Source organism: Lygodium microphyllum, chromosome 4, assembly GCF_053477565.2.
Source record: "Lygodium microphyllum isolate KBCC chromosome 4, Lygodium_microphyllum_v1.1.10, whole genome shotgun sequence".
NCBI classification, from domain to species: domain Eukaryota; kingdom Viridiplantae; phylum Streptophyta; class Polypodiopsida; order Schizaeales; family Lygodiaceae; genus Lygodium; species Lygodium microphyllum.
Genome location: NC_141138.1, coordinates 68012435 through 68156613, shown reverse-complemented (window position 1 = coordinate 68156613; position 144179 = coordinate 68012435). Strand labels below are relative to the sequence as shown.

The window sequence follows — 144179 nt, the reverse complement described above, 5'->3', positions numbered from 1 at the left end:
CTCCAGTTCAATCAGATTGATCTACATGATTATGATTCAAGTCACATCCAAATAATCACTTTCATGCCGCTTTGCATACAATATCTCCATAGAAAATGTCCTACTTGGAAAGAATGTTGCAATTGAAAAAATAACCTCAAGACTTTTCAGCATCTAATGTTGTTGATGTAACAATTAGACATAAGTCAAACCAACCCTTTTAACAGACCAAAGAACACATCAATATGTATTATCCTTTCATGTGTCTCATCAAGCATGATCATAGAATAAGTTAAGATATTTTCATCAACAAGCACCTCTTTCAAGAGGGTATCATCTGTCATGTACTTTATTACTATCTCAGGTCCTACACAATCCAACATTTCAACATCCAATGTTGGTGATGTAACAATTAGATGTAGGTCGCCACCTAACCAACCCTTTTAACAACCCAATAACACATCAGTATGTATCATCCTTTCATGTGCCTTCCCAAGCACGATCACAAAATAAGATAAAAGATTTTTATCAAAAAGTACCTCTCCCAAGAATATACCATCTATCATGTACTTTATTATTGTCTCATGCCCTATATAATCTTGTTGACATAGCTCATCGCCAGTAGCAAAATAGTCTCAACAACCCTAGATAGAAGAACCTTGAGGCACTTCCCTGTTGTGCTGAAAATGAACCTTGCACTACTTCATTCTTATAGGAACATTTTCCATGCTCAAATATATAAACATAGTTAGCATCTTTGGCCATAATTTGTTGCTTCTCTATCTTAGATATGAGAGTCATAACTCTATGGCAATCATTAGAGACCCCGACATCCGTAGCAATAGTTATAGTTGATCCTTCCCATGTGTTGATCAAGGCACAAGCAATTGTAAACTTTTCATTGTGCCCATTGATCACATCCTTCTCCATGTCATTAGATATGTTTTGTGAAACCAGACCCAAGCTCAAAGAATAACCTTATTGGACATCTTTTTTATAAGATTTTATAGCTTCTTGTAAATGTATTGGCTTTTTGGGTGCTTTTTTTCCTCAACTAAAAAGGAATGAGTGTTTCCTTTGGCATCAATCCACCAACAAAATCTTGCTTCCAAGCCTTATTTGCAACTTGCATGACTTTAATCTCCCGTGCATCCTCTTGCAACAAAAATATCAGCCATACAAGTTTAGGCTTAAGAAAAAATATTATCTATCTAAAGGATACGATAAAAATCCAATCTCCCAAGCCTCGCATTCTTCCACTTCTAGCAAACAAGCACCCAACAAAGCCATCTAGATTGGAAGATAATCATTGGATGGTATTATTTCAATAAATGTTAAAGCCTTGTTAAACTCCCCTCCACGACCAAAGAGATCAAACATACAACATTGGTGATGTGTATCTAGTGTGACACCAAATTTGGCACTCATTTTCGTAAAATATGTTTGGCCCTCATCTAGTAGATACATGCATTGAGCATGCAAATAAATGTACCTAGGTTTGGAGGCATGCCTTTAGATTGCATCTATTTAAAAAAGCCCAACATGTCTACACTACAAGCATGACTTGCATACCATGCAATTAGTGCATTCCAAGAGATGGCATCCCACATAGAAAGTTCATCAAACACTTCTCGTGCATTTGTAAATGTGCCACACTTGACACACGTATCCACTAGGGCATTGCCAAGCATAACATTTCCCTCCAACAACCCTAACCTAACAATCTCTTCATGAATTTCTTCACCCTTGTCAAGTGCTCCTATGTCAACACATGCTTTTAAGGTGCTCAAGAAGGTGATTGCATCAAGAATGTCACCCTCCCATTGTAGCTTATCAAAACATTTCAATGCTTCCTTACCTTGCCATGTTGTGCGTATCCTATGATTAGTAAACTCCAAGAGACAACATCCCTAATAGGAAGCTCATACAACACTCCATGTGCTTTTACAAATGCATCACACTTGGCATACATATTCACCACAAAATCACCAAGTACAATATCTCTCTCCAACTACCCTGGTCTATTTATCTCATCATGGATTTCTTCACCCTTTACAATTGCTCCTACATCTACACATGCTTTCAAGGCACAAGTAAAGGAAACTACAATGGGGTAGTGCCCCTCATGTTGCACCTTATCAAAACATTTCAATGCCTCCTTCCCTTTCCCATGATGTGCATACCCTACAATTAGTGCTCTCCTAGATGCCACATTGTAGATAGGAATCTTGACCAAGAGCTCCTGCGCTTCTACAATATAGTTCTCTATTGTTTGCCACTCCCGAAGTTCTCTTCTATCTTTGCCAAGGCAAACTGAGTCAATCCTTTACAAAGATCCATCTAGATTTTTAAATTTTTAGTATCTTTACAAGAGACATATAAACAAAGTACTAAGCTTGTCCTCTCAAGAATGTAGGCTCATACTCATTCAACTCTCTCTCAAGTTCATCTATAGCACCTTCATCTTCATAAAGCAAGCCGCCACCATCTGGGTGATAGTTGGTGGGAAAATCCCTCATATCCAAACCCCGAATGCGATGAGCTATTAAGAAGGAAGTTGATTGAAACTAGAAGGATTTTCCTCTTCATCCAAACTACTCCTTTTCATGGAAAAAAGATCTTGCTCTTTTTTCTTATTTGCATCCCTGTTGGAAAAGCTAGGTTTCTTCTCAGTCATAGAAACAACCTTTACCCAAATTTATTGATCTTGTTTGACCACATCTTTTGCATTAGCCTCTTGGTTTTAACAGTATTCCTTTACCATTGTAGCCCAAGATACTATATCTTGAGAATGTATCTTGTCAAACACATCCTACCCTTCCATTATTGATCCACACTTTCCACAAATTACCACTAAACTATTGGCCACAAAAGGATCACTAGCTAACCCTTATTTTTAAATCTTAACATGAATCTCCTTACCAATTTCTAAGGTTGCTAAAGTGTCACACACCTTTAGACATAGAAACAAATGTAACTAGATCTGCAACTACACCTTCCAATTATATACATTTGAAACAATTGAGTGCCTCCTCACTACGTCCATGCTCCACATATCCAATAATAAGTGCATTCCATGCAGCTAAATTCTTAATTAGTAGCCTATCAAACACATGTTGTGCTTCCACCCAACCACCACATTTACTATGCATGTCCACCAACACATATCATATCATAGGATCATTTCCTAAGCCCGAGTTCCTAACCTCAATATGTATTTCCTAATCTAGATATGATGTAACCTAAGTTCATAGCCTCAATAGGTATTTTATAATACACACATGATGCAGCCTAAGTTCTTGACCCTCAATATGTATTTCCTAAGCTGATTTCTTGACCTCAAGTCTTCTTGCATGGCTGTAGGTAGTGAGAATCTGAACTTCTGATCAAAATAATTCCCTCTAAACTTCTTTGAATGAATGACACTGCATGGTTTTAGCAAACATTTCTACCTGATAAACATATCCTGGTCATGCAAGAAGATCAACAGTACAAGAATGATGATCCAAGGATGGTTCAATCCCATGTTTCTCTCTTATCATCTCAAAATATTCATGACATTTTAGGACCATGCTCACATTACTGCATGCAGCAAGGAGATAGGTGAATATTTGGTCTCACAACTTGCTCTTGCATTTCCTCAAAGAAACGAATAGCTAATGTGCCCTCATGGTTCTCACCATAACCCTTAATCATGGCTATCCAGGATACAACATCTTTAGCAAGTATCTTGTCAAAAACATCCCTTCCTTCTACATTGGAGCCATATTTACCATGCATGCCTACCAAAGTGTTTCCCATGAGTAAATGTTTATCCAAACCTTTATAAATCAACTCAGCATGTAATTTCTACCATGTTTCCAAAGCTCCCACAATTCCACAAGCTTTTAAGAAATAGGGAAAGGTCACATCATCAGGAATTACCCCAACAGTTGCATTTGTCTGTATGAGGTCAAAGCTTGTTCACCAACCCCATGTTCAAGATATCTTGAAATCAATGCAATCCAAGAGATTGCATCTCAAATAGGAATCTTACCAAATATTTCTTGTCCCACCACAAGGTCACAACATTTCATGTACATGTAACAACGGTGTTGCACACTCTCACCCATTTCATGTTCCTCTTTTGACCACATTAACATGTAGTTCTCTGTCCTTCTCTATAGTTGGAACTACACAACAAGATCTCAAGCTACAAGGATGTGTGCCTGTATGTACAGGCATGCTATCCTTCTACATCTATTGCAAACAACTCAATGCTTCCTCACCATGTCAGTGGTTTGTGAATTCTCTAATAAGGGCATTCCAAGAAAGTATATTGTGAATAGGAAGCTTGAACATAACTAACTAAGAATCTACAAGCAAGCCATTTTTGTTGTACATGTCTACCCATGTGTTTCCCACAAAGATATCACATTCTAGTCCTCTTTTGGCTACCTTAGTACATATTTCTTGGCCATGTTTTGACACTCCCATGAACCCACAAATTTTCACACAACAAGTATAGGTAACAAAAATAAAAAGTATGCCTTCAAGCTACATCTGAGATTGATTTGCAAGTAATGCTTGAAGGCCTAAAAGAAGTGGTAAGGCATGAAGAGGTTTTCCCATGTTGCCTCTCCTTCCTTAATTGCTTTGCAGGTCGTCTTGGCAACAAGCTAAAATTGGTGCATGATGGTGTGCAATCTAGTGTGGGAAACCTTATAGTTGAAGTTGAGAAAAGGGCATGTGGGGGTGATGATGGGCATAAAATGAGCTATCATGTTTGTTGCACCCAAGGGTCCCACAAATGCAAATTGTGATACTAGTAGCCTCCACCCCATACTACTATGACAAGGCATAGGGGACAATTCAATGGGCATAGCAAGACTAGATTTGGCCATTTCCACATGCCATAGCCCTTGAAGAACTTCCTTACCAAAGCACTAGGGGTTGCTCTAGCATAAGGGCAGTAAACCTTGGACACTAGAATAGCGTTATTCACACTCCCTCAGTACCCTAGGACATTGGAGTAGATCCCCTTAGCTTGCTCCACTACTTGATACATTGTAGCATAATCTTGAAGCTGTGTATGTTGGGCACGATAGAATGATCTACTTTGTCATCACTAGATACCCATTGATGTTGAGCAAGGTATGCTTATCCATGTTGTAAGGATGATGGCCTTTGTTGGAGTGTGTAGATCAAAATCCTCTGAATGAAGGTCAAGGACAGCTGAGTATACAGAGGTCAATGGGAACTGCATCTTTGTATTTGAACTTGAGCATGGGAACCCTTGCATCTGACATGTAGAGGAGACCTATCAATGTTCGTAGATGATGCTACAAAAGCTCCTCAGTGAAACCATGGAAGAAGTCCTCATCCCTTGTTGCATAACAAGGGATGACACATAGTCCATTGATGCCGGCATCAAATCCATGGCAAGCCACGCCAAGGCAGTAGGATTTGAACGTGAAGATGGGACCACATGGGGGAGTTCCAAGAGCTGCTAATGGAAGCCTTTGGCTGCTGCAGTGTGGCAAATCCAAGAGGAGGCTTGCCTGCTAGAGGAAGGCCAAGGCTTCCACTCGGAGGGCACTATCCTTCTGGATCAGTTCAAAGTAGCGCTCCTCAGCATGATCAATGTCTACGGATATCTGAATGTTGGAGTTGCAAGTTAGAGTTGGCACAAGTGGTGTTGATACTCATTGACACAGTGCTCTTATCATGGTTACTCCCTCATCGTTGCATGTGCTTCTTGGACTATTTCTAAGTCTCCTTTGCACCACATGCTTTCAAGCAATGAACGATAGAAATGAATTCTTGTACACTTCCTCTAAACAAGACTATTTGAAACATTTCAATGCCTCATCGTCACAAGCTTCAGTGAGCAAATTGCAATTGGCATACATTTCTATGAGTGTAGTTCTCAAATTTAGAATGAGTTCATTCCACGACATAGCATATCTTGTGATGATTGCATTCCATGTCACTACATCTTAGATAGTAAGCTTATCAAATACTTCTTTAGCTTCTATAAAGGAGCTACATTTGCCATACATATAGCAATGTGTTGATCACAAAATGGTCCTTCTGTAATCCTGCCTCCCTCATCTTTGCATGTACTTCTCGGCCTGTTTCTAAGTCACTTTTTGCACCACACACCTTCAAGAAATGAATGATAGAACCAGATTCCATGTATTCTTCCTCTAAACATGGATGTTTGAAACATTTCAACACCTCGTCTTCAAGTCCCTATTTGGGCATACCTTGAAATAATGGTAGCCCATGAGATGGCATCTATATAGATTGCCAGTTGAGAGGAGATTGTGAACATCTATCAAGCTTCAGTGAGCTTTTTTTTTTTGCATACATTTCTATGAGTATCATTCTCAAATTCAAAATGAGTGCATTCTATGACATAGCATATTCGGTGATGAGTGCATTCCATGAAACTGCATCTCGAATAGCAAAATTCTCAAGCACTTCTTGAGCTTCTATGAGGGAGCTACATTTTCCATACATATCCAACAATTTGTTGATCATGAAATGGTCCTTTTGTAATCCTGACTCCCTCATCTTTGCATGTACTTCTCGGTCTATTTCTAAGTGTCTTTTTGCACCACATGCTTTCAAGCAATGAATGATAGAAATAGATTCCATTTACACTTTCCTCTTAACATGAATTTGAAATATTTCAACATCTCATCATCGAGTCCATGTTAGAGATACCTTGAAATAATGGTAGCCCATGAGATGGCATCTCATATGGATAGCCAGTTGAACATATGTCAAGCTTTAGTGTGAGAAAATTGAAGCTCTAGTGAGAACATTGCAATTGGCCTACATTTCTACGAGTGTTGTTCTCGAATTTAGAATGAGTGCATTCTATGACATAGCATATCCTATGAATTGATGAGTGCACTCCATGACACAACATCTTGGATAGCAAGCTTCTCAAAGACTTCTTGAACTTCTATAAGAGAGCTACATTTGCCACACATATGAGATGGCATCTCATATGGACAACCAATTGAACATCTATCAAGCTTCAGTGAGAAAATTTCAATTGGCATACTTTTCTATGAGTGCTATTCATGAATTCTCAATGAACTCTCTGCCTTGTTTGCAAGGCTTTTGTTATCATACAAGCTTTCAATTAGTCAATGTAACTCACCACATTTGGAGCAATAACCTCTAGGAGCATTTGTCTAAAACAATTCAATGTCTTGTCACCTTGTGTATTTTTATAGTATCCTACAATCAAAGTAGTCCATGAGACAACTTCTTCTCTCCCTCTCTCTCTTTTAAATTTTATATTCTCTCTCTCTCTCTCTCTCTCTCTCTCTCTCTCTCTCTCTCTCTCTCTCTCTCTCTCTCTCTCTCTTCTTTCACTTTCTTCCCCCTCCCCCCCAAGTCTCTCTTAAAGTATGTAAATTTTATCTTTTCCCTATATATAATTCTCTCTCTCTCTCTCTCTTCCCCCCCAAGTCTCTCTTAAAGTATGTAAATTTTATATTTTCCCTATATATAATTCTCTCTCTTTATGTTTATACTCTCTCTCTCTCTCTCTAAAAATATTTAAATTTAAAAAATACTTTTCTCTTTTCTCTTTTTCCCCATCTCTCTTCCTCTTTCTTCTTCTTCTTCTTCTTCTTCTTCTTCTTCTCTCTCTCTCTCTCTCTCTCTCTCTCTCTCTCTCTCTCTCTCTCTCTCTCTCTCTCTCTCTCCGTGCTTTTCTTCTCTCTCCCCCTCTCCTCTCTTTTCCTTCTCTCTCAATTTTTTTCCTTCTTTTCTCTTTCTTTTAAATTTCTTATTTTCTCTCTCTCATTTTCTTCTCTCTATCTCTCTCCCCCCTTTTCTTCTTCCCCCTCTCTCCTCTCTTTTCCTTTTTTATTTTCATCTCTCTCTCTCTCTCTCCTTATTTTTATTTTCCTCTCTCTCTCTCTCTTTTCTCTCACTCTCTTTTCTCTCTATATATTTTTTCTCTCTCTATTTTTCTCTTTTCTCTCTTTCCCTTTCTCTCCTCCTATTTTCTCTCTTTCAAATTATATATTTCCTCTCTGTCTCTCTCTCTCTCTAAGTCAAAAACTATATTTAAAAATATTTAATTTAAAAATATTATTTTATTTTCTCTTTTTCCCCTCTCTCTTTCTTCTTCTTCTTATTTTATCCTTCTCCTTCTCCTCCTTCTTCTTCTTCTTCTTCTTCTTATTCTTCTTCTTCTTCTATCTCCCTCTCAAAGTGTGTCCAAAAAAGTTTAAATTTAAAAAAATAAAAATTTTTAATTAAAATTTTTAATTAAAAAGTTTAGTCTAACTGATAGAGAGAGAGAGAGAGAGAACCTATGGCCTACACATGAGAGAGAGGGGGAAGGGGGAGAAGAAAAATGTTTAATTTAAAAAAGACTATTCTCTTTCCCCCCCTCCTCTCTCCGTCTTCTTCATTTTATCCTTCTTCTTCTTCTTCTTCTTCTTCTTCTTCTCTCTCTCTCTCTCTCTCTCTCTCTCTCTCTCTCTCTCTCAAAGTGTGTGAAAAACTATGTTTGAAAAACTTTAAATTAAAAAAGCTTTTAAAATATTTAATTAAAATAAAATTTTAAACTAAAAAGTTTAATATAAATGAGATAGAGAGAGAGAGACTTTTGATTTAAAAAGAAGTTTGATTTAATTAAAGGAGAGAGAGAGATAGATAGAGAGAAAGAGAGAGAACCTAGGCCCTACAAATGAGAGAGAGAGAGAGAGAGAGAGAGAGAGAGGGGAGGGGGGAGGAATTTAATTAAAAAGGGGAGGGGGAAAAGAAAGAGAGACATTATAAGTGAGAGAGAGGGGAGGGGGGTTTAATTTTAAAAAGGGAGGTACATGAGAAAGAGGGGAGGGGAGGGGGTTTTGATTGGAAAAGGGGTTCGGTTCGGGAAGCCCTCTGGAGGTTCAGGGCTTTCCAAACCTACAGTGAAAATAATATAGTAGTAAGATGTATGTTGTGCTTTCACACTTAATGGAAAATAATATATACAATTTTGAACAAATTTTACACTTGGTGCTGAGCTATTGGCTCAGCCAAATGATCTTGGCTAACTACAGTAAACTCAAGCTTTTGTCATGCTTAAATACAAGGAAAAAGAAAGGTTTAACTTGGAGTGAACAGGGCAAAGTGGGTGTATGCAAGAAGTGGACAAATCTAGACATCTTTGGACATGGACTCTTCTTTATAGGGTAAATAGGATATACATTGTTGTTCATAGATTGCACTAGGAGTTTTACCTTGAATCGAGTGGAGATTATTACTCTTATCTATCTCAAATAGAGGGATTGTATGGACTATTTTGAGGTTTACGTATTCCATTGTTGTGGGTGATTCAAAAAAGATATATGTGGCCAAAAGAAGGGTCTTCTAGAAGCTATAGAATATGGTATTTTGATCTATGTGGATTGATTAGGTGCTAGCCCCTTCTATGCGTATTCAGAGCTTGTTTTTTAACATGAGACAATTTGTTTGGTGCTTGATTACTTGTATAGAAAACACTCAATCATATAGGCTGAATTAAATTGGGATTCAACTAAGTCATAACCTAAGTAATATTGCCTTTATATGGATGTATAGGATTTACAAGGATTGAGTTCAAGCACTTGTGCAATAAATATAATGTACATTTGGATTTCATCTATCAATTGAGTTTCTATTGGTTTTTGCTTTTATCTTGTAAGGAATTTCTTGTCTCTCTACTATGATTTCTTCTTACTAAAACCCCATGGTTTAGGCCATACATGACAAATATCCCAACAATGGCACAAGTTCGAGTGTCACCTTATCAGGTCAACAAAAAAAAAAAAACTTTTGCCCTTACACGTCCTTTTGGCTCCTAGAGACATACTATATGGTGGTATTCAAAGCCTACATCTACCCTCACGAAGGTAACAACACCTAAGGATTTTTTATATTTCCAGCTACGCTTTTGTCTATTGAATCCAAAATCACATGAAATGGAAAGAATCAAAGACATAAACTATGCTTGAATTTTGGTGGCACTCTATTGTGTTAGAATATCAAGCTCCCGTTACTCTTCAGTCAGTCTATCTTTATGTGTGTGACCGACATTAGATGGATACCACTGTACACGTTTGTGCGACATTCAATAAGTCGGTGTAGTCAGCGACTTAACCACAGTTAGTCTTGGTTAGTCATACCTATGTGTGTAAGTCTCTTTCAGTTAGTATGATGGAAGTATAATGAAAGAAGAATAACAATGAGCTAAGGCTCATCTTCCACTCCACTTTGTCTCTCTCCCTCTCTTCCAACATGGTATCAGAGCTTGAACGCCTGAAGCTTGAAGGCTTGGCAATTGCCATTTGACATCAAGACATCAAATTTGAAGAAAAGGTCATCAAAGGAGACTATGCCTACATCCCATTTTTTTTGCAAAAGTTATATCTTGCTACATAAATGGTTTTTGGAGAAATGGCATGTTACTCTTGATGATTTCGACGTGGTCTACAACTTTGCTAAGGAAAGTTTTTTCAAATTCCTAACAGATTTTGAAATATTCAGCACAGACATGTGCAGACTGGCTGTTACTGCAGTAAACAACAGGTGATTCTAGGGCACTGATGGCTTTTATCCTAACAATGTATATGCCCTTATTATCATGCATTCGAGCATGACATTGGAGTGTTAAATGCTCAGTTTTGGAGCTTATTTGCAGGCTAGAAACAGTGAATTGGTTGTTGTCCTGAATTTGGAAACAATATACCTACAAGGTTGAAGTATCTGTGATGCTTATTTGCTACTGACAAATGCTTGGATCATACCATTTGAGTGGTAGATGCTTTTTGGGATATTATGATTGTTGAAAGTCCAAAGTTTGGACTGATTTTTTGCTGGTTATACCAGAGTATTACTGCTTATTGTCTGCAGGAAGGATATCTATCATCTTCACTCGACATACATGCAATATATTATGACTGCTTGGACATGTATGAACTCCTGCATAGAGTGGCAACTGAATGAGATGTTTTGGGGCTATTTTGGGGTCTGAATACTCTTGTTTTAACAAAGAAAATACTGCTAGTTATAGCAGTAGGCTGGTTGTATTTGGTACTACTACTTGCATACAGTACAAACATTGATACTTGTATGGACATGGTTTGTTGCTGGGATGTTTTGCCACTACCATAGAATGTTTTGAACTGATTTGATCTTGGTTTATGCTCAGTTGACTATGTTATTGCATTGTTGGAATATAGTTTACAACAAGCAGGTTGTCATGAAAACTGTCCTGAATTGCAGAAAATTGTCCTGAATAGTAGGAAACTAGCCCTGAACTTTAGGAAAAGGAGTCAGATACTTACAGGTTGTATACATCACTGAATACCTAAGCTACAACTTTGGCAAAATGCTTAAGGCACCGACAATATCACTCAAATTCTGGGAGAAAATCTAGACAACAAAAATTTTGCTTTATAGAAGTTCTGTATGAAGAATTTTTTGGTTGGCAGAGGTTATTGGGACTTATGTATAGGTGATGAGGCTGAACCTAAAATACATGAAAGGAATCCAAAAAATGATCAGAAAAGGGCTCATAAGCTATGGACTAAGAGAGCATGCAAGATATTACATTGGTTTTCCTTATGTATATCAGATGCTATGGTTATACAGATTACTGGATGCAGTTTCCCAAAGGATGCATGTGACATACTCATGAAGAATTATGAAAATGTAACACATGCAAGAAAGATTTAGCTAAAGCAACAGTTCAATAACATGTCTAGGAATGGTAGAAGCATTTAGGCCTACACTACAGAGATCAAGAACATAGCGGATTAGCTTGCCACCATTGGAACTTCAATGTCTGAGGATGATATGATTGCAGTGACATTGAATGGACTTGGAAAAGAGTATAAAGCATTTGATATGTCTATTTCTATGAGAGATGAATCTCCTGATTGGGATGAGCTGATTGCTTTGCTGCTGCATGAGGAAGTTAAGCTTGGGCTGAATACAGGTTCTAGTACGTCTCAAAGCAAAGACATTGTTCTTTACTCTAGCCAGCGTGGCAGAGGCAGCAGAGGCCGTGGCTCTTTTTGAGGTCGAGGAGATACTCAAAACACATATGGATACTATCAGCAGAATGCATGGCATGGCATAAATACATAGGGCTAGCATGGATCTAGCAGCTTTAGAGGCAGGGGGAGATCACCCCATGGTAGAGATGGTGGATCTAGTTCATGGCAGTCAAATGATCAGTCAAACAGAGATCAAGATTATCATTACTGTGGCAAATATGAACATATTGCAAAGTATTTTTACAAGAAGCAGGGAGATATGAAGACAAAGGGAAAACAACATGAGCACTATGCATCTTCTAGCGGTGCTCATGATGAGTAGGTTGATTGTTTGCCATGCAGCATGTGTCTAAGAATGCATCTAGGTAGAACAAAGATGAGAGATGGTACATTCATTCAAGGACTTCAAATCATATGACACCCCATGGAGAATGGTTTGATGAGATGGTTGCAGGTTCACATGGTTATGTGTATACTGGGGATGACACCCAACATGACATTCAACACACAAGAATTGTTCCATTGTTGATGCTTGATGGTAAGAAAAAGAGCATGCATGATGTACTACATGTACCTACAATAACCAAGAATCTTTTGTCAATTGGAAAAATGGCAGAACAAAATCTGCAAGTGAGATTTATTAGAGATGGATTCTTTGTTGAAGAATATGGTGATGGCTACAAATTGATTGCTAGAGGCCGAAGAGATGGCAGAATATTTACTCTTGATGCGTCAATTCCAGAATTGAAAGTAGCCATGTTTGCACATGATGATGGTGCTATATGGGATGTTGAGATATGGCATAAGTGGATTGGCCATGTGAATGTACAAAAGCTAAAATCTATGCAGCAAAAGGAGATTGTGCTTAGACTGCCTAAGTTCAAGTATCATGACTTTGGACATGTATGTGATGCATGTCAGTTTGGAAAGCAGGCAAGGTTTCCATTTATGAGACATGTACGGAATAGCTCACGACCCTTGTAGTTGGTGCATTCAAATGTATGGGATCCGTCTCATAATGCTTCATTTGGTGGTGCTCGTTACTATGTATCCTTCATTGATGATTTCAGCAGCAGGTATACTTGGCTTTACATACTGAAACATAAGGATGATGTGTTTGATGCATTCAAGGACGTTAAGAAGCATGCTGAAAATGAGTTGAGTTGTAAAATTTCATGTCTTAGATCAGATGGAGGTGGAGAATATATCTCTAATTACTTTGACAAGTACCTTGCTAAATATAGGATCAAAAGACAGTTAACTTGCAGCATACACCGTAGTAAAATGGTGTATCAGAAAGGAAAAATAGAGTACTGATAGAATCGGCAAGAGCTATGCTGAAGAGTTTGCCAAATGGTTATTGGGCTGAAGTAGTAGTGACTACTATCTATGTGCTTAATAGAACCCCTACAGCAAGGATTTGTGATGTAACTCCACATGAGAGGTTGTACGGTCATAAGCCTGATATTTCACACTTAAATGTATTTGGCAGCATTGCATATGTGCATGTTCCTAATGAAAAGAGGAAGAAATTGGATCCTAAAGCTGTCAAGAATGTGTTCCTTGGTTATGCACAAGACCGGAAAGCTTACAAGTGTTATGTACCATCTACACATGAGACATTGATTAGCAGAGATGTTGTTTTTGATGAGTTGGCATCGTGGTATGGTAATCCGGTTGCAGTGGCTACTGATGGATCAACCAACACTAGTAATGCTGAAAATACACCTACAGTGAGTATATCTATGAGTGGTCCTACAGGTGATGGGTCACCTACAGTAACTCCTTGGTCAGGATGCTTGCGGAGTCATACTCCTACGTCCACTGACACAGATATGTCAGTGAGGGGGAGATTGGATAAGGGAAAAGAAAATATTCTTAAGGATGTGAGAGGTCCACTTACAGCAAGATATGAGCTGTCCAGTAGCAATAGCTTGGATAGTGAGTTGGGCATTTCGTCTATTATGATGCCTGGAGAGCAAGGCAGAGTTATTATGTACCGCCTCATGAGAGGCAAGCTCAGAGTGAGTCACTCTAAGAGAGTCAGAAAACTAATTGACATGTTTACATGCATTGGTTATTCAGCCCACCATTATGCATATATGGCTAATGTGATAGGTTACAAAGAACCTACAAAGTTTGATGATGCAGTTACAGATTATAATTGGTGTGCTGCCATGGATGAGGAGTATGTAACCCTGGCTGAAAATGAGACATGGGAATTGGTTGAGTTTCCTGAAGGCAAAGTCCCCATTGGCTGCAAATGGGTGTACAAGGTTAAGTGCAAGTTAGATGGTTCGTTAGAATGCTATAAGGCTAGGCTAGTTGCAAAAGGGTATGTGTAGCAGTATGGCCTTGATTATGAGGAGACTTTCAGCCTGGTGGCTAAAATGACAATAGCCAAAACTGTCATTGCTTTGGTAGCATGCAAAGGCTGGAAATTATGGCAAATGGACATCAAGAATGCTTTCTTGAACAGTGATTTGGTTGAGGAAGTATATATGGAGCAGCCTGAAGGCTGTGTTCACCCAAACTTTCCTACACATGTATGTAAGCTGAAAATGGCTTTATATAGACTGAAACAGGCACCTAGAGCATGGAATGCTCAGATCAGCAATTATTTACAACTACATGGATTTAGATTGGGTGATGCAGATCACAGTCTATTCACGAAGAAGACAGATCATGAATATGTGTTTCTAGTGGTTTATGTAGATGAACTTATCATCACTAGAGATGATGAAGAGGGGATTGCTGAAATTAAATCATGTTCCAGGCTGAATTCAGAGTCAAAGACCTTGGTGAACTAAAGTATTTTCTTGGGATTGAGGTAGTCTCTACGCCTCAAGGTATATGGTTGCTACAGAAGTAGTATGCTCATGACATGTTACAGAAGTATGGTATGGTTGAATGCAAGCCTATGGAGACACCTCTTGATCAGAATGTCAAGCTGCAGATTGACATTGGGAATGACATAGAGAATGTGACCATGTATCGACAAATGGTGGGCAGCTTGATATACTTGACTATCCGGACTTATGTTATGCAGTGGGGCTGATTAGTCAATTCATGTAGAAGCCTCGCAAACCACATTTAGATGCAGTCATGAGGATCATGAGATATGTAAAGTATACTATAGATTATGGAGTATTTTATGGATATGGAAAATCCCTTGACTTGACAGGATTTACTGATGCTGATTGGGTTGGTTGTGCCTATGACAGGAGGTCAACCAGTGGTTATGCATTTGGATTGGGCAGCAGTATGATCAGTTGGCAAAGTAAGAAACACCCTATTGTTACATTGTCGAGTACAGAAGCTGAGTACATAGGAGTTGTCTTAGCGGCTTGTGAAGCAATTTGGTTGATGAAACTGCTAAAAGACTTGGGAATACAGCTAGAAAGCAAAGTGAGATTGCATTGTGATAGCCTCAGCAGCGTTATGTTGGCTAGAAATCCTATCTACCATGCTAGGTCCAAACATATTGAGGTTCGCTACCATTTCATTAGAGAAATGGTTCTTACAAGGCATATTGGCTTGATTTATGTGAAGACTAAAGACCAGCTAGCAGATATATTTACCAGGTCTCTTGGTAAAGAAAAGTTCATATATTTCAAACAGCTACTTGGAGTTTATCAGATGGTTTGAGCTTAAGGAGGAGTGTTAGAATATCAAGCTCCCGTTACTCTTCAGACAGTCTATCTTTATGTGTGTGATCGACATTAGATGGATACAGCTGTATACGTGTGTGACATTTAATAATTCGGTGTAGTCAGTGACTTAACCACAATTAGTCTTGGTTAGTCATACCTATGTGTGTAAGTCTCTTTCAGTTAGTATGATGAAAGTATAATGAAAGAAGAACAACAATGAGCAAAGGCTCTCTTCTGCTCCACTCTGTCTCTCTCCCTCTCTTCCAACATATTGGCCCCTATACCCTATATGAGAAATATAGTAAATTGAACAAGGGTCCACTATCATGCACAAGAGCAATCCCCTTTTATTTTATTTTTCTTGTTTATCTCGTGTTGATTTTCTCGAAATACTTATAGGACAAACAACTAAAGTGCCCAAAAAACCAACTTAGATTGTGTATTGTTATTTTGAAAACAAAGTTTAATTATGCATACAAGTGTTAAGCAAATTTTACATAGAATCGCTCTTTAATCCCAAGGGGAAGAGCAGATAGGCAATGGAAATATTATTGCAACTATTCTTACATTGTTTGTGAAGAATACAATTGGTTTTTTTGTTGGTTGATCTAACAACATCCTAAATGCTTTTACATTCAACTGGTTGTTAGTTGTTGTTTAGATGATTTTTCCAAGTGCTTGTGATTTATGCTTAATGCATGGCAAGGGTCTATGATGACAAGTTGACATGGGGATAAATGAAATTTTTCCTAGAAAATGGTATTAGGGATGAATGCCTTGTTGTGCTGGATTCTTAAAGGATTTAATTAAGGAAGGATATATTGCACAGGTGGATCACCTCCATGATCGCACCGCGGATTAACCCAAAGAGGGCACTGCTCGATTCATGGGCCGAAGGTCGAGCGGTGAAAAGGCCAACCACGAGAATGATGTTTCGCTCCTAGACAACTTGCGGGTCAAGTGGAGCTCTAGACACCCCCTTGCTAGGTCTAGAATGGAGTTGAAAACCTCTGTGGCCCCCAACATCTAGTATATAAATTTGTGCTTGAGCATATTAGATATATAAAAATTATTTTACATAATGAATATACAAGGATAGTTAAATCCCATTGAGAATATCAATAGATTTATCAATGACTCCTAAATAACAACAAGGAAAGTTTTAGGCAGCAGAGGTGTGTTTCTTTGTTGCATATGGGCATGAATATACAATGAAGCCAAACAAAGATAACATCACCACATTAAGAATCGCTTTATTTAATGATTATAAAATTTTAGAATAATATAGTGTACTTTGATTATGATCAACAACCCTTAAGCTATTGTGTATTTTGCTTAATTCTTTAAAAACCTATAAACAATCCTAGACAAATAACAGAATAGAAAACTTGCTGGATGGCCTTTTATTGAACTGTATGTGCATCAAAAAGATTCAATTTCAAAAAATAATTTGTACAAAACATTGTCCTTTCTTGTAATAGGGTGAAAGATAGAGTTTGCACTATGCAAATAGCAATGCTTTTTTAAGGAAAACATATTGGATTATGTTGTGATGTAGTAACAATGGTTTAAGCATTGGAATTTATGTTATGAAAAGAAGATTATTTTCCAAACATAGCAATATATCAATCTTGCAATGTAGATGTGGTATTTCAATAGCACTAACTTGTGCATGTAAAGCATACAACAAGAATCATCCATAGAGAGAACAAGAGCATGATATGTAAACAGGTCAAAACTAGTACAACATCGTCCATTTTAGTTTTTGGTGTTCATGATACTCACGAGAGATGTGAAGAAAAGTCAAAATGAAAGGGATACATTAGAAATAAATTCCACTTGTTGGGATGGATGGAATGGTCTCGACTCATTATCCTCTTATCACCTCTTGAATTCGTGTAAACCAATGGTCTTAATGTGCTAAACCCATGGAAACTCAAAAACCACATGTTTTGACTACTTTGCAAAAAAGAGCAAACATCGGCATTCTTTTTCTAAAAAATTATTCTAATAATATTTAAGAAGTTCCAAATGATATTATTGGCTACAATGAAGTTGTTTTACAATGCCTTATGGAAAATGCACAAGCCCCTAGTCTCGAGAGATCATTAAAAACTTCATGACCAAGATCAGGAGACATTGAGCCTTATGGCTCACATTTAAAATTACAGAAGATGGCTCAAATTAAATAGCATGATCTGTTAACATCAAGTGCCATACAAGACACACATAATTTTTTCTATCTACCATAAAACTAGTGTTAGAATAGAACCAAGATCAACACCTTGGGGGAAAAATAAACTATGAAGTAAAAGATAAAATACCATATTATGAGTTTCAACCTTGTTGCAAAGGACACCCACTAACAAAAGACCTAGGGACACCTTGTTACAAAGGACACCCACCAAGATGCCAATATTTTTACCAAAATCCTTAGACTATGGTAGGTAATTCAATTGCATTTAATCAAGATCCACCACCAAATTATTGAGGGCAAAGAAATCATTTGCATACATAGCCATATTTCTTGCAAATCCATACACTCATACGGTAGCCATTGGCTCCATCCACTTTAGTAGCTCTTGAAATCTCTTTTTCCATGGCTCCATATTGAGATGCCTTGCAATAGGGGAGACAATATGAGAAAGATGCAGTTTGTAGATAGAGGTCTACCTGAAAAGTGGTAGAATTGGGTATATTGGTATGAATGTTGAGTGCATGTTGTGTACATGTGATTTTTGTGTGCAAGGGCGCACGCGCGCGCACACACACACACACATGTAGAGAGAGAGAGAGAGAGAGAGAGAGAGAGAGAGAGAGAGAGAGAGAGAGAGAGAGAGAGAGAGAGAGAGAGAGAGAGAGAGAGAGTGTGTGTGTGTGTGTGTGTGTGTGTGTGTGTTACTTACAGACACCATAAGCTACTCCATCTTCACAAGAAAGGACAAAAGCAATATGGCAAGAGGAGAAGCTATGAAAAGCAAACACAAAAATATAATCATACAATCTCATGCTAGCCAAGATTATGAAAAGGCTTATGTACTAGATGCTAATCTTAGAATTTCATGATTTGAACCTTGGCCCACTTAACTCATGTTAAATAGGGGTAAAAATATTAGGATAGGTACCACCCCTCTATGTGTGTGTGTGTGTGTGTGTGTGTGTGTGTGTGTGTGTGTGTGTGTGTGTGTGTGTGTGTGTGTGTGTGTGTTGTCAAAATAGTACTAAAAGTAAAATGTGTTGGTTCTTTTGCTAATAGAAATATCTCTTTCATTAAATATGCTTTCGTTTTTGTTTCTCTTATCTAGCCATCTAATTGAGGAGATAATATGCTAGGAATGTTCTTGGAGGAAGGTAATAATTCTTTATATTTGTGTGTGTTATTTCTATACATATATACAAGCAAGTTAGAAATATGTGGGTTCCCTCAGGTCCAGAGTTCTTAATAGAAGATGTCACATATTGTGATAATAATGATGGTGATGAAGTAGATGGTGATGATGATGGTGGTGATGGTGATGGTGATGGTGATGGTGATGGTGGTAAACTAGGAGATGATGGGGATGAACACACTCTCTTTCTCTCTAACTCTCTCACTCTCTCTTTTTCTCTTAGGAGATGAAGAAGTCACTACAGATTCATCTTGTAACACTTGGATACTATGTAAAATTTGATGAAAAATAAATCCTATGCTCAGCCAAGAACCCATTTGATCTTACTTTGTAAAATTTCTCACTAACAGAACCATGAAAAAAAAAATGAACTATACTATTAATAGGTTCTGAATCTTCTAGGTTTGAAGAATACATATCTACAAACATACATATAGTTTTAGAGAAACTTCAATAATGGAAAACCATATCAATATACTTTAATTTACACTTTGGTTAATGGATTGACATATCAAGGACCAGTTCTATCATCTAAGTGCATACAAGTATGTTGTATGAGCATTCTTTAAGTCTTAATCCGTCTAAGCTTTAGACCTTCCACTTGTTCCTTGTAAATGCTCATAAATTTATTTCCATTTATTCTCATCATCTTTGTCTATGGCATTGCCTAACTACCAATTGAGACAGTGGTGGAGGTCCACATTTAATTATTAATATCAAAGTTTTTGTATATTATGAATGCTTTACAATATGGAAAGGGATGCTTAGAGCATGTAGTTTCCATTGAACTAAACACAAAGTGAAAAATGGAGCAAAAGAAAATACAAAAATGAAAGTAAATGTGAGAATGGTTATATCTACAATAAGCTTCAAAGAAAAGACAATTGTCTATAGGATGCAAAATGCTTGGATAGAAGGCATTTTGTTGAAGTGTTCAAAAAGTTCAAAAAAACGACAATAATAAAAACTATCAAAAATTTAAAAATTTTATTCTTGTCATACGATAGTGATGGGTGCATTTCACACCCTTTTATTTTTCCATATGAGCCTCCTCTTAAAATCACGCAAGGTGTACATAGCTTCTGTGTACGTAGTCTAAGCTTTATATAGGAACCAATGTTTATGAAGGCTTGCACATCTCTACCAAATAAGAGTGATCTACTTTTCACCTAGGAAGTTTCTTTCTAGAAGTAAGTCTCTTTGGGAATATTTATCTACAATAATTCTAGCATTGGGTTGAGATCAATTCGAAAGTGTACCACGTGGCATTTAAAAAACCTTAGAGTGGTGCATAAGACTCAAGAGTTTTCTCACATTTAAGAAAATTGTGCCAAGTACACAATAAAGTCAACATGATGACAAGGGGATATGAACCTTCTTTAAAAGTCAAAGTTGTCTGGAATCTCTGAAAATGAAAGGAGGAGATAGGCCCAAGCTTGGACACACATGCCTTTGAGTATTTTAAAAAATACTCCAATAACTCTCCCATGTGGTGCATACATCTGTTTCCCTTTTTCTTCTCTCTTATATGTTTGTCATTTCATGCGCTCACCTTTCTTAGTCTATTAACTATGATATTCTCCCTTTTAATGTTTGGGGCTTCATAAATTGTTGATATATGAAAAAAACTTTAGTCACCAAAAGAATAAAAGGTAATAATATATTGGTACATGAAAGCATTTGTAACAAAGGCCACATCTATAATGGTAGAGATCTGAGTCTCTTCTCAATTGTTATTCAAAGCCTTTTTCTCCATGAATCTCTCTTCAAAGCAAGCTTTATCTCTTTTTGAAGGATGGAACATACTATAAGAAGTGTATATACCTTTTCACATTCTTCCTACTCAAAATCTTGTAAAACTATCCATCTTATATTTTAAAGTATCACATTATATTAGTAATGCACATACATAACTCTCCCTCACATTTTCCAACCTTTGTAACTTACTTCCCTTTTCTTATCATTTTGGGAAGCTTGACTATGAAGACTCATGCATACAGGACAACAAAATATATTATGTACTATCTTATCTAGTGTGTCATCCAATTTGGAGCTCTAATCAATCAAGATTATACTTGATTAATTAGGGTTAGTAAATAATATAATCTAGCCGTGCCTATAAAAGGAGATTCCTTTGAGCCTTCAAGGGGGGGACACACACACTCCACTCTACCATCATTCTCACTACCTCTATTCTCTTCCCCTCCTTCACTACTCCCCCATCCCTCTCCACCACACCACCCTTCTTCCCCACTTAACCACACACACCATCTCCCTCTCCCTCACCCTCACCCCCCATCCATATTCTAACTTCATCACCCTCCTTATCCCCCACTTCATCATACTCTCACCCTCTCCTACTCTTGCTCTTATCCTCTTATCATTCTCCATCCCTCCATTATCCCCTTCCTTTCCATTCCACTATCCCAAACCCCTTTGCACCATCATCCTCTCCACCCTTCTTCCTCTTTCTCTTCCTACATCATCACCACCATTATTCCTCAACTTATGTGTGCCTGTCTCCTCCACCCTTTCGGGTTATGATGTATTAATTGTAACCCTAAATATTAGCGTCTTCAATTACTTGTTTCATATTGTACCACACATTCTCCTTGCTTTCTCTTTTACATCATCATCTCTCTACTCGTGTGTAAAAGTGCCCTAGTCCACTTTCAATTTAGCAAGGTGGTGCCCCTTCTACATCTCTTAATGTGCAGAGATTGATCCCATTGGTGTAGAGGCCACAAGTGCTCATTCTCTCCCTCAATAGGTCTCTTTCTATTAATTGAGATCTAATAGCTCTCTTGATATCACTTGAGACTCTCTCTCTCTCTCTCTCTCTCTCTCTCTCTCTCTCTCTCTCTCTCTCTCTCTCTCTCTCTCTCTCTCTCTAAAAAAGGCTCAATATGTATCCAAGTCCTTCCTAATGCCAACATGCATAAGCTCAACCTAGCATTCCATTCGTGTGTGAAAACTTGGCAAAGTACAAATGAACTTTGACACATATCAAATAATTTTATGCTTGCATGGCTTTGGCACCAATAACTCACACCATCCTCACCCATATATCCTCATCCTCATCCTCATCGCTAGTCGCTACCATCCTTTTCCAAGTCAATCTTGACATGAAGTCCTTCCAAAACCTTAAAATCAAATCCAATAAACTCAAGATGCCATGGGTTGTGAGAAAAATTTGACCTTGCATCTTGCACACAAATTGTCTATGCACAAGGATGAGGGTGAATTTGAATAAGATGGGGATAATCTTATAGCTTTCTCTATAAGGCTATTCTTTTAATGATCACATGTATTCTAACATTATCTTCTTGTTTCCCCACCATGACTGAGCACATTGAAGGTTCCAATACCTCTTTATCCTGGTCCACCTATGGCCCAATACCACCATCTTTGTTCATCTCCAACACCCGTGTCTATGACAACTTATTGCAAACCACCACCACCAAGGCATCATGTTAAGAAAATTTTTCGGCATAAATTAGCCAATCCAATAATAAGAACACACATGGTATGTGATATTAAAGTTGGATTAGATATCTTCATCACCATAAGTTGTCTTGTGAAGCACAAAAAAAGGAAAACAAGGGACTTGAAGCTTCCCTTCTTGGACAACTCAGTGGTGAGCTCCACCTTCTCTTCACCACTTCTTCAATGTGATAGGGTTCCCCTAACCCTTGCCTAGTGGCATGAGCTATTTCTTCAACTTTCTTGGTCACATGAGCTACTCTTAGGTTCCACCAAGTTGCTTTGACCACAATAGCTACTATGCCCATTGCATCCACAATGTCTTTGGTTCATACCACATTGAACCTTAAAACAAAATAGGTTATATCTAGTCTTTTTCTTGGCCTCATATTAAGTGGTGCATAGATCGGATGCTAAGTGCGCGTAGTGAGCATCAGAAGGTCCCCAAGAACAAAAGAACTTTACTTTTAGCACACAAATCAATGTAGAAAGTTTGCACAACATGAACAAGAGACCAATTGGGTGCAATCTCCCCCCCATGCCTTGTGTGAGCGCTCCACAAAGCATGTAGCTGATATATTATTCATCTTCAAGCTCAAATAATAGGCCAAATTACAAAATAGCACGCTTTAGCTTTTAAGTTTGCTTTTGTGCCAATAAAGAATTAAAGCTAATGAGCACCCAAGAAGTCAGGCGTACCCAAATACAATGTCCAATACAAATATCTAAATCATGCACCCATGCGCATACAAAAATAATAAATAAATATCAAGCGCTTTGATAAATAAGCGCGACAAAATATAGGCGCCATGCCTAAGATACGCGCCCATCAAAATATGGACAATAACTTGAATACACGCTATCCTCCAATGCTTTCCACTGCCACCGCTGCTATCTCTACACATCAACTGAAGCATTCACAATTGTTAGTAAAATAATACAATTAAACCGACAAAAGTGAATACCTAGCAGTCTTCAACTACATAAATAAATTGGTTAGAAATCAATCCTAACCTTAATTTATCACGAGTGCTCACTCTAAACTCATAAACGTTTATTAATTTAAATATGTATTTTGCGGAATCACCCGCTATGGAATCACCCATGTACACATAAAATTAACAAAACACCCGAAAAGAATAGGTATCCCCATCGACTTCTCGCACAAAGAATCCACTTTGTGTATGAGCCCCGGTAATAAAATCTTACGGAATCCATCGTAAAACCTCACGGAATCCACCGTGGAATATGCCTCCTAGCATCATTAAGTCACAACCTCTAGCCTTTTCCTTGGCCTTCTATTAAGGCCAGTAGGATTGATTTCCCCCTCAATCCTAGGCTCGACGCATGGTATATATTTAGGTGACCCTGATGATTCCCTGGGGCTTGCAATCCTGCTACAGATTCTGCCTTCAACAAATAATAATTCATGTATCAAGCAAGATGTGGAAGTTTGTGTGCCTTTGTGCCACACGATACACCACTTGCATTTTCTCTCTAGCTTTTTCTTGCCACATAGGACCACCCAATTTTCCCATTAGGGTAGAGGAGCTAATAGAATAACACCTTACTTAAGGTATGTCACTCTCTTTTGATTAATGGAAATTGACTAACTTTTGGCCTCATCACTAGTGCTAATCTATTGTGAATTTTAAGGGAAAAAGAAATTGGTGTGGTGATGCTTCCATATGCAAAGATGATGATGAAATATAAAATCCCATTATGCTTTTGTAGGCAAAGATGATGATAAAATATAAAACCGAAAGAAGTGGCAACAAGGTGCCCAAATGCAAAACATTTGTGTGACACAAATTAAAACTATGACCACAAGTAGAAGATTTCTACTCCTCTCCCATAAGCCACTAATCCAAATAGTTCTAATACAACATGAATTCTAGCAAATTTTAAAAAGTGTTATTAGATTTAACTAGCTCCTCTACCCTAACATGACATGTTAGATGTCCAACTAAGCTTATTTTTGGTGGCCTAGTCTTAGTGTTTAAGTTTGAAGCCCATATTGGGCATCTTGGTGATTTTGGGTGTCAAATGATACGTAAAAATCGAGGACAAGGTGTCGAAATGAAACTTTAAAACTAGAGTAAAGATTGAAAATGAAATCTAACCATATGGGGTAAAGTGCCACCTATATTCACATATGTATAGTGCACATATGGGTGCACCAACTTGTGTTGTAGAGCTAAAGGCTTAAGGCTTAAGCTTAAAAGGCTTAATACTTACAATTTTAAACAACCTTTTCCTTAAACTACCACCCAATGCACATGACCCTTGATTTTTTAAAGATTGAGATTGAGACTCTACTCTCCTTCATGCTGGAAATCAATCATCCTTGTTCTTTTGAGTATAACTCAAAAGAAGGTGAACCTACTCATTGCTTTTACTAAATGTTTCCAAGGTTATTGAGGCTTACATGCCTAATGGAACACTCATAGTCCTAATTATTTCCATTGCTAAAACTTTTGGATATCATACTTACAATGGATCCTCGCATGGAGGAGCTGAGATCACGTTTTGAAAAGGAAGATGTGGTCGTCAAACATGTGATAGTAAGGGAGAACAGCTTAACTTCAATAACATAATCTATCCAATGACTAGCCAATTTGCAACGATCAACATTTGTCACTCAAGTTGGTTCTTAAACTTTAGTCTCTACTTATTTCCCATTTGTATATCTTATATTTTTTGTCATACAAAGTTCATAGTTAGTCAAGTTGACATCAAATAGAGTATGGATTTTGAAGCTATACCTTTAGTTGGGTTTTCTTGCACTATTGGATCATGCATGGCCACTCTACATGTTACATAACTTTTTCCTAACTACCAGGTTTGTAAAGTACAAAATTTAGCTAAAGTAGCTATTTCTTATTGAACATGCATTATGAGTGTCCCCATGTTTAGCCAACATATCAGGCTTGAAATGTATGTCTCTTCTCAAGCTTGAAATGTGTGTCTTTGTCTTAACGAGATGGAGAGGGCAAACTTTTCCAAAATGAGAAGGTTTAGTAACAATCATACAATATGAGAAAGGCACTAGGCAAAGAAGAGAAAGACGAGGAGCAATAAGCCTCAAAAGTGGTTTTAATAGGGTTGCTTAAAGTAGTTTAACAAAAGAGAACAAAACCCACTAGATGAAGAACAAACAATATTTCCTCATTCTACATTAATATTCATCTTGAACTCAAAAATCTAAAAATTAAAATGGAAAATTAATTTAACTCACACATAAATTTCACTTATATTCATTTTCCCTTTTTTCTCTATTTATGATATGCATGGAAGTTTGCTTATGAGTTAGTGGATAGAGAAGAGTACAAGCTTGTTTTTAGACTCGTTTCAAGATAAAAGATTTGGAAAAATGCAATAGTGTCTAGTGTGCTAATATAGCAAAAATGATATGGAAAGGAACAGACATTCAAAAGGGCTATGAGTACATATAAGTCTTCTAGCCTTAGTCAAACAAATAGATTGTCTAAGGGTTGCTAAAAGCAAAAGTGTCGGTCTTTAATTTTTCTTAATAACAAATAAAAATAAATTTTTGAATGTAAGTAAGATTTGTCTATTACAAACCTTTTTTCCTTCCATTATTTAAAATATATAGAGTAGTAATAAAGTCGAATTCTCATTTTCAAATTGTTGCTCGCCATTGTAACATCTAGGTAGAAAGTCATCAAAGTACAAATGCACTGATTATGTAAAGTGTTTAGCTCTTGTCCACTGAAATAAGTTATATTTCATTTCTAATAGTGCTAATGCATTTAAAGCACTTTGTGCTACTACTATAAACACATGAGTCATGAGTCCACCACTGAAAGCATGTTATGTCCTTGTAGATGTACCACTTGAGAAGTTAGGTAGAAGGCTTTTATGGTGCTTGGATTGGATTATTAGAATCAAAGACAATCTTGTTAGATTTTGTGTTTATGCCATTTTATTTAAAAATTTTGTATGCTAATAAAGTAAAGTAAATCAAGAGTATGGATAGATTGTAATGCTCCTAGATACAGGGTAGGAAAAACTAGATTTTATGCCTTATTCTTGCTTACTTGCAAATATATGTTGTAAAAAACCAAATTTGCTAGCCTTATTATTATTGACATTATTATTATTTATTAGCCATACATATTTTAGATCTTATTTCCTACAAGTAAATCGTTGTTAATGTCTACTATTGTTGGATTGAACTAGTTTAACATCTTTATGTAAAGAACTAGAACATGCCACTAAGGCAAAGATGAGCATTCATCTTGGAATTTTCATATGATCTTGTTCAATAAATCTACATATTTTAATTACTTAAACCATTATGGATAGAAGGATTTGAACATTCATGAATAAAGCCAATAGGACCTAAACCTAGCATGTTTGCCAACTTCACCATATGTGCAAGCTATCTATGATGTAATAGCTAATAAGAACCAAAACTTTTATTCATTAGATAGGACCAATGCTTTATACCCAAAAAAAATGTTAATATATCATCCCACAAGTCAACACTGCCAAAAAGTTGAAATATTACCTTAATCTCCTTAACTGACTCATTTGTTAGCCTATTAAGAAAGAAAACACTATGTAAGCCTCTAAAAAAGTTAACTTCGTTCATAAACAACATAAAACACTCTTGGGAGTAAAGGACAAACTAAATGAGAATACCAACTTTGTTGTATGAAGCATAATTGTGAATGTAGAAGGATTTGAACATTTGGTCTTTTCACAAATACCTTGATTTTCAAGATTGCTTAGATATCCATTCCTTGTATTTCACCAAATCTTGCACTTGAAATTGGCCATAATTGACTGTAATGTTAGATAACCATTCTAATGAAAAGTAGTATTGAACTTATTGCCCAAATTTAATGGCTACATTGTTTACTTAGTTTTGAGCATTTTGCTTCTGCCTTAAGTGAAGTACTTATGTAAGTTTTATTATTAAAAACCTATTACGTGCTTACTTTAAACTTATTGGTGTTGGCCTTGCAATTAGTTTTTAATTTATTGTAGCTACAATTTTTTCCATTAATGTGTAATTGTTTCTTAAAACTTTTTCCTATACTCCTATTAATTTTCTCCAAGTAATTTTAGTTCCCATTCTTATTTTACATCTTTTTGCTGGCTTAGATCTTTTTATAAGAGCTTGGTTTTGTTAACATAAAAAATTAATATATGATTATTAAAAAACTATTTCTTGATGCACTTACAAAAGTAATCATGTTGTTTTCATCAAATGTCCAATTTTTCATTTTATAATTTAGGTAAGGATGCACAAACCATTTATACCAATTGAGGGAAATAGATTTTAGCAAGATACCTTAAATACAACACATACATACGCATGGAAACTGAGTTAACTATAAATGAATTTATTATCATTTAAAAATTGCCTCCCTTAACTCTAAAATAAGCTACTAAAAGCAAACAACCACATTCAATTCCTTTGTGGTCGAACTAAGAGATAATCACCCATGTCGATAGAACTTGTAAAGGATCTACTTCATTTCTTTTTGTTCTCATAAGAAATGGAATCAATGGGTTATTTATATATGTTTAGTGACATTTACTTTTGAAAATATTACCTATAGAAAAAATCATATAAATTTGCTTGCTTGCACAAGCAACATAAGGTTTTTAATTTAAAACTAATAAATAAAGTGGTCTTAGACCAATTAATCATTACAAAAGTTCTTATAGTTATCCTTGTGGTTGGATATTGGGGCGATAATTTAACACGATAGAACATTGGTCTCCAAAACCATTGGTTAAGGGTTCAAGTCCCCTTTCTCTCAAGCACCCAATTCATCAAATAATAGTATCTAATTGGGTATGAGCGACATAGTATAAAGAAACAATAAGCAAAGATCTTCTAATGCCTACCTTAATTGGATGAAGTGTAGCTGCTCACTTTTTTTTATAAATATGAATCTATATAATCTAAGATAAGTAAATGTGCATTAGCGTACAAATTTAATTATCCACAAAAACATAAACCAAAAAAGTATGTTGTTAATTCTATACCATAATAGGAGAATCATAAATTAGCTTTTTATCATAATTTTATTGCATCCATTCATTTGTTAGTTGTCCTTTGTGGTTTTTGTAACGTTGTTATCTCAAAATATTTTTTTTGTGGTTTACACTGCATCGCTACCCCAAAGTCATCTATCTATTGTCACCTTGATGCGTCCACTTGGTGTATTAGTTTGAATGTTAAACATAGAATAAGTTAATTAAAAGAACTCTTTTTCAATAACAATCTCATAATTATGAAAGCAGTTGTTCCTAAGGATAATGACCATATTGTGGAAAGTCATGAAAGCTTCTCTCCCTTTGTTGTAGTCAAGTGTTGCAGCCTTCAATGAGAAATAAAGCAGGTCGAGTCTTAAGACGAAAGCAAGTAATGTTCAGTAGGATCCTTGATTGGCTAACAACAAGCCAAACAAAAATACACCAAGAAAACCAACACTTAAATAGTCCAGGATCCCATCGGCTTGTTCCCACTTGTTGGTCCTCCTCCGAAACCTCGTTCTTAGGAAATCCTTCTCATAGCTACAAGCTAGCTCATTGTGACCCCATAATGATTGATTTGAAATATGGGAGCATGATTGTTAATGCTAACAGGTCGATTCTCACCCTCGCCAAATCCATCCTAAACCTTTAGTTCCCTAGCAATATGTACCAACATATCCAAAGCTTGAGAAAAAAAACAAACTTTAGAGGAACCACAATATTCTCTAGCATGCCCATATAATGAAGAGGGCAATAATATCCCTCATTACCTTTCCGTCCACAAATGGAAATTGGGACGAGTCAAGCTAAAAGTAGCATTATGAAATGTTTCTATTACTACCATACAATAGGTAGTATTATTTTAGCCACATGGGAAGAATTCACTTGGTCATTATTCTTTTGGCAACAAGAAAAAGGACAACATTCTTGTAACAATAAGAATGGACAACAAACATCTCTTATAAACAACAATCAATCTGTCTACCCAATAATAAGGACCTCAGTTCAAAAAAGATAACCCCTCACCAATAGATTTAGAAGAATGGATCAACAAGCTAGAAATGTACTTTATCACATGGTGTCTGTCACGTTGAAGTGTGAGTCAATTAGGCTAAGTAAATTTTGTCTTCGACAATATTTGCTAATTACTTTATTGTTAATGGCTTGTGTTGGGTGACAAACGATGAGTATATGAGAGGGAAGAACTCAAAGAACACTTAATTGGCTAGCCTTTAATTTATGTCGACAATATCTATGGCAAAGGCAACTCTTTATAGTAGGAGAACCAACCACGTTTTTCAAAAATCCAAAAACCCTCTTGGCTTCACTTAACCATGTACACTCTTTTTGAGTCTGTTCCCCCTACCCTCGGGGGAGGATTGAGGTGTCTTGGCACATAGGATTGAAGACTACTTGAAATAGCCAATTAGGGGGCTTGAGCAAATACCATGGATTCACCTTTTCTCCTTTCTTTAGCATTCCTTCCATGTTTGGGTCCAGTATTTCTTACATACCTGTTTTCCAAAACCTCGAATTGAGAATATTTAAAACCCTAACCATATGCATACATAAGTTTTTCAATTGCTACTCTTATGGACCTCCAAGAGAAACATGAGGTTTCATGTCTCATTTAGCCCCAATGTTCATTAGTCTTTGGTCAAGAAATAGCTATCCACACATTGGAAAAGGGATACATAGATTCTTACAAAAAGAGAATCTATTAAGTGACCATCGGTCCTCTTTGAATCACATGAATCTCATGAGTGATTCAGAGGTTTGAACCTAGGGTTAACTCATTAATTCCATTGTACATTTTAAGTCTCGATTTTCCTAGTCGTTGTGTAACAAGCACATAGGGCCCACTAAATCATGCATGAATTTTAACATCAACCTTAACCACAAATCTTCATTACTAAATTATTTATCCCAATGAAGCCATTAAATGCTAATCAATTGGCAAATACCTTATTTTACAATTGTCTTGGTTACTACGTTGCTTGTAGTCCTAACTATAATGGAATTAGTCTTCTCAATAAACCCTTAACCAATTCAAAAATTGTAACTTTAAAGTAAAGAATAGAGCACCCATCGTAAAGTAGCAAATCCAAGCTACTCAACATACAAGTTTTTGGAGCTAATTAGATTTAGTTAGAAATTTGTCATATAGCTTCAAATATTGTGTTAATGAAGAGCACCTTGCAAAACGTAAAATGGATCATTATAAAGTTGCTTGATCAAAGTCTAAGATATGGTGGTTTTGACATTTCGCCTTTTGTTTTAACATGTTTTGCTTAAGACTTAACTTATAATTTTGTGAAGTTATATTAATTACAAAAAAGGACACATCAACATGTTATACAAGTAACATGCCGAAGAGCTAGTACAAATCTCTTTGTTCTTTTATAATGACGAGGGAAGGTGCCATTCCCCCTTCTTTCAAGAAGATATACACTTTTCTATGCTTTTTTAAAATTTCCCTTTATTGTTAATGGTGACTAATTAATCATATTGTATTTATAATTTACACTAATTAATACATAAACTAATACTAGCATTCTCTACTACATTAGTCATTAGTACTAAATTGGCTTATGTATTACTTAATGACTAAGGACTAATTAATCGTATTGTATTTATGTTCCTAGATAATGTTAATAAGCAACATTACTAATTTATGTTTGTTAATACCATGAAACTAATTATCTAATTACTATTTAATCAAACTATGAAACTAATTAGTCAAATCAAAACTAATTAATCGATCTAAAAAACTACTTAACTAAATTAATCAAATGAATCAAACTAAACAAGTTAGTTAAATTAACTACTTTACTAATTAAATACTAATAATTAGCTAATCAAATTGAAATTAATTAATTAATAGATAATCTAAATTAAGTAATTACAAGTAATCAGATACTAAAAACTAATCTTATTGAAACTAGCTAATCTAATTAAATTAATTAATTGAATAGTAATTAATTACTAATCGAATTCATTTTACTATCAATTTGATGAACTAATTAATCTAATAATTATAATCAAATTAATTAATCTAATTGAATTAGTTAATTCGAATTAATTAATCAAAATGAAATAATTAAACGGCTAGTTCTAATGTAATAAAGTTAATTGATTAGAATTGTTGTTACTCTACTTAAATACTTAGTTCCAATTTATTTAAATTATTATTAATCTAATGAATGAATTAATTGATTGTCAAGATGATTCGAAATTAATTCAAATTATTATTAACCTAATTAATTAATTAATAGATTAGTTCTAATCGATTTGAATTATTAATCTAATGAATTACAAATCGACGACACGAGAATTATTATTAATCTATCTAAAAAACTAATTAATCAATCTAATCGAGCGACAACGACACAACGGCACGCAATTAATCTAATTAATTAATTAATCAATCTAATCGAACGGCAACCACACAATGGCACGTAATTATTATTAATCTAATGAATCAATTAATCAACGGCGCAGCACGACAATTATTAATAATCTAATGGATTGATTAATCTAAACTAGTGGATTAATTAATCAATCTATTCGCACCGCAATGGTTAGTTGTGGATGGAACGCAGATTAATGAGCGGCAGGGCAATAATTAATCGAACAGCGGCACAACTAACCTGGATGACAGTCAATAATCCAATGAATTGATCAATCAATCTAATCTAATCGAACGGCAACGGCACAACTAAACTAGATGATGGCACGCAATTTTTACTAATCTAATGAACTGAATTAATTAATCAAGGGCACGGCAATAGTTAATCAATCTAATCGAACGGCGGCGGCGGCGGCGGCGGCGGCACAACCAATCAAAATGATGGCGGCTCGGAGCAGACGGCACCACGACACACCACAGCACGTGGACCGGGGACGGACGGCAGCAGACGGCGCAACACGTCCGGACTCACGGCACAGCACGCTCACGACTCACAAGACAATGCTCGCGGACATGCCTATCCTTCTGAAGGTACACTGATCTTAGGCCCAGTCGCTCCAGGGCTAATATATGGTTAACAGAATGTATTTCTGCATGTTATCTTCCCCCCCATAAACAGAGCGCCCACACTCCAGCGCAAGCAGTGCAAGCTGTCAGACTGTCAGCGCAAAAAGCTGTTCAGGGACCAATAGGAACCGTTTGACAGGGTTAACCCTGCTACCACGCTACTGAAACCCCCGTCTTTCATCGGTGCAGCTAACTGTGGGTAAGATAAATAACCCTCCTCACGCTCGCCACTTCCGTGTCGCGCCCAGGGGCGAGTGGGGGGTGTGACTGGGCCCTTGGTGGCAATGAACATGAAACCATAAGACGTCTTCAAGATTGCAGCAGATGAGCAAGGAAACGTTGGGGTGAGCCTCAGAGAGGAGTTGACGTGAGAATCTGAGAATGTTCTTCGAGGTTGTGTGCTGGAAATGTAGAGGTTATAACACTCGATTTCAGGCCAAAGTTTCCTCAAAATGAGATTCTCAAGTCATGCGAGGCAAGTGACGGCATGCATAATGGAGCAGCCAACCAACACATGTAATACAATCAAGCAATGAAAGGCAATGAACATGGAATTGGTCTTCCTCAAAACCCAACAACTTTTGTGTTGATCATGCAAGCATCACAATTTGGAATATCTATGCCACATTCCACCAAGAACTACTACACTGTATGTACATGAAGCTCAGTACTACAACAAATCAACAAGGGGGTAATAAAAGAATCAAGTTATAAATCTCTCATGAAAAGGATTCCTTGGATCTCATAGTGCCACGTCCTTAGCAACAATTTTTGCCTCGAAATTAGTAATAATGAGGATATTTTAGAATGAAGCAACTCTTGTATAAAGATATAGAGACATTATATCAAGATTAAGGCATGTGTTGGATTAAGATATTAATATATTAAGATTAAGGCATGTGTTGGAACATGAACAAACTCAAAGGCAGAGCAAGAAAAGTGAGTTGGATTATTCAAGCCCTTTTTACTCTCTATCAAGAAAAGAAAAACAATAATACCTCCCTATTAAACTTGTAATTTAAAACAGCCGTAACTTTCTAGATCAACCTTGTAAGGCTTCATGACAATTCCCACTACACAACATTTTCTATAGGATATGTCACCTCACTTAAGACTTGTAACTTACATGTATACGAAACACACCATAGGGTAAAGGGGCCGATAAGGTGACACCCCACAAAAGCAAAATGAAAGAAGAGAAGAATTGAAGCTTGCTTAGAAAAGCTATGGCAGGAGAGCAAGAGTTAGAAAGAGAGAGAGAGAGAGACCAAATGGGAACTCCAATAGTCACAATGTGTGACCGAGCCTTCCTTTATTTAAACTGTCACTAAAAAATAAAGAATAAAGTGACTGTGACAAGCACCCGCCACCTGCAGTGTGCAGTGGCGGGTACTATCAGTATAGTAATACACGTGCAGCTAGGCGGAGATGCTTTTATTCCCAACAACCTCCCACTTAAAGGCGAATCTACCCCAGTGAGGAATGAAAAGAAAAAAGAAAAGACAGTACAATGTACACATATACAATAGGACAAGGAAAAACGTCATCTCATCCAATGTCCTGAGGAAGGCAAAGCGCTCAATAGTGAGGCTTTTCGTAAGAGCAGATCGACATGATTTTCATCAGTGGAGATCTTGACAAGGTCAATAAACTTGTCCTCCACGACCCCACGTATGAAGTGGTACATTATCTCAATGTATTTGTCTTCGCATGGAATACCAAATTCTTGGCTAGTTGAATAGCACTCATAGAATCCGAATGCAGCATAGGTATAGCATCAATCCCAAGGTCATGAACCAAACAGCCCAACCATATGGCCTCCTTGCAAGCCTCAGTGGCTACAACATACTTGGCCTCAGTAGTAGAGAGAGCCGTGTGAGAAAGCAGAGTTGCAGCATTGGAATGTGTGCACAAGAGGAAGGAGAGAGCTCAAAGTATAAGAACAATATCTTGTTTACTAAGTTGCTTACAAGTATAACTTGGGTACACTCTCTCACACTTGATAGTGATCCATAGGCTGTTTATATAGCCTCTGCCAAGCTAGGGTCAGGGTTTCCCTTGCCCCTAAGGCTATTCACACCCATCTGCCCTTATGCACCCTTGCTTACAGTGGGTTTCTATGCCTATCTTCTAACACCCCCCCTCAATGCCAGGGTGGCATTGGATTACAAGGCATGTAAGATGTCCCCTCCCTTTAAACAACCAGGATGCCTTTATAAATCAAGCTACAAGAGTGTTTTTAGGTAGATGGTTTAAAGACTCAAAAAAGTCGATCTTCAGATGAATTGGAGACATAATTTTCCACCAGTTCTTTAGGTACATTAGGAGTGTTGGGGCATTTACTAGTGATATGCCTTGTCTTCTTGCATTTGTTACATTTCATTTTCTCGGGATACTTCTTCCAACAGTTGTTTACAAGATGTCATTTTTTCTTATAGAAAGAACATCTAGTGAGAACTGTATGTACCAATACTTGATCACGGGAAGTTGACGATGCCGGACTGTTGTTGCCTTCTTTGTGGTTCCTCTTTTCTTCATCCAAATAGGATTGGATGGTACTTGCCAATGTAGGATCTAGAATGTTGGTAAAAGTGGTTACAAGAGTAGGAAACGCCTGTTTCACAGCTTTTAGAAGAATAGCAATAGCATCTTCTTCATGTATTGGAGCTTGTATTGAGGCAAGTTGTGCCATAAGTCCCTTCATGTGAGAGATGAATTTTTCCAAGTCTTCTCTTGATCAATATTCCAAGCTAAATAATTCAATTTTAAGGAAGATTTTAGTATTTTTACCAATGGCTCCATAGAGCTTTTCAAGCTCATCCCATTTTTCTTTAGCAGTATTTAGTTGATCAACATGATGAATCAATGACTCATCTAAGAGTAACATAATGATTGCCTAGGCACGTTGGTCATCCTCTATATCAACTAGATTTGCAGAGTTTACAGCTCTAGTGCATTGAATGAGAGCCCAATACTCTCTCTTCATCATCTTATACTTGATAAGTACATGCCATGGGTGAAAATCTTTGCCATCAAATTTTCGAATTTGAGGACGGACATCGGCATATGTTGTGGCCATTGGGAAGGTCTTACCACTTGCTAGAACAAGGGCAGTGTCTAGTCCCCTTACAAGTTTGCCACTAAATGCGGAAGCAATTCAAAGTTGTAATGAGGAGAAAGGCTGAAAATCATACATATGTAATATTTCAAAATATGACTTTGGTGGTCCTTTCTTAGGAGCAATCTTCTTCCGAGGTTTAATGGTCTTTTTAGGCTTCAATGATTTGAACCTAGACTGGACTTCAGGCTCCTCCTTGTGGTATGGCTCAGTGGATGACCCTTGTGTTGGACAAGGACGGTCTATGATTTCAATGCTTGTTGCTGATGATTTTGAGAGTACAATGACACTCATCCCTCTAATTTCATTGACCAATATACTTACGAAAAAAATCACTCAAGATATGCAATACACTTCTAGTGTATGATAGTCTATGTGTTTATAGTTGTACACATAGCCTTACAACTTGAAGCAAGGTACTTAGTTGTTTTATTTTTCTGATGAAAAATATTCAGATTATGTAAGTATTAGCAGCAATGATGATTAGGCAATGTGCCTTAGTGCTTACAAGCACTCATCTGTAGCTCATGTTGCTAGAGATGGTAAATGTCGGTCTTAATGAGCTTGATGATGACCCTTCAAATAGAGGAACCTCTAAAATGAAGTTTCCAAGTTCATAACTCACTCTAGAAGAGTTAACTCAGTGATTAAAATCACTGTTGATGACCAAACATTGAAAAAATTTGAAGATGGAAGAAGCTTGAAGCTCCTGGCTATGGTTGCCAGTGATTGATAGTTAGGGTTTGGCTTATAGCAGCCAATAGAGTTCAAATTTCCCAGAGCCCTCTTAGGAGTAGATGGCCCACTAGGGGGGCTACAAAAGCCCTATGGTGGCCGCCTTCAATGCGTCTCCCACAGCCCGCGCTTCAGTACGAATTGGCCACCTGCCCAAAACTGCGCCGTTCTATGTTTTTTGATAATGCTGCTTACCACAACGTCCAATGTCAGGGATTGATGTGCCACGCTGAAGCGCCCAGTGCTTAGAAGAAGATCTCTAGAAGAAACCAGAGACTAAAACCCCTTTTATTGCCCACACCAGCTCCTCCAAGGTCAGGGGGTCTGGCTGGCTATGGAGTTTGAAGGTCCAAAATGAGAGAGATGGAGATTGTCTTGTGCACTTAGTGGAGCTGAGATTTGAGGAAGCTGAGGGGATCAGAGGAGGCTCTAATACCATGTGAGAAAGCAGAGTTGCAGCATTGGAATGTGTGCACAAGAGGAAGAAGATAGCTTAAAGTACAAGAACAATATCTTGTTTACTAAGTTGCTTACAAGTACAACTTGGGTACACTCTCCCATACTTGATAGTGACCCATAGGCTATTTATATAGCCTCTACCAAGCTAGGGTTAGGGTTTCCCCTGCCCCTAAGGCTATTCACACCTATCTGTCCTTATGCACCCTTGCTTACCGTGGGTTCCTATGCCTATCTTCTAACAAGCCGTACACTTCTGAACCCTAGACATCCAAGAGACAGCACCTCTAGCATAGGTGAATACACAGTCAGAAGTGGACTTCCTACTATCTGCATGTCCTGCATAATCGGAGTCGGTGTATCCCACAACTCGTGTATCTTGACTGCCGTAGCAAATACACATATCTGTTATGCCCTTCAGGTATCTCATGATACCCTTTACAACATCCCAATGCTTCTTGCCAGGTGTAGCCATATAGCGGGCCACAATACCAATTGCAAAGGTAATATCTAGACAAGTGGCTATCATGGCATACATCAAACTGCCCACGCCTGATACATAAGGGATCTTGGCTATCTTGGCCCTCTTGTCATCTATCTGCGGACAATTGGCATGTGAGACCTTCACATAAGGAGGTAATGGACAGTCAATAGGCTTCATATCTTGCATGTGGAAACGCTCAAGGAATTTATGAATGTACTCTCTCTGTGAGAGGTAGAGTAGTTCCTAATACATATCACGCTTAATGCGCATACCAAGAATGTGAGAGGCCTGTCCCAATTCCTTCATCTTAAAGCTCTTCTTCAGCTGAGATTTAAGAGTATCCAGCTTATCATGAGCTTTCCCTGCTATCAGCATATCATCCACATAAAGTACCAAAATAAGCAACGAGCCATCACAGGCTTTTTTTGTGTAAAGACAAATCCATAGTACTTCTATTGTAGCCCTGTGATTGCATAAAGGCATCAAACTTATGATACCACTCCCTGGGTGCTTGTTTCAAGCCATAAAGACCTTTCTTCAACTTGCACACTAGGTGCTCCCTGCCAGGTTTTCCAAAGCCCTTAGGCTGCTCCATGTAAATCTCATCATGCAAATCTCCATGCAAGAATACAGTCTTAACATCCATCTAATACATGTCCAAGTCAAGCTGTGCGACTAAGGTCAAAACCAAGCAAAGGGTGGTCATCTTGACCACAGGAGAAAAGACTTCATCAAAGTCAACTCCATGCTCCTGTATAAGCCGGTTTGGGGTATCCAGGGGTACTTTTCAGCTTATACACCCATTTACATAGTAATGTATTCTTGCCATCAAGCAAGGAAACCAAATCCCAAGTCATATTTGTATGCAAGGAGTCTATCTCAGACTACATAGCCCTCTCCAAGGAGTGACTGTTACCCTTGCGCATAGCCTCATCATAGGTGAGAGGCTCTCTTACATCTGTAATCAAGACATAATGCATCAAGGACTCAAATCTATCAAGTGGATGTCTATCTCTAGTAGACTGGGCTCTGCTACCTGTCCAACACCCTGGCCATTTGTACCAATTGCTGCTGCAGGCTGACCATCTGGCTGTGCAGGCTGTACTGGAGTACGTGGCTCCTCTTGGAATATAACCCTGCATATCTCTACCACCTTCTCAGGCTACTTATGCATCTTGTCTTCATGGAAGACTACATTATGGCTGCGGATGACTTTCTGCGCCTGCGGATCTCAGAGGCGGTAACCCATCTTTCTTGCATCTCCATAGCCAAGGAAAATCCATTTGACACTCTTAGAATCCAGCTTACTACGTTGTCCTTGGACACATGGAAAAATGCCTCACATCCAAAGACACGTAGGCTACTTATGCATCTTGTCTTCATGGAAGACTACATCATGGCTGCGGATGACTTTCCGCGCTTGCGGATCCCAAAGGCGGTAACCCATCTTTCTTGCATCTCCATAGCCAAGGAAAATGCATTTGACACTCTTAGAATCCAGCTTACTACATTGTCCTTGGGCACATGGCAGAATGCCTCACATCCAAAGACACGTAGATGCGCATAAGATGAAGGTTTCCCAGTCCATATCTCCTCTGCAACCTGAAAATCTTAACCACTGGAAGATGATCTATTTATGATATGCACAACTGTAGTGACTACCTCAGTCCAAAAGCTCTGTGGTAGGCCTGCATGGCTAAGCATACTACGTACATGCTCTTGAATGGTTCTATTCATCCGCTCAGTCAAACCATTCTGGGGTGGGGTATAGAGAACGGTCAACTGATGCTTGATACCCCTCTCGTCACACAACTGCTCAAAGGCACGTGATATATATTTTCTCTCACATTGTCAATCCGAAGGCATTTCAGTCTATGCCCAGTTTGGTTCTCAACCAATGCAAGCCATCTCTGAAACACAGCCAAGACATCTGACTTAAACTTAATGGGATAAGCCTAGACTTTACGCAAAAAATCATCAATAAACATCACAAAATACTTTGCACCATCCATAGACTGATAGAGCATGGACCCACAAACATCCGAATGTACTAATGCCAAGGGCTCACCCATGCGTGTCCTACCAGACTTATTATGCGTATTTCTAGTCTATCTGTCATAAAGACAATGCTCACATGAATCAAAACATGAATAATCAAGGGATAGTAAGTACTGCAAACCAAAAAGCATTTTCGTTCCCTTCAAAGACATATGGCCCAAACGGGCATGCCAAAGACATACATGTGGGATGAAACCCACTGACAAAACATGGTTAACAGAGAACCTATCAACTATAAGAGGATAGAGGCTACCAACCTTGGCACCTCTAGCAAGCACAAGTCTGCCACGTTTAATCTTCCAGGAAAAATCTCTAAATGAAACATGAAATCCAGTATCATCAAGCTGTCGTGCAGATACAAGGCTGCGTGTAAACACAGGTACATGACGTACATCGTGTAATAGAAAAGTACTGCCAGTAGAGAACTGCAATCGTACATCCCCAATGCCAGCAATAGCAAGTGATCTATCATCACCCAAGCGAACTGAACCAGAGATAGTGTAGTAGGAATGGAACCACTCACGGCATGGTGTAATATGAAATGAGGCACCAGAATCCAAAAGCTAGCACTGCGCATACATAGAGTGAACCTCGGTCAATGGCGTAGTATTACAAGAACTACCTGCAAGTATATACTCTCCATCAGAGTCATCAATCTGCATAACATTTATATTCTTAATTTTCACACTAGATTTCGCAGGTACCATACTGCGATCAGAGGACTTTTCTTCTTGTACTTTGTCTTTTTCCTTCTCTTTGCACTTCTCATTGCGCAACTCATGACACTTGGGGTGTATATGACCCTTCTTGCCGCAATGATAACATATCACATTAGCATTTCTCCCATAAGACTTGCTGTGCGACTTAGACTTAGACTTCTGCGAATCTCTGCCACGGCCATTCCCACGGTCATTCTTTCCATTACCATCTCTGCCTCTAACAGTCAAAGCATGCGACACACGAGAGGCATCCAAGTTCTTACGATTGATCTCTTTCTACAGAAGAGCACTCTCTACATCAGGCAAGTTTAAAATAGTAGCAAGAGCACATAAGGCAGTACAGAATATATCCCATGACTCACTCAAAGTCCCAAGTAAAAACAATGGAGTAACCTTATCATTGAAGGTAATGCCCTGTGAAGTCAAGTTCTTGAGAATAGCATGGAACTGGCTCAAATGAGCAGACATCGTCATTTGACTTACTGGACTATTCTTGTCACAGAGGTTCTTAATCTTATCTCAAAGCTGCCGAGCACTTTGTGCTTCCTCAACCACATTGTAATGCACCTGTTCAGTGAGAGACAAGATGAGGGTGGACTTGTATAACTCATCAAGCTCATCCCATTCGTCATCACTTTTAGTTTCAGGCTGCTCACCATGCATCCTTAATGGCTTTATCTGTGATTTCTGCACCAATATCTGCCAAACTTGACTCTTCCAGTAGACATAATTTGTACCATCAAGCTTAGTGATGTTAAAAATAGCACTGACAGTAGAAGAAGATGCCATACTGCAATCCAAAACGGTAAAGACAGTTCAAAACTACTTACTGTTTTCTGCTATAAACAGCAAAAATACCACCAAAACCAAGGCAAAATAACCAGAAACTGATAGCTAATGATGCTGCCCACCAAGTACCATCAAAAGTACATAAAATCAAGATGATTCAGCATGAAAATTCCACATCGGTCCATGCATAACTGCTTGCTGTAATAAATTATAGCCAAGTACAATGAGAGTAAACTATAGACAAAATGAATGCACCAAGTCAACCATTGACTGTCAAAGCATAACCAGCATCAAGCGGATATAAATAAACATGTGACAATCATACGGACATCAAGCAAACACCCAAGCATGTCAAATGAATCCGTCAGTAAGCCGGCGCATCCCCTGTGTAATAGGGTAAAGTGTACACAACACTAGCAAGACACCTGACACAAATAGGTGTATGCTCAGGGAGTGCAAAGCTCAAATCAACCCAAGTACATCTGTGAGGGCCACGGCATATCAATCATGCAACATCCAAGTGAAGATCCCAGTCTCAAGTATCCGAATGCTCAAGTAGCATAAACCGCCTGTCAAGCGTATCAAGACGCTCCCACTGGCACAAAAGCCGTAAATATCAAGCAAAGAAGCTCCACAAGAACATATGATAGCACTAGTGCTAGAGGATCCAAGATCAAGCATCAATAAGACGTTATGAACATATAGACCGTGTAGCATCCATAGACATCAAGTACATCCAAACTGTAACTCTGGCAAGCCGAGAAATGGCCAAAGTAAGCTCCGGACAATCAAATGTCAAACCAAAGCAAGGCTTAGTAGCATCCAACTCTAGACAATGCAACAGGCATGTAGTAGTGGCATAGGCCAAGCATGTCAAGACCGGTCAAGACATAAGTAAAGTACATGCCATAAGTACATCACAGATGGAGATCCAAATGCTATGCAAAGCGAGCTCAAGCTCAACCAATGATCTGAAGCAATATCAAGCTCAAAGTTGATCCCTGATGATCAATACATCAAAGTACATCTCCAAAGTATGTCCCAATTCCAAGAGGCATAGGCAAACATGAAGTAATAGGCTTCAGCTCACTGTTGTACAGCAGTGATTTACTACTTAAAACTGAGTATTTGCAACCTTTAGATCAGGCCAAAGGCATGGCAAAGCACTAGCATTACATCCACCAACCAAAGAGCATCAAGGACCTAGCATACAGGCACCAAGTGTAGTGTAGACGAGCCCCAATCTTCATGTAAAGATCTGTGACAGACATAAACAGCAGGTCTGCTGTATACACAGTCAAACTGGAGCTGAATATCAGTGCCCCAAAGCCTCTACAAGGCTCAAAGCATGGCAGGGATCAGTCCAAGTAGTGCCACACTGCCCAAGAGTCCAAGCATGATCATCAGCAAGAGCAGAGGAGTTGTCCAGGGGCTGCAAGAAACAAGCGCAAATCACGCTGATTTGCTGATGGCTTCTGCTGCTCCTGCTGAGGCTATACCAAGTGAAAGAGGGCTCAACCTTGAGCCAATGAAGGCCTAGTTCAAGCCCAAGGTAGCCTACAAATGCTTCAGGCAGGATATGGTGGGAACAAACTTCAATGATGAGAGCTATGGCTGCCCCTGATCTTGCAAACCCTGCTATACGTGTGAACAGCAATGAAACCCTGAAGCAAGTGAATGAATACCTTTTTTGAAATGCCCTAAGGATGCCCAAGGGGGCCTGGAAGATGGTCGGGAAGCCGGGGAGTGACGGGAGCTCGAGAGAGTTGGCTATGGCTACCGAGAAGGAGACCCAATGAGTGTAGGTAATCAATAGTTGAAGACACCACAAACCAAGCTCGAGTAGTCATGAATCCATGCTCTGATACGAGTTGAAAGGAGAGAAGGATTGAAGCTTGCTTGGTAGAGCTATGGCAGGCGAGTAAGAGCAAGAAAGAAAGAGAGACCAAATGGGAACTCCAACAGTCACAATGTGTGACCGGGCCTTCCTTTATTCAAACTGTCACTAAAAGAATAAAAAATAAAGTGATGGTGACGGGCGCCCACCACCTACAGTGTGCAGTGGCGGGTACCGTCAGTGTATTAATACACGGGTGGCTAGGCGAAAGCGCCTTTACCCCTAACACAAAATGCACCCCACTCCAATTTAGTACAATTGAGCCGTGTTAATTTTTTTATATTTTGGATTTTGTAAAACCCTAAAACAATGCATCCTTAAGTGTCACTCTATTGGCCCCTCATTGTCACTCTTTTGTGTGGAAAAGAAAAGAAATAATGGGGGACTGTTAGATGACCCTTTATTGGCCCCTGTATCCAATATGACATCCAACCCTAGATGATACCAACAAACCCATAAATTCCACAAGCAAAATCATTCTGGGACAAAAACCTTGCTCTCAATTTGGTAAGTTTTTGTGAAGAAAAATGGCCAGCTCAAGTATGTTGACATAACGCAGCTGAAGATGGAAGCACCCAGGAACATGTTCATGACCACCATCTGCAGCTGAATTGCTTTGAGAGGAGATGCCCCACCCATTATCATTCCAGTCATTGTCCCTGGCAAACTGATTAACCCAAATGTTTTGATATTGTCAAACAAAGGAGCAAGGGCAACCACCAACGCTCTTCTGACCTGCTTAATTGTTGCCTGCCTCGGTGTTGCACCCAATGCAAGAGCTGTTTCCACCTTTCATAAACAATACAAATGTGACAATGAACAGAGGCATCTGTAAGAGCTAATCCTCCAATATAATTCAGACATGAAAGAATAGTACATGAAACTGCAGAACATACCAAATTTAGTTGTACTCTAATATCATCATGAAGTCGTCTCAATGTCACTCCTGTCATAGTCATGACACCACCAACCATCATTCCAGCTACTGGGATTATGTACCGAGGTGTGAATGGGAAAATTCTCATTATGACTATAAAAACCATTGTGATTGATGTTCCAACAAGTATAGAGATGCCAGCAATATATTTCCCGTAAGGAACATGTTTGGCTCGTTGTCCAGCAGTATATCCTGCAACTGCAATCTGCATTATGCCCATCAACAAAACCTAAGGAATCAGTCCACATACATGGAAAACCTCTTTATTACTTATGCATTTGAAGTCTTTGGTAGATCTACATACTACTTTAAGTTGACATAAACAATCTACATGATGCCAGAAGTGTCCAAGCATAGTTGTTCCCATATGTTTCCACAGTGAATGCTGGAATATGAGACTGAGAATATGGCTGGGGGAGGATAGGAGAAACGGCCAATCAAGAGTATGGTACAGGATTGATTCAGACCCTGAGGAAGACTTGTACGTTGACCCTGATCACTTTGAGCTTAATAGTCTCTAAGATATTATCCTATGACAAGTTTTACTGTGAATTTTCCACCCACAAGTTTTGATGTGATTTTCAATATATTTCAAAAGTCTATTTTATTCATCATAAATATGAATTCAACTGTCTGTCTACATGAGAAGAATCAGTTAAGCGTGTCAGCTCAGACCTCAAAGGCCCATCTTAAAGATGATCACATCAGAATGTGTTCAACACCCAAACACCAGTAAATTTAATAGCCCAGATAGGAAGCTTTTGAATACAGAAAAAGAAAGGATGAAAAGATATAAAATGCATGTAACTTAACAAAATGAGTATTAAACTCCTCAATCATGTGACCCAAATTATTGAGCTGTTGAATACAGCAAAAGAAAGGAAGAGAAGAAAGGAAAATGTAACTTAATGAAATGAGTACATGAAACTCATCAATCATGTGACCTAAAATCATCAGTGCTTCTAGGCCCAAGGTCCAATGTTGAGAGATGTACACCTCCTTTTTTCCTTGCAAAATAAAGCGTGCTGGATTATATTACTCAGAAGCAGAACTACAATGACGTACGAGTGCTCGACAGTCTAGCTACTAGAGCAGAATGCAAACCAACTCAAAAGGGTACAAGGCCTCTCAGGGCGGTTTGGGGGGAATAAGGGAAAGAAGACATAGTAGGGGTGTGTAAGACCACCATAGGTTACCATCCTATGTGGAAAAGATGCTGTGGTAAAGATGGTGTGGTAAACCCAAGTATGACGAAACAGCTATTGAAGCTCCTATCGATGATGAGAGTCCCCCTGGAGCTATTCCCAATGACCTCAGAGATGACCAGATCTCTGCTCGTGTGTCATATACGGAATGCTCTCTCTGTTGAATGTCAAATGATAGCAGCCCTTCACCCGATAAGGCTCCCAATAAGTTCCTACACCTCCAATCGCAATGTTGAAGGCTCCAAAACTCGTCAAGATTGGGAAATGCCTCCAAGCCCACCACTGCACAAGATCCAGCCTTGATGATGAAGATCATGTCACGCATCACCGCCTCATTGAATAAGTGGCATCTCTAACAACTGCGTTGCCTCACATGACCACAATAGTGCTTTGGGGTCTCCAAGTGTTGGTGCAAGAAACACTATCAAACCCCATCTTGTTGCATTTGAACCAACCAGATACCTATTGCTAGACCTCCATGAGCCACCAGCCAAAGAATGTGTCAAACGCTCCTCAACTGCTGGCTACCCCATAGGTGTCTCCAAAATGTGCATCTGAAGGGGTCCCTGATGCTTCTCTGCCCATGTCAACCACTGCTGGGGGCAGTCCATATCATCCTGCATCGGTATATCTCTGCTAATCAGATCTATGTACATAAAGAAGTTAACTGCCATCTGTGAAGCTGAAGAAGCAAGTTAGCACTACTCACTCTGGCCCAATCCAACTCCTCCAAGGCTCGTCCCTCCCAAATCCACAATCACCACTCTCGAGTGTCCAGCCCAGGTCAAGCTTCCACAAATTCCCCTAGGGTCCTAAAATATGGATGCTCCTCCAAGGGAGGTTTAGAAAGCTAGGCCCTACTACCCTCTATCCAAAGCCAGCATACCACCCTCCTATAGATGCCCACTTTCTTGGAAAAAAGGCTAAAAATTTGTATATACAGTAATAGATAAACAAAGGTACACACTTTGAGACTTGTTTCCACCTTAACGACACAATGCATGAACATCATCAACTAGGCAAGCTAAGCATGCTAGCTTACACTCTTACAAAATGAATCAAAGATACAATGCAGAAATATCCTCAACTAGGTGAGTTAAGTGCTAACCTGGACTCTCACAGGGCTAGAATGACCTGCTGCTCCACTGGTTTGAACATGAAAAGCACCTAAACCTCCATCATCTATGTAGCTGCATGAACTCAGCCTCGTAGCAAGTATTGACTGCTTCGTATGCCTTTTCCTATAAGTTCTCACTGCAAACGAAGGAGAGAGATGATGAATGGTTTCGTTGATGGGTGCAAGTGTCACATCCTTGGACACTTGGATGGGCAGCCACAATATTGGCCAATAACCACTAGGTGACTAGGTGTGAACACACCCTAAAGGCTACAGCAGTGAAGGGGTCTTGCAGTGTGAACATACCTTGACAATCTCATCCATCTATCCAAATGGTGTGGGCTAATGATATGGGACATTAGTGCTTGGACAGCTTGTGTCCGCTGTCATGTCATATGTATAGGTTGGGTTTCATTGGCAATACAGCAATAACCTGCTCTCTAACATGTGCCATTGCAACATGCATAAATACCACTGGATATGAGGATTTGTGATCTAGCACCATAACTAGGAACACTGGCTAACAAAATACATAGTATGTACAATGAACACACCTAACAAATGTATATGCTCAAAAGAATGAAATTAATCACAGCCCATTAGAGCTGAACCAAGCGATCAGAGTTGATATCCTGAGGACTGAGATAGAGAGGACATGGACCCACCCACCACTTCTAGGATTGAGATGGAGTTCCACTAGAGTCAATTCATGCGCCTCTCTAATGATGGATTCACTATACAGCCAGTGTACAGACACAGATCTCTCCCATGGCATACGGGCTGCTATCAAACAAATTTTCACCTCCTCTCATAGGCTAAAAATGGGGGTAGGAAAATAGACAAATACCCCAATAGAGGATAGGATTTGCCAGCTCTATGAACGAGAGCCTAAGACAAAGGAGCACTACATATGCAAATGTACAATATACTATGACATACGAGTACGGTACTGCTGTCTCTTTCATGATGGATTTAGACCTGTTATAGAGTATGAGGACCAGAGATGCCTAGGTCTCTTCCTCTTGGAGCTATAGAGACGCCGCACAACACTACTACAAGATAGGAGGTCAATTCACCCAGAGGGCCTATACAGAGAGCATTGACTGACTTTTTCCACAGATCAAACCTTGCACATACTATTAGCCCAATGAAAATAGAGCCACCCCACTAGACACCCCCCTCCATTCCACGCCGTAGAGTCACATTAGACCAACCCAGGAGGTCGCACCATAGTTGGATCAGAGCCATCATTATGAGACATTGGAGACGCACCACCAAGAATATACATCGAGTTGTTAGGGACCACATCATAGCTGACATCATTCATAGATTTTGAGATCAACTACAGACTATAGTCTTCACCATAGTTCCTTAAATAATAGTGCCAAATTCAGACTTCTTTTTCATTCTAGCAATGAGATGACCCTAGACATGCTTCTACTCTAGCATTGTCTCATTGTACACTTATTTTCAGCATTGTCACATAGACCACTTATTTTACTATTATCTCCACTTTAATGATGAGATGAAATAAGACTTGGATGTACTCTGGATTGTCCCACAGACCACACTGGCCTTATGTAGACATTCATATTTCTTTCTTTCTTTTTTCCTTCTCTCACACATGTGCAGTCTTAAGCTTGGAGTCTTGATATTGACCATTTTTTTTGGCTTTGGCCCATTTTTCATACATATTTCAGACTTTTCTTGCATGCATGGCTTAAACCTTACTTTATTCAGCTCTTTTTTATGTGATGTGTACTCATTTTGCAGCATCAATTAGTCTTAATACAAAGTCCACTGTTCATTTTGTTTTTACTAGTGTAATATGAACCTTGAAGTTGTATTTTTAGAGAGTCCTTAATTTTGTGGAGTGTTTGCCTTAGCATTATAAAAAAATTCTAATTTCATCTATGTTTTCATGTCTTATTTCCTTCCCATTCCTGGAATGGGCCTTCTCATTCCTATGCCATTCCCTGCTCCAATTCTTGTTTCCCAATTCTTGGTAGCTATGGGTTGTGCAGCATTATATGCCTACTTTTGTGTCACAAAAAAAGTACGCTCTTTAGTTAGTGGATCAATTTTCCCACATGGTACATGGCCTGTAGCTACTCTATCAGATCCCATTGCAAAGCCAACTAAGGACTCAAATGCTCCTCCACTCAATAACCATAACTCACCCAATAGCAAGGAAACTATTGTGGCTCATCACACTTGCCCCAACCTGACATATCCAATTTCTATTCTTCGCCAATATTTCAATGCTCCAAAGCAATCTCACTAGAAATAATGTATGCATGTGTTAAGCTATATTCATGCTATTTATGCTTGTGGCCTGTCTTTCTTGGTCAAGCCAAAAAACAAGAGACTAAGCTGCAATTTAAGCCAAGGCTGAATACCAGCCTTTGTATGATGGTACCACAAAGTTCATCTACTCGAGTTTATTGATGAAGCTGTGATTCCCATGTGAGGCTCCTACACTACTATATTGTAACAGCCAGAGTGCCATCATGCTTGTGGGCAACCCCACTTTCACCAACAAGATGAAGCATGTTGGAGTCTCTGAGAACTATGCCGTCATTCTGACAAACGCAGTCAACCAACCAATAGTTCAGCATCTTTGACATTAGATTGGTTTCATTCCACCCTCCCCTTCAACATCAGCATGATGGGAAGAGGGGGCCCCATAGCTTTCCACTATCCGATGGTGAGAGGGGGTGGCTTATTCTCTTGGTGCTTACAAGATGTTGGCCTCTATCTTCATGTTCTTATGTATATTAATAGTGTCCATTTGCATCTTGATGATGATACTTGTAAAAGGGTGCATGGGCAAGTAAACTATTCCCCCATGAGGGCATTACTTAAGTCGCACCACTATATTTTGCATTTCATATTGTTTTGCATGACACCATGCACTAATCCTTGCACCTCCCTTGCATTGGCATTGTGTTTATGTGAAATATGGCCCTTAGAAAGAAGAATGAAACATTATGACTAAGAATCCCTCCAAGGTGAAAACCCTTGCATTGTGTAAGCATACTTCCCTTTTATCTCATCAAAGAGTGGTCAACTTCAATTCACCATATCCATAGCAATTACATTGGCAAATCCATGGTAGCTTAGCCTCATCATTATGTTGGGAATAAAGGGCCATCGTGCCTTTTATATGTGCATGGGTGTGAACACACCCTTAGCACATTGTACTTATATATATATATATATATATATATATATATATATATATATATATATAAACCTAAAGGTACACTTGTCATTGTACCAATAGAAATGGGCTCACTCTCTACTCTGCTCTCTCGCACTCTCTCTGTCTCTCACAGCAAGTAACGACTCTCTACCTTGATCTCCGTGCCTAATCGGTCCCTACAAACTGATATCAGAGCGCAAGGTGCTGCAGACGATCGCCAGGCTGAGGCAGAAGACCAGCGTGGTGACGAGAGCTCAAAGGCGAGCAGAAGAGTCACAGGTGTGAGCTGCAGGCAGTAGCAGTCGACTGCAGCAGGCGTGGACCAGGCGTGCAACAGGCTGCAGCGCTGACGAACACCAGGTGACACTGCAGATGAGCTGACGACTGCAGCGCTGCCAAACGAGGAGGCTGTTGCTACGTGACATGAAGGCAGGCTCGCACGAAACAGGGACAGGGTACCGGGCTGCACGGGCAACGATCGCAACCAACAAGGACGGAACCGGCAGCGGGGCTCACGGTGCCTGACTGACGGGGTTTCGCGCGCTCAAGCACAAAATCTCAAATCTGTGCAAAATCGGCTCACAAATTTGGGGCTTTTCTCGAATCTGAGGATCTCAACAGAGAATTGGACAATCTGACTCAGAAATTGCAAAGTCGGTGCACATTTGCCCAGGAATTTTGGGGCTTTTCACATTTTAGTGAAATTCTTTTAATTTCATTGAAATTAGTGCACGCAAGACTTGGAAAATTTGGGGATTTGTCCAGATTTGGTGTGAGCAAGATGCAACAGTGATATTTGTCTCAGAAATTGCAGAAATTTGTGACATTTTGTCCCCGACATTTGGGGCTTTTAATGTACATGCGCAAATTGGGCTGAAATTAACTCAATTTCTCGAGATTGAGGCACATTGGACCCCATGCAATTTGGGGCTTTTGCAATTTGGGCAAAATTTCTGCAACATTTGGTTATTTTATGTACATGCAGGTTGAATTTCGCACAATTTGGACATCAACACTTGGTAAAATTTGGGGGTTTTGCTCAAATTGCTTTATTTTGGCAAAATTGGACAGTCCTATGTATGACAGAGGAAATACAGATGTGTGTTTAATGCTTTGAGCACAAAAATTTGGGGCTTTTGACCATTCGTGTCAAATTTTATGTCCGTGGGTACATGTACAACAGAAATTGCAACTGAAATTTTGGGATTTCTCATGTAATGTGATGCACATGCCCTTGGAGCAGCTGTAATCAGTTGGATAATGATGTAGCATTGGTTTAGTGCTTTTGAAAACCTAATTACACATCTAAAATCTGTACTTCTGTGTGGTCATTTATTGCTGATTGGTACTTGTTTGTATCTTGGTCACTTGGGTGACAGTTTGGGCCTGCATTTGCTGTTTTTTTGTCACATTTTGGCTGAAAATCATGGCTGGCAGCAATGACAGCAGTAATTTGATGCACATAAAGAAGATTGAAGGCGCACATAATTTTGCAGTGTGGCAAAAACAGTGCTAAAATATCCTGTTACAAAAGAAGCAGGCAAAGCCGATCAAAACCAAAGGGGCAAAGCCTGCGGACATGGATCAGGATGATTGGGATGAGTTGAATGAGCTTGCACGCTCAACCATAGAGCTATCGATTTCTGATGCCTTGGTCTTCAACATTGAAGGTTTGGATTCTGCATATGCTATATGGACTAGACTGGAAGAACTGTATGCATAAAAGAGTGCTGCAAGCAAAGTGTATTGGCTGAAAAAGCTTATGGATTTGTGTATGAAAGAATGTACAGCAATGTCTACTCACTTGAGTGAGTTTAACTCCATTTTCAGCCAGCTGGTTGCCTTGAAGTCCATGATTGATGAGGAATTTAAGGCTACTTTCTTGCTTTGCACTCTGCTAGAGAGTTGGGATACATTCAGGACTGCTATGAGCAATTCTAATGTGATCCTTTTGTATGCTGATGTAGAGAGTGCTCTACTTATGGAAGAGATGAATTGGCAAAACAATGCATCCAGTAAGTCTTCCAGTGCTTTGCATACTAGGGGCAGATCACAGCAAAAGGGCAAATATGATGGCAAGGGATGTAGTAAATCACGTGGCAAAGATGTTGAATGCCATCATTGTGGCAAGAAGGGTCACTTTAAACATGACTGCTACAAATGGAAGAAAGAGAAAGAAAAAGACAAAGACAGATGATAGCAAGGAAGAGAAGAAAGACAGTCAGCCTAAGAAGAGCAATGTAAAAATTAAAGAGGTGAATGTAGTCACTCATGACAGTGATAGTAGTAGTGATGTACTCTTTGTCTCTTCACACTTTGGTACACATACTTTACTTGCAGATACAGATGATGACATGCATACCTGGATTCTTGATTCAAGTGCTTCCTTTCATGTCATCCCTCATCGTGAGTGGTTTTCCACCTATACAAGGGGTCGACATGGTGTTGTCCATCTCGGGGACAACTATGCATATGAGATTGCAGATATTGGTAGTGTGTAGTTACAGTTTCAGTATGGCTCTGTCTTTACACTTCAGTATGTACGGCATGTACCTCAACTTAAGAAGAGCTTGATTAGCACAGGGCAACTAGATGATGATGGTTTTCATACCACCTTTGGTGATGGAAAATGGAAGATTTGTAAGGGATCTAGGGTTATTGCCAGAGATTGCAAGAGTGATACTTTGTATCCACTTCATGCATCTAGTGTGCGTAACCATGTTGTTGTCGTGACCGAGCAGCCAAGTATTTCTTTGTGGCATGGCCGGTTGGGACACATGAGTCAAACAGGAATGAAAGTGCTTTCTCGTTTGGGTTACTTGCCTTGTCTTTGTTATGCTGATTTTGAGCATTGTGATCATTGCATTTATGGCAAACATGCACAGACGTCACATAAAAAGTCTCTTTCTTTGAAATCATCTCCTCTAGAGTTAGTACATTTTTAGATGTATGTCAAATGCCAGGATTATCTTTAGGGGAAAAGAAATATTTTGTCACCTTTGTCGATGATGCTACACGGAAAGTATGGGTTTACCCTATTCGTACCAAGGATGAAGTGCTTGACAAATTTAAAAAATTCTTGACATTGGCTGAAAATCAGACAGATAAGACACTTAAGTGTCTTCACTCTGACAATGGTGGGGAGTATGTGTCCAAGGCCTTTCAGGCATTTTGTGACAGCAAAGGGATAAAGAGAGAGCTCACTGCCCCTCATAATCCGCCCCAAAATGGAGTTGCAAAGCGTATGAACCAGACCATATAGGATAAGGTCCATACGATGCTGTCTCATGCTACATTACCCCATGGTTTTTGGGCAGAGGCTGTTATGACAACCATTCACTTGATTAATCGGCCACCAAACAGGTCTTTGGGGAGGAGAGTTCCCCAAGAAGCGTGGTCGGGAAAGCCACCTTCATATGCTCATCTGAAAGTGTTTGACTGCGAGGCTTTTGTGCACATTCGTAAAGAAAAACGCAGCAAACTTGAGCCAAAGTTCTATAAATGCATTTTTCTAGGATATGGTGACGAGGGTGGAATGGGTTATAAATTGTGGGATCCCGAGAAAAGGAAAGTAGCACGCAGCAATGACGTTATCTTCCGGGAAGATCGCATGCACAAACAGCCCGAAAAGACTGAGGTCCGTAGGGTTGTATTCCGGGAAGAAATACCTTTTGGACAGCAAAATGTGCCCGTTGTACAGCAGCAAATACCTACTGTAAATGAACGTGTGAATGCAAGAAATGATACTGGAAATGATCGGCCAGCTATTGCCCATGAAAATGAGCCATTACATGTGCAAGAACAGCCAGGACATCAAGTTGTTAATGCTGATTTGCAGGCTGAAATGCCAGGATAGCATGCTCTAAATGGAAATTTGCAGGAACAGCCAGCAAACAATGACCATTGGGTTAGGAGATCGTCTAGAGCTACTAGACAACCTGATAGATTTGTTCTTGGTGCAAACAATGTGGCTGATTATGTCATGTTGACAGACTGTGGTGAACCGTCTTGCTTCAAGGAAGCAATGGACAGACGGGACAGCAAGAAATTGTATAAAGCCATGTTTTCAGAGATGGAAGATCTTGAAAAAAATGGCACTTGGGACTTGGTGCAGTTGCCTAAAGGGCAGAAAACCCTTTCATGCAAATGGGTTTACAAGATGAAGGTCACTTCTGGTTCCTCACCAAAGTACAAAGCAAGATTGGTTGCAAAAGAGTACAAGTAGGAGCATGGAATTGACTTTGATGAGATTTTCTCTCCTGTAGTCAAGATGACTACATTGAGAACCATTTTGGGCTTGGTTGCAGTTGAGGATATGGAGCTCATACAAATGGATGTAAAGACTGTGTTTTTACATGGTGATCTGCATGAAGACATCTATATGCAGCAGCCTAAAGGGTTTGTTGAATAAGGGAAAGAAAAGATGGTATGTAAACTCAAAAGGAGTTTGTATGGGCCGAAACAAGCACCAAGCGAATGGTATCATAAGTTTGATACATTCATGCAGTCCCAATGTTTTCATAGAAGTCAAGTGGATCACTGCTTGTACACCAAGAAGGCAGCAGATGGCAGCCTGATTATCTTGGTTTTGTATGTTGATGACATGCTAGCAGGGATACTCATGCCTTGGATTCACTAAAGCAAAGTCTTCATGGCAGCTTTGACATGAAGGATCTTGGTGATGCAAATTACATTCTTGGCATGCGAATACTCAGAGATAGATCAAAAGGCTTACTCTATCTATCTCAGCAGGAGTATATCTCCAAGGTTTTGCAGCGTTTCGATATGGAGGAGGGGAAAACAATTGGGGTTCCATCGCCTCCATATGTGAGACTCAGTGCAGAGGACAGTCCTACATCTGATGATGAGAAGGCTGAAATGGCCAAGATACCATATGCTTCAGCTGTTGGCAGTTTGATGTATGCTATGGTTGCTACACGTCCTGACATTGCCTTTGCAATGAGAGTGGTTAGCAGATACATAGCAACCCCTGGCAAGAAGCATTAGGATGCAGTGAAATGTATTATGAGATACCTCAAAGGCACAAAGAAGTTGTGCATCTGCTTTGGAAAGCAAAAGGCATCTGTTATTGGCTTTACGGATGCAGACTATGCTGGTCATGCAAACTGCAGGAAGTCCACTTCTGGGTATGTGTTTACTTTCACAGGAGGAGCAATCTCTTGGATCTCCAGGCTACAAAAGTGTGTTGCATTGTCTACTACAGAGGCAGAGTATATGGCTGCCACTAAGGCATGTAAGGAGGCTTTATGGCTTTCATGTCTGGTGGGAGAGCTTGGCATCTCAGAGTTACCTATTCTCCATTGTGATAGTTAGAGTGCTATCATGCTAGCACGGAATCCTGTCTTTCATGCAAAGACAAAGCACATACAGGTGAAGTACCACTTCATTAGAGATGTACTTGACAGCAAGAGCATTGAGCTTGTCAAAGTGCATACAGATTAGGTCTTCCAGCAGAGCAGTTGGCCTATTGCCGAGACAGATGATGGGAGTTGGATAGATATATTTATTTCAGTTTTGTACCTACCTAGGCATAGCTAATTCTTTTCTCCTCTTAAGGCACATTGCCTTTAGGTGGGAGGTTGTTGGGAATAAAGGGCCATCGTGCCTTTTATATGTGCACGGGTGTGAACACACCCTTAGCACATTGTACTTTCATATATATACATCTATCTAAAAACCTAAAGGTACACTCATCATTGTACCAATACAAACGGGCTCACTCTCTACTCTGCTCTCTCGCACTCTCTTTGTCTCTCACAGCAAGTAACGACTCTTTGCCTTGATCTCCGTGCCTAATCGGTCCCTACACATTACATGTCTACCTCATCATGTGCCTCTTCTACACCTCTACACTTATACCCTTGCTAGATATATGGTTCTTTATTGGGGATAGTCTTTAAGTCTTTTTGTTTGTATAGTGCCTTACAAGAAAAGAAAAAGAATTTCTAAGACACATTAACTTGGCCTAGTCTAAAGAAGATATCCATCGCCTCCCTTGGGCAACCCATTGAAGCAACTTTGGTTTGATATCTTGGTGTTTTGGGATGGGACCTTGTGGTAAAAAAGAGGGTGGCGAAGCGACTTTCTCTCCATCATGGGACCCTTTTTTGGGCCTGGGAGGGGGTTGTTGAGCCACTAAAGCAAAGGCATACATTGGTCTCAAATTTACATGTATTAATGCCTAATTTATTCTCCTTAAGATAGTGCCAAGTTGCATTAAACAAACATTTACATAAAATGAAAATACCTATTTTTTGGTAGTAGAACAAATACCCAAAAATCCTCTATAAAAGAGCACATTGTGGGCATCCCACTTTCATCCTTTATTGTTCCACACTCTTGCCTCTTCCAATCATCAATGTTAGCCAACTAGCCTTCATTCACCAACCTGTCCAGATGTCCACCGCCCCTTCCAAGAGCAGTCGCCCTACTGCACCATCCAATGATAACATCCCACATGCTACCACCCCTTCCAAGAGGTCATCAGCAGCTATCAAGAGGTTTCACCCACCTGCTGCTGGCTGCGTTTTGCTTTCACCAGCCTGCCATAGCTTCATCAACCTCCAATGCAATCACCCAGCTATCTGCCATCTTCACCAGCTGCTGCTACATCATTACAACTGTTGTGTACTGTGTTTTCTGCTCCCACAGCCTGCATTTTCTTCTACCAGGATGCCAGCCTGCTCTCCTCATCATCTTGGCATCACCTATTGCCCATGGAGCTGTCATTTGGCCTATATACCTGTATTTTTGCTGCCTGGAACCTCGTACAAGATCCTGTTGCCTGAAGGCCCGATTTTATCTCCCTCTACTAATGCCCACAACATCACCACAACTGGTGGACTGCTGCTGCTGTGTTTTAGGATCTATAACAAGTACAATCCACTTCTCAAAGGGTACTATGGGTCATGCTTGATTAGGCATCTATGCTCCATGTTCTGGAGCTCACACCCATCACGTCGCAAGCTGCCCCCCCCCCCCCCCCCCGTCACATCTGTTCACGCCCGCCCAAATCGGTCGCACCATCACAAGCGCCCGCTACGAAAGTTCGCCCCCCCCCCCCCCCCCCACAACGATAGTGCGCCCCCCATCGGCTCGCGATAGCCCGCCCCGATGGCTCGCGACAGCCCGCCCCACCTATCCATCCTTCCCCCCGCCCCCAACGGACTCAGCCGCCCAGTTTCCGCCCGCGACCTGCCATTCCACCCCCGCCATTCCACCGCTACAACGGACTCGGCCACCCAATCTCCGTCCGCGACCCGCCATTCCCCGCCCCCCCACCCCCCGATGCGCTGCCTTCGTCCGTGACCTTGGTTCAGTCCGCAGGGTCCAAAACCCCCCCCCCCCCCCCCCCCCCCCCCCCTCCAGTTGCTCCCTCTCCTGCAGCAACTCTTCCCCTCAGGTAGCACCGCGACGTGATTGGTAGTTTTCTCAGAAGGGTCACACAATGGAAACCTCTGGTCAGACGCCGGCACACTCAGAGAGTGCCCCCCAGTCAAACACCTTGCGTATCGTCCTCTCTAAGGAGCAGCTCTTAGCCGTCCGAGCAAAGGAGCTCGAGCTAAAGGAAACAGCGATTTATGGTCAGGTAGTAGGACATTCCCCATATAGGGCCTAGCTTCGGGACTGGCTTCACTCCACGCGCATCGGCACAGTGCAGATCGTGGAGACGGTCCTAATGGGCCAAGGGATTTTCATGGTCAGGCTTAGTTCGGTAGACACAGCTCGCAAGTTTCTTGCCATTTCACCATATGCATCCACGAAGGGGGTCACATACATGGTCCCTTGGTACAGTGGCTTTACTGTGGAGGCATTTGCACTCCACAACAGGTTTCTTCGGCACCTGGTCACCCTTCTTTTCCCCGGCCTGGCGATAGAGTATCGCCAATTGGTGGAAGACTTTGGACAGCTCTTCGGCACTATCCTTCCCGCGTCCTTCGCAGATGCAATGACAGCTGCAGGAGTCCCAAAGGTACGGGTGGCAGTGAAAGAGGTCAAGAATATCCCACAGTTCCTAGAGATTGAGGCAGGCGGGCACTCCTTCAGGCAGCAGGTCATTGTGACGGGGCAGCCAGGGTAGTGTGTACGCTGCCACGACTTTGGGCATCAGGCAATAGTTTGCATGCATTTTGGAGCCAAGATGGCTCCGCCGACAGGCTCGCAGATGGACGCTGACGGCTTCACACGGGTCTAGAGATGACAGAGAGGGAGACGGCAGGGGGGGCCACAGCCAGCGTCTCAGACACAGCCTCGGCAGCAGGGAGCAAGTGGGCGAGCGACGCCCCCTCGGCAGAGCACTCCACAGACCACCCCACCTGGCAAGACCACAGTCCCCCACATCCACCACCCGCACCACAGACTACCTCTCCTGAGTTCCCACAACCCCCACACTCACCTCCCCCCACATCCCATACCCCCCCCCCCCTCACTGACCTTGGCCCACAGCCCCCCATTTCTAGGGCCACCAGTCCCCCCCCACACCCGCCATGTACCTCCGTCCATCCCACCATCCCTCGATCATCCTCCCCCCCACCACCCCCCCTGATCCGCACCTAATTCAGGTGATCCCCCGCAGATCCACCCCCCCTCCTCCCACAGGAGGTGATTAGCCACACATGCCTACATCCTCCTCGCACCAACAGTCTTCCCCCTCCCATACAGCCTCCAGCTCATCCACTCCTGCCACTTGTCACACTTTCCCGAGACAGGCACACCTGTTGCCACAGGAGTTCTTCCGCAGTGGCCCATGGTCCTACTTGAGAGTTGTGGAGTGCGGAGAGTTCCCACTACCTCTAGAGGTGGGGGTCTTCGTGGTTCGTAAGTCAAGGAGAGGCAAGGACAAGGTCCATCTACTAGCACCACCGGATGGACCAAACTACGCCTTTTTTCTTCAGTCCTCTCACTCAAGGGAGTGGACAACGACACAGATAGAGGAAGAGTTGAAGAGTCAGGTGGCGGACCACACCTCCCAGTGGATGGAAGAAGAAGGACTAGCATTGTTTGCACAGCAGTGGCCTGGTTGCATGATGGATATTAACTGGTGGGCTGGTGCTGAGGTCCCTCACTTGAGCATTATCTTTCGAGCCCCTCCACAGTGGAGAGCTCCGAGGGATGTGATCGAGTGGCCCCTAGCACAGGCAGCCCGTTTCTACCAATGCACAGAGTCCCAACTCTCAGCATGGCTGATAGATGCATTGATAGTACCACCTGGAACATCTATCACCCCTATGGTCCGGATGAGGGCCACCATGGGGGATTGGAGTTTTCCGTCTAAACCGGCAGCAAAGCATACTTGCATGCCTCATAGCTTCTCCTCTTCATCAGCAGCCTCCACACCGAATAGATGCCTGTTCGGTCAGTCACAGGTTTTCCCATGAGCTTACACCTTGCATCCTGGAATGTGAATAGCCTCCACTACAGTGGGGCACATGGTTCCAAGAAGTTGATTGTTCGGCAGGAGCTATAGCTTGCCCTTGTCAGACGGATCGACATCTTACTTCTACAAGAGCACAAGCTCACCCCCACCCAGGCCCAACGGGTAGGGAAGGTACTCCCAGGCAGCTCACACACTGGGAGCACGCCATAGGTGCCCACGGTAGGAGTTGAGGCGTATGCACCTCTAGTGGTCCGAGTCTTACCGCTTTTGTACAAGACCATGGGACAATAGTGGCAGGGAGGATTCTATGGATCAGATTGGATATTGGGGACTCGTGCCTTGGAGTCCTTAATGTCTATGCCCCTATGGAGGTTAGGGCATGCAACAGGTTCTGGGTGGAGATCACGAATGGACTCCCAGAGGTGGACTCCTCGATTGTTGGAGGAGACTTCAATAACCTGGAGGCTTTGGAGGACCAGTAGAGCAGAGGGAGAAACTACTAGGGTATGGCCGGGGAGGAGCAGGAGGCATGGGAGGTCTTTCTACTGGCAGTAGGAGCACGCAATGCCTGGAGAGACCCTGTCTTCCACAGGAGGGAGAGGTCGCTGGACTTCTCTTGGGGATATAGGCGGCTAGGTGGAGTCCTGTTGGAGCGGTTGGATAGGTTTTATGTGGGAGAGTGGGGAGGCTCTCGGGGAGGCCAGATTGGGCAGTTGGCGGACACCACGTTGTCCGATCATTGCCCGGTTCTCCTGACACTAGATCCCCCAGCATCTACCCTAGATGCACGATCTTGTTGGATCCCTGACTCGATCTATAGGAGGGAGGAGGTGACGAGACAGATAGAGTAGATTTGGACCAGAGAGTGGGGCAAAAGGGACCAGATCGCAGAGAAGGTTGCAGAGGTCCTAGCTGAGTCAAGCAGAATCTGCCAAGAGGCAGCCATACAGGCCAGGCAGCAGAGCTAGGAGGAGGAGAGAGCACTCCAACGGGACCTTGCAGCCACGCAAAGATTATTGTAGGAGGCACCAGGGGATCCCACTCTCCACGCACAGGAGGTGCGCGCGCGAGCAGCCATTGTTGGCCTAGAGGACAAGTGCTTAGAGTTCTCTTTCCGCACCTCAGCAGCTTTTTGGGCGCGGAAGAGGGACACAATGTGCAGGGAGTTTTTCCAGGTGCACCAGCCTCGCACCTCAGGAGAGCAATTACACAGCCTCCGAGATCAGTATGGGAGGACCCGTTCTAGCCCAGACGAGGTGATGGAGATTGCCACCGACTACTACAGACGCCTCTTCCAGCAGGAGACAGCCTCAGCTAGAGGACAGCGATGTAGACAGCAAGTTTGGGATAGCATCCCGTCCCTCCTCACAGAGGAGATGGAACGCTCCCTCCTAGCCCCCTTCACAGAGAAGGAACTAGAGGAGGCTTTCCATACACAGGATGGGCAAAAATGCCCGGGAGAGGATGGCCTCTCTAAGGCTTTCTTCACTACCTTCTGGAAAGTGGTAAAGGACCCCCTACTGATGGCCTTTCAGGAGATTTTCACTTCAGGACAGATGCCAAGGAGTCTTTCGGCAGGCCTTATCAGTCTTCTCTCCAAAGTGGGTTGGAGCTTTCCTAGTGGAGACCGATCACCTTATTGTCAGTGGCCTATAAGGCGTTGGCAAAGATGATTGGTAGGCGACTACGCCCCGTGCTTCCAAACATCATCCATGACACACAGACAGGCTTTGTCCACGATAGAAGCATCCTAGACAATGTATTCACCTTCTTTGAGGCGACAGAGTGGGCCCAGCACAGTGGGCAGAGACTGGCCGTACTACTCTCGTGTGCGAGTGTGTGAGGGTGAGGAACCATGGTGGAGAAGCTTTCCATCTTCTCCTTTGTTCTTCTTCTTCTCTTCTCTTCTCTTGTCTCATGTGCATGGCAATGGAGCATGGAGCTTGGAGCTTGAGGATTGAGCTTGCTTGAGCTTGCACCTTGGATCCTAGAGCTACTAGAGTGCTTGAGGGAGGAGGCAACTCAATTGAGCATAGAGGTAAGCTCACTACACTCATAGGTGTGAGAGCACGTACGACTATGTGAGAGGTAGCTATTGCACTTGCTTGAAACACTTGGCAGTCGAGGAGCGAGAAGCTCCCACACTAGTGGAGCATTGCAAGATTGGTTGTGTGGCCTTACAACTTGTCCTCTCTATCCAACTGATAATGGTTAACAGGATGGAAGCTCTAGTGGAGCATCACAAGACAGACTATGGGACCTTATCGATTATCCTCTTTTTCCAACATCATGATCTGCATCCCCCTATAGGTGGCAAGAAGAGTGGGTGGCGCTCCACCTGGGATCTTTTTCACCGTGCAGGAGAGGAGGCGTCTGGCTCTTGATAGAGGGCAGCAGGATGAGGGGATAGCAATCCTTTCATGGAAGAGGATCCGGGTGATTGGCCTTCGGGAGAAGACATGGCAGCTGGACCCTTTGGTCTTTTGGTAGGAGCTCAGGGAGTGGCGTCTTTGGATCTGGGAAGGAAGGCCACTTGATGAGCTGGAGTGGAATCTGGGAGAGTGGCTTTGGCCGGCCACTGTGGTTGCCAAGAAGCCACCGCCAGGATTGGCATACACATACTGATGCAGGAGGATATGGATTGGGCGCCGTCACGTAGCAGGCACTGGGCGGAGCACAGCATCACGGAGCCATTCCGACGGACCTTCTGGCGCCACCTATGGGATAGCTGTAGGCCGAGGAGGGTATCGTATTTTTTATGGTTGGTGGCACATAGAGGCTTCGCAGTGGGAAGCTGGCTTGCCCAAATGCAGGAGGGAGTTTGTAAGCACTGCACACAGCAGTCTATGGAAACCCCAAAGCACTGTCTTTGGTCATGTGAGACGGCACAGCTCGTGTAGAGAGGAGTATGCCGCATCCTTCGCCGCATAGCACCCAACCTTGGATGTATCTCTTGGGGAGCTTTCTGCTGGTAAGCGGTCAGCCAGGGCCGTCACCTTCTGTATGAGGCCGGGATGCAAGATACAATATTCATTATCGAGGCAGGGTCGTGTGCTGCAGTGGTCGGTTTAGAGGCTCTACCCATCCACCAGGTATTGGAGCCCACAATAGATCACTCTGAGGTATGGGAGATCATAGGGAGTCTTACTCGTTGGCATATCTGGAAGGCGCGGTGTCAGGTGGCTTTCGGCAGAGAGAGACTTTCAGTACAAGCGACCTTAGTAGAGCTCTGGACCTCCATCATCCACTCCCTTCGAGGCCGATGGGATCAGGTGCAGGGCGAGTCTAAGGCTTGTTAGGACCTCCGATGTCATTTCATGCGCACCTGGGGCGGCCAGGACCTGTTCTTCGTGATACAGGCAAGCAGCCCCAGATGGCGATACACCCCCCCTCCATGGCTTCTTGCCCCCATCCCCCCCCAGACCGCCTTGAGAGGCTTGTATATATGATGTATTTGTGACTTTCATCAGCTCCAGCTTGTCTGTTGAGCATGAGTACTCCATTGTAATCAGTTTTTTTGAGTAATATAATCAGCCACATTTTACTTGCAAAAAAAAAAAAACAATACATTTCTCAAAGTATGCACGGCACCTTTTACACCACTCTCTCAACTCACCCTATCCCTAGAGGTCTCATGCCCCATATTGTGTCATTACATCTTCATATTCATTCGTTCTCATCAAACATTCTATCAAGTGTGTTCCTCATGTTGTCATATTTCAAGTTTCTCATTGTTTGTCCTAGCATTTCTTTACCGTCTGGTGGGGGGGGGGGGGTTTGTTGTTCTGCACGTGCATGCACACATGCTCACAAGACATCCATTGCCTGCATCGGACCAACATAGCCATGTTTAGGGTTCTTGCTTGCAACACTGCAGGTTGAAGACAGTGGGATATAGTGCCAAAGACAACAGCATTTCCATGGGCCAGTGGGATCATCAGCAGCTCAGCTACTTCAAGGCAAACGGAGCAGCACAATTGCTCGCAGCAGTTCAGACTGCACAGGGCAGGTATGTGCGGATCAGCCTTCATGCTGCATTCAGGCATACGGGCTATCTATGGGCTGTGCAGCCCTTTCAACACCATCAGCAGATGCGGTGCAAGGCTGGTGCTCTGCTGTGGAAGAATAGATAGAGGGACAGTTAGCAAGAGACACGCTGAACAGCACTAGGGCAAGGCACTTTCTGTGCGTGTGTGTGTGTGTGTGTGTGTGTGTGTGTGTGTGTGAGAGAGAGAGAGAGAGAGAGATTAATAATGCCAATGTGGCCTATGAGACAAAATTCAAAGTACATCCATGTCTAATGTCATCTCATCAGTAAGGTGAAGATAACATTAAAATAAGTGTGTGCCCTATGAAACAATGCCAAGAATAACTTTACGATGGGACTACGCTAGAGTAGGACCATCTCCAGTGTTGTCCCATCAATAGAAAGAAAAGAAGACCCAAATCTAACAAAACTATGTACAAAAAGATGTGGTAGAGACTATAGATTGTAGCTGATCCCAAGGTTTGACATGATCTCTCAGCTATGATGCGGTCCCTAACTACTCCACTAATAAGCCTCGTGGTGAATCTTCGGTATCTCGTGATAATGGCTCTGATTCTTCTATGATGCGGCCTCCTCGGACATGATCCTAGTAATCCAATGTGCCTCCATGGCATGGAATGGGGGGTGTCTAGTGGGGTGGCTCTATCGCTGCAAGGCTAGTAGCGTCAGTAGGGTCGGATCTATGAAAAAAGTCTATCATTGTTCTCTTTTTGGATCCCTCTCTAGGTAAACTGGCCTCCTATCTCACAGTAGTGTTGTGTGCGGCACCTCTCGAGCTCCAGGAGGAAAAGACCTAGGCATCTCTGGTCCTCATACTCCATGACACAACAAAGAGATCCAAAACCATCACAGAGGAGGCAGTGGTACCATCCTTGTATGTCATAGTATATTGTACATCTACATATGTAATGCTCCTCTGTCTCAGGCTCTCAACCACAAAGCTGGCAAGTCGTATCCTTTACCGGGGTACCTATCCATCTACATGTCTCCATCTATAGCCTTATGGCAGAAAGTACAAATCAGTCTGATAACAGCCCGTATGCTGTGTGAGAGATGGGTGTCCATGTATGCTGGCCGAATAGTGAATCCATCACCAAAAAGACACAAGAAATTACTCCAGTAGAACTCCATCCTCAATCCTAGAGGGACCTGTGGGTGGATCCATATCCTCGTTGTCTCAATCCTCAAGATATCAGCTCTAATCACATGGTTCAACTCTGGTTGGCTGAGAGGAAGTGTAGGGTAGTCAAGGCTGTAGTCAAAAGGTGGAAGGGGGTCAATATCCAAACCATGTAGACTCGTCCAAAAGTCATCTGTGAAAACAAATAGTTCTAGATAAAGTTAATACCAATCTGGATTATCTATGATGTGGGAGATCCCATAACCTATGGCAAAAGGTCACTGCCTTGAAGAGTGCCTCTGTGAATATAGGTGCTAATCTACGTGGAGTGCCTCTGCCTTGAATGTAGACTCTAGCAATGGGATGTGGGGTGGAGGGTTTAATCCTAATCTACGTGCTATCATCATGATCAGTGGCCTTTCCATGCTATTCCAACCATCATAATAACCTCTCTCTATTCCAGGTCTGATCAGTGAGTGGACTGAGATGCCTGTGGTACAAGTTTCTGCTCCATATAGTAGTGTAGGTGTGACTAGGGTGTCAAACAACCATAGTTTGATGGGAGGCTCCTAGAACTGTATATGAGCACATTGACTCTTGAGTGCCCCTAGTGCTACATAGCCTCGTGCCAAATGTGCCTCTAATGCCCCTCTCAATGTAAATCATGGGCCAAGTAAGGTGATTCCTAGATAAACATATTCCCTCACATGCTCCACTGTGTCCTCCAAATGTGAACTAGTACATAGATCTAGTCACCCATGCTACTAAAGTATTGAAGACTATGGTTTTGGGCTTCCCAAGGTTTACTGTGAGGTCTCTCTCTCTTTTTTTTTCGTAAAAGGTAATTGTATTAATTACGAAAAAAAGGTACAAGTTTACATGATTACAAGATACACGAGGGCTCTAAGCCAACGTGTGTAAAATCCCAGTACGAAGCCACGAAAGAGTTACACAAGTCATGGCAAAGACGCAGAGGAAATTGCCATATGCCAGGGAAGTAAGTCCTCCCGAGGAAGCAAGTCCGAGTGCGGAAGGAGATCTATCTGCCAATGCAAGAGACCTTTAAGCTTGGCAATGTGTCCCGGTACATTAGAGGCCGAATCAAAAAGAAAGGCATTCCGAGTGGTCCAATTGTGCCAACATCCCCAGTATCTAAAAAAGTGGAATAAGATCTTCATATGCAACTGTGGCGGTGCGGGGTATTTTGGGCGCACAAAAACCCAATCGAAAGGGGTTAGTGAGAATCCCACCACAGCTCGCCAAACCTGTGACAAGAGCGACCAGATATTCTTAGCGAGCGGGCAAGAAATAAATCGATGACGGGCTGATTTCACAGTAGTGGTGCAGAAGAAACAATTGCCGTTCGAGATTCAACGCTTGGAAAGGGCCGTGGCAAGAGGAAGACCACCAATCATCACCCTCCAAAGAAAGACCTTGCATTTGAAAGGTGTCTTATTCAACCAGCCCTCCATCACAATTGCCTTCCACCATGACTGAGATTTCCGCTTAGCTTTAACAACCAGCCATTGATGATCTTTAATCAGAAGATGGTACACCTGATTAGCTAAGGCCTTTTCCAAACTCAACCGACCTGCAAGGTCCCAGTCCTGCCAAGGACGATCCATAGCAAGGGCAGGAAAGGGCTGCCTGCTCTGAAGCAGTAACAAAAGTTGTTCCCATAAATCATGGTATCCACGCGGGATTCTGAAAAGTCTCCTAGCAGTACGAAACGATACGAAGACATTATGATTGGCAAGGGTGGCATCCGCAACTGAAGTCACACCCAAACGGGCCATGCGGTTAAATTTTGGTCTGAGCTCATGTTTGTCTTCCCATGAAAGTAATCTCGAGACTACCAACAATTCCAGTTGAAAAGAGTTAGTATGCAAGCGGTCCTCTGCTAGATGCCAACGCGCCTTTTGGAGCACCACTTTCTAGGAGCCGACCAAATGAAGTAACAGGGATGAGAACGGACTGGAAAACCAAGAGTCTGCATTAAGGACATGCCACCAGGAGCTCTGAAGTTGTGTATTACCATGCCGAAGCCCACTGTTCTCAAGAAAATAACGGGCTATAGTGGCCCACGGGTGATGATCCACACACATGGCACGAAAAAGAGACCAACGAAGTGCCAGCATATGAGTTTCGGCATCCAAAATAGCTCCACCACCCAGGCGTTTGGGGGTACATGTATGTGACCACGAAATCCACGAAATACCTGCATGCAATGAATCCTTCTTCCATAACATGAAACGAATGGGGCGAGTGAGAGCCTTCAAAGTAGTAGGAGTCCACAGGAGCAATGGCAAGAAATATGTGACCATTGGCAGCATAATTGTCTGAGCCACTTTGAGGCGAACATGGAAGGGCCACACTTGCGACTTCCAATACATAAACTTAGCTGCCAGTTTCTGTGAAATCCACTCTAGTAGTTGCTTTGGCCGAACATCAACACCCAAAGGGTACCCAAGATGCCTAACAATGTAACCACGGGGAACAACCTGACCCTGCCAGCCAATGACTGTAAATCAGACTCCATGCAACTGAGAATGGCTGATTTGAAAGCATTGATACGAAGACCAGAAGCATGACCAAAGAGCGTCCAAACATCTAATGCCTTGCGAATGTTGTCCTTGTCCGCATGCAAAATCATAAAGCTATCATCAGCCAAAGATTGGCTAATGAAGTGCTATCCCAAAGGAAGAGACAATCCGGCCAGCTGAGTAGAAGCTGCCATTGAAGATAACATTGAAAGAACCGGATGAGTCGCCAGGGCAAAGAAGAGAGGACTCAAAGGGCAACCCTGTCTCACCAAGCGTGCAAGGACAAATGGCTCTGTAACACCACCATTGAGCATAACTCGCGAAGAAGCCGCAGCACGAATGGTGTAGATCAATCGGGACATCCGAGTACCAAAACCCATAGTAGACATAAGTTCTGCAATGAAAGACCAGTCTAAATAGTCAAAAGCCTTTTCCAGATCCAATTGAATCAATACCACTTCTTGACTAGAGTGCCTTGCATAGTCAATAGCCATTTGAACATTTAAGATATTATGTAGAATGGTGTGGCCCTTAATGAAACCATATTGAAGAGGATGCACAATAGCTAGAAGGTGCTTGTGGAGCCAATTCGCCAGTACTTTGGAAAAGATTTTATACATCGAACCCATCAAAGAAATTGGTCTCCAATGTTGCAACATTGACGGCGAAGGAACCTTTGGAAGCAGTTTGATAAGGCCTTCTTTCCATGAGGAAGGCATGAACCCTGTTCCCAAACCTGCTGAAACATAGCCACCAATGGTTTCACCAGTTGGGTAGCAGAGCTCTCAAAGAATTCATTGGTGAGACCATCCCAACCGGGACTTTTATCCTTAGGCAGGTGCAACAAAACATCCATAACCTCCTCCTCACAAATATCTGCCTCCAAAGTAGTTTGCATATCAAGTGGAACCTGATGGCGGACCAGATCATAGAAGACTGAGCGTGCATGCGTAACCTGGTCACAAGGCGACGGAGAAGAACCAAGAAGATCTAGAAAATAATTCCTGCACATATTGACAATGGTCTGCGGATCAGTGACCATTCGACCTTCTGAATCCTGGAGTCTAGTCATATTTTCTCGAGCAAGAGAAACATGCAGCGCGCGAAAGAACTTATGAGTCTGACAAGCACTATCTTGCAAATTGTCAATCAAATTGTGCAGTTTGGCCTACTAATAAGATTTCAACTGAAATTCTTTAATAAGATTAGCCAAGCGCATCGCCAATGACAGCAGAAATTCATCATCTGGGGTGTCCACCAGCAGCGAACGAACCAAAGCCAGTAAGTCCTCCGCTGCAAGTCGACGCCGCCGACAAAGAGAGGCATGATGGATCCCATACTGCCGAGCAACCCTCTACACATTAGAGAGCAGTCGTTCAAAGGAAGCCGTGCCCTCAGAGGCGAAGTCCAATAAAAATCTCTCAATCAATTGCTGCATATAGCCCTAAAAGATTGAATGCTTCAAATAAGACGAGTTGAAACGTAAAGGGAGTCTATCCAGCAACTGCATAAAAGGTGCAATGGGTTGTGCAAGTATCTCAAGCTAGAGAGGGAAATGGTCCGACAATGCATATTGCTGCAAGACTTTCATTTCCAGCATCTCAGGAAGAAAATCATCATCCTGCATGATGTACATTCGGTCCAACCGCGACCATGTAGTTGCATACTGTGCGGAATGGAAAGTAAACCCTGTAGAAGAAGGGTGTAGCCAAGATCATAGAGCTTGCTTAAGTACCGCAAGAGCAAAGGCATTCCACACCCGACTTTCCAGAGCATCCATCACCGAATGCCCTGAAGTGGACTGTGAAGAGTCAACACACATATTGAAATCCCCCATCAAAAAACCCCTTCTGCCAAGTGACATGGAGCTCTAAAGCGACCCTGTACATCATTTTTAATAAGAACATGCTGATATTTCTCATGGACAATCATAAGCACACTAGAATAATGCATAGCATGTGTCCCTGCATAAAACAAGCGAAACCCATGGCAATCCACAACTTTTCTTGCTTCACCGTGACTCTTGTGCTAAACCGCACACAAAACATCCCACTGATTCTCATGCAAGTCAGTCCACATGGCATGTTGCTTATGGCGAGAACAAATGCCTCGCACATTCCACGTGGCTATCTTCATATATCTTCAAAAAGAAAATCAGGAACGAGGCACCGCTTGCCTCGATTTAACCTTTTCTGCTAGAATGTCAAGGATACCTTCATCCAGAAAATCAACTAACACTGCAAAAGAATTCTGACGGCCAGCTTTAGAGGTAGATGGAATATCCACTATCTTGGGAATGGAACGGGGATAACGACGATCCCAGGGTGTAATCACATTACCTCTAGTATCAAACGCCAACTTAGCAGGTGGGCCCTTTGGACCGTTTGTATATACTTTCCTCGTAGACTGATTACGGGGAGCAGAAGGAACCATAGTACGCGCAGCATGTTGTGAAGAGAACATTTCTTTCCTGCACATATACGTGCGCATGGAATCCTGTGAAACATTAGGCCCAGAATCTGCCAAGCCAGCATCCAACTTTTTACCTTTTTTGGGACGTGCCTCTAGCCAGTCATTGGTACGGGAATCCAAACCCAAAACCTGTTGTTTACCTTTATTCAAAACATTAGGTGGCTGGGTTGCCTCCTGTGACGGAGCATCAAGCACCATGTCATCCATAGGCAGCACAACATGCACATCATCTGAAGACGGTTGCCTCTCTGGGCATTCGGCCATAAAATGCCCCAATTTTCCACACAAAAAGCAGTGTCCTGCAAAGTTGCCCCATTTCAAGCGAAAGTGCAAAGGATGCATGCCAGAGTAATTAAGGCGAAGCCACGCAGGCCTTTTCCTGGCAATGTCCCATAGCATACACAAACGGTTTCGATTCATTGCCCTTAGGCTTGGGGGGACCAGCACCGTTCCCACAATGGCCATGGCATCCTTTAACAATGGCTAATAGACAGCCGGGCAACTTTCCACTTCAACCCACACCGGGCATTCACGTTGAAGCAGGCGTTGAAAGTCTGCCATAGGGCGCCATGGCACAACATGGACCAAACGGCGATCAAAGAACAATGGCAGTTTGGACAGGAGCTCAGCCCGATGCTTCTCAAATTTCAGCAGCACCTCATAGAAGCCTCAGGGCCCAACAAAGATCTCCTCAACGCACTCCCCTTGTAGTAAATGGTGCAGCCACTGGCGAATATGGGAAAGCATTGGGATCCTGCCAGTGAAGAAGAGTATAACCACGCAGTCATAAAACACCGAAAAAGAGCGCAAGATAGTTTTCGAGTCCACCGTGGCTTCCAGAACCTCTTCAGTTCCCGAGTCAGAAAAAGCTTCATGATTATGCTGGACATAATCACCAAGCAGAGTATTGGCAAACTCCAGCAAATGCTCCCAGTCAATCTCCTGCGAATCCACAGAATCAGAGGCAACCTGAGCATAAGAACGTTCCTGATGACCCATTGTCTCTTCGGAAGTATGCTTGGAGCGTTTGCCCGTAGGCTGAAAGTCACAACCAAGAGGCATCTCCTCTGTGCAAGGAACCATATCCTCCGGTTCCTCTGTATCAGAATCCGGACCAAGGGCTGCCACCGTTTGGTCGATAAAAGCCATATCCAGACCAGCCATGCTTCTGTCCTCTCTCTCTATCTCTCACTCTCTTGCTCTCTCACTCTCGCTCACTCTCTCGCTCGCTGTACAGGGGCAGGTCAGTTTTGTACTCTGTCTCCGATTATGTGTCTCTCTCGCTCGTGCGTTAGCACACGATGCTCTTTGCAGGCACCCACCGGCAGCAGACCAAGTACGCAGGGCAGACGGGACAACAACGAGGGCGTACTAGTTATCGGGATAGCTGGCGCAGCCTGTCGAGGCGACCTGGTGTGCAACAGGTGACCAGGGGCGACGCAACTGCCTGACGGACTCAGGCGGCCATCGACAGCGTGCAACGAACCGACAATGAGGCGGGCGGGGTGCAGCAAACAGGCGACAGCGCAGGTCCAGGCATCAGCGGAGAGGGGGCGCAGGTCCAAGAGTCAACGGGGCGATGGTACAGCGAATAGGCGACGGCAAGGTTCAACGGCAACGCAGGGGCCAGAATCCCATCGCTAGGTCACGGGGGCGCCAGGTCTGCCATCGCGAGATCTAGGTCTCTCTCTCTCTCTCTCTCTCTCTCTCTCTCTCTCTCTCTCTCTCTCTCTCTCTCTCTCTCTCTCCCTCTCTCTCTCTCATCGCACCACTTTATCACAGCCGACAGTTGTTCCCCTATCACAGCCGACATTTGTTCCCCTTTTGTAGCCATTATCTGGAGTACCAGAGCTACATACGCACATACACATACACGACACTTATCGCACTCACAGCACCGTATTTTCAGTTTCCAGTTTTTAGCTTTTCATTCAACACTTTTATTTTTGGATAGCTGGACCTCATCAGTTGTATCACAGTTTGTCTCATAGGCCAGTTTTGGTCTTTAGAAGACGTTAATATAACTTTCTTTCTTTCTTTCTTTCTCTCTCTCTCTCTTTTTTTTTCGTAAAAGGTAATTGTATTAATTACGAAAAAAAGTACAAGATTACATGATTACACGAGTACAAGAGACACGAGGGCCGTAGGCCAACGTGTGGGAAATCCCCGGACTAGTATACTAAAAAGGTTACACCAATCATGGCAAGGACCCAGAGGCAATTGCCAAATGCCAGGAATGCAAATCCTCCCGAGGGAGCAAGTCAAAGTGCCTGATGAGATCTAGCTGCCAATGCAAGAGCCCTTTAAGCCTTGCAATATGTCGCGGTACATTAGAGGCCGAATCAAAGAGAAAAGCATTTCGGGTGGTCCAAATGTGCCAGCATCCCCAGTATCTGAAAAAGTGAAATAAGATCTTCATATGTAACGGTGGCGGTGTGGGATACTTTGGGCGCACAAAAACCCAATCGAAAGGAGTCAGTGATGACCCCACCACTGCGCGTCAGATTTGCGACAAGAGAGACCAGATATTCTTGGCGAGCGGGCAAGAAAGAAAACGATGTCGGGCCGATTCCGCCGTAGTGGTGCAGAAGAAACAATTGCCATTCGAGATTCGACGCTTAGAAAGGGCCGAGGCAAGAGGAAGACCACCAATCATTACCCGCCACAGAAAGACCTTGCATTTGAAAGGTGCCCTATTTTGCCATCCCTCCATGAGCGTTGCCTGCCACCATGACAGTGATTTCCGCAGGCCCCAAACAGTATTAGCTTTCACACCCAGCCATTGGTGATCTTTAATGAGAAGATGATACACCTGATTAGTAGAGGCATTTTCCAGACTCAACCGGCCTGCAAGGTCCCAGTCATAGCCAGGGCCGGAAAGGGTTGCCTACCCTGAAGTTCCGACGAAAGCTTCCCCCATAAATCACGGTATCCGCGCGGGATCCTGAAAAGTCTCCTAGCAGTCCGAAACGATGCGAGGACATTGCGAGTAGCAAGGGTAGCATCCGCAATCGAAGTCACACCCAAACGGGCCATGCGGTTAAATCTTGGTCCGAGCTGATATTTATCTTCCCATGAAAGTAATCTGGATACTGCCAATAATTCCAGCTGAAAAGAATTAGTCTGCAAGCGGTCCCCTACAGGATGCCAACGGGCCTTTTGGAGCACCACTTTCCAAGAGCCGAACAAGTGCAGTAACAAAGAGGAAGAGGGACTGGAAAATCGAGAGTCAGCATTAAGGACATGCCACCATGAGGCCCGAAGCCGTGTGTTACCCTGGTGGAGCCCGCTGTCCTCAAGAAAGTAACGGGCTATGATGGTCCACGGGTGATGATCCACACACATGGCACGAAAAAGAGACCAACGAAGAGCCAGCATATGAGTTTCTGCATCCAAAATAGTTCCACCACCCATGCGCTTAGGGGTACATGCATGTGACCATGAAATCCAGGAAATGCCTGCCTGCAGTGAATCTTTCTTCCATAGCATGAAACGAATGGGATGAGTGAGAGCCTTCAAAGTAGTGGGCGTCCATGGCAGTAGTGGCAGGAAATACGTCAGCATTGGTAGCATAATTGTCTGAGCCACTTTGAGGCGGACATGGAACGGCCAGGCTTGCGACTTCCAATACATAAACTTCGCGGCCAGTTTTTGTGAAATCCACTCCAGCAGGTCCTTTGGCCGTACATCCACCCCCAATGGGTATCCAAGATGCCTGACAATGGAGCCACGGGAAACCACCTGGCCCTGCCAGCCTAATGACTGTAAATCCGGCTCCGTGCAACTGAGAATGGCTGACTTAAAGGCATTGATGCGAAGACCAGAGGCTTGACCAAAGAGCGTCCAAACATCTAATGCCTTGCGAATGTTGTCCCTGTCCGCCTGCAAAATCATAAAGGAGTCATCAGCCAAAGATTGACTAATGAAGTGCTGCCCCAAAGGAAGAGATAACCCTGCCAGCTGGGCAGAAGCCGCCATGGAGGATAACATTGAAAGGACCGGGTGAGTCGCCAGGGCAAAGAAGAGAGGACTCAAAGGGCAACCCTGTCTGATCGAGCGTGCAAGGACAAATGGCTCTGTAACCCCACCATTAAGCATAACTCTTGAAGAAGCCTCAGTACTAATGGTGTAGATCAATCGGGACATCCGGATACCAAAGCCCATAGCAGACATAAGATCTGCAAGGAAAGACCAGTCCACACAGTCAAACGCCTTTTCCAGGTCCAATTGAATCAAGACCACTTGCTGATTGGAGTGCCGCGCATAGTCAATAGCCATTTGCACATTTAAGATATTATGCAAAATGTTGCGGCCCTTAATGAAACCATATTGGAGAGGGTGCACAATAGCTGGAAGGTGCTTGTGAAGCCTATTTGCCAGCACTTTGGAAAAGATTTTATACATCGCGCCCATCAACGAAATTGGTCTCCAGTGTTGCAGCTTTGACGGCGAAGGGACCTTGGGAATCAGTTTGATAAGGCCTTCTTTCCATGAAGAAGGCATGACCCCTGTTTCCCAGACCTGCTGAAACATGACCACCAATGGCTTTACCAACTGCGTGGCCGAGTGCTCAAAAAATTCATTAGTGAGACCATCCCAACTAGGACTTTTATCCTTAGGCAAGTGCAACAAGACATCCATAACCTCCTCTTCGCAAATATCCGCCTCCAAAGTGGCTTGCATATCAAATGGAACCTGCTGGTGGACCAGATGATAGAAGACCGAGCGGGCATGCGTAACCTGGCTAGACGGCAAGGAAGAAGAACCAAAAAGATCCATAAAATAATTTCTGCACATATTGATAATGGTCTGCGGATCAGTGACCATGCGACCTTCCAAATCCTGGAGTCGAGTCATATTTTCGCGAGCCGGAGAAGCATGCAAAGCGCGAAAGAACTTATGAGACTGGCAGGCACTATCTTGCAATGTGTCAGTCAAGTTTTGCAGCTTGGCCTGCTGATAAGATTTCAAGCTAAATACTTGAATAAGATGGGCCAAACGCCGCTCCAGGGACAGCAGAAAATCATCATCTGGGGAGTCCAGGAGCAAGGAACGGACCAAGGCCAATAAGTCCTCTGCTGCATGTCGACGTCGGCGACAAAGAGAGGCATTATGAATCCCATACTGCCGAGCAACCCGCTGCACATTAGAGAGCAGGCGTGCGAACGAAGCCAAGCCCTCAGAGGCGAAGTCCAATAAGAACCTCTCAATCAATTGCTGCATATAACCCTGAAAAATTGGATGCTTCAAATAAGAGGAGTTGAAGCGTAAAGGGAGCTTATTCAGCAACTGCATAAAAGGTGCAATAGATTGTGCCCGCATCTCAAGCTAGAGGGGGAAATGATCCGACAATGCATATTGCTGCAAGACCTTCATCTCCAGCATCTCGGGAAGAAAATCATCCCCCTGCATAATATACATTCTGTCCAATCGCGACCAAGTGGTTGCATATTGTGCGGAATGAAAAGTAAAACCTGAAACAGAAGGGTGAAGCCACGACCAAAGATCTTGCTTAAGTACGTGCAAAGCAAAGGAGTTCCACACCCGGCTTTCTGGCGTATCCATTACCGAATGCCCTGAGGTGGACTGAGAAGAGTCAACACACATATTGAAATCTCCCATCAAAAACCCCCTGCGGCCAAGTGCCATGGAGCCCTGCAAAGTCGACCATAGATCCCGTCGGGATGCGGGATCATTCGGAGCATAGAGTCCCAGCAACCATAAAATCTCTCCTTCAAATAAGACTTCGATTACCAGAAAGCGGCCCTGCACATCATTTTTAACAAGAACAGGCTGGTATTTCTCATGGACAATCATCAGCACGCCCGAATAGTGCTTAGCAGGTGTCCCTGCATAAAACAGACGGAATCCATGGCAATCCACAACTTTTCCTGCCTCACCGTGACTTTTGTGCTCCACTACACACAATACATCCCACTGGTTCTCATGCAAGACAGACCACATGGTATGTTGCTTATGGCGAGAGCAAATGCCTCGCACATTCCACGTGGCAATCTTCATATATTTTCAAAAAAAGGAAGTCAGGAACGAGGCGCCTGTTGCCTCGATTGCACCTTTTCCGCGAGGGCATCCAGGACACCCTCATCCAGAAAATCAGCCAATACTGCAAACGAATTCGGGCGACCTGCTTTAGGGGTAGAAGGGAAATCCATTGCCTTGGGAGTAGGGCGGGGATAACGCCTATCCCAAGGTGTAATCACATTACCTTTTGCATCAAATGCCAGCTTAGCAGGTGGGCCCTTGGGGCCCTCTGAATAGACTTTCCTTGAAGACGGATGATGGGGGGCGGACGGGGCCATAGTACGCGCAGCCTGCTGTGAGGTGACCATTTCTTTCCTGCGCGTGTACGTGCGCACGGAATCCGGGGAAGCATTAGGCCCAGGATCTGCCAGGCCTGCGTCCAACTTTTTACCTTTTTTTTGTCGTGCCTCAATCCAGTCAGGGTTAGGAGAATCCAAACCCCGGACCTGTTGTTTGCCTTTATCCATGACAGTAGGTGGCTGAAGGGTCTCCTGTGTCGGGGCATCAAGCACCATGTCATCCTTGGGCTGCACAACCTGCGCCTCCTCAGAAGACGGTTGCCGTTCCGGGCATTCGGCCACAAAATGCCCTAATTTACCACATGAAAAGCAGTGTCCGGCAAAATTGCCCCATTTCAAGCGAAAATGCAAAGGATGCATGCCAGAACAATTGAGGCGAAGCCACGCAGGCCTTTTCCTGGCCGTATCCCATAGCATGCATAAACGGTTTCGGTTCATAGCCCTGAGGCTCGGGGGAACCAGCACTGTGCCCACAACCGCCATCGCGTCCTTCAACAATGGCCAGTATACCGCTGGACAATTTTCCACTTCCACCCACACCGGGCATTCTCGTTGAAGCAGACGCTGGAAGTCAGCCATAGGGCGCCATGGTACCACATGGACCAGGCGGCGATCAAAGAATAGTGGCAACTTGGACAGGAGCTCAGCTCGATGCGATTCCGATTTCAACAGCACCTCATAAAAGCCGCGAGGTCCAAGGAAGATCTCCTCAACACACTCCCTTGCAATAAATGGTGCATCATCCGCAGCCGCAGCAGAAAAAGTTTCATTATTATGCTGGACATAATCGCCAAGCAGAGTATTGGCAAAGTCCAGCAGATGTTCCCAGTCAATTTCCTGCGAATCCACAGGTTCAGAGGCAACCTGCGCATAGGAACGGTCCTGAGGACCCATTGGCTCGTCTGAAGTATGCTTGGAGCGTTTGCCTGCAGGCGGCAGTTCAAAACCCGGAGGCGGCTCCTCCGTGCATGGCACCATATCCTCCGGCTCCTCTGTATCGGAATCAGGGCCAAGGGCTGCCACCGTCCGGTCGAGAAAATCCATATCCAGGCCAGCCATACTGCTGTCTTCTCACTTTCGCTCACTCCCTCACTCTCTCTCTTTCGCTCTCTGTGCAAGTCCCGGAGGGTTCTCTCTCTCTCTCTCTCTCTCTCTCTCTCTCTCTCTCTCTCTCTCTCTCTCTCTCTCTCTGTACAGGAGCAGATCAGATCTCGGAGCTGTGCAGGGTTGCAGTCACGTGCTGCCAGGTTAGGGCTCCCTTTCTCTGTCACGGCACAGCAAGATGCAGAGGGCAGGCACCCGCGGGCAGCAGACGTAGAGCAGACGGCTGACGAGACAACTGACGAAGGGGCTGTACTCGCTCGCTCTCTCGACTCCTCTGTGTCGAGCTCTGTCTCGCTCACAGGCACGCGCAGAGGCATCCAGGCGAAGACGCGTACCTGCGGACGCAGACGAGCAGAGGCCGACGGCGACTGGCATAACGCGGGCAGACGACGGGGGCTCAGGCGACGGGGGCGCAGACGACGGGGGCTCAGACAGACGACGGGGGCCCAAGCGACGGGGGCTCAGGAGCTCAGGCGACGGGGGCACAGACGACGGGGGCTCAGGCAGACGACGGGGGCTCAGGCGACGAGGGCTCAGGCAGCCGACGATCCATCGCTTTTCTCTCTCTCTCTCTCTCTCTCTCTTTACAAAAGACATGCAAAGCATCTAGGTGGCACTGCAATCCCTCTGGTCAATCGGAAATAAAAACAATATCATCTGCATACAATAATATTGATATCAAGACCCCTACTAAGCTGACTCATGGCTCCTCCTTGGTAAATGTAATCAAACACTTCATCTATATGAAAACCAAACAATATCGTTGAAAGCGGGTATCCTTGTTTCACTCCTATGGTACTATCAATCCTCTCTGAGAGCCCCCCAAGTGCCCATATATGACTTGCCACTATCTCATATAATGCATAGATACCCCATCATATACCTTTTGGTACTCCAATATCCTACAATCTTTGCATAATTTGTGTACGAGGCACTGTATCAAAAGCTTTGCAAAAATCTACAAAGCAGCGATAGATTCTCTTGTCTCAACCTCGACCCTCCTCGATAATGGCTCTAAGTGTGAGGATATGGTCTAGTGTGGTATACCCATGCCTATCCTTGTGCTCTCTTGCCTTCTATATCAGCCCACTCACTAAGTTCATGTCCACACACACACACACACACACACACACACACACACACACACACAGAGCACCTACCACTACGAACAGCCTTGTGCGTCACTTGCATTCCTCTTGTAGGTCCATGCACCCTCTGCCCCTAAGTGCAATGCTAGAAGGAGAAGGTTTGTGTGTTGGCTTTAGGTCTTCATCATGTCTAAGTATAATACCACCTTCATTGACCAGGTTGTTGAGGCATTGGGTCCTGACTCAGATACAGAGGGGGTGGAAGAAATGATTCCTTGCTTTGAAACAATGCCACTGTGCCCCTAGGTGCAAACGTGTTCTGAAGTTCAACACGAGTCAAATGCAACAAGCACACCCCTGATGATGTGATGGTAGATTCTGAAGTTCTTCCACAGTCAAAGCATTGCACCCTTTGTTTGGAATAAAGGGTCACCATGCCTTTTACGGTGTTCGGGTGTACACACATCCTTACACATGTATTTTATATATATTATCAAAAACCTAAAGTAATACACTTCGTCATTGTACCAACATTAAGTCTTGCTTCTTTCTCACTCCCTCACTCTCTACTCTGCACTCACTCCCTCTCTCACTGTGCATATCTCAACCTTGATCATTCTATCTCGATCCTCGTGTACACTCGCCAACAAACTAGAATCAAAGCAAGCAAGGATTGCATGCTTCTCGAGACAGCTCAGAAGTGCATGCTTCTCAAGGTGCAGTCAAGCATGAGCTAGGTGAGCAGGCGATAGGCAAGCGGAAACAAATCCGACTAGCAAGCTGATGAGCAAGCAACGGCTTGGCAAGCGGGCACGTCGACGTGTCCAAGCGGGCGGGCTTGGCGAGCAGCCAACAGATTGCAACGGCCAGGCGATGGGCTGCAACGGCCAGGTGACGAGGTGCGACCAAGTGTTGACATGCAAGCAAGCAACGCGGGTCTACCGGCCACCATTCGGCCTAGGCGGAGGAGATCAGTCCTAGTCAACATTTTGACAATCCTAGCTTTTGTTCATCAATTTTTATTTATTTCATACAATTTGTTCGCCTCCCATTGACGGGCATTCACATGCCCACGCACTATGTGAAATTTTCACCCGAAAATTTGGGGGTTTCCCCGAATTTGGGGATTTTGATGCAAAACAAGACAATTTGACTCAAAAATTGCAAAATTGGTGTACATTTGTCTGGGAAATTTGGGGCTTTTCACATTTTCGTAAAATTTTGTTAATTTCATTGAAATTGTGCACACCGGACTCGAGAAAATTGGGGCTTTTGCAAAATTTCATCAATTTGTGTGCAAGAATTGCCCTTGGGTACATGTGTTGATGCAATTTGGGCGGATTTCCTTTTGAAAATTTGGAACTTTTGACGGCAATCATCAAATTTGTGCCCAAGAATGCATTTGGAGCAAAAATTGCAGCAAAATTTTGGGGATTTCACATGCAATTGGTGCATTTTCCTATAAATGTGGCTGTAATTGATCGTAGAGTGCAGTAGCAAGTATTCTCTAATTCTGCAAATCAATTTGCAGATCTGAAATTTCTGCAATTTCTTGATTTTTTACTGTTGGTTGGTACTTGCAGCATACCGTGGTCATTTGTGTGACATTTGGGCTTGCATTTGCTGACATTTGAGTCAATTTAGTGCTGCGAATCATGGCTGGAAATAGTGACAGTAGCAACCTTTTGCACATCAAGAAGCTTGAGGGTGCACACAATTTTGCAATATGGCAAAAACACTGCTACAATGTCTTGGTGCAGAAGAAACAAGTGAAGCCCATCAAAGCGAAGGGAATAAAACCAGCAGGTATGGAACAAGAAGAGTGGCATGATTTGGATGAGCTTGCACGCTCTACCATAGAGGGCTCAGTGTCAAACAACTTGCTCTTTAACATTGAGAAGCTGAATTCTACATATGCAATGTGGCAAAGACTTGAGGAACTATATGCTCAAAAAAGTGCAGCAACAAGGTTTATTGGCTGAAAAAGTTTATGGACCTTCACATGAAGGAAGGTACAGCCATGCCTGTACATTTGAACAAGTTCAACTCAATTTTCAGTCAGCTGATTGCTTTGGATTTCCACATTGATGATGAGTTCAATGCTACTTTCTTGCTGTGCACTTTGCCTGAAAGTTGAGATACTTTCAGGACAGCTTTGAGTAACTCAAATGCTTAGCTTTTATATTCTGATGTGGAGAGTTCTTTGCTGATGGAAGAACTCAACAGGCAAAATAATTCAGCAAACAAGTCTTCTAATGCATTGCACACTAGGGTCAGATTTCAGCAAAAGGGAAATTCTGAAAATAGAGCACACAGCAAATGTCCTGGCAAAAATGTGGAGTGTCATCATTGTGGCAAGAAAGGACACTACAAACGGGATTGTTTTCAAATGAAGAAAGAGATAGGCAAAAGAAAAAACACTGAAGACAACAAGGCTGAGAAAAGGGACAACCAACCTGCAAAGAAAAGCAGTGTGAAGATAGAGAAGGAAAATGTAGTCACTCATGAGAATGACAATGACGGTGATGTACTTCTTGCTTCTTCTTTGAGTGCACATGCATTGATTGCAGATTCTGATGATGACATGTACACTTGGATACTTGATTCAAGTGCGTCTTTTCATGTTACACCACACCATGAGTGTTTTTCTGACTACAATGGTGGTACACGTGGTGTTGTTCACTTGGGGGATAACTATGCATGTAAAATTGCAGATATTAGCCATGTGAAATTGGAATTTTAGCATGGCTCTGTGTTTGTTTTACATAATGTGAGGCACATACCTTAGCTCAAGAAAAGCTTGATAAGCACATGGCAACTAGATAACAAAGGCTATCACACCACCTTTAGGGATAGCAAATGGAAAATTTGTAAAGGCTCTCGCATTTTTGCCAAGGGCTCTAAAAGTGATACTTTGTATCCTTTTCATGTATCTAGCATGCGGACCATGTAGTCGCCATAACCAAGTATCCAAGTGTTTCTTTGTGGCATAGCCGGTTAGGACACATGAGTCAAATTGGAATGCAAGTGCTTTCTTGTTTGGGTTATTTGCCATCTTTGAGATATGCTGATTTTGAACAATGTGATCATTGTATTTATGGTAAGTATGCTCAAACGTCACATAAAAAATCTTTTTCTCTAAAGTCCTCACCCTTAGAGTTGGTACATTCAAATGTATGTCAGATCGATGCAAGGGTTATCTCTAGTGGGAAAGAAGTATTTCATTACTTTTGTTGATGATGCCATATGCAAAGTATGGGTTTATCCAATCCATCATAAAGACGAGGCTTTGGATAAATTTAAAAAATTCCTAGCACTTTGCTGAAAATCAGACCAGCAAGACATTGAAGTATCTTCGCTCTAACAATGGTGGGGAATATGTATCCAAAGCCTTTTAGGACTTTTGTGACAGCAAAAGGATTAAAAGGAAGCTCATTGCCTCTCACAATCCACCCCAAAATGGTGTTGCAGAGTGTATGAACAGGACTATTCAAGACAAGGTCCGTACAATGCTGTCACATGCTACTTTACCTCATGGATTTTGGGTAAAGTTTATTATGACAATCATACACTTATTAATCGGTCACCAAACATGTCTTTGGGGAAGGGAGTCCCTCAAGAAGCATAGTTGGGCAAGCCACCTTCATATGCTCACTTGAGAGTGTTTGGCTATGAGACAGTTGTGCACATTTGCAAGGAAAAACTCAATAAACTTGAGCCAAAGTCCTGTAAATGTATTTTCCTAGGATATGGTGATGAGGGTGAAACGGAGTATAGGTTATGGGATCCCGAAAAAAGGAAAATTGTATGCAGCAATGATGTTATTTTCCAGGAAGATCGCATGCAGAAATAGCTAAAATTTTGAGAAGGGTTGTATTTTGGGAAAATATGGACAGCAAAGAATGCCCGCTAGACAACAACAAATACCTGTTGTAAATGCCCTTAAAAACGCGGACTCGGTAGCAATAGAAGGTGCATCAGAAACAAACATCCTTGACTCCTCCTCCTCCTTGGCTATGCACTTCTTATATTCTGTGATGTAATGACCTGGCTTCTTGCAGTAGTGGCACTTGCCCTTCTTGGCTTGTGTACCTCCTTGTTTCTTGCTACTTTGTGAAATACTTGAACTCCCAGAACTCTGCGGAGCATTTTTAGACTAGTTGCCCTTGCCCTTCTGCCTCGCCATAAAAGCATATTCAGAGGCTATTACATCCACCCACTGTTCTTTCTTATTTGCTCTTCTTCTAAGAGCAAACTAACCAACTGAAGAAAAGTAAGTAGCTACGAGAAAATTCTCATGGTGAGATTTAAGGCCATATGAAAAGCCAAATAAGAGGGTGGGAATGAATTCATAGTAGTAGAGATCAACAGTGCATCTGAATAATACTCATCTACATTCATTAGCTACATTAAGATGATCCTATATGGAATCACCTTCATCCATCTTCACATTCTCAAGCTCTTTCTTCAAGAAAGAGATATCTCTCATTTTTTCTAGTAAACGTCTGCTCAAGTGTCAGCTATGCTTCTAGTGAGGAAGTTGCAAACCGTATGTGCGGAATGATAGATCACTGAACTACCAATGCAATCAGTGACAATGCTTGAGTATCCCATGTGTCCCAAGCATTTTATGTTGCTGATCTCTGGGGAAGTGGTTGAGCTAGAGCGGGCTGAGTGGGCTGAGTAGGCTAAGCAAGCCTTTGACCGCATCCTCTTAGAGGTGTTACAAGAGCCACAACTCCAAGCCAAACTTCTTTATCACTGACATAATCCCAAAGATTCTTTGCACTCAGAAACATTTTTCATCATGAAAGACTAGAGAGAATAGTTGTTGCCATCTAATCTATCCTCCTCAGATACATATGTGAATACATCACTGTGAGAATAGGAAGGAATCGAAGCTCAGCTGAGAGTGAAGTAGACAGTCTAGAGTGTGAGAGCACAACACCCAATACAATAATCTGAAGTGTAAGGTGCAAGTACAAAGTACAACTCTTAAACCCTAGGGTTGTAAAAGGGTGTTCACACCTGAAGTGTGTGAAACATGATAAGTGTCCAAAACTGTGTAACATAGGCACAAAATAAATCTGGGGGAAAAAACCTCTCGTACGGAGAGTAAAAAGTGCCCCAATGTCCTACTAAAGATCATCAACACTCCTCTGTGAGTGTAGGCGTGAGTGAAACCCAGCAACCCCCCTGGAGTGAAGAGTGATCAAAATACAATGGTCATCCACCAAAGGAGATCAAATTTAAAGCATTCTGAAATGCTTCAAATTTGTCACGAGGAAAAGCTTTCGTAAAGATGTCTGCCACGTTACTAGTGGTAGAACAATAGACAAGGCTGATATCTCCGGCATATAGCCTCTCTTTGACAAAGTGATGATGAATCTCAATGTGTTTCGTGCATGCATAAAACACTAGGTTCCGTGTCACTGCAATGGCACTTTGACTGTCAGTGAACAAAGAAGTAGACTCCGTGACAAATACATCCAGATCAGCTAGCAAGCGTCTAAGCCATGCGCATTCAACTGTTGTAGTAAAATCTGCCTTGTATTCAGCTTCACATGACGATGTGGCAACAATGGATTGTTTCTTGGTAAGCCAAGAAATGCAAGATGAGCCAAGAAAGAAACAATTGCCACTAGTGGAGTGATGAGAATCATAATCACCAGCCCAATCAGAATCACTGTAAGCATGTAAGTGCAGTGGTCCCCCCTTGGCATAAAGCAATCCAAGAGTCCTAGTACCCTCCAAGTAACGGAAAATACGCCTAACAGCTTGCCAATGTGACATGCGTGGCTGACGCATATATCTGCTCAGGGCTGATGTTGGGAATAAAGGGCCATCGTGCCTTTTATATGTGCACGGGTGTGAACACAACCTTAGCACATTTGTACTTGTGAGATGGAGACAGGATCGAAGCTCAGTACAGAATGCAATAGACAATATGAAAGTGAACCACGACACCCAATGCAATAGACTGAAAGAGTGTAAACTCTGAAAGTACAAGGTACAACCCTTAAACCTTAGGGTTATAGAGGGTGTTCACACCCGAACAGGATAAGTGCCCGTAAGTGTGTGACATAAGCACATGCGAAATAAAACCATAAGTCTGAGGAAAAAAACTTCTCGTACTGAGAGTAAAAAGTGTCCCAGTGTCCTACTGATCACCGACACTCCTATGTGAGTGTAGGCGTAAGTGAGTGAAATACCCAACAAAACAGCCTGGAGTGAAGAGTGATCAAGAGTACAAGGATCATCCGCCACCAAAGGAGATCAAATTTAAAGCATTACGAAATGCTTCAAATTTGTCACAAGGAAAAGCTTTGGTGAAGATGTCTGCCACATTGCTAGTGGTAGGACAATAGACAAGGCTGATATCACTTGCATGTAGCCTCTCTCTGACAAAGTGATAATGTATCTCAATGTGTTTCGTATGTGCATGAAACACTGGGTTCCGTGCCACTGCAATTGCACTCTGACTGTCAGTGAACAAAGAAGTAGACTCTGTAACAGATACATCCATATCAGCTAGCAAGTGTCTAATCCATATGCATTCAACTATGGTAGTGAAAGCTACCTCGTATTCAGCTTCACATAACGATGTGGCAACAGTAGATTGTTTCTTGCTAAGCCAAGATATGCAAGATGAGCCAAGAAAGAAACAATTTCCACTAGTAGAGTGACATGAATCATAATCACCAGCCCAATCAGAATCAATGTAAGCATGTGACTGCAATGTTCCCCCCTCAGCATAAAGCAATCCAAGAGACCTAGTACCCTGCAAGTAACGGAAGACACACTTAACAGCTTGCCAATGTGACATGCATGGCTGATGCATATATCTGCACAGGGTTGAAACTGCAAACTGTATGTCCGGCCTAGTGTTGCATAGGTAAATAAGACATCCAACTGTTGGAGCATATGTGTGTATATCAAACAAATCACTATCATCATGTAATGACAACTTCAATCTAGATTCCATTGGTGTACAGACTGGCTTGCAATCCTGTAAGCCAAACTTCTAAAGAGTTTACCAATGTATCTTGACTATGATAAACCAATACCTCTAGCATCATGTATGAACTGAATGCCCAAGTAATAATGCAGTTGATCGTAAACATTAGCAAAGTTCGAATTAGCAACATGTTGCTCTTTCATGGTATCCAACTCACTGTGGTAAACCATGCTGACGGCTGAAGGAACCATGAAACTAGCCTTCCTTCCGTGGATGTGTGGTAATTCCTTAATTACAAATTAGTTACAACAGTAACATGTATTACAAAACTGAGAAATGCAAAATAACTTACAATCTTGGACAATGGACACCCTATTGGCCCTAAAACTGGTACCCCTTTAGTTATTTTTTTAAATTGAAGAAAAAGTTGATGTATGATGGAATTCTCCCAATCCCTTTCGGTATTCCAACTCCCCTTGCTATCCAAAATGTCCAGCAAGTCTTCAATTTGAGGCGGCAGTTGCCACGAGCACGGGTTGTGCTGGTTACAGCGGGCTCGGCAGCTACAGATGTCGTCAGGGGTGGATGGACCAAAGGCAACGTGGAGAAGGCGGACGCTTCTCTCAGGCGTAGGCGGCGTTCCCAAACCACATGCGGCGTAGGGGTGGCATTCCCAAACGGCAAGCGGCACAAGGGGCGGCTCTGGTACAGGCAGGCGACGCTGCTGAGGGGTGGCGGGAGTACAAACGAGCTACAAGGGCGGGCAACACTCGAGCTGGCGAGCAGGGTAAGAGCAGAAGCTGACAGGCTATAGACACAAGTACAGGCTATAGGTCGTAGTGAATTTGGTGGTGCTCTAGTGGACGACCTAGCACTGGCTGGCAAGGTAAGGACAGGAGCTGCCGCTGAGACTAAACAAAGCCAAGGCAGAGTTGGACTAGTAGAGCAAGAAGCTCTCGGAGGTTGAGCGGCGGAGTTGAGCAGAACCTGAGTTGAGCTAAATAGAGCCAATGCTCTGATACCAAATGTGAGATGGAAACAGGATTGAAGCTCAGCACAGAATGTAGTAGACAGTATGAGAGTGAAGTACGACACCCAATGCAATAGACTAAAAGAGTGTAAACTGAAAGTACAAGGTACAATCCTTAAACCTTAGGCTTGTAGGGGGTGTTCACACCTGAACACGATAAGTGCCCCTAAGTATGTGACATAAGCACATACGAAATAAGACCATAAGTCTAGGAAAAAAACGTCTCGTACCGAGAGTAAAAAGTGCCCCAGTGTCCTACTGGTCACCAACACTCCTATGTGAGCGTAGGCATGAGGCGTAAGTAAAATATCCAATAGTACTTTCATTTATATCTATCTAAAACCTAAAGAAATACACGAAAAAATTGTATCCAAGAACATCGTGCATCTCTCTCTCTGACTCTCACTCTCTACTCTTGCTCACGTTTTGCTCTCTACCTGACATTTTCATTGCAAGACATTGCATCGCCACTGTGCACATCGCTCACTTCAAACTAGTATCAAAGCTGCGGCTAAGATATTCGTACTCCTCGGAGTCCGTGCAGATCAGCTCGTCATTGTTCTTTCACTGGACAAACAAGCGACAGCTTGTGCAGTTAAGTGCAGGTCAACAGGCCACGTTTTCAGTCAGGCGATAGTTCCAGGTTGCATGCAGGTCAAAATCGCCATTTCCTGGTCAGACGCAGCCATGCGCAGATCACGCACTTTAGGTGCAAGTCAAAACGTCATTTTTCAGGTCACAAGCGGGTCACGCGAGCAGGCAACGGATTGGCAGCTATAAACGGGGCAAATTCGTCTCTTTTCTTTTGCAAAGTTTTTACTTTTTCAAGGGTTCCCGGCAAGCAAGCCCTTTGCTCACTGACGGGCGTTCGTGTGTGTAAGCACATTTTAGAATTTTGGGAAAATTTTTGCCAAAATTTTGGGGATTTATCTAGATTTGATGCGAGCAAGACACAATAGTGATATTTGTCTTAGAAATTGCAGGAATTTGTGACATTTTGCCTTCGACATTTGGGGATTTTCATGTACATGCAAGAATTGGGCTGAAATTTACCCAATTTCTCGACATTGATGCACATTGGACCTTGTGCAATTTGGGGATTTCATTGTTTGGGCAAAATTTGTGTGCCATTTGGTCATTTTATGTAGATGCGGGTTTAATTCCATGCAATTTGGATACCTAGCACTTGGAAAAATTTGGAGGCTTTGCTGAAATTGCTCTATTTTGGCAAAATTGGCCTATTCTATGCATATCAAAGGCAGTGCAAATGTATGGTTGATGCTTTGAGCACAAAAATTTTGGGGTTTTTGACCGTGCGTGTCAAATTTTGTGCCCGTGGGTGCATGGACAACAGAAATTGCAGCTAAAATTTGGGACTTCTCATGTAATGCAATGTATTTGTCCTTGGAACAGCTGTAATCAGCTGTGGAGTGCTGTAGCACAAGGTTTAGTGCTTCTGAAAATTTATTTGCAGATCTGAAATTTCTGCTTTTACGTGGTTATTTATTGCTAGTTGGTACTTGTTTGTACCTTGGTCACTTGTGTGATAGTTTAGGCTTGCATTTGCGGAATTTTTTGGTCACATTTGGGCTGAAAATCATGGCTGGCAGCAGTGACAGGAGTCATCTCATGCACATTAAGAAGCTTGAAGGAGCACATAACTTTGCAGTCTGGCAAAAACAGTGCTATAATATCCTGTTGTAGAAGTAGGCAAGGCCGATTAAGATCAAAGCGGCAAAGCCCACAGATACGGAACAGGAAGACTGGGATGAGTTAAATGAGCTTGCACGCTCAACCATCGAGCTATCGATTTTTTATGCCTTGCTATTTAACACTGAAGGTTTAGATTCTGCCTACGCTATTTGGACTTGATTGGAAGAACTGTATGCCCAAAAGAGTGCCACAAGCAAAGTTTACTGGCTGAAAAAGCTTATGGATTTGCATATGAAAGAGGGTACAACAATGTCTACTCATTTGAGTGAGTTTAACTCCATTTTCAGCCAACTGATTGCGATCAGCCTCAAATATCTTATCTTTTGTGTGCAAAATAGGGGATGCTTTCTTACTACCCTCTACCACCTCAAAAGGAGCTTTGCCTGTAGAACTATGCACAGAGTCTTGTGGTCTGAAACATAGCACCTCAAAAGATCTAACACTTGGAATTTGCTTCCTCAGACACTGATCATCTATCTAAGGATGGAAGGATGATGAGAATTTTAGCATGGTACCCATATTCTCAAACAAGCCCTTCCAAAATAAACTATTCATCTGGGGATCTCGATCACTAATGATCAACTCTGGCATACCATGATACTTAAAGATGTGCTGCAAAAACAATCGTGCCATATGATCAGCCTTAATTTTCTTCCTCACCGGAATGAAATGGGTTTGTTTGCTAAACCTGCAAATGATAGTCCAAATCCCATCATTCCTTGTAGGTGTCTTAGAAAGCTCAAAAATAAAGTCCATTGCAATGCTCTGCCAAGGCCTATCTGAAATAGGCAAGGGCTACAACAAACCCGGCATCTTTTACGTATCATGCTTTACCTTCTGGCATACGATGCATGTCTTAACAAATTGTTCTACATTATACCTCAAAGCTGGCCAATAAAAGAAATGCTCCACTGCCTTGACCATGGCATCAATACCTCTATGTCCTGCATACGGAGGAGCATGACTTTCAATGATAACTCTAGGCCTTAACTGCTTTGTGACACATAGTCATCCATGCATCATCAGAAATCCATCTCTTACACAAGTGTCCATGCCTTTGGCCATTGCAAAGTTGATCGTAAACATTAGCAAAGTTCGAATCAGTAACATATTACTCTTTCATGGCATCCAACTCAGTGTGATAAACCATATTGACAGCCGACAACTGAGGTTCACGTGATAGTGCATCACTTTTCCCACTCTTTCTCTGTGATCTATTCCTCTTTCCAAACCTATTTTTCAGATCTGCCCCGATTTTCAACTTTATTTTCAGATTTACCATTTTTCTCAGTCTTTGCCTCTTTGACATGTGACTTGGCATAATCATCGTGGAATCCTGCATTCTTTCCACACAACAATGTGTCGGCTGTAGTAGCAATTTCTATAAGCCGAGACATGTTGGAAACAGTGGACTTAATGCAAAAATCCTGAATACCCTTTGGCAAACCACAAATATACTTCTCCACTTGCTCATGGAGGGGTACTATGCGATAAGAAGTAACTAGCAACAATTCATCCCAAAACTTCTTATTATACCAATCCAAGTTCTTGCAATCTTTGGAATTCAACTAATTCCAAGCTATCATAATGTCTACTTCAAAGATACTTATCAACCAATTTGAAGCAAACATTTGCTTGAACTGGACCCAAATGGTAGGTGACTTTCCTTGAATAAGAAGTGTAGACCACCACTGCAATGCATTTCCCTTCAAAAATGTGGCTGCCTTGCGTATCTTAGATGCCTTTGTGAAGTTGCCTCTAGAATAGGCTGCATCAAACTACTGAATAAAAACAAGTGCTTTCAGCCTATCTTGTGCACCATTGAAAGGCTCAAACTTCACACTTTTGCCACCATCATAGTCCTTCAACGAACCTATGGGAATCAAATTATCATAAATGGGCTGCTGCAAAAAGGATACATTGGCTGTATTTGCATAAAAGCCAGCACTATCTGAAAGCACCTACATGACCAGCATCAAATCCTTGTGCTCCAACATTCCCTTGGGGTGCCGATATATATCCATATGGCCTGCTTTCTGCCCCAGGCATCATGCCTATGCTGCCATACATGGGGTTAGGCATTCCACTTACATTATCCGGATACATTGGGTGTTGTGAGCCATGCATTGGCTGCTGCATACCATAGGGATTTGTGCCATACATTCCCATATGTGGTGCTTGTCCAACCATAGCATGAAAAATGGTACCACCACCAAAGTATCCTTGCTGTCCCATGCTTGCATGTGCATAATTTCCTTGCTGCCCATGTTCCCATGGATTGGCACTACCAAGTTGGCCATGCATTTAGACTTGCTGCCCCTCGAATACCAACTATTTGTGCTCATCAGGCATTTTGGGCTCTTCTAAAGAAAGCTTAGGCATTTCCTTTGGTTCTTGTGGCTGTCCCGAAGCTATAGAAGGTGTCTTCTTCTCTTTGCCTTTGCTGTCCTTCTTTGCCTTGAAGCTATCATCAAATTCTTCAGCCCCTTGCTGGTCATCAGCCTCTTAATGCATTAAAGTGCCAACATTTGGGTCATTTCCCACATTTTCAGCATGGTGTACATGCTGAGAACCATGCCCAACATCAATCATTGCATTTCCCCCTTCACCACGTGATTGACCAAGGAGTGATGCATCCTCTCCACTTGATCCCACATCACCATATGAAGGCATGCTTGATTCACTGCTGAGAACAATTTCAGCAATAATGCAATAGTCCCAAGTTGCAATCAAGTACCACATGCCTACCAATTCAAAGGATTTGATGGTATCCCGGCAATGGAACCATGTAACCAGCCTTCCTTCCGTGGATGGGTGGTAAATCCCTGATTACAACTTAATTGCTATTCAAAGTGACTAGCAAGTCTTCAATCTAATTTGCCCCTTGATTCAGACACTTAATTGGCCTTCACCCACTTCATAGATGATGGAAATGCCCCAAATTCAATGGCTGGCTAGTCCTCCACCTAAATTTAGCTGAAATTCACCTTCAGCCCTGAAAATTCAAAGTCTTGGAGCTTCCAATTTCTGGCACGCTTCCCAAGGCTGCTGGTAAACAATAATTGCTGCTGTAAATTAGGGTTTACAGTAGAGAAATTTGCAATTTCTCATCCTCCAAGGGTCCAAATGCTGAGATCTTTGGAGCAAGGTTGTGAAATGGCTGGGAGATGAGAGAGAAAGCTGTAGAGCGAGAAAATTCAGAGTTTTGTCGCAAAGAATGACTGAAAATCAGTCAAATGCAATTGTTGCCTTGCCACAACAATCTACAGATGCTGTTACCTATTGTTGATTGGTCTTCTCCTGCCCCAGGCTGCCACAAAAGGTCCTCCAATGGCTGCAAATCAAACCAGCAATATCTCCTCTCTCTCTCTTACAGGCTGAATACACTAAAAATGCCTCTCTCCAGCCTCTAAAGACGTTTTTCAATCTTGCATGGGCATTTTTTGACAAGTGGCAGCCTTCCCAAATTGTTTTTCCAGCATTATCCATAATTAAATATTAATTTTCAATCTTTAAATACTGAAAATTAATCTAATAATTATTTCGATGCCCAGAAAAATAATCCGATTTGCCAATAATTTAATTGGCTAGGCAACTTCCATTCCCAAGTGTCTCTACACCATCTTTGGCCATCAAATGGGTGTTAGGTACCATTAAACGCCACTTCTCTAATGTCACCAACTAACACTTATGGCCAAATGAATGACCTAGGTCAACAATTGGTACCAGATACCACCAAGTACCTGTGCAGTATAACTTATAGCAGCTTTTGCCTTTGACATCCTATGATTTTCTCGAGTCCTGAGCTCGTAAATTTACTCTAATCCCAATTACAGTTCACATGTGCAACATTTACCTAACCATGTGATTAAAAATTAATCCACATATTAAGTGAGGTTTCAAAAATACATGTCCTCATGAAAGAATCCGAGTACAGTGTAGGGACCACATCAATAATGCCAAGGTCTACCACCAGACGGCCTAACCACAGAGTCTCCTTGCAAGCCTCAGTGGCTGCAACATACTCTGCCCTGTAATAGATAGGGCCATGCATTTCTACATCCTAGACATCCAAGAAACAGCACCTCAAACAAAAGTGAAAACATAGTCAGAGGTGGACTTCCTACTGTTAGTATATCCTGCATAATCAGAGTTAGTGTACCCCACGACTCCAGTATCCTGGCCACCATAACATTTGCACATAGATGATGCATCCTTCAAGTACCTCATGTTACCTTTGACAACATCCCAATGCTGTCTGCTAGGTATAGCCATATAGCATACCACAACTCCCACTACAAATGCTATGTCAAGACGAATGGCTATCATGGCATACATCAAACTGCCCACCGCATGTTGAGCTAAAAATGCATTAGCTTTACTTAAGCAACCCCAAAACTTGCTTGATTAATGAAGAAACCTTGTTTATTTAAAAGAAACGCGATCCTAGAGAGTTTATGTGTCCCATAAGCACAAACCCACTTGGGATGTAAAGAAAACTGTTAGGGTTTGCACTGAGGACACACAGAGTGTACGACCACGACAGAAACACAAAGAGACAGACACGGACACAGAGGAAAAAACTCAAACCCTAAACGCAAAACTCAAAACTCAAACACAAACAGAAGAAGGAAGAGACAGAACACAACTCTGAAGTGAATGAATGTTGTAAATGAATGTAAGAGTGTATAGTGTGCTCAAGAGTAGAGCAATGTCGGAGTGTGACATCCATCGAAGACGAATCCCAATTCTGTGACCACCAGCCGGAGTGTAGGAGTGCTGAATAGTGAATGGCAGCAGGTTGGTCACCAAAACACAGCAGTTTGGAGGCTGGAAACTGGTAAACGCAGCAGTGTACCGCCGATCGGCAGCTGGAAACTATGCACATGTGCTGTAAACAGCTAGAGAAGGTGTGTCGAAGAGTGTCAGGGCTTGCAATGCTGAAAATGCAGAGTAGATGACCCTGGAGATGATGAATAGCAAGCTGAACAGCAGTTTGGGACAGTATGGAGCAGTCACCAGCAGCTGAGAGCTGTCGCCTACAGCAATGGACAGGCTGAAGATAATGTGGCTGCAATCGATGATGGCTAGACAGCAGATGGAGGCGGGCTGCAGGTTGGAAACTGAGTGCCAACAGCAGTAGAGGGTGTGTGGACTGGTATAACCTACAAACAAGGATGATGGCTGAATGGTGGGCAGCCTATCTATTTATAGATGTGGATTGGAGCCTCCCAAATTAGGGTTTCCACTGAACTCTCTCGAACCACTCCCCATTTTAGGGTTTTTACTCTAAAAGAGCATTTTTAAGTGTGTTTTGGAGCTGTTTCAGAGGCTAATCAGTAAGTAGTGCATATTTTAACTCAACACCTCCTCTCAGGCCCAAAACTAAGCCAAAAGATTAGGCCAACCACTGTGATGTTTATTCACCCCAAGGCATCCCACCCCAAAGTAGCCAGGGCATCGAACAAAGGGTGCACGTCGGCTGCCCAATGGCCTACCAAGATTACAGAGGCGATGGTTATCTTACCACGGGAATCCAAGTAGTCACCCCAAAGAGGATAGGGCATCGGAGAAAGGGTGCACGTCAACTACCCAGTGGCCTAGCAAGTCCTACAAAGGCGGATGAAACCACATTGAACTTTTTTTTTTAATAAGGGAGTTAAATTTTATGGGATACGGCCGATTGAGTAATAGTGACCCAGAAGACGTGAGTAGGGAGGGTACACCCAACACATCACAAAATAGAACAAGCTAACCCAACCACTCAGGATGTCGATGACGAGGAAAAATAGGTGATGAGGTATCCATGTGATGGAGAATGATGGTGGTGTGGTAACAACAGCCGCCAGTGGAAACAGCTTAGAATCCGCTCAAGGGAACTCTACACAATGAGATGCAAAGTATGCTACATGCTGAAGACTGCTCATGCAGCAGGTGCCACTTGGACAGTGTCCCTCATGAGGAAATCGTTCACTTGCCCAAGCGCCCTAGTACAAAGATGATGAAATCATGCAATGCAAAGGATAAGGTACAACAGGGGGGAGAAGTCAATGTCGAAGACAAAGTGCTGAAGCTTGTAGAATACCAAGAAGGATAGAAACCCCCTCTCAACCTGGATGTGAATGCCGAAGAAGGAAGAGGAGCCTGATGTCGGTGTTCGTGTGGTGCCGAGAACCATAAGAAATGAAAGAAAATAAAGTGGATGAAGTGGATGAAGCACCCCGCTAGAAAAGCAAGGTAGAAGTCACCGCCATGATAGCATCGAGAGAGATGCTACACGATCCGCCTCGGGAGGGGAAACAGCTATGCTAGAAGAAGAGCAAGCACTCCTAGGATGATGAAACCATGAAAGGAACAGTGTGCATCCCCATGTCTCTAGCCCAGATAGGACCAAAGCAATCTCCAAGTTAGCCCTACACTGAAAGACAAAACCCTGCAAAAGAGATGAGAATCTACAAACACAGAGGTCAGTGGTGAGATGCTCTAAAGTAAAACATAACAAAAAGAAAATCTAACTCAAAATAAATTCAATGAATGTGTATGTGTGTGGGTAAATGCAGCATAAGACAAAAAAATGGAAAAGCTAAGGACAATGAATTCTGTGGGCCCGACTCTAAGAGTGTGAAAAATGAATGCTAGATTGACCTAGGATATCCGATAAAGGACCTAGAGACATGCTAGTCTAAGAATGTGGGCACCATCGCATACATCCAGTAGCAGGGCTCTGCCAAGGGAACGCCTGACGAGGTGGAGAGGAAGGTAAGATGGATGCATGAAGTGCAATGGGATCGGAACTTGCTGACCAATCAGCCAATCCCTCAAGGGTAGTGAAAGAGATGGGATACTGAGGCTGTACTCGAGCCACATGTCCAGCAACAAAAGGTGCTGAAGGAGCAGATGAAGTAGGAGCCGAAGGCATAGCACCACTAGACTAGGCATTCACAGTGGTCTGCTGAGGCTTTTTAGGTGGAAGACCTTGGGCCTTGGAGCAACACTCCTCGTCCACATGGCCTGCTCTCTGGCAGTGTGTGCAAAACTGGTTTTTCTTAGGGAGTTGTTGTCAGATAGGTCTAGATTCTTTGGTTCCATCTGAGGAAGAGAAGTCACCCTTCGATTGGCTTGCCTTCGCATCTTGCGAGTTCTTGCCACTGGTGGTTTTTCCTCCCGAAAAAAAGGCAACCAACCCCCTCTGCTCTGAATCAGGCTGTGATGAGAATTTCTTGTGGACTTGATTATGCACCTTGCGTAACGCAAGAACTGGCACTCAAACTCGTAGAAGGTTGGCAATCGAGGTTGGAAGATGATGTATTGAATGAAATTGAAGTATTTTTTGGGCAACTTATTTAAGAAGAATGTAACCTGATCCTCATCTGACTTTGGAGAGCCGTGGCGAACTCAGCAAAGTAACCACCTATATTCAGCCAGCTTGACTTTCAGATCATCCCCTTTCTTAATAGAGAACTCTTAAAGCTCAAAGTCAAGATTGATACACCGAGTAAGATCATGAGCTGCATAGTGGTTGAGAAGGTAACTCCAACGCTCTAATGCGAGCAGAAAGTGCTGCAATTGAGAGTGAAACTCAAGAAGCAACCCCTACATTAGCTCAACATTGGTTGTGGCATTGCGGGCTCTCCATTGACGAATGTAGTCAAGGTGAGCTAGTCGAGGGTCCAACATAGGCTCTAGACCAATGACGAGGTCCCAAAGACCCTAAGACTTAAGCACTTGTTGCATGAAATTAGACGAAGTGGTGAAATTCGACCCGTTAAAACGTGTCTTATCCATGAAGGCATTCTTGGCCGTTGCAACAGGAGTGGTAGTGCTCGAAGATGGATAGTGTGCAAAAGTGTAGTATGGGTAGGATGGGGGAGTGGAGTACACTTGGAAATGGGCCCCAGAGTGCCCACCAAGCATGGGGGTAGTGTGCAAGGTGGATCCATAGGTAGGGATGGGCTAACTAGGCATGGGCATGGTAGCCACATGAGAAACCCAAGGAGGTGGGATGGGAACACAAGGAGAAAAAGATGGGAATCCCTACATAGGTGTAACCCAAAGAGAGTGTGAAGACGCACCATAAGCTAAGGATGGAAACCCTTGCGTTTGAGTGGTCATGTGAGATGTGAAACTGGGGATAGTGAGGGGAGTGACCATCACAGTCGACCCAAGAGTTATGGGTGTGCTCCTTTGCTGAAAGGTGAGAGACACTATGTTAAAGGGTGGCATTCCCTCCAACGAAGTACTATGGTGCAAAGAGGTAGAGAATGGAGTAGAGAAGCAAAAGGTGCTAGGAGCAAAGATGGAAGATCCAACCCCTAGGGTGTATGATGCAGATGTGGAGTGTAATCCAAGGTTTTGGAAAGATGATGAGAGGTGATCAAGGTGTGATATAGAAGAGAGTGGGATGGGAGGGAAGTGAAAAGTGTGTGTGATATGCTCAAATGAAACAGAAGTTGTAGATGTACCTGAATTCCATCTGCTTCGTAAGCCCCCTCTATTGAAGTTCACATACACAAAGCCATCCCGATCCTATACCTCAAAAGAAGAAATAGACAAGGGTTTTGATTCATGCAACACAAAAGAATTGTACAAACCTAACATTAGACCTGGCTAAGATGATGAAGATGGATCGCCAGACGTTCCGAATGCCTTATGTCCTCCATGATCGGAGAGGTGGCCAGCCTCACCAACCTGTCCGAATATGGTAGAAAAACTAGTAGGAGGGTGTTGAGAAACCCTTCACCCGCAATTTGCATTTTTGTGTTTCTGTGTTTTGCATTTAGGGTTTGCAACCCCAAAAAGGGGCGCCATTCTAGACTGACTGTGCCTATTTATAGGCCGCTCTCTCATTCATTCCTTACGGCTGATTCATTCAGTCCATCACCTCTTCTCTCCAGCCTCTCCACTACCCTCACACCCCTTCAGGAGGACATTGCGGTTCGTGGTTTGTGGTTGTCTTCCTTGTGCTACAGCACCCTTGTTCCCTTGTATCACATTCACTCCATGATTCAAATCTTCATCATTCCATTCATCAGAGTTTCTTCTCTCTTCTCTTCTATTCTCCATGTTTACCGAGTTCACTCCGTGTTCCTCCTCGCAAACCCTACTGTCTCACTGGTACGTCATCTTTTGACATGGTATCAGAGCCGATCTGCTCAAACAATGGCAAAGATCCTCCACTCCAGTGAAGACAAAGACCGATGGCGGGTTCGGCATCCACTTCTCTTCTTCTTCCGTTGCATCAAAATCTTGTTTTTGCAAGTTTCAAATGTTTTCAGCTTGCTGCCTACACCCCTTTCACGGAGGACATCGCAGTCTCAGCTGTCCCTTGCTGTTATCTACAGTTTGACGCATATTTTCAGCCTTCCACTCGCAGTTGGCAACTGTTTACAGCAGAATGACTGTTGTTGATCACTCTCCATTCAAAAAACAATCTCATTTTTGCAGGTTTCAGGTGTTTTCAGCTTGTTGCCCACATCCCAAACGCGGAGGACATCACGGTCCAAGCTGGCCATTGCTGTCTACAATAGTTTGGTGCCTGTTTTCAGCCTATCACACATTGTTTGGAGCTGATTTCAGCATATTAACTGTTGTTGCTCACCTGCTGCTTACGTTTTTAGTCTTTCTCTCTTCTGCAGGCTGTCCTACCTGCGTTTTTAGTCTTTCTTTCACCTGCTGCCTGCGTTTTTAGTCTTTCTCTCTCTTCACTTGCGTTTTTAGTCTTTCTCTCTCCTCACCTGCATTTTTCTACTAGTTGCAACCTCTTACTGCTGGTCACATCCTCCTCCCACTGGCAGCTTGCTTCCAGCCTTTCCACTACCCTCCCACCCTTGAGGCGGACATTCGGTGTTCTTTACCAACAGATGTCCAGACTACTGATGCTCCTACTCTGGCATCACCGGACATACCACTGATGCTTGCCGACTTCGACCCTTGCTCCCCACCCCCCCCCCCCTAGAGTATATGCGTCTTCCACCAGGCACTCCTTGTGCCACCTCTCCTTTCTGGGCCACAGAGATTGTTCTGCATCGGCTATCAGAGTACTATACTCAAGGCAATAAGATGCATCCGATGCGCACTAAGTCCTTTCAAGCACATGGAGGATCGATTGGCGCTACGACCTCTTGGAGATCGTCGCAATGCCAGCAGCAATTTTTTCCCACTTATTTTCAGGTACAGTGGCTTTCACGACCTACGGATCTGCAGTCCGCTCCATCAAGAGACAGTGATTGTTTGATACTGTCTCCTCATCAGTCTGCTCCTTCGAGAGACAATTGCTACTCAACTCCTTCCTCTTCTTCGGCTACCCACTCCGCTCCACTAAGCTACCCACTCCGCTCCACTAAGAGACATCGACTGTTGCCCACCTCTTGCTCATTCTGAGCCCCACCCTTCCCCACCCTCGACTACTCAAGTTGAAGAGGCTACCTCTGGGAGCTCTTCAGCATCCCAGATACCTTCAGCATGACCGGCGGCACTTCCTTCATCATCAAATATTTCGGAGTCTGTGATCCATGAGTTTTTGAATTTCCTATCCACTTCAGAGGGGGATTCAGAGAGGGATGTTATTTCTTTGCCCTCAGAGTGGGCATCTACTTCTTCTTCGACTTCAGGGAGGGACCCTCCACCTCCCACCTCAAAGGGGGAACCTACTCCACATGAAGTTCTTCATCCATCCTCTACTTTCTTAGGGTGGCTATCTTCAACCAGTCATCTCTTCTACTGATACCCAGGATCTAGAGGATCTACCTAGATCGGGGCCCTTGGATCTTTAACACGACTTGGTGACTAGGCCTTCATATTGCGTTACGCACAGATATTTGATCAATTTCATATGAATTCTTCCTCAGAGGGGGTTCTTATTGCCCATTCTCAAAAGAGGCAACAAGGCAAGGGCAAACAAAATCAAACCTCCACTCAAAATAAAAAACAAACTCAATCTGGGGAATCACATGAAAACTCCCAATCACAACTCAAACAAGGGTGACAAAATGTACCTAAAAAGAATAGGTATTATCAACATTGTCAAAAGGCTAGTCATTTTGACGATAAGTGTCACTCAAAGGCCAAAGGCACAAACCTAAATCTAAGTCTCACACCCCTGCCCCTCAGTCGGACAATCCCCAGCAAGGGTGGCAGGGTGATGGCAAGGGGTAGTTTAAAGGTCAGACTCATACTGCCACTGCTCAGCCATCTCAGTCTCAACAATGTTCTCAACCCCAAAGGGCTTGTCTGATTGGTCTGCAGAGGCCCACATCATCTCCATAGAGACAACAAATGCAAGTCTCGTCCACATCTGTGAGTTGCTTCCCGATGAGGTTACCACAGAGGCCCACTCGTCACAGACCGAGCAGATCTACATAGGAAATAACTCCTCGGTCAAGATTCAGGCTCAAGGTAGCGTCACTTTTGCCACTGACAAGGATCCGGATTTGGTTTCGTTGGACAATGTATACCATGTCCCCCAGCTTGGGATAAGCTTGTTATCTGTTCAGCAGCTTTGCTAGTTGGGGCGAGCAATTTTCTTTACAACAACCACAATCGAGATCCTTGACTCTCAGACTGGTTTAGTGATTGCTCGTGGTGAGGCACAACCTAATGGCCTTTACCACATGACTCACTTTCTGACCGAGCCGACAGACAAGGGCTCCGTGTTCCACAGCTTCCAAGCATTAGCCGTATCTCGAGAGCCTATGAACAATGAGCATCTTTGGCACTTTCGCTTAGGGTATATTGGGTATGACTCTCTTTATGAGTTATCCCGCCGTGAGCTAGTTTCGGGTTCTACAGCTCAACCTGTCTCCTGATTATCTTCAAAGGTCTCCTTTCAAATGGTTGTAGTGGGAGCTCACACTCAACCGCCAAGACCCACGGACCGCTTATTGCTTCAAGCGTTTCAAGCGAGCTCTAATGGCTATCTCTCACCTAGCCGATGCGCCGTCGATCCTAGGAGTGTAGTGAGCTTACCTTGATGTCGATGTGAGTAGCCTCCTCCCTCGCACACCTCGGTAGCTCCACGATTCTTGATGCTAGCTCAAGCATCCTCAAGCCTCCTCCATCTCCAAGCTCCATCCTCCATAGCCGCGCGCGCGAGAAAAGAGAAGAGAAGAGAAGAGAAGAAGAGAAGAGGAGATGGTGAAGAGCTTCACCCTCTTGATCCCTCACTCCCACACACTCACACCCTCACACTCTCACACTCCCTCTCTCAAAAGCACACACAAGCAAGAAGAAGAGAAGAAGAGAAGAAGAAGAGAGCTCTTGTTAGCCACACACCAAAGAATGAGCTTCCATTTACTTTTTGAACTTTATATACAAGCCCTAAAATCCCATGGGCACCCATCCCCTTTTTTACATGACCGGCTATTGTGGCAAGGTCCTTTTTCCATTTCCCTCTTCTAGCCTTATGCCTCTAGCCTATGGCCGTCTAATATTTTACAATTGGCACAGGAGGGAGCCTGGCGCTCTTTTACAAGAGTTTTCCAAGTTTTTTGAGGTGCCTTTCATTTAAAATTGCGCCTTTGGTCTTGGCTTAGCTTTTAGAGGTCGCCTGCGTGTCTTTGCTCTTCTTCCATGCTTTTTCCGCTTTTTCATTCATTTTCCGTCATTTTCCGCCATCTCGACTTGGGATTAACATTACCCCCCTCCGAGACGGGTACCAATCCCATGGCATTTCTGTGTTGTTATAGGGTGGTAGGCACTTGGGCAATGATGGTGTAAAGGGAAGGGCCACATGTAGATTCAGGTGCATATGGAAGTTGATGTTTGTTGGGGAAGCCAGATGGATAGCGAGTGGTTGACGGGGGCCTCCAAAGTTGGTGGTTTGCCGCTTGTGTGATGCCTAAAAGGAGAAGGTGCAGTGCTCTTCCTAAGGGGAGTGTCTACCTTACTGTGTTAGTGCAGTGTGCTCATACTAGTGGAATGGGGAGGTGGATCTAACCGCACGCAAGCCTGGGTGATGTCCCACACTTGAGGACCCCATTTGTGTTAAGGAAGGTGCGGTGCAAGTGGCTTAGGGTGACAGGTCTAACCATAGGCGAGTGTTAGCTCCCTAGGTATGTCCTGCCCTTGATGTGCCCTAAGCATGAAGTGGGGAAGCAAAAAGGGCTAGGGGGTTAGGAGCAGAGCCGGCCGACCGAAGCCACCAGGCACGCCTAACTTGAGAACCCCTAGGTGCAGTAAGAGTGCTCTATGTGGTGTTTAAGTACTTCTGCAAGTGAGTGCTTATGTGCTTTTCCTTTCATGTTATTCTTTTCTTTGCTTTGACTTTCCTTTTCTTTCTTTCTTTCATTTTTGTTGCAGTTGTGGAATGACAGCCAGGCCTAATTTTCTTCATCTGAATGAGGAGGGAAACGGGGTCGGATGGATTTGCTCAAAAATTGGTAGCTTTGCATGTATCCTTTCAGATTCATGCGGATGTGGAGAGAAGTGGTGGAGAGGAAAGGGTGATTGCACCTAGTGAATTGGCTGTCATTCATATCTTCTAGAAGGGCTAGGCAAAAAGAGAGAAGGAGACTAGCCCTCATCATAAGACGAGCCATGGCGCAGCTGTCAATAGAGTTAGGGTCAAAGAAGAGGGGAGGTAGGCCGCGCTCTTGTGGAGTTGGGTCCTGCTTAAGGAGTAGCTTAAGTAACCTAAGGTAATTACAGGTTATTACAAAGGCGGGGTCAAGGCATGAGGAGAAATCTGCAAGAAAGCGTGTCATAGAATCATCTAGGCTTTCAGAGTTAAAGAGAAGGGCATGCTCGAAGGATACTACATTAGAGTTATAAATAATAGGGAAGTCGTATTGCCCGTGGAGGGTGGCATCAAAATCCACACCTACCCTTCGAGGGTATGCCATGTAGGTGGGGTTGTTCCGCTCGAATGGCAGGGTGTTACAAAACGCCATCCAAGCGAGCATACTGATGTCGCATACTCGCCTCCTCCATAGGGGTTGGCTTTTGTAGCCCTGTACAGTGTGTGAAACTTCAAAAACTTTGTTCTGCCAATAATCAGCCGCTTTTGTTCCCCAAGAGGTCGGGGTTTTTTCTCGGTCTTCTAGCCATCTTTGCCCCAACCGGCCACAAATCGCGATCACCTCATCCATCACCTTGAGCGGCAAGACCCTCCGCAGACTGTTGGGTAGGAAAAAACTACAGGTGAATGGATCCTTTTCTTGTTCTTGTCTCTCCCACAGCACGAGTTCTGCGTGGAATCCAGCGGGGATATCATCAGGGCAAGGTGGGAGGGGTGCGGACGGCAGTACGACTGATTTGGCTCTCAGCTGTTTCCTGGCTTCCTCTACTAGCTTTCTGCGTCTTTCCCTAGATGCGGCTTGTCTTTCCGCAAATGGGTCCTCCTGTGGTGGCTCTTGAGACTACGGCGAGGGGGATTGTGGGACTACATCCTCCCTGAATCGGTTCATGTCGATCTCAAGTTCTGCTTCCTCCCCCTGCCATTCTCCGTGTGGTGCTTCCTCTTCGAATCCGAGGGCGTCGATTTCCTGGGGGGTTAGGCCGGCCAGCAATAGCTATTTTCGTTGCTCGTCCAAGCTCAGCCTAACCTCTGTAGATTGGGGTGGCATCTGCAATCCAGCATGTAAGGCTCTGCGTGCGATGCTGAGCTTTCTTTGTGTCACCTCCAACAACTCTCCTTACTCTGAGCGGGTAGTGTCCATGGTGGTGTCGAGGAAGGCTTTTTGTTGGGCACCGAAAGCCGCTTGGGCGGCTTCCGCCTTGCTCTCTGCAATGATTTTCTCCTTCTCTACCAGAGCAAGGCGCCATGCCAGTGTCTTCACCCTCTTTTCATTATGCACAACCCACTCCTCTGCTCTCTTGTTCATTTCCTCCATGCTCTCTCCTTGCTTTAGGGTTAGTATCATGAGCCTTTGCTCTTGGTCCTCCAACTCCCTGACCAGTCTCTCTTGCTCTTCTTTTTCAGAGTTTAGTTGATCTGTCAGGCACTCAATCTCTTCTTGCTGCTCCTCTATGTCTTGTTCTCTCCTCATCTCTGGCATTCATCTCAGCCACAAGCGCGTCAACCTGAGTGGATTTCGTAATGAGCTCCTGGTATTGCACTATCAGGAGCTTGTGCGCTCTTTGCATCTTCACTAGCTCCTGTGTTTCATTCTCGAGCTATTGTCTTCAGTGCTCCTCCCTGTCATCCTTAGCCTTGACTGCTTATTTGAGATCTGCGATCTCCCTTTGCTGCATGGCTATCATCCTTGTTTTATCTAGCTGGAAGGTGGCTACTGATTCCTTCTCAGCTGCCAACTCAGCCACGGCTATCTTGCGTTCCTCCTTAGCTTTCTCCAATTGGCAGAGCAGCTCGGTGACGTACTCGTCGTAGTTATCCGATGGCGTCATCGTTGTGTGGATGGGTGAGGTTAAGGCTTCCACCTTCTGCCGTTTAGGATCTTGCCTGGATTCCGCATCAGTAGCTGGCCTCTTTTGTCCTATGGCCGTGGTTTCTGTGCTCTGTCCCTGGGCCATCTCTTTGTTGATGAAGTATTGCATCCATGCCACGAAATTTGACACGTCGGCACTGGTTGAGATGCTAGGGATGATGGTGGTGGGTTTAGTGGAAGGCACCAGGAGGGTAGGAATTGGATGAATTGGGGCTTGCCCTTGCCCTCAGTGACTGCAAGTGGCACGATCTCCGGCACCTGTGTGCTAGACCCTGGCCCTTCTTCTCTATGTGGGCTCAAGTTCCCCAATTCATCAGCTCGGCTTTGTTGCTCGATGGACCGGCGTGTGGCTTCAGCCAGGTCCTCTTCCTCCTTCCTTCTTAGTTCTTCCTCTTCCTCATCAGCCTTTCTTCTCCTTTCCTCCTCTGCTTTTCTCTGCTCTTCCTTCTTTTTCTCTTTTTCTTCTTTTTCCTTTCTTTTCTTCTCCTCTGCTTCCTGTTTCGATGCCTTCTTTGCTTTCTATAATTCTTCTTTCTCCTTCTCTTCCTCCTGTCTCTTCTTCCTCTCTCTCTCCTTGGCCTCTTTTAGAGACTCTTTCTTTGCCCTTTCCAAGTCTTCTCTCTCCTTCTTTCTGCCTTCGTCATCTTTCTTCTTTCTTTGCGTTGTCTTCTTTTTGGGCTTCTTGGTTGTCTTTTTGCTTGTCTGTTCTTCCCCTTCTTTCTATGTCTCAGTTCTATTGGTGGACCTATCCTTATCTTGGTGAGGAGGCGACCTTTCTGGCGTTTCTCCTTCTCCTTCTTCTGCATCCTATGCTTCCTTCACTGCCTCCTGGATGAGCCCAGTCAAGACACCTCCATACCCGATGAAGGAGACTTTGGAGGAGGCTTTCTTTCTTTCTGTAGCTTTAGAGGCTAGAGACTCTCCTCCTGCTGGCACACTTCCTAGGGCCAATGCTTTGGCTGCCTGGTCGATCGTTTTTCGCACATACCCGTTCCAGTCCACTTCATCTAGGGTATGGGCTGCTACATTCTCCAGCACAGGTACGCTAATTCGATGCATCAATGAGTTGTAGCGCTGGCTGGAGAAGAGCACATATATTAACTTTGCTTGCATCCTGGCTTTTGCGTTGGGGATATCTTGGATACTTATGCCGTCATTTGTGAGCACATCTTCCCTCTTCATTTTAAGCATGGCATAAACATCCCTTTTCTGTTTCCTCTCTGTCTTTGGCTCCAACCCCAAAGCCTTCTCCACCAAGGCTGGGTCTAAGGGGACCTGTACCTACTTTGCATTTTCTCCTCTGCCCACCGTCACAGTGCCACATTCTTGATCTAGGTTGTACGTTCTGAGGAACTCCACGCACTTCAGGTGGTCCGGCTCCCACGAGAACTTTTCAAGATACTTCGTGAGGTTGCATTGTTCAACCACCCTCCTAGCTGCTTCCTCCTTGGCCACCACAACTTCTACGTTGTGGATGGTTCGAAACTTAAGCTGGCTAAAGGCGCGGTTCTCTAGATAGATGCGGTATTGCTCTCTTTCCTCGTCTGTGAACGAGAGTCGATGGGCGCGGTCTTACTACGACATTGTATGTTCCTGCCATAAATCGTAACTTTCATTAGTGCTTTCCACATATTAATTCGTTGATTGCTGGAAAAGAAAAACTCTATGCTTTTTGAATGAATTCATTAAGAAGCAACGTAGATTTTCCTTTTCAGACTTTGACTTTTTGCCCTTTACTTCAAAGTTTTCATGCCCATTTTCCTACCCCATCCGTTTTTTCATAATATATGTTTATGTTATTCACTGATATTGCTTTGATTTACCCCCTTTGATTCATTTCTCATCTGATTCATTTCACCTTACCCCCTCCCCTTCCATCTTGAGAAGAATCCTTCCTAGGATTGAGGGTTAAAAGGTCAAGGGCTTTCGGCATATTGGTGTAGGAGTTACTTGTGGAAGAGCCAAGTATAGAAATTTGGATTGTATTCCAATTGAGCTTCGCGGTCCAAATCAAAGGATCGAATTCCCACGTGCGTGATGTATGTAAGAACATCTGTGAGGAAGTCACCAGAGTCGACACGGCTAGCAATGTGTAACTTTTCCTCAGTCACCAAACGATCGAGGTAGGGGTGTCCTTTGATGTGTTCTTCCATGGGTCGGCCCCAAAGAGTGGTTAACACTCTATACGAGGTGGGCGCGACGTAAGTAGGATCATACTCTGCTATTTTGATGGCACGGCGTTGCTCAGCGTTGGTCATTATGCGACATCCTTCAGCTTCCCATTGCAACCTAAGAGCGTACCACTGCCTCAAGAAAGGTGATCCAGTATCAGCGAGTTGTGATAACTCCGCGATTTCTTGGTCAGTGATAGCAGAAGTGGTTCCTAGATCGTATGACGTGATAAGGCGCTGTTTGATGGCTTGCTCCTTGGAGATTTCGCTGTTAAGCAACTCAGCAGTGGAGCGAGAAGCTTTTGCAAACGTGAATTCAAAGGTTTCCCAAGAGCAAGGTATATTTTGCACTTCAGTTGCAAAGGGTTCTTCTAATAGACCTAAGTCCAAGCGGTCGCAGTTTAGCGCAAGTGACACGAAAGTATCATCTAGTATTTTAATACAATCCACCACGTCATCCCCGGTGTCCTCAGCGAGGTCAGCGGCTAGCGCTAAAAAGGATTTTCGTTCATAGGAGGGCGTAAGGCCGACAAATGGTTGAGGTTTGACAGAACAAGAGCTTTTGACAACGAAGATGGGCGGTTGGGAGGGTTCGTGAGTTTGTGGTTGGGCCGCTTGGATGTTGAGTGGATTAGGAGCAGCCATGACGAACGGGCTGCTGCATTCAGATTGGAGTTGGGGAGGCGCATTGACTTCGGCGGGTGATGACTCTTGTGACGGAGTCTGCGGTTTGGGCCGGTAGGCTTGTGGGACTCTCTTGGGCCTAGGCATTGATGAGGCGGATGGTTGTAGTTTAGGAAAGCACTACGGCTTGTGGTTTTGAGGGTTTATGGAACGCGGTTTGATCAAGCTTGAGGGTGGTGTATGAATGGTGCCTTTGGCCGTGGCCTTAGGGATCCACAGCCAGGTATTTCCCTCGTAGTAGCCTTGCGCACGTAAGAGAGCTTTAGGGACCCATCTTTGCTTGATCATGTGGCGCTTTCTGTGACTGCGTCTTGGCCTCCTAGGTTTAGAGTTTTTGGTCTTATGAGGATAGGAGCGTCGACTCCTAGGCGGGGGTTGCGGCTGCTTACGCTTCCATTGAAATCTAGGCAGTTGAGCCTTATGTTTTACTACTGTGGACTGTGATTCCTGAATTCTGGGAGGTGGCGGCCGCGCACTACCCCCCTCCTTAGATTTGGTTATGGAGAATTCTATCGGTGGCTTTGCGGACGGTGATGAAGTCCCGCAGCCCTTGCTGAAAGTTGTGACAATGCGAATGTTACCTATTGCGAGGTGGATGCGCTGCGACTCATAATCAACATTGCAGTGAGTCTGCTTTTTGAAAGTGCGTCCTAGCAGCGACTCCGTACCTACGTCTTTAGTATTTGGCAACACGTAAAAAATCATTGCGACAGTCTCAGACTCGATAGAAACGGCTACTTTGCACTTGCCGAGGAGTGCGTAGGAATGGGTCCCATATGGGCTTAATTTAGCATTCGTGGGCTGAAGTGGTGGTCTGCCAAGTTTGGTCCAATGATCGTGAGTTAGGACATTGAAGTCTGCTCCCTCATCGATCAAAGCGTTGAAAGCGTAGGTTTGTTTTGCAGTGACCGATATATGGAGGTATGCGGGCTCTACGGCTTCCTCATCCTCGTCGTCAATCTCAGTGATTGTGGCCACTCGTACTTTGACAGGCGGTTCTAACATCGGGGGCTGGTGCAAAGGATGGGTGGGAGAGTAGTACTTCTTGACACGACTGCCATTGAAGAAGCCTATTTCCTCACCGTCTAAGGTTTCGAGTTCGACATTGCCTGTGCAGCTGATCGCACGAAATTTAAAGGGTCCAAGGCCTTGAAATTTCATTTTCTGTTTATGTCCCTTAATGGAGTACAGGAGCACTAAGTCGCTCTATTCAAATTCGCGTTGCTTGACATGCTTGTCAAACCAACTCTTGCGACCGGCCTTCTCACTTATAAGTACATGGGTGGCTAGAAGACGGGTCTCTGATAGGCGTTCAAGCTCGACCAGGCGTTGCGTCCATGCCTCCTTCCCTTCCCATCGTTCTTGAAGGGCTATTCTCAGGCTAGGAACAAAGAATTCTAAGGATAGGATTGCTTCTGTTCCATAGGTCAGCCTGAACGGGGTTTGACCTACAGTCGTTTTATAAGCTGTACGGTAAGCCCACAAAGCTGCCATAAGCTTGTTGTCCCAGTCGCTACGTGAGGCTGAGACTACTTTGGTCAGGACATTGACGAGAATCTTATTCGTGGATTCTGCCTGACCGTTCGCCTGAGGGTAGTATGGCGATGATTTGCGATGGATAATGAGAAAGGTGGACAGGAGATGCGCTATCACTTCGTTGATGAAGTGCGTGCCTTGGTCACTGACCAGTTCGATGGGGCAGCCGAATCGCGAGATCACTTGCTCCCATAAGAACTTGGCAGTCGTCCTAGCGTTGTTTTTACGTGTGGCTCTTGCCACTGCCCATTTCGTGAGGTAATCCGTGGCCACAATGATGTACTTGGCTTGTGAGTACTGCACCGCAGGACTGATGGGTCCTATGAAGTCGACTCCCCATTTTTCGAAGGGTTGTCGAGCAATAATTGGGGTCAACTCCATCTGATCCTTGCGAATCGAGACTTTTGTTCGTTGGCACTCGTCACAATGCTTGACGAATCGCGTGGCATCGCGGAAAAGCGTGGGCCACCTTAGTTGAGACTGCAGCACCTTCCGTGCTGTCGTGTCTCCGCTAAAGTGTCCTCCTGCAATGCCGCTATGTGCCTTCGAGAGCACATCGTGCATCTCATGCTCACATACGCATCTACGCAGCAATCCGTCTTGCCCCAGCCTATAGAGTTGGCTTGCAATCAGCTGATAGGGCTGGATCTTAAGGATTAAGCGCCTAAGTCAAGCTTTTTCTATTGGTTGCTCAGGTAGTCCGTGCTCAAGCACTTGGACTATATCATCCGCCCAATATGGCGTTAGATCAGCCTTAAATAAATCTCTCTCGCTGGACAGGTGGAATATATGGGCGTCAGGTAATTTATCAACGATGCCTTGTCCAGCGGCTTCTCCCGTGGCAATGCGTGACATATGGTCAGCCATGTAGTGTTGTTTTCCTTTCCACACAACCACGGAGAAATCGAATTCCAAGAGCAGAAGGAGCTATCGAGCTATGTGTCCTGTAGCACAAGGTTTGTTTACTAGATAGAGCAGGGCTTGATGGTCCACGAAAAAGATGAAGGGTGTGGCCAATAGATAATGCCGGAATTTCTTCACAGCGAACACCATGGCTAATCCCTCTCTTTCTGTTGTCGAGTAGTTCATTTCCATCTCAGTGAGTTGTCTGCTAGCAAAGCTCACTGGATAATCTAAGTTGTGCTCACCAGGTTGGCACAACACTGCCCCCACGGCAAACTTAGAAGCATCGATGTGCACGTGGAAGGTAATGGTCCAATCTGGGGCTCGTAGAATTGGTGCTGTGGTTAGAGCCTTTTTCAACTCTTCGTACGCTCGTTAGCATGCCTCGGTCCACTCGAAGACAATCAGCAGCTTGTACAATGGTCTGGCGATCAACGCATAGTTCAGTACAGACCGCCGATAGTACCTCGTATGGCCTAATAAGCATTGAACTCCCTTGTAATTAATTGGGGATGGAAGGTCAACAATAACCCTGACTTTCGAGAAGTCAGTGGCAATCCCGTTCTTCGACACCACGTGCCCTAAGATGCATCCGTGCTTTACCCAAAACTGGCACTTTAGGGGGTTCAAGGAGAGACGATATAAGCGATACCGTTCAAAGACTCCGCGGAGTTTGTCTAAGTGTTCGATCCAGGTCGAATGAACACACAGGTTGTCGACAAAGACTTCTAACTCCTTACGAAGCATGTCCTTAAAGATGGTGCACATGAGGCGTTGGAAAGTGGCAAGGGCGTTAGTCAACCCGAAGGGCATGACTATGTAAGCAAAGACACCCCACTCAATGGCGAAGGTGGTCTTGTGCCTGTCCGCAGGATGCACTTGCACCTGGTTGTACCCTGAGAAGCCGTCCAGAAAACTGTAGGCTTCCTTGCCTACCACCCTCTCAAGCATGTGCTCGGTGTACGGCAATGGATAGTTGTCCCTCTTTGTAGCAACATTCACCTTCTTGTAATTGACACACACTCGGATTTTTCCATTCTTTTTCATCACGATGACTATGGGTGATACCCAGTCTGTGTGCTCAATTTCGTAAATAAATCCCGCTCTCATCAGCTTGTCAATTTCCTCTTTGACAGCATGAGCGTGTTTTGGATTCATAGGATACAGTCGCTGCTTGACCGGCGTTGCGTCTGGCGTCATGGGTATGTTGTGAGTCACGACACTCGAATCTACCCCCTTAAGCTCTTCCAAGGACCAGGCGAATACGTCTATGTACTCTCACAAGAGAGCGACAAGACTAGTTTCTTCTTCCTCAGTCAAGTCGTCAGTAATGAAGACTGGTCGGGGTGTTTCCCCTTCCTGGGCCAGATTCACCTCCTTGACCTTGGCTCGTCCCTCGATTGGTTCGTTGGTTTGTCCTTGACATTTGGCACCTAACAAAACTACCCTATCCCCTTTTTTGAATTTCGTGAAGCGCTTAGGGAGGTCCTGCGGTTTTCGCTTTTCTTCTGTTCGCGTATCCCTGGGTTGTTTTACCTTTTCCTTCCTCAACCGTCTGCACCTCAGGTGGACGGGTAGGTCCCCCTTTGTGCGTCTAGTTATGGGCGGCCTAGGGATTTCTAGATCACTGTCCGAACTAACCTCCAACTCAGAGTCGAACTCCCCGTCTTCGCTAGAAGAGGTAGTCTCCCCTGGTGGACGTAGTTCAGATACTGATTCTGTCCTAAGGACTGGTGTTGTCCCTGGCTGGGCTAAGCCTGCTTGTTCAAGGTCTATGGCTCCTACATGTTCCAACCAGGCGCGGTCACATTCCATGCGCATGACCCCTCGCTCTATCCTAAAGATATTTCTTTTTTGCGGCTTGGAGTCTGCTTGTATTTGCTCTATTTCTTGTCCTTCAGTGTCGTATTCTATGGTATCTACTTCACCCTCAGTTCCATCACTGAAGGATTGGCAGTCTTCGTATTCGTCGTTAGAATCCCCTTCATCAGACTGCTCGTCATCTCCTAGGGCTTGGTACACCTCTTGTCGTTGGTCAGGGAGTAAGGCCCAGTTATACATGAGGTTTAAGTCATGCACTCTGGTCCATTACCACTTGGATTCACCTAAGAGATCCTGGAGTGGTTTGAAGTTTGCAGCTGAATTGCTAGCTAGCTTGTCTGTCAAGTATTCCAGCATCTCCTGGAGTTCCCTTTTGTTAGTTGGGACTTGGAAGTTGACAGGCTTAAGCTTTCCCCAAAGGGTTCCTGCCATCATGCAGACTGGTACGGAGAGTGTGTCGCTAGGCTTGCCGATCGTTTTGATGGTTTGCTCATACGCCTCATGATCTGAGAATGGCAGGTCGATTGTAGCAAGAACGTGCATCCAATCCCGCTCATCCTCTGAGCATGGGATATACTTGGTCAAGGGCCCATAGGACCATAGCAGAGATGGCATCTAGGTTGACTAGCGAGGTCTTCCAAGTATCCATCTCTATCCTTACGGCATCCGTTCTATTGCCAAGGAAGATCAAGCCGTTACCCCAATCTTCGATGACTCTAGCATTGCGCATCCAAAGTCGGCCTAATAGGATATCGTAGTCCACTCCCTTCATGACTATAAAGTCAACAGAGAACTGGACGCCTGCAATCTTCACTGGCCAATTCTTAAGTACCCCGAATGGCTTTACTCTCATACCGTTTGCTAGTGTGACATTAAACCTAGCAGTTTCGACAGGTGGGTTTCCCCAAGTCTGAAGCACTGCGTGGCTAAGCACAGTAACCCCAGCTCCCGTGTCTACGATTCCCTTTCTTGTTGTGTCACCTAGGGCTAGGACCGATAAGACTGCTTGCATCTCAGAACCTTCCCAGAAGGCATTGACGTGCAAGGATTTAGGCACAGAGTACAGCATCAAACTCGGTATTTGCGTTTCTGCGTCATGGTCTTAAGAGTCTGCTGTGACTTGCTCTCGTGACCCTTCGACCCACTGCTTAAGATCTTGCCATAGGGTAGGATGCTGCCTAAGCAGATCTCCCAGGCTAAGTGTTACAGGGGTAGTCACTAGCGTGGTCAAGAGATCGTTGGATACTCGTCTCTCCCCTAACCTGGATTGTCCTGGCCAATGGCCGTGACTGATCTGCAGCTCTGTAGCATCAAAGCTTGGTCTTAGCGGCACTGCTTGTGGTGCGGTTGCTTCTGCCGACTTAGGTTGAGGTGGTGATATTGGCGTGCTTACACTGGAGAGATCATCGATCTCGTCCTCTATGATGGGCTCAGCGTCCTTGAGATGCTCTTGAGCCTCCTTCACCCATTCCTTCACCTTTTCTATGGCCTCTAACTGTCGCTTCGGATGCGGGTATTCCCCTACCTTAGCGCTTCTCTTTTCGGCCGTCTTAGGGACTGAAGTCTCTGCCTCTGTGTCTGAAACCTTCTTTCCAACAGGCAGAGTCGTAGCACTCTCGGTTTTTAGTGTAACTTTAGCTTCCGATCTCTTCTTTTTCCGCCTGCGGCTTTTCTTCCCTATCGAGGCTGTTCAAATTCATAGAGGCAGATAGATGTCAGACAGAGTGAGGCAGCTTACTTCCTCTCACACACTTCATTATTCATTCAACACTATATAGTGAAAGTACAACCTAAGGTCATAAGACCATTCACACCAGTAGTGGCACCGACTTATTTAATGTACCTAACTACTATGGCTAGACTAGCTGTGTCCAGCTCATGTCGGTCAACACACATAAATGAGCTTGATATTCTAACACTCCCCCTCAAGCTCAAGACAGCATCTGAACTCCAAGCAGCTGTCTAAAACTACAGAACTTATCTTTACCCAAGGACTTGGTAAAGATATCCGCCACCTGTTCATCTGTCTTTACATGCATAAGATCAACGCGTCCTGCGAGAACCATCTCTCTGATGAAATGGTAGTGTACCTCTATGTGTTTCGTCTTGGCATGATAAACTGGATTCATAGCCAGGTGTACACTACTCAGATTATCACATAGTAGCTTCACTGGAGCATCTACCTGTATGTCCAAATCAGCCATAAGCTTGAGCAGCCATGAAATCTCGATAAGCTTGAGCAGCCTCAGTACTCTATAAAGCAACCGTAGGTTGCTTCTTGCTGCTCCAACTAATCATGCCGCTACCAAATCCAAATGCATATCCACTTGTAGATCTGTGGTCATATGAGCAACCTGCCCAATCCGCATCTGTGTATCCAATCAATGTCAAGGGCTTATCTCTGACATAGAACAGCCCATAGTCTACAGTGGACTTAACATACCTCATGATACGTCTAACTGCATCCAAGTGCAGCTTCCTTGGCTTCTGCATAAACTGGCTTATCAGCCCTACAGCATAGCTCAAGTCAGGCCTAGTGATGGTCAAGTAAATCAAGCTGCCAACCAACTGCCTGTACATAGTCACATCCTCTACTTCAGCCCCAGTGTTCATGTCCAGCTTAACATTCTGATAAAGAGGTGTATCCAACGGTTTGCATTCAGCCATGCCATACTTCTTAAGCATTTCCATGGCATAGTGCTTCTGCGTCAGCCATAAACCATTTTCAGCTGGTACAACCTCAATACCCAAGAAATACCTCAGATCTCCTAGATCTTTCATGTCAAATTCAGATTTCAGCATCTTCATTACATGCTGAATTCCCATGTCATCATCTCCAGTAATTATCAAGTCATCAACATATATGACCAGCACTACCAAGCCACTGTCAGTCTTCTTTGTAAAGAGGCTGTGATCAGCCCTGCCAACAGCAAAACCAAGACTCTGCAAGTAGCTGCTGATCCTAGCATGCCAGGCTCTCGGAGCCTGCTTCAGCCCATACAGTGCCTTTTTCAGCCTGCACACATAATGCTGAAAATCAGGGTGAACATACCCTTCCAGCTGATCCATGTAAACATCCTCTGCTAAATCACCATTGAGAAAGGCATTTTTCACATCCATCTGCTGCAATTTCCAGCCTTTAGCAGCAGCCAAAGCAATCACAGTACGGATAGTTGCCATCTTGGCAACAGGGCTGAATGTTTCATCATAGTCAAGCCCATACTGTTGGGCATATCCCTTTGCGACCAGCCTTGCCTTATACCTTTCCACACTGCCGTCAGATTTGCATTTGATCTTATAGATCCATTTACAGCCAATGGTCTTTTTCCCTTCAGGCAAAGGTACCAAATCCCATGTCTTATTTTCAGCCAAAGCATGCATTTCTGTATCCATGGCTGTGCACCAGTTCTCATCTTTCACAGCTTCAGCATATGTACCTGGTTCTTTAATCTCCATTACTTTTGTCATGTAAGCATAATGCTTTGCAGAGTAGCCACTGTATGTCAACCTGTCAACAGGGTATCTGACCCTCTGTGATCGTCTAAGCTGTGGTGCACTACTCGATTCCCCTCTTTCATGAGGCGGAATATACCTGCTCTGCCTTGTGCCAGGCGTATAGACAGTCGGAATACCAAGTTCGTTGTCCAGAGTATCAGTAGACTCACAGCCAGAAGTCATTCTGCCAGGTGTCATCATACCAGATGCATCCTCAGTAGCTTTTTCTTTTCCTTTACTGTCCAAGATATCATGTCTCCCCCTCACTGACATACTAGTGTCAGTGGATTGTGAGCTCCTCAATCTCCTTGTCCATGGAGATACTGTCTGACTGCTAGGTCCTGTCATAGCAGTGCTCTGCTGCAAATCAACTGTAGAGACATGAGTGGAAGGCATATCGGATGGCACTGCAACTAGTGAGACATACCAAGAGCCCATCTCATCAAAGATGACGTCCCTGCTCACCAAAGTCTCCCTGGTAGAGGGGTCATAGCATTTATATGCCTTCTTCTCCTACGAATACCCAATGAAAACACACTTATGCGCTTTTGGATCCAGCTTTTTCCTTTTCTCATCTGGAATATGCACATAAGCAAGACAGCCAAAGACTTTCATATGACCTATATCAGGCTTGTAGCCATACAGCCTCTCAAACGGCGTCATATCATGAATACCTGCAGTGGGAGTCCTGTTCAGAATGTATACAGCTGTCGTAACAGCCTCTGCCCAATAATAAAGTGGCATATGTTTTTCATTCATCATGGCCCTAGCAACCTCCATCAGAACCCTGTTCTTTCTTTCAGCTATTCTGTTCCACTGCGGAGTGTAGCTGCAGGTTAGCTGCCTACGAATGCCATTTTCAGCCAAGAAATCAGCAAATTCATTTGATACATACTCCCCACCACTGTCGGATCTCAAGCAAGAGATGTAGCATTCAAATTCCTTCTCAACCTGTGCTTTGAACTGCTGAAAAACAGCAAAGACCTCATCTTTTGTTTTCAATATGGAAAGCCAGGTATAGCGACTGTAGTCGTCAATGAAAGATACATAATATCTAGAACCTCCCATAGAGGCATTATGAGCTGGCCCCCAAACATCAGAGTGGACTAACTGCAAAGGACGTGTACTCTGCCTTACATGCCTGACAAACGGCAATCGAGACTGCTTACCAAACTGGCAAGCCTCGCATACATGACCAATATCTGAATATCGGAATTTGGGTAAACCGGTAACCAGTTGTTTCTCCTGCATAGTTTGCAGCCTTTGCAAATTGACATGCCCTACTCTCTTGTGCCAGATTTCCAAATCCCTAACAGTGCCAGAACCATGAGCAAACATAGCTGAATTCAGCTCTAGCAAAGAAGCATCAAGAGTAAACATTCTGCTGTTCCTGTGACCACGAGCTATCAACTTGCAGCCATTGCCAAACTCTTCAATAAAGCAACCATGCTTATTGAATCTAACCTGCAAGTTCTGCTCTGTCATCTGACCAACAGACAATAAGTTCTTCGTAATTGAAGGGACATGCAAGACATCATGCAGATTTTTCTTCCTGCCATCATGAACCACCAGAGGCACTTTGCCTTTATGCTCAATGCTATGCTGCGTGTCATCACCTGTGCATACATAGCCATGCTTTTCAGTCACCATATCAGTGAACCAATCACCGTGAGGGGTCATGTGATTCGATGCCCCTGAGTCAATGTACCACACTGCATCATCAGATGATTTTTCAGCAGCCTTATCTTTGACATATTGCATGGCAAACAATCTATCACTAGAGTGATCTGCCTGACTGGACATAGCATAGTGTCCATGTTGTTTACCCTTCTGATTCCCCTGCTTCTTCCAGCACTCCTTTGCAATATGCCCATACTTCCATAGTAATGACAATCCTTGTCTTTGTTTGGATTGTCTGACTGACGCTGCTGCTGCCATGAGCCTCTACCACGGGAGTTAGATCTCCCCCTGCCTCGAAAATTTCCACGACCTCTTGCATTTGATGACTGCTGATTTTGAGTGCCATAGGATGCATTCTACTGGCCTCCTCTGCCAGATCCATAACCCCTGCCACGGCCGCGCTGATTCGAGTAAAAAACTGCATCCTTATTCTTTGAACCGCTTGACCCTGTAGCTAAGCCAAGCTTCACTTCTTCATGAATCAATAATGCAACCATCTCATTAAAGTCAGGCATTTCAGCCTGCACAGACACTGAAGTGTCAAAAGACTTGTATTCAGGACCCAATCCATTTAAGGTCACTGCAACCATATCTTCATCTTCAACCTGTGAACCAACAGATGCCAACTGATCTGCTATGGTCTTAACCTCCGTGACATAATCCTATATGGATCTGCTCTTCCGGTCCATGTTGTTGAATTTCTCCTTCAACTGTATCTTCCTGGCACTTGTGGTTGTGCCATAGTATTTGACCAATATGTTCCATGCATCTGCTGGGCTCTTACAGTTCATGATCTGCATCACCATAGCATCCGAGATACATAATGACAGCCAATGTAAAACTCTGCGAGCTCTTTCCGTCCAAGCTCGATGCGCTCGTCTTTGATCAGCTATAGGATTCCTTTCTGGATATTTAGGTTCAGCCTCAACACCTGTCACTAAGTCCCAGTATCCTTTCCCAATTAGAAAGTTCTCCCCCACAATCTGGGTTATGTTGTCCATTCTATCAGCATTTGCCATTTTATAGACACTGCCTGACTACCTGCAAGCCAATAAGACAACTTGTCCGACTTCAGCCCGGAACTGTTTATGACAGTTTTCTGCACTAAATTGCAGAAAAAAACCAGGGTATTTCAGCCTACTGGCACCCCAAAACAACCCACAAACAAGTGGTCTCAACTGTAGATATCACTGTCAATACATAAGCTATGTGTCTGCTTCAGCTTGAGCTTTGGTAAACTCACTGCCAGGGTAAATACATGCAGTCTGAAAACTGTAAACTGTAAATAATCAGCAGCACTTTCAAGTCCAAAACTGAGTGGTAATCATGTCACACATGTCCCAAAACCTCCCAGATAGCTGCTAGTACACTTGACAGTCATGACATGAGCATAGAGTCACAGAACAGTGCATAACCAGCACATACAAGTGTCAACAAATTCAGTTGCAGGTTACAATCAACCAAAGTTCAGCATATCAAGTTCTAATCAGCCCCAAACTGTCTTCCAATCATGTCATACATTTATTTCGTAATGACAAGGTCAATACATGAGCATCTGGGTATACATAGGCAACCTGTTTTCACTGACCAAAGCATAAAACTTCATGAACCATTTGTACTTGACCAAGACAATATGTCTGCATTTACTTCAGCTCCAGACTTCAGTTTTCAATAATGCTCATTGCATGTTTCAAGCCTCCATACATCCAGCATGTATATGACAACTCTCATAGGTGATAGAGCTCTAAAAATGACCTGTATTGCATCAGTAGTATCCAATGCTTGTCACTGACAGTATATGACAGTTTTCAGCAGTGAAACAGTTCTCAGATCTGAATATTTTAATGAGAAAATTCAGCTCAAGTACTTCACATCAAGTACATATGACTTCTTGACTTGTGTTGTCTGCAGTGCAATCTTCCCAGCATATTAGGGAGCTTCAAATGCTCTTCAGGATCAAAACAGTGATGTAAATCACTGTATTCAGCAGTGTACATTCAGTTTCAGACCTGTATACCTGCATAACAGTCCATGCCTCATCACCCAAGCTTCCATTGACATGTCAGACCTTCAAGGTCACACCCCAGGGTCAGCATACACTTCATAGAGAATGTATAAGATGCTTAATGCGTCGTTTTGAAGCTGGAGGACCTGAATCTGGACCTGGCGCAACAGTGCAGACTGGCAGGGGGGGCAGCACAGTTCACGATCTTGTTAATCATGACAATGAAGCACTCCAAGGTGCTCAACACATCCCTCTCAAGGCTACAAACAAGCCTTTGATAATGCCTTTGATCATTGAGCATACAACCATACACTACATACCTTCCATTGTTCAATGGCTTCAGCCTGTTTGAAGAAGAATGACCTTTCCTCTGACTTCAGCTCCTGCAAGTCCAATGCCACACTCCCAGGCACCCAGTCTTTGCCGATTCATGGCTCTGATACCATGTTCAAATTCATAGAGGCAGATAGATGTCAGACAGAGTGAAGCAGCTTGCTTCCTCTCACACACTTCATTATTCATTCAACACTATATAGTGAAAGTACAACCTAAGGTCATAAGACCATTCACACCAGTAGTGGCACCGACTTATTTAATGTACCTAACTACTATGGCTAGACTAGCTGTGTCCAACTCATGTCGGTCAACACACATAAATGAGCTTGATATTCTAACAGAGGCTGCGTTAAGATTGCTAGGTCCTGGCAGAGAGATGCCGGCTTGCTTCGTTTGGGCTCGGGTCATGACCCGCAATGGGATAGGTGTGGCCTCCCCATCGAGGTTTTCGACACCAAACAGCCCCAATGGGACAGATGGTACGTTGCCTGAGCTAGAAGATGGCTTTCGCTTTGGGCAATCTACGAAGAGATGGGTGATTCCGCACTCTGCGCACATTTGGTCAGCCTTGTCTCTGATTTGCTGCTCTCTTTCAGGGCAGCGTGATGAGACATGACCAAGGTAACCACAAGTCCAACAGATGATTGGATCCTGCGTCTGCCCTCCTAGACCTTTACCTCGTCCTCTTCCTAACGCCATCATCAGCACGGGTCGATAGTCCATGAGGTTAGCGTTGCCCTCATCGTCATGCAAGACATAAGGGTATATGTAAGTTTCTTCCTCACTTGGCTCTTCCACGTAGTGGACTGGAGCATCGCTCGGTGGATGGGTCATGTAAGGACCAGGCGGTCTAGGGATGCTTGTAGGATTTATTTCCATCCTAGGAACAGCTAGCTTCATATCATTAGGCACGGGAAGGACCAATGGGGATCCCCTTCCAAAGAATGGCTGCGGCCTGTTTGCTAGGTAAGGCTGGCCGTAGGGTTACGAGTACGGAAGTCTTCTTGGTAATCTACAATGCGCGACGTCATGGCCAAACCTACCGTAGTTAGCACAAGGTCTTGACCTAGGGTCTTGACACTCGGCCGGTAAGTGGTTTTCGCCATAGTACACGCATTGGACGTGCGGGCGCGTTAGTCGTCTCAACATGTCTTGCAACTTGGCTAATTCCATCTTGACATCAGCCAAGCCTTGGTCTGTCTCAGTGGCCTTCCCCTTATCTTGGGATGATGGGATTGATCGCTCACTAGAGGCTGACGCTCTCTCTGAACCTCGCAAGTTGGTCTCCTCTACGTTCGAGCTCCTGGAGCTCCGCTATTTCAGCTGATCATCGACTCTGATGGCTTCCTCAAACACTCTAGCTATCGCATCTCGCTGCAAGCTTGAATTGCCTGCCAAAGCCTTATATAACTCCTCGTCTCGAATTCCGCTGATGAACACAGTCGAAATTGCTCTTTCAGTCGGTCGCTCGCCCAAAGGGATTCTCTTGAAGAGACTCCTCACATGGGTTACGTAGTCGCGAATGTCCTCCTTCTCTTTCTGCTTGACGTTCATCAAGCGTACTAGTAGGTTATCGGAGTATCCGGGCTCGGCGAATCTCTTAATGAAGAGATCCTTGAGGCCATCGAAGTTGGCTCGCTCTACAGCATCTAGGCTCGTATACCATGTCCTACCCTTGTTGCCTAGGCAAAGCCCGAACGCTTGCGAGCGTTGAGTTAGGTCGTTGAGGCCGTTGGCTTCGCAGACTTGCTCAAACTGCTCAACAAAGCTGTATGGGTCGTCATGGGGTTGGTACTTGTCGAGTTACTTGGCAATGATCGGTATTTTGGACTGGCTCTTTGAGCCTTGGTTCGCCCCTAGTCCTGCGAGCAGCGATGTTGCTAGTGCCGCGGCACTTTGCTCTGCAGCCGTGTTATCTAGCAGTCGTCTCATGAGAAGCTCGCTCAACGTTAAGTCCCCCTCTAGGGCTCTCTCGTAATCTGTTCAGTTCCTACCTACTAAGTTCAACACTCGCTGCACCTCGCGCAACTCTGTACTTTGCCTTTGGCTTCTAGCCTGCTGATCCCTATTGTATTCGACTATGCTTTGCAATGCTTTGCAGGCTAGCTTTCTCTCCTCTTCTAGATCTGCGATGATAGCGTCTGCTATCCTACCGCGGTGCTCATACCAGGCGTGTGCGTCGTAACTGCTTACCAGCTCTGCTGAATAGCATTTGGTAAGACGTTTAAATCGAGTTCCTCATTAGACCTGCGGTCTGAGCTTTCCTCTGCCATTGTCGAGTTGTCTTACTCCACCGAGCTGTCGATCAGGTTCAGTAGACTTGTTAAATCCACATCATTGGCGCCCCTTGCTTGGTCCTAATGTGCGCTTTGATGGTTTGTCTATGTCTTGGGTCCTCTCCTATTGGTGGGTTCCTTGAGTGGTTTATCTGAGTGAGTTCCTTTAGTTATTGAATACAAACCTCAATTTATGATCACTCAGTGTGTGTGTCGTTTCTCGTGCACTTGTGCTCAATCAGGCTTTCAGCTTTCTTAAGTGTACTTCAAGTGCGGAAATTCAATGTGAGTACAGCAAGCAATTCCTAAGCGTCTTACGCACTCTCGCTTGTTTCGGGGTTGATAGGCTTGTAGATCAATTTTCTGGCTGTTTTGTCAGGGTTTAGGGTTTTTCTCGTATGTCGCCTTGTTCGTTTTCGATCAGTCAGGTTTTACAGCTCAGCAGTTCGCGTCTAAGTCCTTGGGTCTCGCAACTGCCTACTTCTAGCTGCTAAGCGGCTGCGGGCTACAATTTTTTCCTATTAGGTGTGCCAGAATCAAGTTCTGAGCGCCCGAAGGGTTTCGACAGTTTGCGTTGCTGCGTTTTAGCCGGGTCAGGTCAAATTTCTAAAAATTTTGATAAAAATTTGCACTTAGACCAACCGGTCCGAATTGCAGGGTCCGAGTAGGTCACTCGGACGGGCTGAGGGCCGAATTTCAGGGTTTGACTCGGACGGTTTTGATTTGGACGGGCCGAATGGCAAATTTGGACAAGGTGATTCGGACATGCCGAGGGCCAAATGTGGAAAGTGGTCGAGGGCCGAATTTGAGACTCGGACGGGTCGTTCGGACGGGCCGAATGGGTAGACTCGGACGGTTTGCCTCGGACGGTCCGAGGGCCCAAGGGCCGACTAGGGTTTGGGCCGAGTGGGCCGAGTGACAAGGGCCGAGGGCCGATTCTGGGACTCGGTCCAGAAAAGGCCACTCAGACGGGCCGAGTACAGCGCACGTAAACAGCGCGAACACAAATTTGATCGATTCACAAGATTTAAACAAGCACAATGGCCATGCACTTCCAGATCCTATCTAGGAGAGTAGAGAGAGAGATTCATATACCTGAACGGGCCGGTAAGCGTGTCGGTGATGCGATCGAATCGATACGGGCTGGAGCTCTCTCTCTCTCTCTCTCTCTCTCTCTCTCTCTCTCTCTCTCTCTCTCTCTCTCTCTCTCTCTCTCTCTTTGAAATGGCACAAATGAGCTTTTCCTTGGCCTCTTGGCTCTTATAACCCTTCCCCGATGTGGTGTTGATGCCCCCAATCACTCACTTGCCGATCTTAGGCATCACTAGCGAGCATTTTACCAATTTTTGTACGATTTTTGCCCTGTTTTGCCCTATTTTGAAACAGTAAACCCTACCCTTTTCCGGTTCGATTTCCTAACCTACACTAAATGCAACAAAAATCGAAGGCAAAAAACTGAAATAAATTCTCCATGTTTTCCAATCATCAAACAACCAAAATATCCCAAAATACTTCCTTGTTTTGAAGATCAAAAACACCCAAACTTCCTACCTATCTCAAGCTCCGTTTCGGGGATGAATCCCCTACTTCGATGCTCGATATGAGGCGCGCAAGTGCTTAAGCTTAAATCCGTTGGTCCCGGCAACAGAACCAAAATGTAGTGGGAGCTCACGCTTAACCGCCAAGACCCACGGACCACTTATTGCTTCAAGCGTTTCAAGCGAGCTCTAATGGCTATCTCTCACCTAGCCGACGCGCCGTCGATCCTAAAAGTGTAGTGAGCTTACCTTGATGCCGATGTGAGTAGCCTCCTTCCTCGCACACCTCGGTAGCTCCACGATTCTTGATGCTAGCTCAAGCATCCTCAAGCCCCCTCCATCTCCAAGCTCCATTCTCCATAGCCGCGCGCACGAGAAAAGAGAAGAGGAGAAGAGGAGATGGTGAAGAGCTTCACCCTCTTGATTCCTCACTCCCACACACTCACTCCCTCACACTCACACTCCCTCTCTGAAGAGCACACACAAGCAAGAAGAAGAGAAGAAGAGAAGAAGAGAAGAAGAAGAGAGCTCTTGTTAGCCACACACCAAAGAATGAGCTTCCATTCACTTTTTGAACTTTATATACAAGCCCTAAAATCCCATGGATACCCATCCCCTTTTTTACATGACCAGCCATTGTGGCAAGGTCCTTTTTCCATTTCCCTCTTCTAGCCTTATGCCTCTAGCCTATGTCCATCTAATATTTTACAATTGGCACAGGAGGGAGCCTGGCGCTCTTTTACAAGAGTTTTCCAAGTTTTTTGAGGCGCCTTTCATTTAAAATTGCGCCTTTGGTCTCGGCTTAGCTTTTAGAGGTCGCTTGCGTATCTTTGCTCTTCTTCCATGCTTTTTCCACTTTTTTTTTCATTTTCCGCCATCTCGACTTGGGATTAACAGTGGTATTCTCAAATTACAGGGTGGATCTTCTTCATCCCTCGATCAGCATGGAGCCACCTCTCGAGATCAAGTACGGGCATATCCTTCTGGTTCTCGGTACTACACAAAGTCCGACATTCCTCCTATGCATTGCATGTTTTCTTTATCTTTGTACTAGGGTGCTTGGGCAAGTGAGCAATTTTCCCACGAGAGACACTGTCCAAGTGACATCTGCTGCATGAGCATTCTTCAACATGTAGCATTGCATCTTCACCTCACTCTTCTCTTGTTCTCCTTTTTGGGCCTGAGAGGGGGTGTTGAGAAACCCTTCATCCGCAATTTGCGTTTTTATGTTTCTGCGTTTTGCGTTTAGGGTTTGTAGCCCCAAAAAGGGTACCATCCTAGATTGATTGTGCCTATTTATAGGCCACTCTCTCATTCATTCCTTACGGCTGATTCATTCAGTCCATCACCTCTTCTCTCCAGCCTCTCCACTACCCTCACACCCCTTCAGGAGGACATTGCGGTTCGTGGTTCGTGGCTGTCTTCATCATCTTCCTTGTGCTACGGCACCCTTGTTCCCTTGTATCACATTCACTCCATGATTCAGATCTTCATCATTCCATTCATCAGAGTTTCTTCTCTCTTCTCTTCTCTCCTCCATGTTTACCGAGTTCACTCCATGTTCCTCCCCGCAAACCCTACTGTCTCACTGGTACGTCATCTTTTGACAAAGGGGTGTAAACATCACCGTACTTGTTGCAATAGTACTCCTCAAAGTCCTCTGTCATGTTAGTGAAATCTGGAATAGAAGTAGAAGAAGGTGAAGGTGAAAGTGGAGTGTCATCCTCCTCACCGAGTCCATAACGTTGTCTTAGGGCCTCCAATGATGGAGAAGCCTAATAAGACATCATAGGAACTGGAGAAGGTGTTTGGGACATTGTGATTCGGTTATGAGTCGTATTGTGTGCCTCCCACAAAGACTAGCTCTCCACAATATCCACAGGATACTCTTTACAAGAGCACCGGCTCTGATACCATGTGAAGAAAACTGCTAAGGTTTGCACTGAGGACACACAGAGTGTACAACCACGAAAAAACACAAAGAGACAGACACAGACACAGAGGGAAAAACTCAAATCCTAAACGCAAAACTCAAAACTCAAACACAAACAGAAGAAGGAAGAGAGAGTATACAACTCTGAAGTAAATGAATGTTGTAAATGAATGTAAGAGTGTACAGTGTGCTCAAGGGTAGAGCAATGTCGGAGTGTGACGTCCTCCGGAGATGGATCCCAAGTCTGTGACCACCAGTCAGAGTGTAGGAGTGCTGAATAGTGAATGGCAGCAGGATGGTCATCAAAATGCATCAGTCTGGAGGCTGGAAACTAGTAAACGCAATAGTATACTGCTGATCGGCAACTAGAAACTATGCACAGGTGCTGTAAATAGCAGGGCGACAGGTGGAGAAGGTGTGTCGGAGAGTGTCTTGGCCTACATTGTTGAAAACGCAGACTGGCTAACCCTAGAGCTGATGGACGGCAAGCTGAACAGCAATTTGGAGCAATCGCCAGTAGCTGAGAGCTGTCGCCTACAGCAATGGATAGGCTGAAGATAATGTGGCTACAGTCGATGATGGTTGGACAGTAGATGGAGGCAAGCTGAAAACTGGAAATTGGGCGTCCAGTAACAAAGGGCGTGTGGGCTGGTGTAACCTGCAAACAAGGATGATGGCTGAATGGTGGGCAGCCTGTCTATTTATAGATGTGGATTGGAGCCTCCCAAATTAGGGTTTCCACTGAACTCTTTCGAACCGTTCCCTGTTTTAGGGTTTTTACTCTAAAAGAGCATTTTTTAGTGTGTTTTGGGGCTATTTAAGAAGCTAATCAGCAAGTAATGCATATTTTAGCTCAACATGGGAGGGCCCAAAGTTTCTATAAATACGTATGCTACCCTCCATTCAGCCCTTAATCTTGTTTTTGCAGATTTCAAGTGTTTCAGCTTGCTACCCACACCCTGTTTGCGGAGGACATCTTAACCGAAGCTATCCATTGTTGTCTACATCAGTTAGTGCCTGTTTTCCAGCCCTCTTCACGCAATTTGGAGCCGATCCCAGCCAGGAAACTGCTGTTCCTATATAGACTTGTTGCCGTACAGTCTACCATGTCATCACAGCCCTGTGTTTGCTTCCTACCTGTTGTCACCAAGCTGTCCTGCCTACGTTTGACAGATTCTCTCATATTTGCTGCCACCCAACATCTGCAGCCTGCATTTGGCTGTTTTCTCTCTCATCAATCTATGTTTACCGCATATTCTCTCTCCTCACTACCATCTGCATCAAATCCAACTTCTCACTGCTGTGTTTGTTGGCGTTCGACATCCGAAGGCTACCTTGTTGTGATTTGGGATCCGTTCGGAGTATGACACACTCTCTAGCTCATTACCCCTGCCCTGATCCTTGAGATAATGGAGTTCGAGGTTTAGTATTCATTTACTACATAGTGTGTTTGCTGCATGAGCATTGTATATTCAGCAATTATATCACTTCAGTTATTTTTTGTGTTCATTGTCTCTGAGTTACCCTAACCCTAACTGTGTTCTTTTATCAGTTTGTGCTTTGTCGTACGATTATTATTTGTGTTTCTATGTTAGAGTATTTCTTTACATGGTATCAGAGTCTGGTACTCTCTGAGAAACCTAGGCCTTTATTCTGAAAGCTCTTCGCAAGAAGCAAGAACAATAGTAGGTTCAAATGACTTCAAACACATCAATAACAATTCAATCTCCAGAACAACCTATGCCGAGAACCGAGCAAGAGTGGATAGAACAACTTGCTCCACAAAGTTCCAACATGGTGGAAAATACTTCTCACAACACAGAAGAAAGGCTATACAAGCTTTCCACTAAAGAAGACAAAAGACGATTGAGGAGCTCGTTCGAAGGATTGCCCTTTAGGAGAAGCTACTCAATGAAGGTATGCATGAATTTCTCTCTTCAGATGTTGCACATAAATCTAATGATATTGCAAGACCGTTGAGACCTCTCTCAAGGATGGGCCCCCCTGTTGGAGATCCGGAGTATGTTCCATTTTTTCATCCTCTTCCGTCCACTCTAGTGCAAGGTACTTTAGATTCGTCTTTTGTTCCTTCGTCTTTTACTTCTACTTTGCAATATACTGGTAGAAATCATGAGAAAGATAGGGTACAATCCGTTGACTACGAAAAAGGTTCTCTTGAGGACCAATTCTTGTATGTTAACATACGTCGTGGGGATTATAAGAAAAAGTCAGGTATCTCTTCTTCTACCCTTCCTTCTTCTCAGTTTTCTTCTCAAAATCAGAATGAATTTGGTGTTCCTATTTCTACATTGCATGGTGCATCATCATCATCATCATTTCATTTTCAATCATTAAATGGTAAAAATGAACAAAATGCATCTGCACCTTTCACAATACAAATTCAAAAACCACCCATCCCACCACATTCTTCCGCTGCTTCTCCACTTTCTTTTACACCACTTACATTCCCCTATCGAACACCTCATGTTGCACATCACACCACACCGGGGGATAATGAAAACATAGGCACCACCTTTAGGACCTCATCCTTTCCTCAGTTGGGTGGTGTTCCACCTTCTTCTCACACATTTTCGCGATCATTGCAGCCTGGGTATCCCCCCAATCTCTCCCAAGTGTGGATCAGTTGGTACCACAAGCCTGCTTCTATTGCATTACCTAGTGGACCTTCTGGTCATGCTATTGTGCCCCAACCGAACCTTGGACAGGGCTTTCGTGTCCAAGTGCCTCCACCTCCATCGGCACCTTATGGAAACCTACATGTTCCAGTGCCTCCGCATCGATTGACACTCACTAGACTCCCAGCCTATTTCCACCTACCCACCTTTTCCCCCTCATTCTTCCTATCAGACACATCCACCACCACCATCTTACTCTCCACCTCCATCTTATCCCACTTTTTCGACACCTCATGGTTCCGGCTCCAAGCACGCTTTCAATGATAAGACTCGTTTTAATGGGTCAAACTTTACAACTTGGTCGAACTTGATGAGACATATCCTTGACTCCCAGAACCTATGGGATCTTGTGCAGGGGTTGGAACCCCAACCAGATCGAGCTGATGCAGACCTTATTGCCTGAGTTTCATTTTCAGCTTCAGCATGTTGACTTAGCATCAAAACGATGGGCACACTTGACTGATGTCTATGCGGCTCGAGATAGGACTTGTCATATAAATCTTGACCATGAGCTCCAACTCGTTAAAATCACTGACCGGGATGACTCGAAAGTTAAGTTGGCTGAGTATCGGTGACTTCTTGCTGAATTCTCCACTACGGGGACTCCCAAGTCCTCTGACGATCAAGTCACATTGTTTTTTAACAAACTCCCCAGGAAATACTTTTGTGGAAGGTATAGTTTCAAAGCTTACCATGCCTACTTTCTATGAATTTGAGTGTCAGATATTGCGTTACGCACGGTTGTTCGATCAATTTCATATGAGTTCTTCCTCAAAGGGGGCTCTTATTGCCCATTCTCAAAAGAGGCAACAAGGCAAGGGCAAACAAAATCAAACCTCCACTCAAAATCAAAAACAAACTTAATCTGGGGAATCACATGGAAACTCCCAGTCACAACTCAAACAAGGGTGGCAGAATGTACCTAAAAAAAATAGGTATTATCAACATTGTCAAAAGGCTGGTCATTTTGACGATAAGTGTCACTCAAAGGCCAGAGGCACAGACCTAAATCTAAGTCTCAGACCCCCGCCCCTCAGTCGGACAATCCCCAGCAGGGGAGGCAGGGTGATGGGGCAGATGCATTTTTGTGCCACAGTAGAAGTATACACGTCAGCTAGTGGAACAACACACTTCGGATCAGATACGGCTAGTGGCCACACCTCTTAATCCTACTGTCCACTTGTCGAAGTGAAACCAGCCTTCCTCCTTGGAATGGGTGGTGATAACCTGATTTAAGAGTTAATTACAGCAATAAATAAATGCACATAAAATGAAATACACACTTTACCATAATATTCTTGGACAGTAGACACCCTGTTGGCCCCAAAATTGGCGCCCCTTGCGGTATTTCTTTAGCTTTCATTCAATTGGAAGTAGTACAACTCGAGATTCTTCAATCTCCTCCTGCTAACCAATTGCTCTTGCTGTCATAAATGACCAGAAAGTCTTTTGGGTCATTTGCCCCTTGATTCACCCAGGACTTCTTCTCCAATTTCACTCAGGACTTCTTCTCCAATTTGACCCTTGGCTGGCCAAATGCTGTCCCAAATCAATTCGGGATGGGCTGGCTCCTGAAATCCCTTGATAATCTTCAATTATCAGTTGCTAATTTCAGTCCCTTGAGCCTTCAATCTCTGGCACGGATCCAAGGTGGCTGCTAAACCCTAATTTCTGCTGTAAATTAGGGTTTACTGCAGAAATTACAGATCAGCCCACCAAAAATGGCTGATATCTCTTCCGAGTGGCTAAGAATTGCTGAGAATGGCTGAGCATAGGCTGAAGGAGATGAGAGAATGCTGCAGAGAGAGAAATTCAGAGATTTGTCGCGAAGAACTGATCAAAATCAGCTGCTGCCGTGCTATACCAGCCCCAAACGAATGCGCCAACAACAATAGGAGCATCAGAGACTGTGATCTTCAAGAGAAAGTGCATCAGCAGCAATTGCCAGCTTCCCAAGGTCAAGAATATGCAATCTCCATCACCAAAATGGTCTCCACCAATGGCTAGGAAATGGCCCCAAAAGCTGGCAGCAACCGTCCAACACTTCTTCCCAAGAGCTCCAAAATGAAAAATGATTTCCCTCTCCCTTCAGCCCTATTTAGCCTTTCCCCCACTTGCATGGGAAAGTTTTGCCAAGTGGCAGCTTTCTTAATCCATTTTCAGCAATTTCCAACCATTTAATTAATTTTCAGAATCAATTAATTCTGAAAATTAATTCAGCCCTTAATCCATGCCCAGAAAATTCACCTTGCCCATCCAAAAATTAATTGGCTAGGCCATTTGCAACCCAAGTGGTCCCATGCATTAATTGACCCTTGGACAAGCATTAATCCATTAATTAATGCCTAGTCCCTAGTGTCACCACTGACACTTAATAGCCAATTAATGTTCCTAGGGATAAACTGACACCAAAATTCACCTATAATCTAACAAGTGTAACTTGTTACAACTTTTACCTTTGACACCCATCTTTTTCATAGGGTCCTTGGGCCTTCAACTATAAAAAAAGTAGCTTGCACCTCATATTTGATTAACCCTTTAATCAAATGTCAATTAAACATAAGCAAAGCATCAAATTTTCACGTCCTCGTGACACGAAGAATACCCTAGGATAGTCCTTCGATGCACATACCTATCGTTCTATTGTAGGAAAACTTCTTTGGTTAATTTACACTAGGCCAGATTTAGCTTACTCAATCAGTATTTCACAGCACCTAGGATGTCACATTGGATCGCATGCCTTCGTGTGTTGCGTTATTTATGGTGTACTTATTCTTATGGCCTGACATATGGTTTTGGTTTATGTTTACAGGGGTACACTAATTTTGATTGGACAGGAGATTCCAACACCCGGCGTTCCCATGGCAGCTACCTCTTTACCTTGAACATGGCCCCATTTCTTGGTCCAACCGTAAGCAGGAGACGGTGGCGGCTTCCACAGCCAAGACTAAATACCGGGCTCTCTTTGATGGCACCACCAAGGCCATCTACTTGAGGAGTTTACTTGCAGCACTTCATTTCCCATGCGACTCTCCCATTGTTGTCTACTGCGACAACTAGAGTGTCATTGCCCTTGCAGGCAATCCAATCATTATACCACGGATGCAGTATATGGAAGTCCACTTCCATTTTCCAGAGAGCAGGTTGAGCTAGGCACTATCCGCCTAGAGTTTGTGCCTACTTCTTCAGCTTGACGGGGAGAGGGTGCTTCCCTCTTGCTTTCCCTTCCAGTTTGAGAGGGGGCAGCTTCTACTCTTGATAGTGACAGTGATGATGCTTACAGTTTTTAGACATTCATTCATTTATTGTATTATGGACATTTGTAACTTCATCCACACTATCAGGATGATATGATTGTAAAAGGGCGCTTAGGCAAGTGAACAATTCCCATGCGAGGACATTATCCAAGTGGCATCGTTGCATTGCATCTTGCGTGAGCATGACATCTTGCATCACCCTTTGCATTACCCCATGCATTGGCATTCTATTCATGTAAACATGCATCTGCGCGCATTTATCCCTTTTCGGTCTTTTGGAGTGGTCGACTCTCGATCCACCATATTCGTGGCCTCGCCCATGGCAGCCTGCTTGCTTCACCTATTTGCTATATCCACACCTTAGCCTTATCCTTCTTCACCGACATCCAGTAATGGTAGGGATAGTATGCTTGTTTTGTGAAGGTCTTGGGTCTGACCATCCTTTATCATTCTCCCGTTTGGAGCACAGATACTCAATAGGACGAAAACTGATTTGAACCCCACACTTAATGCTATATCTATTAAATTCAAAGAAAAAAAAAAAGAGCAATCCATAGCTGATTCCATCCACCTTTGTAGGGCTTGATAGGCCACTGGGCAGCCAGCGTGCACCTTTTGTCCGATGCCTTGTCCTCTCTGGGGTGATCACTTGGGCTCCCTTGGTAAGATAACCATCGCCTCTGAAGTCTTAGTAGGCCACTAGATAGCCGATGTGCACCATTTGTCTGATGCTCTGGCTGCTTTGGGGTGGGACGCCTTGGGATAAAAGATCTTTCTCATGGCACCGTTGTTGGGCCCAAGAGAGGGCGTTGAGCTAAAAATGCATTAGCTTACCTTAAACAGCCCCAAAACTTGCTTAATTAATGAAGAAACCTTATTTATTTAAAAGAAACGCGATCCTAGAGAGTTTCTGTGTCCCATAAGCACAAATCCACTTGGGAGGGCCCAAACTTTCTATAAATACATATGTTGCCCTCCATTCAGTCCTTAATCTCATTTTTGCAGATTTCAGATGTTTCAGCTTGCTGCCCACACCGTGTTCGCGGAGGACATCTTAGCCGAAGCTGTCCATTGTTGTCTACATCAGTTGGCTCCTGTTTTCCAGCCCTCTTCACGCAGTTTGGAGTTGATCCCAGCTAGGCGACTACTGTTTCTACACAGACCTGCTGTGTACAGCCTACCATCATCATAGCCTACGTTTGCTTCCTGCAGGCTGTCGCTAGGCTGTCCTACCTACGTTTGACAGATTTTCTCTCCTCTACTATTGCCTAGCATTTTCAACCTACATTTGGTTGTCTTCTCTCTCATCAGCCTGCGTTTACTGCATATTCTCTCTCCTCACTACTACGTTTGCTAGTGTTCGATATTCGAAGGATGCCTTGCTACAATTCAGGATCCGTTCGGAGTACGACACACTCTCCAGTTCATTACACCTGCCCTGATCCTTGAGATACATGAGTTCGAGGTTCAATATTCATTCACTGCATAGTGTGTTTGCTACATGAGCATTGTATATTCAGCAGTTATATCACTTCAATTATTTTCTGTATTCATTGTCTCTGAGTTACCCTAACCCTAACCGTGTTCTTTTATCAATCTGTGCTTTGTCATCGATTGTTATGTGTTTTTGTGTTAGAGTATTTCTTTACACCGCGGATGCATAAGGGATCTTGGCTATCTCGACCCTCTGCTCATTAGACTGCGGACAATTGACCTGACTAGCCTTCACGTGAGAAGGTAAAGGACATCCAATGGACTTAATATCCTACAAATGTAACCGCTTCAAGGACCTTCTGAATATACTCGTTTTGTGATAAATAGAGGAGCCCCTTAGAGCAATCACACGTAATGCGCATCCCAAGAATATGTGAGACTTGTCCCATGTCCTTCATCTCAAAGCTCTTCTTGAGCCGACCTTTCAAGGCATCTAGCTCATCATAAGCACTCCCAGAAATCACCACATAGAGGATCAAAATCATAAGGTTGTCGTCACGAGCATTCTTCATGTATAAACATGGATCCATATCATTGCGAGAATATCCCTGTGAATGCATAAAGGCATCAAACTTGTGATACCATTTCCTAGGTGCCTACTTAAGGCCACAAAGGCTCTTCCTCAATCTGCACACTAGGTGGTCCCTGCTAGGTTTTGCAAATCCCTTAGGCTACTCCATGTAAATCTTATCATACAAGTCCCCATGAAAAAGAGTTGTCTTGACATCCATCTGATAAAGATCTAAGTCAAGCTGAGCAATCAAAGCCAGTACCAAGCGGAGGATAGTCATCTTCACAATAGGAGAAAAAACTTCATCAAAGTCCACACCATGTTCTTGCTTGAAGCCCTTAGCAACCAATCTGCCCTTGTATCCTGGCTTGGGGCATCCAGGGGTACTTTTCAACTTGTAACCCCACTTACATGGCAAAGCACATTTGCCACTAGCCAAAGGAACCAAATCCTACGTATGATTTTTCTATAGTGAGTCATACTCTGTCTATATGGCCCTCTCCCAAAAGTGATATCACCTCAATCCAAGGAAAAGAGAGAGAATGTGAGAGTTTCTTACTGATTTATTGCTTGCTTGAATCCTTACTCCTTCTCCTTCACTTTAGCCTTCAAAATGAACCTCTCTCAGTGGTATTGCTTTGATACCATGTCAGAAAATTGCATGGTGGGGGGACTTGCTTGATCTATTGTACTGAACACACACAACACACAAGAATAAACTAACTCCAGAACACAAGAACAGACATGGAGGAAAAAATAATTTCTTGTTGGATTTTCTTTCTCTTTTTTAACCATTGGCGCTATAACTATGCCAATTGTAGGTAGGTGTAACAAACCAAATATAATAAGTGATCAATTAGTGGCCATGTGAGAATCATAATGACCACCAACATGCTAAGTGTAGATGTTGGACCTATCTAAGTAGGTGGTGGCCTCATAAATAAGAGGCTGACCAATATCCGTCACCATAACATAATCCATAAAGGACTCAAACTACGCAAGCTATCGTCTATCTCTAGTAGACCACCTCAAGGCTAGTTGTGGGGCCTGTACATCCTATGGAGCATCAGGGACCTAAGCCACGAGGGCATCAACTGCTGCGGCAGACTGTCTAGATGGTTGTACAATAGCAAAAGGCTCCTCCTGAAATATCACCCTGCATACCTCAACGACAAGCTCAGGCTGCTTATGTATTTTCTCCTCATGGAAAACAACCTGCAGGGCCTACAGATCCCATAGGCAATAGCCCATCTCACCTACATCACCATAACCAAGAAATATGCAATGATGCAAGCGGCAGCAGTATGCTGAAAATGCAGCCTGCTTCACACTCTATAGATGCTGGCAACTGATGGAGTGTTGATGTCAGCTGCCTAGGATGACTTACACTGTAAAACGCTACCTATAAAGACTAGAGACTATTGCAAACTGCTCCTAGTGGGCTGAAAACAGGTTGCCTGCTGTAAATGCAGCATGCACAAGTGTCAAGGCTGATAGACAAGAGTCGACTGGCTGCACCATGAACTAAGGTATCCGTCAATGGAGAGGTATAGACAGCAATGAATAATGGCACCAACTGATAGAGAAATCTACAAAACAAGGTTAAGAGGGTGAGTGGTGGGCAGCCTTCTATTTATACATGTGGATCCTCCCAAATTTAGGGTTTTTACTTGTGAGACATAAAGACTCTCTAAGAAATTCTAGTAATTAATGTAAAGTTTGGTAATTTGAGTTTTGTTTGTTTTAAAAAGCTAATTGAGATTTTAACTTTGTAATGCTCCTTTTTATATATTACTTACATAAATTGCTCTCGATAGCTGCCATGTCAACATTACTACTGCATTTTGCTACTCTTCATCATTGCACAATAGGGCAATACTCTCTCAACATCACATGAGCAATTTATCATTGCATTTGGGATCTGTCTTGACAAGTAACAAGTCAATAAGAAGCGGTGGCTGGCCTCAGGAAGCAAGTCATTGAGGGGGTTCTTCTAGGCTAGAAGATTACATTGTTCTAGCATGGAAAATTTTATTTGTTGATTGTATATCTATTTCTTCAGTATTGCAGCAAAGAGTGGAGTTACACTTAACATAACAGAGCCAGGGATTATCCACACTTTCCAACTATATGTACAAGAAGGGTTGGGCCATGTTCACAACTTTGAGCTCTGCTAGGGAAGAAGCATCATCTTTAGAACCAATCAGATTGTTACTTTACATGATAATCAGGTGTTGCAATAATAACTCATGAAGTATGTTCAAGCCATGCAGGTTTCACCTTCCTGAACAAAGGATAACTTTGCCAAAAATATACAAGGATAGCCATAGCTTGAAGACTATACTTATAAACTTAGTGACCCTTTGAAGCAAATTGGTGAATTATAAACACATAAAGTCAACTCGGATGACTCTTCAAACAGATTAAAATGACCATTTGAATATGCTCAGTCCTGTTGTTATGTGAAAGCTTCCTAATGAAGACCAGGTTCTTAAAAAGAAATGTTTAAGACTTTGAGAAAAGTTGGGAGCTTCATTCAGTGATAATTTGTGCATGACTGGGTCTATTGTGCTTCTAGAGTTCCGTTAGTGTATGCATTAATGATGTTGATGCTTTTGGGTTGTGAGGTGCTATGCTAAAAACAACTGATGTAATGTTTTGGTCTCTGTGACTTCACTCCAATCTCTCGGTGTTTTTTCATACACTTTTGGGTCTCAATCTTGAAGACACTGGCTGGTCTTCTCCCTTCTTGCTTCAACTCTTTTACCTCTGTAGATTGTGGCTAGACACATCGCCCCCTCAACATTTCTGGTGAACCCGATGTCAAACAGCCATGTCAAAAATTACAGGATGGGAGATTCTTCTGGATTCATAGGTATACTTGACTCTACAAATGATATGAGGCTTCTTTTGCAGGTCTTTAGTATGTACATGCAGCAACAGTAGCAGCAACATCAGCAAGAACTATACCAACAGCAGAAATTGCATCGATAGTAAATCATGCAACACATGCAATTGCAAGCTAATGCTCAGTATGAGAATGTAGCAACAAAAGCTAAGGAAGCTGGTTAATAAAGAGAAATTGTTTGGTTGCAGGAATGTATCTGGTTACTTGAAATTGTATGAGGCAAAGATGGATCTCTTTGGGATCCCTACACAGTTGTTGAGCTAGTGTTTTGTTCGTCTTGTGACCTCTTCATTGAGAATGCACCTAAATGAGCTCTATGCACAGGATGCTACATGGTCAGGGAGTGGGTGTATAAGCCTAATAAAGGGCTACTTCCATCAAAATTGTTGCGGACTTTCAAACAGAAATTTAGTCATTTAAATGTCACAGAGCAACCAGCTTTGCAACCCGAAAATGTTTATTGTTTATGTGGGCTGTTGATCCACCATTGCAAGTGAAATGAGGGAAATTTCAAGAGGATAGAATGCAATTTACCTCAACCTCCATGACCAACTCCTAATTGTTGGCATGTCCTCACTATACTACAATGTCTATTGTAGGAAGAAACACATAGAACCCCGCTCCACTAAACTCTACCTCCTCAGCTTTAACACTGAAATCCAAGGAATGATCATAAGAGTCCTTCGATCCGCTACATGATAAAGTTTGGACACGCACATCCCTTATCTCTGTGAACTTGCCATAGTATGCCTCCTAGTCACCTCCAATCTCACTCGAACTACCTTCAGCTCTTATCATTGAGTAAGATTGACCTGCTACTATTGGTGCCATGCATAGTCACATGGAACACGAAGCAAGATGGGGATATAGAACGGGGAGGAGTCGCCATCACTTGTAACTACATAGTCACGTGGGATGGGACATCGAACGAAAGAAAGCTACCATCCCCCAATCCTCAATCCCAAAAATAATCATCACTTGTGACTATGGTGGCATGTTGTAGGCCCAAGCACACCAGTGAGCTAGTTGCCACTGCCCGTGTTGCATGCATGTTTGTCACCCTCATTGTTGCAGGCTACTTGATGCCTGCCCCCGGCAGCTTGTCCATCATGTGGCTGTTGGCTGCTGCTGAGCTCCGCTCTTACTTCTGCACACACATACCTTTGATGTGTCCAACTGTCTCATACCCATAAAAGGGCGCAATGGAACTTATTAAGCTTCACCATGAAACAACCATGTCATCTGTTGTATAAGACAATAAGGCCAAAAGACTCTCAGTCCAAGAATATCACAAGGTTTTCACAACTTAGTTGTGCCAAACTACTCACCATAAAGGAGTATGCGAGAATGATGTATAGAACATTCCCCTGAGTGAATAGAAACTGCAGCACAAACCCAACAATGGAGAGTTGAAGAAAGGAACGAGATATAGCATAAGCCATGTCCTTCTCTATTTGCAGTTTTTGTGTCGAGGAAAGGACAATGCCAAGGACGATGACAGCAAGGGCTGCAACTGGCTTGAGCATGCCTTTGGCAAAATCCTCCATGTTGTTTACGAGTGCCATGGTGTGCTCCAAGGGGGAAGAGCACAGCAATTCTTAAATCCTGATGAGGCCCTCCTGCATGCCGATCAGTTCTGCCACTTACAAACTAGTGTAGTAAAAGGCAAGAAAAGGCCAACGTTATGTCACCTTACAGCCCAATAAAAAGGCAACGTTATGCCACTTATGAACTAGAGTAATCAGGTATACTTCTCATGTGAGGCTACCATATAAACAATTTTTTAACATTATATCTCTGAATTGGTGTATTTTATCGTTGAATGGGCTTATTATGGGAGGCTTACTACCATGCTAAGAGGGGGACATCTTTTAATTGCCTAAGACCTTTGATTGAAATTTAGGAATATTCTTTATTCATAGTTAGAAATTGTGTTAATGATGAAGTTTTAAACCTTCTATTTCAAGCTTAGAATGTTTTTTTGGAAAATTTGCAATCCACTTTACAGTAAATCTTAGTTTTTTTTTTTAACATTCACTACCACTTGTGATAGAAACCCTATATTTTGGAGTAGACTATTTAATTTTCCCTCTTATGTTTGGCTTTAGAGGTTTGCTCAGTGATGATGGTTTAGCATCTACAATAATTGCTCATATGTCAGAGAGGAGCTCCGCTAGCACATTCAAGAAAGTTTTAGTCAAATATGGCCTTCAATAGGCTTTGCACATGAGTCAACAAATATCTTAAGGACATTTTTATACAATCTGAAAGTTACTCTAGTAGATCTTTGAATCAATCAAACAAGGTTTACCTATATTAATCCGAAATATGCTACCATTTGTTTGCTAAGGTTGTAGTTTCTTTCAGAATAAATGTCCTTGAGTATTGAAACTATTTTGGATGCTCGTTTGCTTTCAAAAGGTTTTTCATGTGGAGAATGCAATTGAGAATACTTCCACAAGGGTGCTATTGGTCTCCAAGGGGTTTGACTTAGAGTGTTTATTATAGATGCAAATTGTCTTTTGAGTTTTCTAATCACATGTTTTGATCGTGCTCTTTTTCTAGAGAAGTTTGGAGAATTTGTGGATAGATCTTTGTTTATGGCTATCTATCTGCAAGGAAAATGTTGTTACATTTACTTGCAATTACAAATAGAGGTATAAACATAGCTTGCAACGGTTGATATCGTTGTTATGTTGACGCATTTTGATCGTTTCTAATAAGTCAACTTTTCAAATATTTTGTATTATTCTTTCATGGATATATATTCATGAACAAGCTTTGGTTGTTTAGTCGACTAGTTACATGTTGTAGCATATAATATGGTAGTGACATGTGGACATACTTAGGACCACACAAGTATTTTTCCTCCTTACGAGCCTTATTCCATTAAGCTTGTGCACACCTTACCTTAGTTCATTTTAGGGTTATCTACTTTGTTTTACATCTCCTTCCTTTTCATTGTCTTGAATAGTAGACTTGTGACTTTCCTCTTACTCCTTCATTGCTCCTATGTCTCACTACTTGTGTTCTCACTTTTTCATCTTACCATTGTTTCTAGCAATTAGTAACAAAGCCTCCTCTTTCTTTGTAAGCCTCTCCCCTTTACAATGGATTGCCATGCCATTCAAGGTAGACTTAAGTTTTTATAGGGGCTAAAATGCTCCACACTTATATTTTTTGCAAAATATGCATGTTTGAAGCTCTATAATAAATTTTTGAGAGTTTACTATAACCCTTGAAACGATTGATATTTGTTAGCATTGCCCTTTAGGGCATATGTTTATACAACGGTGCAATGACAAGGTGATGTAGGTTTCAAAAAAAATATCCATTATTAACTATAATAAAGTGGTCCACTTAATCTTGAAATGTGCAAATATCTTGCTTTATTAGAAAAAGGTTTTATTTTTAGAAAATTAAAGAAAAAGGGTGTTCTCTCTCTCTCTCTCTCTCTCTCTCTCTCTCTCTCTCTCTCTCTCTCTCTCTCTCTCTCTCTCTCTCTCTCTCTCTCTCTCTCTCTCTCTCTCTCACACAATAAAAGGGTAATACTCTTGCGCACAATAGTGTGCCCTTATTATTTTTGGACCATTCTACTGCATTATGTTGACCAATTCCTACATTAAACTCAACCTGACTTTGGTTTCAACAAATTTGCTCATATTTCTCTTTGTATAATCTTTTCAATTCTTTACACCAATCTTTTAACAGAGGTACATTAGGGGAGTTTTGAGGTCTCAAAAATTCCCAGTAAGAGATCCCAGAGAGAGAAAATATTTTAGAAAATAAAATTATTTTTTAGATTTTAAAAAAACTTTTTATATTTTAGTAAGTAAATATATCAAAAATTATTAATAAGTCATTATCGTGATATTCTCCTAGTCACATCAAACCTAGAAATCTAGGCCACCGTAAAGGTGACAAAGATTGTCATAATGAAGATCTTACTCATCCTAATTAAAGTAAAAACTAATATTCAATTTGAATTTTGTTCGATATTTAATTACTTCCCTCCATTCTCACTCTCTTCTTTCTTTTCTATCCTTACTAGTTTCTTCTTCATTTTTTCCTTCTTGTTTCTAATTCATATAGTTTTTCAATCCAATCTTCTAATCACATCCTTTGCTAGGACCAGTCATCCAATGATCTCTGTAGCTCTAATAAAAGACCTCTCTATCATCTTCATATTGAGTTGGATACTGAGTATAAACCAATGAGGAAGAGAACAAATACTATTACAGAGTCTACGAAACATATACTCAGGTTTGAAAGAAAGAAGAATCTTGATCTTTGGTTAGATGATAGGCTATATTCCAAAGATCCTAGCAAAAATAGCACTCCACCTTTCTATAATAGCTCTTCATTGTTGAGGTTCACTTTACAGAGTCTACAAAACATATACTTAGGTTTGAAAAAAAGAAGAATCTTGATCTTTGGTTGGATAGTAGACTATATTCCAAAGATCCTAGCAAAAATAGCACTCCACCTTTCTATAACAGCTCTTCATTGTTGAGGTTCATTGGTGATGGCTATAATGGGTTTCTAGGCTATACACTTAACTTGGTTACAGAAAAGGATGTCCTCAAATTGGAGAACCATCTTGTATCAAAACATAACAATGAGTTACTGCAGAAGCTAGAGGACTATCAACAGAGGATTCATTCACTGGAGAAATGCATCAAATCTTATCAACAAAAGCAAACTATTTCACACCTTCGAAATTGACAAAATGCTTTTAGAAATATTGAGAGTTTCAAACAAGGAGAACATGGTTGTAGTAAAAGAATTCAAGCAGTAAGGTACATTTTTTTCACTTTAAAAATATGAAATATGACTTTGTTTATAATTAATTGTATTGATTTGTGATGTTGATTTTATTTAGGTCTCTTCTAAAACGGAATGCAAGTGAAAGAGATTCTTTAAAAGCATCTCAATTTTATTATCATCTTCTTCCTTTAGTAGTTTCAAAAGATATTTTGGAGAAGAAAAAATTTAAAAAGGCAAAGAAACAATGCTTTGAATCATTTATAAAGGATCATTCTTTGGATACTAAGTTAGTGCAAAAGACATTAGATGGTATTAGTTGAGATTCTTATATACAACTTTTCCAGCTTTTACAATCAAATATGAAACAAGGACAAGTGTAATTGCATACTTCCAAGGCCACCTATGGTTAGAACTATTAAAGAGAGAGTGAATAACAAAGTAATGGAGTTTTTGAGTGAGCCTTTCCATATCAAGGCTAGCTTCAAGGACAAGAAAAAGGAAGTTGTGCCAATGAATTTAACAATATTTTCCTTAACTTCCCCACCCTACAATGTTTAACAATTAGATTCTATGACTTGTCACTAGAAGAGACACAAGGAGTGGCTAGATTTGTGGTTAAACTTTATGAAAGTGAGACTCTAAAATGTACAAAACTAGAGAGGGTCTCTATTACCTTGATGAATAGAGCACTTTCATTAGATCATTACAATCACTCAATATCATTTATAATCAATCAAAACACAACATCTAGTAGCTAGGAGCATTCAAAGTAGATACAGAGGATTTTGATATATTATATTGGGTTTTTCATCAAACACCAATACCTAATGTTATTAAGACACAACAAGCAAGAGAAGAGCCATTTGTTGAAGGATTTGGAAACTATAAGATTAAGTGGCACATAGTTGGTGACTTAAAAATACTTAAATGTATATACAATGTATCAAAGGGAGCCAACTCTAGATCTCCTTGCCTATATTGCATGTCCCCAGCCATCGAGTTGAACTTAAGCAATTGGAATAGAGCTCCCTCTAGGCACAACAAGGATCCACAATTTAAGCCAGTCCTAGATATTCCTTTAATTAATGCCCATATATGTACACTTCATGCACTTTGTAGGATAATTGAAAAGCTTGTTCATCTTTATATAATATTTATATGGAAGCTAAAACCATTATCAACTAGAGTATCTGCAATTGGTTTGCATGGTGGTAATGTTGTTATTGAACTAGATCTTCAAAAGTCTAAGGATGGCAATTGTATCCCCAAAAAGCCATCTATTGGTGGAGTGAAAGCTAGAATATTCCTAGACTTTCATGGTAGACTTGGTAAGATAAACTCTAGCAATGGTGGCTCAACTATTAGATACAATCAGTGGAAGTGTCTACATAATGCAATGTTTGGAAAAGCCAATGTTTGGAAAATACTAGACAATGTATTATTTTATTGTGATAAAATAGAGTAAAATGATGATGATCTCAAAGACTTCAAAAACCAATTGAACATTTTTAAAAAGGCAATGACATAAGCTTGGGGTAATCAACACTTCACTCACTATATGGTAAGAAGTTTACATATGTATGTCTCTTGATTGTTTGACTCATATAGGATAATTGAATTTCTTTATTTGTTAACTATGTAGCATATTTTATACAACCATTCTCCATATTTTATCAAGAAATATGGATCTCTATCTATTTGGTGAACCCAAGGTATGGAAAAATCACATTATCAAGCAAGAACAAAATACTTTAGACACGCAAGACATGGATATAGAAGATATAAAGCAAACACTTTATTAGAGGTCTTTCAATGGTTCTACAAACAAATTTGGCACAATTTTAAGCTCAAAGACACAACCACATCATGTAATACATCATCTTTGTAGCAAGGACTATCCAAAGAAGAAAAGAGGGATATTTAAACTCTTGTGCAAAACAAAGATATTCAGAATGGTTACAAACCAGACAAAGAGATGGAAAAAGATGGGTTTCAAGAAACCCTTAACACCTTTTAGTCTGACTATGTTGCAGAAGAGTCTTTAGTTTCAAGGAATTCACTAGGTCCTCTAAATGAATCTTTTGTTTCATCCCACTCAATGAGACCTCTATATTTTAGAAACTATTGTTTCCTATAGCCTGGAAGGAGCTTCAAATTTTTAGTATCTCCTATATGGGAGAGCAAATAAGAGCCAAGAACTCCAAAGTATCTTGCCCTAGATCCACTATATCCAGGTATGAAGCTAAAAATTCTTACAGTTTCTTCCTTCTCCATCAAAATTATCTTTTCTGAACCTCTATTGAAAGCTTAGGATCCAATCACCTTGGAGATAGCTTTCAGAGCCATTATTGGTAAGATTGGAGAGCTTGACAACTTGTGATGATAAATTGCAACTATTTGATTATTTAAGCTTCCAATATAATGACCAAGGCCTTAACTTTTGCTAAGCTTTGATGGCCTTGAGCACTTAGCTCTTCCAAGAAAGTTGTCTGTATCTTCAATTTCTATCTGCACAATAAACCACAATAGTATAAGATGTCAATAGATAAATATCCAATAATATTTATCTAGAATGCATAACATACTCTAATATAAATCACAATGGATATCTTAGAATTATCTTTCATACCTTAGGGTTTTCATCTTCTTCAAGAAGACTATCATCATATAGATTTATTGAACTTTTTGGTTTATCCTCTAATGGAGACTTCAGTTTCTCTTCATACCCCATGTTATCAATACCAAGTCTCTATTGAATTTGTAAGTACTCTTCCCCTATAGGTATCCCCCTCTTTTCATATTCCACAATCTGATGAATACAAAAATGCAAAGCTATAGAGCTATATTGGAAATTCTCTCCCTCAGCATCAAGAGTTGCTAGCGATTCCTCTTCATAACCTATAAAATTCTTATCATTTTGACCCCATGCTACAAGGATTGCCAAGCAGTAATCTTCTCTAAGATAAAAAATGTATTAAATATCATTTAGCAATACATATCTCTTTTTGTTGATGAGATAACTAGGAAATATTGGGACACATTCAAGAGGACCTATCTCAATCTCTACATTCAACTCTATCTCCTGTTCTTCCACTTTTGTAATGTTCTCACTTTTAAACAAAGCAACATTGAATCCCTGTACTAACTGGTTCTCAACATCCTCCTAAAACATTTCTCCCTTCTCTTTAACTTCTTTGTCTTTGTATGCAATATCCTCTATCTTCTTCTCTTGTATTGTATCTGAAGAACAATTGTCCATATATTGAAGATATACAAGAAATCCAACATCCTTTTGTATAAGAAGACATTGATGCTGATTTTGATGAAAATGGCAATCTGCTTTCCACTTCTTGAATTCATCATCAATAAGGCTTCTAGTAGCATTGGAAGCTTCCATAACATCGCTATAATGGACAAATCCCTCAATCTCTAGGCCTTCCACATGTCTATCATAAAACTCCCTAAAATCCTTCAATTTATCTTCAAGATTCTTCAAGAGCTCTTGCAAATCAAAGGGAACATTGAGCATATCTCTGATGTAAATAAATCTAGATGAATTTTCAGTTGCATGAAGAAAATCAAACAGCTTTTCATCATAGGTATCCTCCAGATCTTCCTCCTCCATTCCCTCTAAAGAAAACTTTCTTTTAGTCATCCTGATTACTCACAAAATCAAATCTAAAAAATAAAAATTTAAAATTAGCGACATAATATACAAATCCACATTTGCTCATCTCCAAAAGACTAAAGAAAGATTGCTAAAAAAATTTAGACTTATAAGGCACTGCTTTTCTATTTTGACAAATTTAATGTGTTTGTTATGTTAGATATTTAGAAATACAATATGAATTAAGTGAATTCATCCTTTATGCAGCAGAGAAAGCATGAAATTTCAAGTCTCATCGATTAAATTTTGTTTTACATTCACAACTCATGAAACGAGAAAACAATGATCTAGACCTCTTCATAATTCATAAAATCGTGTTTCACACGTCACTTTAACAAAAACACTTGATGAATTTGTGTTTTATACATCTGAAAATTTTGAACAAACCGATGCATCAAGAACATCAAAACCCATCGTTTAACATGTGTACAAGACCAATATTGATAGAAAAACAAAGTAAAACCCTTATAGAATTTCTAAGTTCTTGATGTATCTTTCTCATCTTAAACCAGCTAACATCTTCAATGCCTCAAAATTTAGGATTGTGGAGAAAAAATATTTTAAAACACCATGTTAGGGAATATGAAAATTTCCCATAAGTTTGGGACACATGGTCAAATATTTGGATTTGTCATAACTTGAACACTATAACTCCAAATTGAGCACTCTATAGCTCAATAGATTCCATCATATGCTGCATAACAAACAAACGCTCATTTTTGTCTGAATTTTGTCGTGAAGACGATGCATAGTTTCCTTGCTACAATTTACCACTGCGAATATCATCCTTCTTTGCATATCAATGGGTTGCAATATGGCCTGTTTTGCCACAATAATGGCAAACAATAGCAGAATTGCCAGAACCTCTATTGGGCATGTTATCCAGGTGCCACCTTTTTAGTATTCAAAAATGGAAATTTGGAGATTCTCAAACTCACTAATATTGTGTTTTAAAAAGTGTGATATATGATATTTGCAGTTCTTGCTATTGCTGAGAATAAATGGTTTTTTGTAAGAATATGCCTGGTTTGGCTTGCGATGCTTACAAGATAAATAGCTCATTGAAGACAAGACAAGATATGTGAAAGAAATGGCAACAAAAGCCCGACCCTGAGTTGTCATATATATATATACCAATGGTCACCACACGTTTATTCAAGAAGCACATTGCACTAATTCGGAGAAGGTGCACTTAAAATGAAAAAGGAAATGCTAAGAATTACCTTTAATCTTTAAAAAGTGGAGCCAAAAAACCTCTATTGTGCCAAAAAAGTAAGTGACACGTGGCACAACTTCCCAAGCAAAAACGGTTTGCTCGTCGCACATGTGAAATTAACTACGCATTATAGTAGTCACACATGTAAACCAACATCCTTATAAACACAATTTCTAAATAGTAAAAGAGTTTTTTCAAAGACAAAGCTCTTTCTATGCTCGATCACATCAACACAGCGCGAACTTGATCACAGTGCAAAATTATTCTTCAGAAGGCTTCATCACCCAACATACGTGCCGAAACCTCAAAAATGTAAGTTTTTTGACAAATATGAGTTAAATTTGAATCACTTGACAATTCCTACCAAATGATTCTAAAATAAGCCCAACGTGTGAAACGCGATTAGTCATGGCTCTTCCCATGGACAAGAGATATTTCGTGTTTCATACGTTGCTTGGAGGGCAAGTTTCTTCAAATAGAATCATGGATCAACGGAGCTTGATCACACATAAGGATAATTTTTTTCCACTTATGTTGATAAGAAGTAGCTGGATAATATTATAATATTGTTAATGTGAAAATTCAGATAGATCTTCTTTCAAGGGTCAAAATCATTGAGAATAAGATGTGAGATTTGTAGAATGAAAATTGTTCTATTGTGAGACTTATCTTCATGGCATTAATTGTCTTTGATTGAATATGTATGAAACATGAGATTGTGTTAATTTATCTTGTCCATGTGAGACCTCCTTACGTTTCATATAACTTA

The 144179-nt window shown here is 42.9% G+C and overlaps 1 protein-coding gene and 1 long non-coding RNA gene across 3 annotated transcripts; one reads left to right on the top strand and one right to left on the bottom strand.

The window, feature by feature from the left end:
- Positions 1-32381: 32381 nt before the first annotated feature.
- LOC148037144 (uncharacterized) lies at positions 32382-134095 on the top strand. 2 transcript variants are annotated; one of them, XR_015690779.1, is made up of 2 exons: positions 32382-32563; positions 133769-134095. It is a non-coding gene; the product is annotated as an uncharacterized LOC148037144 (long non-coding RNA). The 2 variants fall into 2 exon arrangements; XR_015690780.1 differs by lacking the exon at positions 133769-134095 and adding an exon at positions 132915-133334.
- Positions 43124-135435, bottom strand: LOC148037143 (protein ALUMINUM SENSITIVE 3-like). The gene is made up of 3 exons (XM_087677246.1): positions 135089-135435; positions 43752-43997; positions 43124-43644 (listed from the first exon to the last, which is right to left on the bottom strand). The coding sequence occupies exons 1-3, from the start codon at positions 135323-135325 to the stop codon at positions 43330-43332; spliced, it is 798 nt and encodes a 265-aa protein (XP_087533372.1). The 5' UTR covers positions 135326-135435; the 3' UTR covers positions 43124-43329.
- Between the last annotated feature and the right edge of the window lie 8744 nt (positions 135436-144179).

Excerpts from the sequence above, each read along its gene's own strand:
- LOC148037143 (XM_087677246.1), bottom strand. The coding sequence starts at position 135,325 with ATGGCACTCGTAAACAACATGGAGGATTTTGCCAAAGGCATGCTCAAG. Across the intron at positions 43,998-135,088 it reads TTCTCGCATACTCCTTTATG|ATTGCAGTTGCAGGATATAC; the intron begins GTGAGTAGTTTG and ends GGCATAATGCAG. Across the intron at positions 43,645-43,751 it reads TTAGAGTACAACTAAATTTG|GTGGAAACAGCTCTTGCATT; the intron begins GTATGTTCTGCA and ends TGTTTATGAAAG.